The following is a 144179-nucleotide window of genomic DNA, read 5'->3' as shown; positions in this document are numbered from 1 at the left end:
GGTTACATACACTTCAGGTTACATACGCTTCAGGTTACAGACTCCACTAACCCAGAAATAGTGCTTCAGGTTAAGAACTTTGTTTCAGGATAAGAACAGAAATTGTGCTCCGGCGGCGCGGCAGCAGCAGGAGGCCCCATTAGCTAAAGTGGTGCTTCAGGTTAAGAACAGCCACTACCAACAATTTCTGGTTGTGATTTCCAACCATTAATTATGCATTAATATATAGGAAGTGTGTAGGATTTTATCACTTAATTCATTTTTCTCCCATTTGACCTTGTGCCCTATAATCATGAATTAATCCTTTCTGTACCTATGAGTCACATTCCCCATGTTATTCCAGTGGCACCATTAGTAGTCTCATATCACATCAGCCTGAGACACTGGTGCTCCTGACCCATCGGTATAGTGCATCCATGCCATACAAAGGCAATTGGAAGCTCGTTAGGCTAGTTTTCTGAACCTCACATTGACTCTCAGTACCGTAGACCACCAGATCTTGTTTGGTCTCCTGCTGTATATGGGATTGGAAGGCAATGTTTAACAGTCATCCCAACCCTATATTCTAAGGTAGTCTTAGAAACTGTACTACCAATGCACTAATTGAAAAAAGAACTTAGGGCTCACCCAGACTTAATTTTGTGCTGCGTTTCTAGACACAGGTTTGTGCTTTAAGGCGCCACATCAAAGCATTTTTTTGTTTTTTTGGCCCAGCCCTTTCCCCATGAAAACCCGCTCTTTACCACTGAATTGGAGCCAATGGCAATCTGAAAAAGCCTGGATTGCCATTTGTTCTGATTCAGCATTAAAGAGTGGGTTTTCACAGGGACAGCACTGGTGCAAAAACAAAAACAAACAAACCTGCTCATACATAGCGCTTTAAAGTGTGGGCCTATACCTAGAAAGTGTGGGGCAAAAGGTGAGTGTGGATGAGCCCCTAGTCAAGGTTGACTATAATAATGCTACCCTGAACACCTTTGGGAGGTAGGGTGAAACAGAAATCTAGATCAACAACAACAACATTACGGAGCTGTCCTTTTAGAGAACAATATAAGAAGGAGAAAGGTAGAACCAAGAAAAGCAAATGACAGTGAAAATGATGGGTGGGGGTGAATATTCACATGAAATGCTTGGGGAAAATATTTTACCCCCCTGAAACATCTATCTATCCATCATCTATCTATCTGTCTGTCTATCTTTCATCTATCTATCTCTATCATCTATCTATCTATCATCTATTTTGCATGTAAACAAAAAAACTAGAGTGTATCTAGTGCTGATCTAACCTTTATATTTAATTCCCTGTTTAGGGAAGCTTTTAATGTTTAATAGGTTATTGTATTTTAGTGTTTTGTTGGAAGACGCCCAGAGTGGCTGGGGAAACTCAGCCAGATGGGCGGGGTATAAATAAATTATTATTACTATTATTACTATTATTACTATTATTATTATTATTATTATTATTATTATTATTTTCTGAAGACTTTACATTTTTTTTAGCTTTAAGCTGAAATACTGAGTAGGATCTTGCAATGCTTGGACTGGTATAAATGCTGTTAAGTTACATGTCAGTCTCTGGTTTGGACTCAGTAAGCCTAAAACTGGAATTCCAGCAATGACCTTTAGTATCATTATTATTTCGAGATATTCATACTTCCTTGTTAAAGCTGGTTCAGACTGAAAATAATTTCAAATAATCATGTATGCTTATTTCCTGTTGTGACTTTGCGTTCTTAACTAATAGTACCTGATAACATTTAGAGATATATCTTCTCACCCGGAAAACCTAACAGCTGTCTTTTCTCTCTCCTTTGAAATATGTTTCCTGCTTCCTACTACTAAAATGCAATCCCAGTCCTGTGTATGATTTTCTTTCTTTCTTTTTGTCCCATGCCTACCATTGCCCGAGCTATTTCAGAACTAGAAACCAATTTGGCATTCTGTGAAATACATTGCGGGGGAGGGGGGAGGTCAACAAGCCTACAAAGCTGTGAGATTTTTCATGGAAAATTCTGTGTACAATATTCTCCCTCCCTTCCTCATACAACATGAGATGGTTAGTTCATGCATCCTGAATACCTAGGGAGCAGCAGGTTCAACACACATGCCTGAGCAGAAGGGTCTTTTCTAATGAACTGGTGCTTGGCTATGTCAACTTTGGCAATGCTTGTCATCTTCTGTGGAAAGGGGGTGGGCTGTTATCAAGACCTTGCTTCAGTCCCACAAACAGGTGATGACAGTACCATTTGTTTGGTGATGGTAGAAAACACAACTAGCCCAGGATGCAAGATAAAAGGGTTTTCTTCCTGCACCACGGAGGAAGAATACTAGGCCTGCTTCTGAATGGGTTATCCAGGTGTGTTTATAGGTACAAGATGGTTAGGGTTGGAGAGAATTAAATTTCTCCTGTCAATTTCCCCCAGTTCTTTCATAGCAACTTGCCCTTTCTGCCATCATCGTTTCTTTCTTTTATCATGCAGCTGGGTTACTTCATTTCATAACAACTGTCACTTGGGTATAAAACATATTAAGGTTTCATACTTATTCAGATACAAAGACAAATAATTATTAAATTTCTATGACAAAGAATATGCTCGATTTGAGGGCCTGGAATATTTTAATGTATAATATTTTCAGAACATTAGAATACTTAGAAACATCTGGAAAAAAGAGAGATGAAGCAAGAAAACTGTTTAGTCTTGTTGTGAGTAACACAGTAGCATACGATTACGTTTATAGCGCTTGCAATTTAAGAAAACTGTTGCATGAAATATTTTGTTTAGTATTCATTAAAGGCTGCTAATGCACTTTTTATGGACTAAATTTTTAATGCGTGTTATTTGTATAATTTGGATATGTGCGGGGGGAAGCAAAGACTTTGGTGTTAAAAATGTGATAGGGATTTTTACACCAATCTGAGTATTAATTTGTACAGGAATTTTTTTTTAAAAAAAACCACCAGATCCCATCTTTTAATGATTGTTATCCCAACTCTATTTTTTAAGCTCATTTTGTCACTGTTTTGTAACAGAAACACTGTAAATATTATAGATGTGGTAAACTATTATACTTGTTTTCTTATAAATGAAATGATCTGTGCCAACACTGACAAAATGAATTAATGTGTTACTAAGGCAACAGTCACATTATATGCTTTCTCTTTCACAGTATGCAGTAGAGCATATGGTTTACTCTTAATGGAACACTAGCTTCTCATTAACATACCAGTAGCAATGTCAGAACTTACAAACCATCATAACAGGGAAATGGGGGGGGGGGCTTATAAATTAGACCCTTTCAGTGCTATTGAGAAGAAAATGACTGATCTTCTAAGGCACATTATTTAGCTAACACAGCCCCCTTTTTCACTTTTCATCTCCCCCCCAAAAAAAAAACTTTTCTCTTGTTATAAACATAAATATAAACATAAATATTGAAGTGCAAGTCATTTATTACCCTACTTAAAATAATGAGTGACACCCATGTTTAAAAAGGATTCCTCAGCACCCTTAACCTCTCAGAAATGTTTCTCAACAGCTGTAATTCCCCCCCTTACCAATCAACATCTACAATATAAAGAAGCTAATCCAGGCAAATGCACCAAAGAAGAAAATGAATCCTTTAAAAATGGGGGGGGTGGGGGGAGTATTTCACTGGCAAGGCATGAGGTTATAAATAAGGCAGAATGGAAGACGCACTGGAGCTACTAACACTTTGAATGATCTTTTAGGAAGTGATACTGTTTATTTGAACCAGGATGCACACACAGAGAGAGAGAGCTCGATATTGTGGTGTCCCCATTCATTTCAAATTAGGGAGCCAATGTGTACAGACTCAGGGTATATGGATGCAGTTTGGCTCTCTCCATTGAAATGGATGGGGAAAGTTATTCACAGGGGAGCTTCATGCACACATTGGGGCACCTGCAGACTGCAAAGGCAAGACACTAGCATGGAAGCAGGTAGTATTGATTTTAGTAAAACTTACATCCATATAATCAGAATGCTGGATCTGGGGCAGCTGCACCAACATGGAAGCCGATCATATTGATTTCAATAAAGCTTATTTTCATATGACATGTCCAAGATCAAAATGCTTGAGTGCTGTACTTCCTGAACACTAAATTATATTCGTAGAACAATCCAGTTTATATCAGGGGAATCAGGGAAACAAAACTTCTGTAGACAACCTTGAGAGCTACATGTGAGGAAGGTTAAGGAATATGAATAGGTAAGTCTCAGACCCTCCAAAAACAGAAATGCAGTTTATGGGATAGATATTTGGGATAAGAGAAATAGTTGATTCAGTTTGCGTTGAAAGCAGAATTTATCAAATTTTCACTTTCCAAAATAAGATGAGAACTGAAACATAACTCTCATTCAAAATTCACATTTACCCAAATTTTGCGATGCAGTTCTCCAACCAACCAATGTTTGCAAAAATGCACATATTGGGTAAAAGTGCATGAAAATGAATATATATGGGAAAACAGCATACAAAAATGCATTATGTTGATAGATCCAACTTGCAAAAATGTGTTAGTTAGCCAAGACTGCATGCAAAAAAAACTACTTTAGAATAAATTTGCAATAAAATGCTGAATAATTTTCGTACGGATTTTTTAAAAGAAAATTTGCAGATGAATGCAGAAATGTGGGGGACCAAATTTAAGATTGGAAAAACAAGAAACAGAGAAAACTGAGTCTGACAGATCCTTCCATCCCAATTAGACCGAGGTTTGCAGAGTGTGAATTGTTTTGGCAACCCCTACAATACTAGGTAAATTTTGGACATACCACACATTTAAAGCCTTAGGTCTTCACCTTTCTAAAACATATGGCTAAAGTAGAAACTCTATAAAGAAACTGATAGCTATTTATAAACGATTTCCAAGCTCTTTAGTTAGTAATCTGATGGCGCTTTCCTGCAAAGTATATTTATGCTCATTCTTGATTATTGAAATGTGACAGAATACAAAATTTATCACAACTGTTTCCAGTGTATCCCACCAAGCATAGCTGATCAAGTCACAATATAGTGCTGCAGGCAGGAACCCAACTGAAGTCAGTTTAACTGGACTACAAGGGAGCAATTCCCTTTGCACAAAACTACTTACCGTATATATTGGCAATATAAGCACCACAGCATAAACAGACTCCCTTGGGATGGGGAGGACTCTCCTTCATTAGAGATTTTTTAGCAGAGGTAATGGACGCTTTAGTTGAAATTCCTGCATTGCAAGGGGTTGGACTAGATAACCCTTGGGCTGATTCTATTATCATTCTATGCTATTCTATGCTATTTTTCTCCAAAAGCATTTTTAAATGTTCTTCACAGTTATCTGTTTAGAATGTGTGTTTATAATCCTGGGGATAATCAGGAACATATTTGTTGTGTCTATTTGTTGCCTCTGACTATTCACAAGCTTACAAAAAGATAATAATTCTGCAGTGTACTTGCAAGTGTCTTGCCCTGGAAAGACATGTTGCGAAAAACATGCAATTTTTCAAGGTCCATTTTTTGAACCATGAAGAAGCAGATTTCTCTGGAAAATCTGATCCATTGGCCAGTTTGAATTTTCTAGCTGTGTGTCTGTTCTACAAACTATTGCACTTATTCTGCCTCTAGGAGATGAGTTGAGATGCACTGAAGATAATTTGCACTTTTGTATCCCTGAACTTGGAAGATAGCAGGATATGCTCATGCTTTTGCATATCCAGACTTAATGTGTTAAATGGTAACACACATATCACACATGCAGATATCAGTCCGGTCCATGTACTTCATTTTAGTTCATTAAGCTTTCACATCTCATATTTTTATACTTTGCATTTGCAGGATTGAAGACGTACAGGTAAATCCTGCTTTTTCAAAACACAGGGAAATAAGAGTCTATGTTTGTGTGGTGCTGTTTCCCCTAGGGATGCCAGTAGGCAAACAACAGCAAACCTAAAATTGTACTTCATCAGTAGGAAGCCACTCCCCTTCACAACTATTTGCATGTTTGTAATGGATCCACAACTAACATAATATACAAAGCGTGACCTTTATCTCAGACTGAAGTTTTAACAAGTTTAGAAGGTTCTGCCCAAGGAATGGTGTGTAACAGATTGAAAGGTTTCTAAATCTGCAGACTAGCTTCCATTTCCAGTAGAACTAATTCAAGACAAGATGGATTTTATTAAAAATGAATACACCACCCAATAGGCTCATCTTCCACTTATACTTCTTCCACTTATACTTCCAGGTTAGATTACTGCAATGTGCCAAACTTGAGTCTCCCTTTGAATATAGTTCAGAAACTGCAGCTAGCGCAGAATTCAGAACTAATTCAAGACAAGATTGATTAATTTATTTATTAAAAATGAACACATCACCCAATAGGCTCAGGACAACTTCCACTTATCCTTCTAGGTTAGATTACTGCAATGTGCCAAACTTGGGTCTGCCTTTAAAGATAGTTCAGAAACTGCAGCTAGCGCACAATTCAGAAGCCAGATTGTTGTATGGAAGTAGGTTTGATCTTATAACACCGATCCTGTCCCAACTTGTTTCTGGGCACTCAATTCAAAGTGCTAGTTTTCACCTATAAAGCTTAGGGCTCCAATACCTTAGGGATTGCTTCTCTCCATATGAACCTACTCAGACCCTGCATTCATCATCTGAGGCTCTTCTTCACTTGCCACCTTCCAAGGGAGGCATGGAAGGTGGTAACACTAGACCAGGCCTTTCTCAGTGATGTTTCCCCAAGAGTGGAATGCTCTCCCCTGGGGAGATGCATCTGGTACCATCATTATCAGCCTTTAGGAGCCAGGTAAATATGCTGTTTACTCAGATATCCCACTCTTATTTGGTTTTCATCTTCTAGCTGGGTGGGGTAGGGTGTGTCCTCTTTATGTTACTGCAGGATGAGCACTTCTGGTCAATAATGCTTTTAATCTTTTGATGCCTTTCAATTTGATATTGTATGCCTGGGATTTTAAATGTATGTCACTTTCAAACAAACAAACAAAATGTAGTAAGCACCGAATAAGTGCAATTAACCCACAACAGCTATGATATTGACTCCTACGGATTATGAAACTTCATATGAGGCAATGTTTGTGTATGGGCCGGAATATTAAGAGAAAGGGTGGATATGAGGCAAATATGAGAATAAACCTAGTGAAGGGGTAAATATTAGATAAGCGTAGGAGGGTTGTGAAGAACAGCTGTGGGACTCTATAACAGGCCTGGACTGGACTGGACAAAGAGGGTAGAAGATACAGGAGAGGTAAATGACTATTCTGAATAGGAAGTGAGTTGCCATCTTGACCAACTTTTTCCATGGACAGTGGCTAGACAAAAATGCTTAAAAAACAAAAACAAAGTCAAGCTCTGTTCACTGTTTATAGACTCGCCTATCTCTAGGCAATGCTTTTATATACATTCTTACCATTTTGTGGAGATGTTGCTAATAATACAACATTTAAAAGCTTGGTAGCTTGAGAAATGGTTAGCTTTAAGTTCAGCTTTTCTTAAATTTAACTTGGAAATTTTGAATTTAGCTTAAAGGAGGAGGCATTATAAGATAGATTTCTTCATCTTCAATCTCTTTTTCTACTTGTCACATAGCCTCCACCACATTTTCCTCAAACTCTTAAGAGATTTCTACAACCAGGAGTTTAAAGCAAGAGCATTAAGTGTATTGACTCAACCTGTCCCTGAATCCAGTTAGCATGCAGTGACAATATCCTAATGGCAGTTTGGAAGCCAGAACTCAGCAAGTCGCCAAGTGCTAAATGTGCCTAAAATGGAGCTCCCCTAAGTCAAAAGATAAGAGCTATTTACACCCAAGTGTGCATGTGTTCACATTTACAGTTATAGCCCCATAAACACAGTAACAGATAGCCATGGGAAGACATCTGTTCTTTTTGTGGAAGGAAATTGCCACCCAAAAGAGTAAAGTTCAGAGGGAAAGGCTGGCGCAGCCATTTGTCTGTTAACAACATTAGCATAGCTGCAGTACAAAGGGCTTTTTTCAGCCGGAACTTGCCGGAACTCAGTTCCAGCACCTCTCAGGTGGGCGCCATTGCCATTCTAAGAGCATGAGGGAGAAGTTCATTGTGAGTTTTGGTACCTCTTTTTCTAGAAAAATAGCACTGGTAGTACGAAAAATACACCTTATATTAGTTGAACTACATTTGTGTTCTGAGGCCTCACATATGCAGTCATTTTGAACCGCAGTATGATGTAGAACAAGGATAGTCAATGTGGTGTCCTCCATATGTTGTTGGACCACAACTCGTATCAGCCCAGCCAGCATGATCAATGTTGGGGATGAAGGGATTTGGAGTCCAACAACATGTGGTGAGCACTATGCTGGCTACTGTAGGAGTAAAGAATATGCAGCCATGGGGGTGCCAACTTGAATAAAATATTGGAAGGGGCAGGTAAGCTCCACCCCGCAAAATCGATCACATGATGTGGTGCTCACACTCCATTTGAATGGCAATGCCCTATAATGGGGGGGGGGGGGGGCTAAAGAGACCTTGGTCCTTAGGAGTTGGCTCCTATGGCAGCCATTTTGAACTGTAATTTTGTATTTGCCATGCTACTTGATAATTCCTGTGGGTGTTTGGCTTTGTGTTGGCAACCAAGAAAGAGGATGACTATCAGGGGTAGATACAGCTCCCGAGGAATGGAGGAGAGTGGTAAGGAAGTGACACTATATGCAGAACAAATCAGCACTGGTATTTTAATTTCCATTACAGTGGTACCTCGGGTTACATACGCTTCAGGTTACATACGCTTCAGTTACAGACTCCGCTAACCCAAAAATAGTACCTTGGGTTAAGAACTTTGCTTCAGGATGAGAACAGAAATCAGCAGGAGGCCCCATTAGCTAAAGTGGTGCTTCAGGTTAAGAAAAGTTTCAGGTTAAGAATGGACCTCCGGAACGAATAAGGTACTTAACCCGAGGTACCACTGTAGTGAAACTGGACACACAGCTCTTTTTTTTGTTATCAGGTCTACCAGCTCTTGCAGTATTACTAACTGGGCTTCAAATGGATAGATGTATGTGGAGAAAAATCTAACTTCCTAAATACCTACTGGGAACAAATATGCGCCTTGCAATGAGGTTAGCTTCATTTTTAGAACATTTTTTAAATTGAAAATTTGGCATCGCCATTCTTCACTGTCAGGTGAATCAGTGGTGTCAGGGAACTGCCATCAGTGCCGGAAGGAGAGAGCAAAATCCAGAGGGATTCCAGAGAGCGTCCCGGGATTGGGAGAGGCAGCCCATCTTCTGGGGAAAAGAATCAGCGTAGCACCAGTGGAGAAGGGGGGCAGATGGGGGAAGAGGCGAGGTGGTCCCATGACTCCTTGCCGGGGACCAGCGGGGAGAGTAGGGGTCCTCCGCTGCCTACACCCTTCTTGCGCAGAAGGCTTTCACGCAGAGAGAGTAGGAGGAGACTAGGCGTCAAAGAACTTCTTTGCTGGAAGAAGTTTAAGAAACGCCCACTGACGGATTCTGCCAGCAATTGAGACAGCCACAGGTGAGTGGCTGTCCGGACAGAAAAGGTTCACTCAGGCAATACAGCCAGGTGTTTGCACCGGCTTACGCACGAGCAACCCCTAGAACCATCACAAGTGGTTCGTGGTGGGACTAGGCCATGTGAGGGTTCTAACCATGCCAATACTTTTTTACATTTGTTCTAGTCCTATTGTTTTGGCCCTCCAATCCAGAAGCATGATGGGCCCTACACATGTATGCTTACTTTATATAAGATGGCCCAAACAAATCCTGCTTATACGGCATGAATTTTGCGTTCACTGGGGGCTCATCCACACTTCCGTTTTTCCTAGGTTTGAGAAGTTTTTTGTTTGTCTTGTCACTTTCCCAAGGAAAACCTGCTGTTTACTGCTAAATCAAAACAAACGTCAGTCAGGTTTTCTGCAGACTGTCATTCCTGGAAATCACAGGACATAAGAAAAAAATCATGGAACAAACGGAAGTGCAGATGAGTCCTAAGATTCACAGGAAAGCACTGTAAATCTTCAAGTGCTAATTTGAAATTTCTTTTTGTGATTCTCCTTTATCACTCAGGTGTTGGTTAAGCATTTAAAGGGCTCTCTCTCTCTCTCTCTCTCTCTCTCTCTGTGTGTGTGTGTGTGTGTGTGTGTGTGTGTAACTGGTGGCCAGTCTTTAAGTCTACCTCTGTTCCTTGACATTGGAAAATATGTTTCCGTTAGATTTCCATGATCAAGGTGTCTCCCCTGCCAGGTAAGTATCCGTTAGATTTCCAAATTATGAAATAGAAACTAGCATTAAATATATTTGATAAGTTTCAGACTCTAAAAGACAAAAGTGAATTCTAGCACAGCCTAACAGGTCATCTAGGCCAGGTTCCTGATAGGCAGCAGGGCGATCTCATCAAAGATCAATCAGCCTAATGTAGGCCACACTGTATCAAAGAGCCCACATCAAAAATCTTTGCATGGCTCGAACACCAGAAACTGCAAACCTAAAAACATCAAGTATCTTAAGAATCTGATGCAAATTATATTTAATGCTCCTAAAGCTTTGCTGGGCTGCACAGGGGTTCCGCAAGCACAGTGCAGGATTTGTAAAAGAGACTAATTATTTCGTGATATATGCACGGCAATAAATTTGCCTAATGATGTTCCTGATTCAAACGAGATAATTAAAATGTGTATCTATATGACCCCCAGCTTCTGTCAGTTTCCTAGAGCTGGTAAGCTGACAGAATTCCCTGTTTGTTTAGGCACAAGGAGTTAGTGTTCCGTAACAATAAAATAAGCATTTTGAGGGAGAAGTTTGGCTTTTAAATGTGAAGAAGCTGCAATGGTGGTGCAATTACACTCAATTTCATATAGTGCAGGGCCCTGCAGGAGTGCTGGCTGTTATTTGTGTGTGGGTTTTCTTCTCTCCCCCCCCAGCCCAATCCGTACAATGTGTTTTTTCCCCCTGGTGTGAAGCATAAACCCTTCTCTAGCATCATGTAAATCTAAGCTGCTTCTTTCAACACTGAGAAAATTAATTAGAAAGGAAAGGAAGCCAGCATGCTTATCGTTTGATCAGGTCGTTGACACAAGTGGTTCGCGCTTTTCAAAAAAAATAAAATGGAAAAAATGTCCAAGGCTTTTCATGTACACCTGCTCTGAAGGCCTCATCAATTTTATCTGAGTGGAGGTAGTAAGTTCCTCTAAGCTTGCCCACTAAAGAGGTGTCAATTGTGATGGAGGAAGGGGGGGTGGAGAAAGAAATGCTGCGAGGCCTTTATCTCTATCTGGCTGTTTGTTTTTGCCCTCACGTCTGTAATGAAACAAAGAGGATTTTAATCTTGTCAAACAAAAGCCTCTTGGTACCCAGAGGGATCTCATTTACTGTGCTCCAAGTCTTCTCGGTTCAGGTTGCAACATCTTCCTGTTTCGCTGATCCACTAGAATGCCTTTCTTACCTGGGGCTTAAAATTGCGAGGTGTGAAGCTCTTCTTTTGTTTTGACAGGTGCTCTTTGCTAAACATCCAGCTTGCATTGGTGGTGCTAATACACAGGGAGAGAAGGGGGGCGGGGGAGAAACACAACTTTGGATATGCTAATGACCACAGTTAGCAAACCTCTGACTTTAATGAGTTTTTATTAGCTCGCTTCACTTTTAGTTCTTAGGGTGAAGTGGGGAAACAATTTGTGCTGATAGGAAGAGTGTGAAACTTGGGCTCCTTGTTAGGAGATGCATGAACATCTTCTATTTTCTACACACACACACACACACACACACACACACACGTACAACCAGATTATCTTAATGGGAAATAATGGTGGTGGGGAGATTGGAGCAACTCACAGATCTGAACCCCTTGCATAGTACAGCTTGGCAATGGCAGTACTTCCTGAAGGAAATCTGTGACATGTTACCACAGGCTGAATTGGCTTAGCTTATCCACGTACCAATTTATTTTTAATGGATCATTTGGTACTGGCATCACTCTGTAATATCAGTGGAAACAGAAATGAATAGAGCAATCTGGTGAAGGGAGGGAGGCAAGCGGACTATAGTGGCAATAGATTTCTGGCCCAGTCTACTGCTCAATATACTGAAGCTTTTAGAGATTTAAGACATAATTTGGATTGGCATGTGGGCATAATAAACTTCTCTTTGAACCCTGCATTTTAAAACACCAATAAATCAAAAACTCAGTGAGTCAGAAGTGACAAACCAGTGACTCAAGAACTCCCCACACACAGAAAGGAATTTATATACACTTATGTGGAAGTAAGTAAGTAACTCACACTATTTTAAGAAAGTAGAACTTGCTTCCAAGTAAACATGGCTAGCATTGGACTGCAAGTTTCCCCCAGTTGTGCTTTCAGCCATTTATTTTCCTCTACCGTTCATCCACTTGTACAATCCATTACTCCCTTCATTTGGCTATCTTATTTCCACCTTATTTGCTTGGGCATCCTTTCAGCCCATCTCTTCTTAGGGATCTCTAGATATGCAAATAATAATAATAATAATAATAATAATAATAATAATATAATATTAATTTTATCCCTCCCTTCTGGCTGGGCTTCCCCAGCCACTCTGGGTGGCACCCAATCAAATATTAAAAACACAATACAGCATTAAACATTAAAAATTTCCCTAAACAGGGCTGCCTTCAGATGTATTTTAAAAGTAGGATAGTTGCTTGTTTCCTTGACATATGATGGGAGGGTGTTCCATAGGGCAGGCACCACCACCGAGAAGGCCCTCTGCCTGGTTCCCAGTAACCTCACTTCTCACACTGAGGGAACCGCCAGAAGGCCCTTGGCGCTGGACCTCAGTGTCCGGGCAGAACTATGGGGGTGGAGACACTCCTTCAGGTATAAAAGACCAAGAAAGCATGTATTTCAATCCAGAGACAATAAATTCCTCTGAGAGATGTCATGTAAATCATTGGCACTTAAGCTCTTTGAGGATCACAGCTTAGCCTGATTCAGAACAAATCTTTTCAGGAGTAACCCTGCATAGTCCGGTGGGACTTACTGCCAAGTAAATTGTGGAAGTCTCAGTTCTGTTTATTTCTGATATACTAAAATGTATCCTGCAATATTCCTCATCTCATTAATAGCACCACTTCTGCCCCCATTAGATGAAAGTTTACATGATGTGATATGGATCAACAGAAGCTCATTGTATGGCTCACGGCTTTGTTGGCTTCTGTTGCCATGCGTTCTCCCCCACTGTAGGGGGCAGGCATACAGCTCTGGGTCCAGTTTTGGAGTGGAGGGGGCTCAACAATATGCCTTCTGGTGTGCAAATCACAGCTCTCCTCACAGGTGTTCACACATATAATGCTACTCTTCCTTCCTGTTTGGTCTATTCCTTTTGAATAGGTTATACCCCAGAATTATACCAATCATGTTATAGTTATATACCACTGTATCATAAAAAATTTATCACAGCAGTTTCCAACAATACCTAAATATAAAACCAAACAATAGCATCATAAACAGTTAAAAACAAGTTAAAAACAGTTAAAAACAAGCAAAAGATCTTTGAATGAATGGTGGTATATAAATTTAGATGAAGGGTGGTAAATAAATAAAAAGAAATTAAAAATAAATATCAATCATCCATTGTGGGTGTTGTACTGTTAATTGCCTGCTTGGGGTTGGTGGAATAGAAGAGTTTTTAGGCATTTAAAAGTTGGCACTGAAGGCATCTGCTGAATCTCTGTTGGCAGGCTGTTCCACAGGACTGGGCTGATGACACTAAAGGCTCAATTTCCCATGGTTGTCAAACATAAGGTACTTCACCGTCTTGGGGAATGACCAAAGACACTCCTGCAGATGATCTCATTGAACAAGGTGGAATATAAGGGTTCAGTTAATCCCCGAGGCATTCAGGACCCAAGTTGTTCAGGGCTTTTTAAATCAATACAATAATGCCTATTATATTAGTACATCCTGTATTAAGAGCTCTAGTTCATTTTGTTTATTTCCCATGGTCCATGCATTAGTATAGAGACAAATGAATCTATGAGTAATTCCCTCCACCTGCTTTCTTATGGATTTTTCCCCTGTCCATTAGCAGCTTTCTGTAACACCACTACAGTTTCCTGTACATCAATGGAGATAATGGAGATTTCAAAAGGGATCTGGTCCTTGGACCATAAAAGATTCCAGATTTAATTGCTACATCTCCACTTAAAACACTATTTGAACCAGGGCTAGGAAAGATCTTTGTCTGAGAGACTGGAAAACCCCCTGTTAGTCAGAGTAGGCAATTCTGCGCTCAATGGACACTAGAGGCAATCCTAGTGCTATGGACAAAGTTATTCCCATGGCTCACTGAAGTGGTCTTAGAAACTTTCCACATGATTATACAAAGCACTCCTTTAAAATATCCTCTCTATTCTGCAACACTTACACCAATGATATTTTAAAAACTATTGTGTGATATTTCATCCACATGGGAGGCAAGGAAGTCATGTTGTTGTTTATTATCTAAATAAAAACAGAAACAATAAATGTACGCCCTTGCAGATACTTTATGTAGCAAATTCTGGACAAGGAAATGTGATTTTTTTTTTGAAAGTTAAATATGATGCAGTGCATTAAGGAATTTTTAAAGAAAACTTTTGTAGTGAAAAAGATGGTCATGGTCTAGTTAACCAATCATTACAATTAGTGCCCAGTTAATTTCAATGAGAAGGTAGCACATATTCTTGAATCTCTTACAAAGGGAGATAAATGTGCTTGACTGTGACTGGAGCGTAACTAGCTTTTAAAGAAAAGGTTAAGGAAATGGGTGTGGTTGCACAGGTACCTGGACAACCACTATATCACAAAACTCTTTCCAGTTTCCCCAGGTATAAAATATAGCATGTGAAGCAGAAGTCCAGTGTTTGAAGTTTATTTTATACAGTTTATTTCATACAATTTGTATACCACTTGATTGTGTAAAAAAACCCACCAGTAATAAAACAATAAAAACAGTTTGAAACAATTATTCAAAACAATCAACATAGTAAGCTGGCATCTAAAACCATGTAGCCTTGATAGGTGGCCACTGAATGCCATGGGCGAGGGGAATTTCCCCCCGCCCATGGGCCATATTTCTTCATTGGCAACTTTGGGGAGGCCACATTCCAGGGATGTGCTGGGCCAGAAGCAAAAATGGACAGAGGAATGGATGCAAATTTTACCTTGTTCAGTAGGTTGTATTCTTTCTTTTATAAAGTGGTTTTGCAAAAAATAAACTGAGCCATGCCTATCAGCACATAGACAAAATCGTCATACATTAAAATGCCTAATCAGTAAAGGATAGCTTATAGTTAGACTACAGGACTCAGTCCCACAGAAGGCTGTGATGGCCCCCAACTTGGAGGGCTTTAAAAGAAAATTGGACAGATTCGTGGAAATAATGCTATCAATGGTTACTGGCCATGATGACTATGCTCTGCCTCCACAGTCAGAGGCAGCAATGTTTCTGAAGCTAGCTCTTTCTTAATCCTCTTATTAGTTACTTCCAGTTTCCCTTTACTTCCTGCATCCTTGACAGAGACCGCTGGGAAGGGTCATGTGATAGAACACTTGGTTTGCATGTAGAAAGGCCCAATTCAATGCCTGGCATCTCCAGATAGGGCTTGAGGAGGCTCCTGAAACGCTGGAGAATCAATGGCATGACTCAATATAAGGCAGCTTCCTGTGAACTGTGGCCTGGCAAGAATATCTAGAGTATTCTAGAACTTATATGAGCCAAACTGAAATATCATGTCCTGTGTGAAAGCAGTTTTGGGCAGCCCACAGAGCTTCGCCATATTGGTATTTTTGGCCGATTGCTATCTTGAGGAAAGGAAGTTATTTAAAGAGAGAGCATGGCAGCCAGCATTTGCACTTGGAGATGACAAGCTGATTGTTGCAAGGATCATTTGCAAGGAGATGGGGGACATAGGCATATAAAGTCATGCATTGGGTGGAGAAAGCAGTTCCTCCCCCTCTTTCATAATGCTAGAACCAAGGATCATTGAATGCTGAGAGATTCCTGACAGAGAACAGGAAGTACTTCTCCCAGCACATAGTTAAGCAATGGATCTGCTATCACAAGATGTGCTGATGGCCACCAACTTGGACAGCTTCAGAAGTGAATTAGACAAATTCATATAAGACTGTCAATGACTACTAGTCAGTTCTTACAGTACTGGAGGCAGTAGGTCTCTGTATTTCAGTTGCTGGGCATCTTGCGCTCATGTCCTTCTTGTGGGGTTCCCATGGGTAACTAGCTGGCCATTGTGAGAACAGAATGCTGGACTAGATAGGCTTTCAGACTGATCCAGCAGGTCTCTTTTATATTTTTATTACTGCTGCTAACAATTCTATGTATATCACTGTTCAGCATACAAAATCTTTTACCATTGCTATCTGATTTAGGATACTAGAGTTGATACATCACATATTTAAAGTTGAAGACCTAGACAGTAACACAAGTGGTCCATCTTGTCCAGCTCTTAAGAACCCTTTACTTGTCTCCCTCCGCATATGCAGTGGTCCATGTATACCCAGTATGAAACATATGAAAACCTGGGCCTAAATATTTCAAATTATCCACAGGAGGCTGTTTCCTGAATTTGAATGTCTTGCAAACAGTCGACTGAGGTTTCTGAAAAATCCAGTTTCTTTAGCTTTGTATCTGGTTACACTGGCACTGGCTGAAAGATTCAGTTGCGTGGGTGAATGAACAATGGCAATCAACCAGAAGTTAGTTTGTTTTCTGACTCTGTGTGTGTGCTTGAGGAAGAGGGGATACACCTGATTCACAAAATCACTTGATTTAATTGTTTTATCTTTTAAAACTATGCATTCTGGGCTCAGGATAAGTTATCTACAGTAGTTAAATTGACATGTGCTAAATGCAGAGAAATTTTAAACTGGGTCAACAAATGAAAATACCTTGTTACAAATAAAAAAAATGTTCAAGTTTGGTATTGACTAGCATAACATAAGAAGAACCTGCTGGATTATGACAATGGCCCATATAATTCTGCATCCTATTCTAAAAGTGGCCAGGCAGATGCCTCTGGGAAGCCTGAGTGAAACAGCTCTCCTCCCACTTGTGATTTCTAGCAACTGGCATTCAGAGAAATACTGATTCTGACAGTGGGAGTAGAACATAGATATCATGGCTAGTTGCCACTGATGACCTTATCCCCCATGAATTTGCCTTATCCTTCCAAGATGTTGGTCCTCGCTACCTCTTGTGGGTGCTCGGGAAGATGGTGGCAGGACAGCTTCAGGTATACTTGAATGGAACTGGCTATCTAGACCCATTTCAGTCTAGCTTAAGACATGGTTTGGGGATTGAAACAGCCTGAGTGATGACCTCTGTCCTTGACCTTTCATCAGCTTTTGATACTATTGACCCTGGTACCCCCTTCTGGGACTGCCTTAGGGATCTGGGAGTTGGGGGCGCTGCTTAGCACTCATTCCACTTGTATTTCCAAGGTCATTTCCAGATAATAGCATTGGGTGATTTCTGCTCACTACCCTGGAAATTAGTTGCCGTAGATGGGTCGTTCCTGGGTCAGAGAGTTGGCAGAACATCCTGTTCCTGATGGTGTTACATTTTCCTGGAAGGAGCAGTTACTCTGATAACCTCCAAGCTGGACTACTGTAATGTGTGCTCTTTTGGGGGCTGCCCTTGAAAACAGTCCAGAAATTGCAACTAGTGCAAAATACAGAAGTGACAGTGCTGAGGAGAATGGCAGGTCAATCAAATATAACTCCCATTCCAAAACAAAAGCATTGGTTGCCAATTGGTTTGGGGGTTTACTTCAAGATGTTTGCACTTATGTTTAAAACCCTGAATGCCGTGGTACCCATATATATATATATATATATATATATATATATATATATATATAATCTCCCCACATTCTCACATACCAACCTGCCCATGCCTTAAGGTTAGGGATGATGCTCAGCTGGTGATCTTTGTGCAGGATGATGTGTGTATTCCTGTGGGTTATGAAAGGGCCTTCTTGGTGGAGGCTCGATATCTGCTGAATGCTTTTCCCATGGAGGGGTGCCTAGAGGCATCCCTGTATTCTTTATTCTTTCAAGAAAGAGATGGTGATGCACTTCTTCCAACAACCTTCCAGATGAGGGTGATTGCCATGGAATGAATTAATGAACTGTTCCTTTTATTATGAACTGTACTGAGATAATTGCTATTAAGTTTTAAAGGCTTTTGAGTTTTACAGCTGTGTTACACTGTTTTTTGTGTTGTATACCACCCTGTGGCCTGCTAGCAAAGGATGGCATCTGCATTTCTACATAAACAACTAATAAATAAATAACCCTACTGATTGCTTCATACTGTTTGTGTGAACTTGTGACCATTGTGTGTATCCTGTTGTGTTTGTGTTCCAGTTTTATAAACTGCTGTTGGGGATATGATTGAAAGGAGCTATAGGAAATGCCTATCACAAAACAAACATGTAAAAAGAGAAAAATTATAAACACCGGATGTTCAAAACCTTCTGAGCTTCAGTTGGCACTTTTAAAGCCAATTCGGAGAACGGAGGGAAAGAGCGGAAGTCACTTGTGGAAGCTGCTTCTTTCACTGCTTCTGAAATGAAACTGAGGACTTGCAATCCAAGGTCCTCCAGAAAGATGGCTGAGGGATTACAGGAAGCAGCATTAGTACCATTTAGCCAGGATATAGGATGGATGTACACAGGTGTCATGATGCACTGCAGGAAGTCCCTACTTACATGTTAGCTTCACTAGTTTAGATATTCCACCAGTCAGTAAAGGGAGGGTGAAGAGTATCAAGATAGAGTACAGCAGTGGCAGGTGTCAGAAGCGACTTAGGTAAAGGTAAAGGACCCCTAGACAGTTAAGTCCAGTCAAAGGTGACTATGGGGTTGCGATGTTCATCTCACTTTCAGGCCGAGGGAGCCGGTGTTTGTCCACAGACAGCTTTCCGGGTCATGTGGCCAGCATGACTAAACAGCTTCTGGTGCAACGGAAAACCATGACAGAAGCCAGAGCACATAGAAATGCTGTTTACCTTCCCGCTGGAGTGGTACCTATATATCTACTTTCACTGGCATGCTTTCAAACTGCTAGGTTGGCAGGAGCTGGGACAGAGCAAAGGGAGCTCACCCCACTGTGTGGAATTAAACCGCCAACCTTCCAATAGGCAAGCCCAAGAGGCTAAGTGGTTTAGACAACAGCGCCACCTGGTCCATCTAGCTCAGTTTGACCTGCACCATACCTGGCAATGCTGCAGGTTGACCCTGACACCTTCTGCATGCAAAGCCTGTGGTCTAACATTGAGCTGCAACCCACCATGTCCCTGACACACGCACAGAAATGGTACAACTCTATGTCAGCTTTGGTGTTGAATCAATTAATTCCTTCCCATCGGAGCCAATGGGAAGGAGGAGGAGGAAGGAGCCGCTCCTACCTCCTACCATGTCCAAAGCAAAATGGCAAGGCACTTTATGTGGCAGCTACAGATCTGCCCACACAGAGAAACTTGGTGAGCTTGTTTCATTAGGCTGCAATCCTACACTTAACGTAATTGAGAGTGAGTCCCAGTGAACCTAATAGAAATTGCATTCAAGTAGACACAGGTGGCGCTGTGGTCTAAACCTCAGAGCCTAGGGCTTGCCGATCAGAAGGTTGGTGGTTTGAATCCCCGCAATGGGGATTGTTTGGTTCCAGCTCCTGCCCACCTAGCAGTTTGAAAGCATGTCAAGTGCAAGTAGATATTAGGTACTGCTCCGGTGGGAAGGTAAATGGCATTTCTGTGCACTGCTCTGGTTTGCCAGAAGCTGTTTAGTCATGCTGGCCACATGACCTGGAAGCTGCCTGCGGACAAACGCCGGGTCCCTCGGCCTATAGAGCGAGATGAGCACCGTAACCCCAGAGTCATCCGCGACTGGACCTAATGGTCAGGGGTACCTTTACCTTTACCTTTAGACGCACATTGGGTTGTGCTGTCATAGATCTTACATGGATTGAGGTTTGTGAATGCCTGAAGTAATCTGAAGCTCACAGTCCCACTTGATAAAATACAGGAAAGATTCCTGAAGACACTTTCACTTCTGCTTTGCAGCCTGTCTTTGTAAGGTTTTGTGTTCCCTTCATATGATGGCTTTTCAAATAACACTAAGGAGGAGGTAGGGCAGCAATACAGATACATTACTTTCATGAAAGGAACTGGAACAAAGCAGATCTAAATTAGGAATCTGCAACTCATTTGACATTAAACACTTACTGCCAGCCATCCATAGCGTGTGTGTGTGTGTGTGTGTGTGTGTGTGTATGTGTATGATTTACTTATTAATTTATTAGATGTCTAGCCCAGCGTTCATTGATCAGTGATCCCAGCTATGCATAATGAACATTTTGTGGATCAATACGAAGCTATTGTTGATGGTTTGTTGCATTTCCCCCTGAAATCGACCCCTTGTTGAGGGCGGTCGTTAATACAAGCACTTTTTCAACTCATATTGACAAATTCCAGTGTATTTCACATGTTAAACTAGTCCAATGTGGCTGTATTGTGACCCAGTTCTTCCAGCTGGGTCAGTCTATTTATGGAACTTTCCCCAAGAACCATTGAGTCATCATTTGGATTCAGGTCACATGATTCAGACAATGAGTTAAACGCAACACAATCGCTGAAAAAAGGTTATATACACTGGTTTTGTATATTTAAAGAAAATGGGTTGCATGAATTGGTCTAGAGAGAAGTGTTTAATTTCCCCTTGACATATTGATTTTTGTTTGTGTAACATTTGTTGTATCATGTTAGTCACCTGCCTTTTGTTCTGTCCTTTGTGTGGCATTTCATTAAGAATACTTGGATCCCGGGAAGGCTGATGAGTTCTCCTCTCATTAGATGAGTCCTCCGCCAACAGGGGTGTTTTAGAGCCCCAATATAGCTAAATCTCATTGCCGAGAAGTCATGAGTCAGCTCCTCAAACTCAGAAAGCTTTAAAACCTAAGAAGCGTGGGAACCTTTTGTAGGGCTTGCTGAAGCTTTGGTACATCTAAAGAATACCTAGATTGCACACAAATTATGCTCATAGTTTTAGGATCCTCCATCACTGAACTAGCTCAGGACCCTGTTCCAAGAAGCAGCACCGCCATTGTGGGGGAAATCACTGTATAACTTCAATCATATGGTTTGCTGAATTTGCTGTTAATGGGGTTCTTATCCCAAAATGAAATATAGATACTTAATACTCTAGCAATACAATCCTGCTCAGGCCTTAAGATCTTCTGGGGAAGCCCTTCTTAGCATCCCACCTTTAAGAACTATACATTTTGTGGTAAAGTGGAAGAGGATATTCATCATAGTGGCATCTTGACTCTAGTAGTAGTAGTAGTAGCAGCAGCAGCAGTAGCAGTACCTGCCCTTCATCCACAGGCCCCAGGATGGGTTACAACAATTTAATATTCAGCTATGAAAACAGTTACAACAAATTACAGTCACAGGAATAGGGTGGGTCCTCAAAACACAGGTCTCAGGTGTCAAGAGGTATGTGTTGAATCCAGTCTAGAGACTTGTGATCCAGCTGGCACCTCTATTAATGGAAGCGGATGGAAGACCATTGTTGCCATTCCCCCTCCACCTGCACCCTCACAGAGCTACAGTTCTCATAGTTGCCTCTGATGAGGAATTGATTGCTAAACCACTCTGGGAATTGTACCTCTGGGGAGGAGAACAGGGTTCTCCTAACAACTCTTAGCACATTTAACACAATGCAGCTCATTCTTTGGGAGAAGCCATGACTGTTTAAAGTATTACACTAAGTGCTTTAAATGTACAAGTGTGAATGTACCACAAGTGTGTTTAATACATGTGGTGGTAGTGGTGTGACAGAGTCCGTGGTGGACCTTGGTGCCTCAAATTTCAGTGGTACCCTGTGTGATGCTAAAATCCAGTGTCCCCTCACCTCTCACTTTCTGTTGGATGTCATAATTGCGGCACCTGCTACGGTCACTCTCCGCTAGATCCGCCTTTGATAGAGTTTATCTTGAAATCTAATACTCTTATTCACTTAACAACTTTCTGGGTGTCACAGAAGGTTGACACCACTATAAGGCATAAGCTGGGATTTCTTTCAACTGAAAAAAATTGAACTCCATTCAGACCTATGCAGAAGTATCACCTCTTGCATAAAGAGGACAAAGATTCATTAATGACTAGGATCTTGTGACCCTTCAGGATGTCCGGAATTCAGTTCATTTCACACATAACTTCATATGGATTCATATATCTTTGTAAGACATTTCGACTGCGTTCATTTGGGTTTATTGCCCGGAAAGTGTTAAAAAGATTGCAAACTGAGAAACAGATAGACAACAGATTCAGTTTCCCAAGAAAGGAAGCTCTTTTCCCCTCCCCCAGAAGCTTTTTCACTTCAAAAGTTGCTACCAAAATGAGCCAAGTCTGCTTTTACCTGCTCATACAATCAGCAAGCCATAGCTTCCACAAGAGTGCAGTCAATTTTAGTGAGACACTCATAATGGAAGGCCTGCTTGCCTGAATACTAATTGACAGGATTGGGCCCATGGTGAACACCTGGGGCTGTCAATATATTCAGATAAACAGATGGCTGTGAAGAGTTTGTTTGTGGCTCTCAAAATTATTTTGTCAATGGTGCCATCTCCTGGTAGATAATCGCTAAGAATAGCTCCCCCACAAAAAAAAGGAAAAAAGAAGCTTTTGCCCCTGAAACCTTGCTAGATGTTTACTCAGTTTATGCTAAAATTACAAAAAGCATTAACATGAAGGGATAAAACTACTTTAATCTGGCTGGGTTGACATCCTTATTTTCTTCCACACAATTTCAAAAGGCCCTGTGGTTTTTTTCCCCCTTTGGTAATTACTTAAAGATCATTCAGAAGCACAGTTCAGAAGATCTTTGGATAATTAGCTGGTTTTCAGGGAAAGTATGTCTCAGCAAATGTGCTTATATTTTATTACATTTTAATAGCTTTTAACTGAAAAAATCCATGCTTTTATATTCATAATAAATATTTTAGGTAAATTGTAGAGCAAGGGGAAAAGAGAAACAGCCCCAGAACCTATCTAGCTTTGGAGCATCGTATGATCGACCAATTTAATAGCAATTTCTCCAATCATTGTTATATCATATCTTTACTTACAGTCACTCAGATGTGATTAATTGAAACTCAGTATCATAACAGAGGTTAAATTCTATAACTGTGTTAAGTTCTTCCACTCTGCCTCCTCCCTCTCTCTAGTCTTTCCTTCACATATGTCTGAAGAAACCCCACGTCAAGCCTAACCTTCTCTATTTCACTCTTTACCATTACAAGGTCATCAAAGACACCCTCATACCAACCCAAACCAGTTATTTCAGCGCAATTGGTCTTTTAAAAGGGGCCTGAGGAAAGGCTGTGACTTGATGGACAGTTGCATGCCATAGGCACCCAAAAGATTATAAGGCACCTGCCTAGACTTGCAGAATTCACTTGTCCCCTTCAGAACCTTCTGGAAAACATGACATTGAAATACTCTTTGAGCAGAGGGAGGGCTAACTATGGCCTGTTTAAACAAATTCAGCCTGTAGGGAATCATATTCCTCCAGTTGTAGAGCCAGGATTCATAGAAAAGGCATCTTAGTTCTTCTTTCCTAGAGACTGTTCCCAGGTGATGTTCCTCTCACTAAATTATGAGCGGAGCCAAATGCACCAGCAGTGCAGCTACAGTGGTTGGTGGCTCCTCCTCTCTGGCACTCAACCTCCTCCTCCTGCCCCTGCCACCAGCCCAGAGCTGCTTCTCCCACCCTCCTTCCCCTATGTGGCAGCAGGAGAAGGAGCCTGAAGCCACAGAAGCCACACCGTGCTTCTCTTGGTTCCACACTAGGCCTCCTCTGCCCCTGGTTGTTTTTAATACAGGAGGGGCAGCCCCCCAAATATTTTAGTGGGGGGCTGAAGGGACCTCGGCCCCTTAGAGTTGGCATCTATGGTATCTAAGATTCCAGGAACAAGGTCACCTTTTCTGCTGCTACCACAATTACAACATCTGCCACCAGGTCAGGTAAGCGAAAGGATTGCACAATTCCTTATCACATTACCAGAAATGCAACAGCATTCCTGCATTTGGAACTGCACTCAGAACAAATCAGTTTATTAAGCCCAAGAAGAGGTTATACAGATATTTAACACTGGTTAGTAGAAATAATTAAATTGTGGGGCCTAGAATTCTCCTCAATAATGTAAACATCTTCAGAAGCCTTCTGTGTCAGGCACCAGGAAATGTTGGCAGTGCCCTCAGCTATCCTTGCTCCTCCTCTCCATTTGCAGTATAGTTTAGTAGATGAGGAGAGAAGAGAAAATGGCAACTGGCACCAAACTATAACAAGCTGAGCTCTAGCATCCAGACAGGATGGAGGAGTTTGGATCACAAGAACCCTGGCCTGGGGATTTCTAAACTGGAGGAGTTCAGTTCATACATCTTTCATTTCCACAGCTTGCCAATATAACTCATAGGTAGATATGGGCATAATCTATAAAATGGGAAAATGAGAAACTGAGAGAAACCACTCTAAAGTTCAGTTTGATCCATTTCTGTATGATTTTGAACCTTTTTTAAAAAATGGCTGCATGAAAATTTGTATACATTTTTCTGGACTTTTCTCCTAATACAGGCAGTTTTGCAAACACTTCAATATAATGCATTTTTGTCACCATGAAGATCTTTGTGCACATGTCCTCCTGACGTATTCTTTTTTGCACAACTCTTTTGGTTGAACTGCCTCACAAACTCCTAGCACTAGCTGCATTTCAGCACCTTTATTCATTTGCAAAGTGTGAATTAGGCAGGTTCACACTATGTGAGGGGGAGAACCTGCCCCATTCCTAATCACAGAGATACTTTAAACCAGGCATAGGCAAACTCGGCCCTCCAGATGTTTTGAGACTACAATTCCCATCATCCCTGACCACTAGTCTTGTTAACTAGGGATGATGGGAGTTGTAGTCCCAAAACAGGTAGAGGGTCGAGTTTGCCTATGCCTGCTTTAAACAGATTTCATTATCCGAGGTTACCTTCTGTTTGGTAGGAGGTTCTTTTCACTGCTGAATATAGGATCCCCCAGGAAGCAGGTAATATGCTGAATAAAGTTTTGGACAAAATTCTTTTCTAATGACAGTGCCATCCATGCAGACCCATGAGTTTTTACAGTTTGCCATGTAGACTAATGGAGAGCATTCTAGGAAAGGTATGTAGAACCCTTTTCAACTCCACAAGGCCCACATTCTTCCCTAGGCCACATTCCAGCAGTGGGTGGGGCCAGAAGGAAAAGTGGGTGGGGCAATGGACAGGACTTACTTATTTGTAGTAGGCTGCATTTCAGCCACACAAAATCAGAAGGTTCTATATCCACACACAGACACATACCTCTTCATCTTCCATCCAGCAAGAAAGACTCACCCCAGTTTTTTGAGCTAGGTAAAAGCAGCATAGGAGAGTGTTGGTGTGAGTTGTGTTATGGGAGAGAAGGAGGGGGCTGGGAAGAGTCCCAAAGGCTTGGGAGCACAGCTTGAAGGGAGACATTTGGCCCCCAGGCCCGAGGTTCCCCACACCAGGCTAGGAACCAGCACAGCTGATGCAGTGCATCCTAGACTTAGTCCCATGCAGAAGCATCTACCCCCCACCCTCCCCAAAAGCTCTCTGGCTGTTGCTTCTAACTCAAGAGGCTGTGATTGCATCAAACTCCTCCAAATTAGACAATACCTAGGAATCAAGCACCTATTAATGAAAAGCCAAATGTCTATTTGCGCTTCTCTTTATGCCACAAATATGAATGCAGCATAAATAGCTATAAAGCAAAATCAGCATTTACAAGGCTTGCAAAACAAGGCTGGCAGATTACGCATTTCCATGAAGTACAGCTGAAACATGCTCTGCGGAGTCCATTTGTGCATACTGTTAAGTAGCTGTTAGCAGATTCATGTAAATATCGCAAACTGCCACAAGGTGGCAAGGTACACAAATACACCAAAGCAGAGAGAGAGAGAGAGAGAGAGAGAGAGAGAGAGAGAGAGAGAGAGAGGAGAGAGAGGGGGAGACTCTTCTGAGAACAGGTAAATTCCACATATATATGTATGAGGCAGCTTGAGTTGTCTAACAATGACTGTATTCCAAGGTCTCTTGAACAGATTCGTCTTTTTTAGTTTTTGTTGACATCCATCTTTTCTTGGGAGACAATTTAAGAGTGTGCCTTTGGGGGTAAAGTCAACCATTGGAGAGTTATGTCACCTGCTATGGTTGTAGAGACAAATACGGGAGAGACATGTATTATTGCAGGTGGGGCAATATTGAAGGTGTCTGCTTGTGCTGTGGCAGATGCACTGTGGCTTTTCTTCTCTCTGTGCTCCCTCAGTGGTCATTCCTCCTCTGGTCATTGCTGTGGTAAAGGTAAAGGTAAACGACCCCTAGATGGTTAAGTCCAGTCAAAGACAACTATGAGGTTGTGGCGCTCATCTCGCTTTCAGGCTGAGGGAGCAGGCATTTGTCCACAGGCAGCTTTCTGGGTCATGTGGCCAGCATAAGTAAACTGCTTCTGGTGCAACGGGACACTGTGACAGAAGCCAGAGCGCACGGAAATGCTATTTACCTTCCCATTGCAGCGATACCTATTTATGTACTTGCAGTGGCGTGCTTTCAAACTGCTAGGTTGGCAGGAGCTGGGACTGAGCAACGGGAGCACACCCCATTGTGTGGATTTGAACTGCCAACCTTCTGATCGGCAAGCCTAAGAAGCTCAGTGGTTTAGACCACAGTGCCACCCGTATCCCTTTTCATTGCTATGGATACATGGCCTGACTGTCTCCAGGCTCTTTAGTCGTCTGTCAGAGATTCCCATACAGTGGGATTAATGTGTTATCCTTCATGTCATGTTTGCAGACATCTTTCTAACACAGAGTTCAGTTACTCTATGAATATCATTTGTTGAATTTATGAGTTGATATTTAAAATTTTCTTGGGCTATATGGCCGCTGCTGCTATTATTGTTGCTTTTACCTACTAACAGTGTATAGAGCTACTGAGGCAAAATATTCAAACATTGTCCTTTTTTCAGCAGGTAGGTACATCACAATCATGATACTCCATAAAGTACATGGATGAATTATCAGATTAATTCAGAAATTCACCTTCCATCCTTTATAGTTTCTTTCCAAATGATCATCTCAGCTATCAGCATGTACAGCAGAAGCAATACAGTGGTACCTCTGGTTGCGAATGGGATCCATTCGGGAAGCCCATTCACAACCTGAAAAGCCCGCAACCTGAAGCGCCATATCTGCGCAGGTGCGCGGCATGATTTGGCACTTGTGCAAAGTGCAATTTAGCGCTTCTGTGCATGCGTGAGGGATGAAACCCAGAAGTAACCCTTTCTAGTACTTCCGGGTCGCACAGGACGCAACCTGAAAAGACGTAACATGAAGCAAATGTAACATGAGGTATGACTGTATATATGTGAATGTAAAGCAATCCATAGTAGAAAGGAAGGAAACAGGTGTGTCTAAAACTACAAGGCAAGAAAATATATATATTAAAAAAATCAGAATAAAATAGACACATGGGTCTATTAAGAACATCATTGTAGGTGATGCCCAAGGGCCAGACATGCTCACCATACTTTACTTTTCTCCCTTTGAGTGCCAGACCAATGTGCAATATCAGATGATCTAAAAGTCCCATGACTTTCCCAGCATAGCCCACTATGAAGCATGGTAGGCTGCTGTTTGGGAAACATAGGTGCAAAGCCCCATTGAGCATTTGGGATTAATTGTGTGGTTCTTTGGATCCAGGAATGAGGGGAAGGGAGGGAACAGCACTGAATGATTTTTGGAGCAATAAGCTACAATCTTTTGAAGATGAATTTCTCCTTACAATTAGATTTGATTGATTGATAAGTAAAAGAGGAGAAAAAATTAGACTCCATTTGCATTTAAAGGATAAACTCCCTAATATTCACTTTCCAAAACAATACAAGAACTGAAGCACAGTTGTTGGTCAAAATCCACACTTTTCTGAATTTTGCAATGGAGTTCTCCAGCCAGGTTGTGTGTACAAAAACAAATATTCTGTGGTAAGATGTGCATAAAAATCCATATTTTGGTGAAAGTAACATGCAAAAGTGAATTGAATTAGGGGAGATTGCTTTGCAAAAGTATGTGTGTTAGGCAAAACTGCACTCACATATGAATATTAGGAAAAAATTGAAATGCTGCTGAATTTTCAAGAGGAATCCCCCCCCCTTTTTTTAAAACAGCAAACTGATGTGGAAATGTGGAGGCCTGGACTTGATACTGAGAAAATGAACAATTGAGAGATGCTGAAACTGACAGATTGTCCCATTTCCACTACCACCCCAGAGAATATTTAGTTAATTTTTATGGGCTCCTTTTGTTTTCTTTTGATGGAAATATGCTGCCATGTCCAAATCCTTCGTCCATGTTCTGAATGCACTTGTCCAAGAGCAGGTTTTGTTTCTCTGCTCAAGAAACAGCCACAGATTTAACAGTCAGACTTATGGATCACAGTGCACTTTCTTCACGTGAAGAACTTTTTTCAGACTCAAGACTGTATTTCATTATGTGCTGCATGCTGGTGATGAGCTGAACCACATCTGGCTCTTGGGCCTGAGGTTCTTCACCCCTGATGCAGGCCTTTGGTATTCTGTTGTCAGATTGAACAATTAGGTTTTATCAAGTCACTAGCATATCACATGTCATGTTCAGAGTATGACATAAATATATGAAGTTTGCTACTGGGGCAATGTCATATTAGCATTTAAAGCCCTTAACAACTTGGGACCAGTTTTCCTATGAGATCATCTGACCCCACATGTGCCCAGGCAACCTCTTCGATCGTCGGAACTGTTGCCACAAAATACCCATTCCAGATTTGTAAGAACTCAGTCATTCAGTCTTGCAGCACCTACACTTTGAAACTCCCTGCCTATTTATGCAACGACGACAGCAAGAATATTATTGGCACAAAAATGGAAGCAAGAAGAATTACCGACGAAAGAAGAATGGAGAATGAAATTAATGAACTATGCAGAACTAGATAAACTAACAGGAAGGATTCGAAATCTGTGGGACCAGAAATTCACAGAAGACTGGTGTAAATTTACAGACTATTTGAAAAGTAACTGTGATGATCAGACTACGTTTGTAGGTTTGCAAGAAGTTTTGTAAGGTGAACTACTGGAACTACTGCAAAAATGAATAAAGGGGAGGATGGCTAGTTAAGATAATTAAAGGCAATATGAATTTAAGAAATGCATAAGAAGTGGTCAAGACGGTGGATCAGCAGAGGTGCTGAAGAAAGTCCAAAAAAAAAAAAAAAGATTGTATAAGTGGTGAAGTTTTGTGGTATGTACTATAATTTATATGTTAAAATTAATAAAAATTGTTATAAAAAAAGAAACTCCCTGCCTATTGAGATCAAACAGGTGCCCTCACTGTACAGTAAGTCCACAACTTACCCAGGACTGTACCTGAAGTGAAAATAACATATATTCAAAACACACTGGGTGCAATGGCGGGTGGGATTGCCAAAGTCTTTTTTCCCAGACGCTTGCTCTCTTTCCACTTCCTTTTTGATTTCTTTTCATTGCCAAGTGCATAAGGCTGATTGTGCAAAAGTTAAATGCATATAAGTTGTGGGCTTGCTGTACTTTTTTCAGTGCCTGCTAAAAACATTCTTGTTTAGACAAGCCTACCCAGATGCTTAGACAGTTGAGGTAATTTTAAACTGCTTTAGTATTTTAACCTTTGTCTGTTTTAAAGTATGGTTGTGAATTCTTCTCAGTTTTTATGTTTTATCCTTTAGTAAACTAAGGTTGTTGGGTTTTTTTGCTATTTTTACAATCAAGTGCTGTATAAGTTTAATAGAATTAAAAAAATAGGGTCTTATTACTGCAGTGCCTATCATAGCTATGATCAGCAGGAGACATAATTTTTGGTTGACCAGATAGTGTGTTTGTTCCTTGTGGGGTCCACAAGAAAGTTTGGGTTATAGCCAACTAGGTTGTACTCAGAGTAGTAGACCTATTGAAATTGATAGACCTAAATTAGCCATGTGGGTCTTCTTTGAATAGGGCTAACACCAGATACTTCTCAAATGCCACTCAAAGGCTTTTTGTCCTGCTTGGAGAAGAAACCGCTTAGAATCCCTCAGATATTGTCCAACAAATGTACAATGACTTACTGCAGCCGTTGTTAAGCCACTTCATTCAAGTAACTACCTTGATTTCAGCAAGGCATTTGACAAGGTGCCCCATGATATTCTTGTAAAGAAGCTGGTAAAATGCAGTCTTGACTATGCTACCACTCAGTGGATTTGTAACTGGCTGACTGACCGAACCCAAAGGGTGCTCATCAATGATTCCTCTTCATCCTGGAGAAGAGTGACTAGTGGGGTGCCACAGGGTTCTGTCTTGGGCCCGGTCTTATTCAACATCTTTATCAACGACTTGGATGATGGACTCAAGGGCATCCTGATCAAATTTGCAGATGACACCAAACTGGGAGGGGTGGCTAACACTTCAGAGGACAGGATCACACTTCAAAACGACCTTGACAGATTAGAGAACTGGGCCAAAACAAACAAGATGAATTTTAACAGGGAGAAATGTAAAGTATTGCACTTAGGCAAAAAAAATGAGAGGCACAAATACAAGATGGGTGACACCTGGCTTGAGAGCAGTACATGTGAAAAGGATCTAGGAGTCTTGGTTGACCACAAACTTGACATGAGCCAACAGTGTGATGCGGCAGCTAAAAAAGCCAATGCAATTCTGGGCTGCACCAATAGGAGTATAGCATCTAGATCAAGGGAAGTAATAGTGCCACTGTATTCTGCTCTGGTCAGACCTCACCTGGAGTACTGTGTCCAGTTCTGGGCACCACAGTTCAAGAAGGACACTGACAAACTGGAACGTGTCCAGAGGAGGGCAACCAAAATGGTCAAAGGCCTGGAAACGATGCCTTATGAGGAACGGCTAAGGGAGCTGGGCATGTTTAGCCTGGAGAAGAGGAGATTAAGGGGTGATATGATAGCCATGTTCAAATATATAAAAGAATGTCACATAGAGGAGGGAGAAAGGTTGTTTTCTGCTGCTCCAGAGAAGCGGACACGGAGCAATGGATCCAAACTACAAGAAAGAAGATTCCACCTAAACATTAGGAAGAAATTCATGACAGTAAGAGCTGTTCGACAGTGGAATTTGCTGCCAAGGAGTGTGGTGGAGTCTCCTTCTTTGGAGGCCTTTAAGCAGAGGCTTGACAACCATATGTCAGGAGTGCTCTGATGGTGTTTCCTGCTTGGCAGGGGGTTGGACTCGATGGCCCTTGTGGTCTCTTCCAACTCTATGATTCTATGAACTCAGCAAATCACAAAGCAGTCCATGGATGATATTCTGTTGTGTATTTAAACTTGCATAAAATTCTGAATTCTGGAATTATCGGGCAGGTTTTCCAAATGATCTCATCAGTCATTTTGTGACCCAGTTGCTGAGTGTGAAGATAACTATCTGATGCTCTTCAAAGCTTTCCACTACGAATGTTCGGTATAATCTGCACTGGTGGTACCCGTGTTGCCCTTACCTCCATTTCATTTTTTAATAAAGCAATGGTCTTTATAATAAAGCATTTCACACATCTGGTTATCTAGAAAACGGTAAGCAAGCAAGCAAGCAAGCAAGCAAACAAACAAACAAACAAACAGCATAAGGTAAATCTGCAGGTAAGGGGTCATGTTAGGATGAGACCATCCCATTGCCTCTTCATTTCAGTAAACAAGTTGCAATGTTCTTTTTCTAGTGATTTTGGCAAGCATTCGGTTATCTTAAGAATTCATGAGAGTGTCTGCCTGATTGATTTGCAAACAGTTCTGATTTCACAGCATAAGCTTTTTTTGGACAGCAGTGGGGGGAAATGCAATTTATTCTGTTGATTAATAATGACACATTCTAGTATAAAAACCAACAAATATTTGTACAAGAAGTTCTCTAATATGTTTGGCATGCTCGGTAGCTTGAGTGAGGAGGCTTGAGGACGGGGGCAGGGTAGTGGTGGTGGCAAGAATTCACTGCTTGCACACTGGAACAAAAGCTGATTGCGATCATAGTTCAATGAGCCTCAAATAAAATATCGGCTAAAAAAAGTGTAAAGCCATTATTCAGCTCTCTTTCTCAAAGATATGTGAGAAATTATATGCTTTAAATCTATCTATGGCACTTCAGCAAATTAATTACTAGAACGCCTTAACAGTAACTGGGCTGGTGGTATTTGTAATTATTAAGCAGTGTTTGCCACATTTTGAGAAGAATTTGGCCAAACTAGAAATTATTTAAAGCTAGAGTGGATATTTTGAGTTCAGAGGGTATGTAAGTTTTTATTTTTTTATTTTACTTTAAAGTATTTATAGCTTGCCTTTCTGCCTGACAACAGATCTCCAAGTAAATATATCACGATCATTCCTTTTTAAAGGCAGTAATTACTTTTGAAGGCTTGTGGGCTAGAGAGAAGATAAAAATATTGAAAAGGTCCCTAGGCCTTTGACCAGTCTTGGAAAACCTGTGGTCCACCAGATGTTGTTGAACTACAACTCCCATAATTCCTGACCTTTGATCATGTTAGCTGGGGCTGATGGGAGCTGCAGTCCAAGAACGTCTGAAGGGCCACAATTCTCTATCTTCATATTATTATTTATGAATGTATATACCACTTATGGGCCAACATGGCTTCTAAGCAAGTTGCAAAAAAACCACACAAACCAATACATAATTGAGATACATAATGTTAAAACATCATTAATTAAAATATTGGATAAAAGAAATGAAGAACAAATACAACAATGATAACTGTTAGAATGCCATGGTGCGTCTGCAGCAGCATAACTGGCTTCTTCATCTGCCCCAGCTGCAATAAAACATGTCTCTCAGTCTCTCTACAGCCACAGCAAGCAATGCACCTTTCCTCAGTTTGACTTCACTCCCCAAGGCACACTCCTTCATTGTCTCTCAAGACAGAAGGATGCCAACAATGGCCCAGAGTTAGTTAAGGCTTTGTATGTAATTAGCTTGGTGGCTAATACGCAGCCAGATCCCTCAGCACTGGCGTGATATGTGCCCAGTAAGGAACAGCACCCACCACCCAGGTTGTGGGGTTCTACACCAGCTGCAGCCTCCAGACCAGCAGCAAGGAAAGACCCACACAGAGTGCATTGCAATAGTCCAGCCACAAGAATACCAACGCATGTGATAGATTGGCCAAGTTTTCCCTGTCCAGGAAATGGTGTAGTTGACACACCAGCCAAAGCTGATGATAGCTACTCTTCACCACAGAGGTTGCCTGGGCCTTCATGGACAAAGGTGGCTTCTAGAGCACCCATAAACCACCTGCCCATTCATCCAGAAGGAGTGCAATCCTGTCTGGCAGACTCCCAATTCTGAGATCTGGGAACCACTTACCAACAGTGCCTTTCTTACTGCTGCCAAGGCTCTTAGACTGCTGCTCTTTGAAGATTTAAGGATAACTAAAGGTACGAATAGACCCTGTCAGGGCCAGCTTAAGACATTTTGCTGCCTGAGGCAAAGGACAATATAGCCCATACAGAAGCCAGTTGGACTGGTAGTTGAATCTTACTCCAAAACTGGTGAAAGGACAATGTCTTCCACTGCATTTGAGGTTAGCAGGCCACATGACACTCCCTTCCTTAGTAGCTACCGCCTAAGGCAGCTGCTTCACTCTGCCTAATCATAGGGCCCACCTTGGTCTCTGTTCTCGAAGTGTGCTAACAACAGTGAGGACCAAGTAGCAACAATTTTCTATAGGCTGTCCATCATCTGCTCCCAGATGTTCAGCCTTCTATCATGCTAAAACATGGTTACTCCTACAAAACATTGGGAACAGTGTAGTAAAAGCAAAGGACTGTACAAAGCTGTTGTGAGTAGAGTCAAACCACCGACACATCTAACTCAATATTGTCTACAACGATGAGCTGGAGCTCTTCCGGATTTCAGACAGACGATCTTATAGTCCTTCCTTGTGACATGAGCTTCTATGCTGCATTTCTGCAGCAATGAATTTGGCTGAAGAGTGAGATTGTAACATTGTTTATATCTTCGATAATGCAGTCTGCACACTTTGTAAGAGCACGTCAACTAAGAAGCAAGTCTTACTGGGCAGGATTCAGTTAATGAGGACTTCTGCAGGCTTCACCCCTCTCTTCCTCCTGCAGACCAAATTGGCTTGTGGGGGCATGGGGGAAACCCTGGAACAGGGTGCAGGGAGAGAGGAGGGCAGATAGTTCAACCAGGCAACCAGAAATCCTTCTGCTGATGGATCACTATGTTGGATTCCTCCCACTGATACAGTGAGATTTGTGTGTCCAGTGAGTATAGGATTATTACAGCATCAGGGGCTTGCGCGCACACTCTTTCAATGCCGGCTCCATGAGGGAAATGAAAGCTCATTTTGCCCGAGCCCATGAAAAAGAAGAGCTACAGAGTGCAGTCAGTCAGGACGAGACAGAAGATGTGGTGCTAGACAGGGAGGGCGGGAGGCCAACTGTCAGGAAATGGAGCTGGAGGAAAGGTGATGGGATACGGCAGGGGAAGCCTTGAGAATATAGGAAGACTTGGTGCCTGGGAAATGATCAAACAAGGAGCAAAGAGCAAGCTTAGGACATCAAACATTGGTTGGTCTTTAACCCCCTTAAAGTTTCAGGGGAAGACTAATAGTGGGAAGGGCCAGAGCTCAGAAACAGAGCATCTGTTGTTGCAGGTTCAATTTATGGCATTTTCAGCTAGAGCTGGAAATATAAAACCCCATCTGATACCCTGAAGAACTACTGCCAGTTGGTGTAGACAGTGCTGAGATAGACAGACCAACGGTCTTGTCCAGTTTAAGGCAGCTTCCTAAATTCTTAAAGCCAGAAGTATAGGAAAAGATTTACTGTAGTTTACATTTGAACTAGCCACCCAAATCTTGAGTTTCTAGCTTTATTTGTAGGTTATTTGGTTTTACCTTGTCTCCTTATGTCCCCAAGAAGAGGCAGGGTATATAAATTCAAATATATAAAAACAAACACATTACATTTTGGCACAGACCTCTCCTTTCTTCCTTTCCCCTCGCCAGAGCTCATTCCCCTTGTACTTCCATGAGAGTAATTCAAAGCAGGCCTCAGAAATGTGATCCAGTTTGAGTTGGAAAGCAAACAACTCATTCAAATTGCCTCCTTTTGAAAGATTATACTAATTTGCAGCCTCCTTTGTATTGGTTTTAATCTCTAGGTATAACTCCCAACAATAAACAGGTTTTGTAAGTTTCAGAACACAATAAAAGTTAACATACTTTGCAGATTTTATGTATCCCATTCACGTCAGAGCAAATTTAACTTAATTATAATAATTGTGCAAAATTAGCCATACAAAAGCCACAGTTGTGTTGTTTCCTTGCATGAGCCTCCAATCTTGACAAGTTTTCAAAAACAAATCCCCCTGCAGACCATTATAAGGGGAAGAATGATTCAGTTGGTGTTCAATGGTTAAAGCGTTTTTTAAATGAAAACAAATACAATAACAGTTAATGAGACAATTTGTGCTGCAGCGGAGAAAGAAGTTGGTTCTCACGTGGCTGTGTATGCTTTCTTTATCTGCCACATCATTTAGAAACTGTAAAGAATAGCCTCTTTGTTTTGAAAATATTTGCAAAGATATTGTCTATGAAGCATTCACTTGACCCGACTTTGCCCAACTCCTTTGTGCGATGTAAAATCAAGCTACCTTGCAGGTGCTTTGGAAATAACCACACAGAAGTGAAAGAGCAGTGATTTCAAGCAGTGGCTCTTCTTATAGCCTTCCCCACCTTTTTGGTCATTTTTGTGAAGCAAAACTCTTGAGTTGGAGGAATCATGTCATGGGTGTGCCAGCCCAACATGGACAATTGCCAGGGTTGGTCTGCAGACAATTTATTTTGTGGAGGATATTGGGTGGTTTCTGAACAATGTAGGATAAAGCATAAAAAAACCAACTTATTCATTTGTTTGCCACATTGATATCCTAGCTTTTGCTCCAAGGAACTCAAGATGGCACACAAAGTTCTCCTCTTCATTTAATCCCAACAACAACCCTATGAGGTATGCTAGGCCGAGAGGCAATGATTGGCCCAATGATCACCCCATGAGCTGACTGGCCAAGCGAGGTTTTGAATCTTGCTCTCCCAGGTCCTAATCCAACACTCCAACCACTGGACCACCCACTTTGTGATGTGTCTGCGGGGGGGGGGGGGGGATCCATTATCTTCCTTATCTTAGGACCTAAGCCCGAACTGAAATTCATAGAATTGTAGGGGGTCATCCAGCAGCTGCCCCCATTTTTAAGGATGCCTTTCTAGGGTGGTACAAGTGGCAGCAGGGGTGAGGAACGTGTAACTTTCATTTCATAAACTTTCTTCAGTTAATTTAGGATCCAGGCCTATGCATTTTAACCTATTTTTGAATGAGTCAAACTAAACAAGGTTGCCGCTTTCCACTAGGTGCTCATCAATCTACATTGGCATTGTACGGAGGTGGAATTCAACATCTTCCAGTCATTCCATCTGCACAAACATTGTAGCTTGCTAGATGGAATGATCTCCCATCTCTTTCCACCATGTGCCGTAATGAGGTTTCTCCCAACCCCCCAAGTCAATTTTAGGGGGCATGTAGGGTGGGGGTGGAAGCTCCACTGTGCAAGTGGAAGCCATCATTTGGGCTTTTCACTGACAGGGCCAGTTAGGTGAGTCCTGTCTGGAAGAATCACCTATATTGACCACTGTCACAATATGCATTCATAGGCACGCCATCAATTGTACACAATCCATCAAGGACTCTCTCAAAAGGCATACATATGAATCACAACATGATTGCTCCTAAGGATTACTAATGTAAAATAAATTGTTTCACTGATGTGCAAAGTACTTGAGCATTACTGGGTGACTTCATGAAAATTCAATTTTATTCCTATGTACTGTAAGGTTATGGGACGCAGGTGGCGCTGTGGGTTAAAGCCTCAGCGCCTAGGGCTTGCCGATCGAAAGGTCGGCGGTTCGAATCCCTGCGGCAGGGTGCGCTCCCGCTGCTCGGTCCCAGCGCCTGCCAACCTAGCAGTTCGAAAGCACCTCCGGGTGCAAGTAGATAAATAGGGACCGCTTACCAGCGGGAAGGTAAACGGCGTTTCCGTGTGCGGCTCTGGCTCTGGCCAGAGCAGCGATGTCACGCTGGCCACGTGACCCGGAAGTGTCTCCGGACAGCGCTGGCCCCTGGCCTCTTAAGTGAGATGGGCGCACAACCCCAGAGTCTGTCAAGACTGGCCCGTACGGGCAGGGGTACCTTTACCTTTACCTTTTTACTGTAAGGTTGCATCTCCTTTTGGTTACACCTAACACTTCTTTGTAAATATTCCATTTGTCAATGGCCATCTGCCACTGACTCTTCTTCCCTTTACATGCAGATTTTCAAACCTGAAAGCAAATTAATTTAAAAAGAGATGAATTTCTTCTCAAAAAAGTAGTTGCTAAAAATGACTGTTATTGGTCTCTGTAAGTTCACACATTAAGCTGAGACAAACCCAGGTATACAACTGAGTATACAGTCAGCTGAAGCCAATCCTGGCTCCTTGCCATGTAAGTTTGATGCAGGTATTTGCAAGCAAAAAAACCTATTTGTTGCAGTCAACACATTTTAGGTGTAAGCTTAAAACGTACCAAGTGGGAATCAACTAAGTTTTACTGAGGGTAGCCGCACTGAAATCAATGGCTCTGACTTAAGTCACAGCAATTAATTTCAGTGGATCTACTCTTGAGTAAACCTTATTTGAATACCACCTTTTAGATAAGACACCTAAAACTATTGTGGGTGAAATTGCCTTCAGCATATTGGTTTGACATTCTATAACTTAATGTACTCACTTATGTTCATAGTTTTAGGTACCGCTATGCTGAGGACTCATATTTCTTTTCCATTCCTGACCACTTACCCTTATCCAGGCCCATCTCTCTGTTTTGCCAGCATTTCCTGCATATCTCATCCATCAGCAAATTGGAGACATAGGTTTTTCATCCCAACCCTGCTCCTTCCAGCACGTCTAAGTGAAACATTAACTCCCTCTCTTCCAGAGCATCACATGTAATTTTGCACATCACATTCAATACTCTCCTCTTGTGTCCCTGACATACAGCCGGTTGTCATGACAAGCCACCCATAACTGTGTCTACCCTTTTAAAACCTTTGCTGTATAAGGCACACCTGTCATTTAGACTCCAGCAACTTCCTCCTTGCTAGTTTTCCATCTGATCCTTCTCCTAATCACCTGTATGTTCACAGCAACTCTGTTCATATTACCTTTCTCTGCTTCCATATTAAGTCTCTGCAAGGATTTTCTGGCTGCTTTTCATATTTCAGTCACCATCACTATCACCTGTTGATAGGGGTAAGGAAAGAGACAGCCCTCACCACACCTGTGCACAACATTATAGGATAAGCATGAAGTGCCAGGTAAACCCAGACCTCAATTTCTGTATGTACAATACCCTAGGATGAGGGTAGCTATGTCTTTAAATGGCTATAAATAGAGGGTGGCTGTCTTCACGTTCTGATTGTGGGCCTCCTCAAGCATCTTGTTGGAACAGAATGCTGGACCTTTGGTCTGATCCAGCAGGCCTCTTCTTATTGTACTTTTCTTCTTCATTCCACTGAAGTTTCAGAGCTATATAGTGAACATTTCAATGGATTCAACAATGGCATGTAGTGCAGCAATAAAACTGCTAGCACACTTGAAATAGGGACCACGGGTTGAGATTCCTGCATTGCCCTTTTGGTACCTGCTTAAAACATTTTTGTTTCAGCAAGCCTACTCGGAAATGTATTATAATCTCTTTTGCTTACTGTCGATTTTAATTATCTTTCAAACAATTTTAATTCCAACCTATTGTTTTTTATGCATAATGTGTTGGTTTTGGAAACCACTTAGAGGTTTCATTACAATCATGTGTTATATAAATTTTGTGAAATAAAATAAATAAATATGCTGCCTTGAGCTCCTTGGAAGAAAGGTAGAATATAAAATTAAGGAAATAAACAAATAACTATTTTTGGGGAGCGAAACACCTTTACAATTACAGTAACATAATGCTTGGAAAAGGATTACTTATTCTTATTTGACAGAACCTCAAGCTTGACAAGTCTTTGGACTGGTAAAGTAATTTAATATTTATTTATTTTTTAAAAAAGTATTTTTCAGCAGAATTTTATTCAAAACATACACAAAGGCAACATATTGTCCAGCTTCTAAATGTATATGTTACAGCAGCATGTTATAAGAACAAGCAGGGGCTGCAATTTACATTACTAAGGCATTTAGGCTTAAAGAGAGGTTGCACCATGACTGGTTGGGGGTATCCATATAAATGTCCAAAATGCTAGGGCATCTCATCTGCAAATTTACAATGCTGTGTGCTGCTTTTACATTTATTTTTTTTAAAAAATGCTTCCTTGCATCAGTATCTCAACATATTGTTCCACAGCAAAAAGCAAAAAGAAAAAACAAAACAAAACAGAAACAGAAACAGAAATCCCCAACCCCATCGAAAACGTTAAAAGTTGTTCACAGAACAGCAGTAGTAATCTACTCTTCAAGAGTTTGCAAACAAGTACAATACTAATTTCATGATGCACACAAAACCAGAGATTCACCTGGAAATGCTTCTTGGTACCCAACAAAGTTATCTCGATAACAAACTTGTCTGAGAAGGCACAGTGGAAACAGGTTTGAATGCTCCGAGTACAACAGGAATCATCCACAACAACAGGTTGAGTGTTTCTGGGAACTTTTTGTTAATATAACACAGTTGCTCACACAAAATTGGGGGGGGGGGGGGCGGCGAATGCTTCTGTTGATTTGTCTTGGCAACTCCCATACATCAATGGTGGTAACAGAGTAACAGCTTTGTTCCCATCTGACAGAAAATAATGGCAGTTCTGCAAAGCAAATGTTAAACATGACCGTATGTATTTATTAGTTCCACAGTGTTTTGACAGATTACAAGGGCTGCAATTTAAAGGATGCTGACACGCTCACTGAGGGCTTTCATCTCTGCTTCTTCTGGCTCAGGGTTTTCATTGTGGTTAGCACTTGGGCTGATAAGGTGTGTTGGATACTGCAAGCCATTTTCTCCGGCATACTGTTCCCACCGCGAATCATCACTCTCATGGGTGATATAACGCTCGCCTATTTTAGATTCGAGTTCACGCAAGTCTAGCCAGGTTTGGTAATCCTGTAGGGAGAAAAACAACATGCTTAAATTAATATCTGAAAAGCAGTCTTACAGATAATACTATGGGTGCCTGTTTCCCCATAATTCTGGTAACATTTAAGCGACGCAGCACATGTTACTTTCATAGCATCTTTTGTGAAACCGTTGGATATGAGAACACATCAATGTGTCTAGGTTGACTGGAAAGTATTTCTGAAAAGCTAGGTTCCAGAACCAGGCCCAAAGGTTCATGGGGTCTTTTCCTCGAAATTTTGCATGTATAATTTATCAAAAGTATGTTCACCACACCTTTCTGCCTTCAAGACAATGAAACGACAATAAATCAATATAGACAAAAATAACTCAACAGCGTGGAAACAAAAAGCAAGAGCAGCACCAAGCAACAACAGGAATGTTTAAAATAGTATTTATTTGGGTGACCAGGGCAAACTTAGCCAACTGTTTCCTCCACACACACTCCTTATGCTTCAAGATTAGCAGAGGAAAACTCTGATGATTGAGCATGTGGTCAACCATTGAGCTATGACACTGGCCAGCATAAAGATGCTGTATACTAATGATAGGAAACGTGGCCAGGGATGATGGGAGTTGTAGTCAGTCAGCATCTAGAGGACTATAGGCTCCAGATCCCTACTGTATGCAAAATGCCTGTGGAGGGAAAACATTCTAATGTTACAGCCTGGCTCCCAGGGCCTCGCCTAGCAAAGTGGGCACACTTTCCCACGGTCTCCAGATGGGACTGTAATATTTAGCCTTCATCGAGGTTCATCGATGCTGAAGTTTTGGAGTGGCTGTGGTAAACTTTTTGTCTGTGTTTGGTCTATCTTCACTACAAACAAGGTGAAAGGCATGAAATTTACAGCATTACCTGTAGCCATGGGTGGCTTAACGTCTTGTCCACACTATAGCGCTTTCTCATTTTCACTTGCAGCAAATTATTTATGAGATCAATAGCTGGAGAAAAAACATAATTTCAGAAGACATCACTCTCAAATACCTCTTGAAATCGCATACGGTTCAGAGGCAGTGACAGAACTAATAAATTGCGAGACAGAACTAATAAATCTGTTTATGACAGCCATGCAGGTTGATTTAGCTTGATTTTTTAAATAAATAAATGAAAACAACTTTTTTCCAAGTTACTACCTCACACAACTATAATGTTCACAACACCCAAACTTGCTAATCAAGCGTCCATCACTGAAAATAGTAAACAGATTTGTACTGAGTTAAAACATTAGTGTAGCCTAGCAATCGTACATTTTGTTCTCTGCCTTATAACAAATAATATTACCATGCATTTGGAGAGATGAAACTGAAGATATTGCGAGGAAATGCAAGGTAGCAATAAAGTGAATAGATCTCCATTCCAATTTTCGAAAGCTTTCTCTCCAAGAATAATGCATTATTACTTCAAAAGCCCTAGATAACTTATCCTAGACTGTCTTATCCATTATGAACCTGTCTGTGTATTAAGATCTCTAGGAGAGGTTCTCCTTGCCAATATAATATGACTGGCAGGGACATGGGAGAGTTCTTTTTAGCGGCTGCATTCATGCTCAGGAACTCTCTTCTCAGAGAGGCTGAGTCAAACTGCCGAGACCTTCCCTTCCGTTTTGTTCCTCTGCTGCAATATTCTCTAGCTTTTAGCTTACACCCGGCTGGGTTTAAATACATGCGCACACGCGCGCACACACACACACTTTTGCAATTGTACATACTTGACCCTTACAATATTTCTCAGAGGCCCTTCTCTAAGTGCTCGATCATATATAAAGTAAGGTGGGTAAGGGACAGGGCCATTTAAGTAACTGGACCCTGATTATGAAACAGTCGAGCAAGTTCCTTCACCTTTTCACTCAGACCTTTTAAACAATCTATGTTTAACGGTTTGGGCCTCTCAGATTAATTTTTGGTTTCACTTTTCTAATTTTCATGGTTTTTCTTGTTTCACAATGTATTTTATTGGTATTGATTGATTGATTGATTGATGATTGATTGCTTTAAGAGCTACCCAGAGAACTCCTGTTATTGAGCATCTATATAAACACAGTAAAGAAATGAGCAAATGAGTTTTAGAAAGTGATTTTATTGGGTGGTATTCAGTTTTAGTCATACTCAGAATGTCTTACTCAGACCCGACCCCTTGAAGTTAATGGACATGATTCACTAAGGTTCTTTTCTTTCAACTGGTCTACCTTGAGGAGGAATTAATTGAATAAGTAAATATTTTGATTCTTCTCAAATATGTATGTACTAGAATAATAAAAAAAAATACCTTCATGTGAGATTTCCTTCCAGGGGTTCGGTGGGTACATAAAAGCAGCATTCTGGATTTGATCATGAATGTCCTCATCTTCATTGAATGGAAACGTGCCACTAAGGCTGACATAGATAATAACCCCCACAGACCACATATCTAATGATCTATTGTACCCTTTGTTTCTCAGGACTTCAGGAGCGAGATAGGCTGGCGTACCCACAACTGAACGTCTGAATGATTTCTCTCCAATGATCCGTGCAAAACCAAAGTCGCAAAGTTTCACCTGTTTGGTATAAAGCCATTATAATAAATTTGTATTTTTTTTGTTTTATTCCGATGTTTTCACAGAAACAATGTGCAAGTCAGCACGGTGCTTTTGCTATCTATAAGTCAATTTAGCATGTGCTAAAGCTGTTTCTCCCCCACATAACTGAGCAAAGAATGTTTCAAGCAGACAACAGTCTTTCCAAAAGGCCTATCGTTATTATAAAGTAAAACCATACATAGTCCATAGTGCCTTGCAGTGTATTCAAAAAGGACAGAACCAGTCCCTACAGTTTGGGGATACAATAGAGAAGGGGGTAAGGGAAGCGTGTTAGCCAATGTATGGGCCTCAACATTCACCTTGTAACTGCATTTAAAAAAAAAATAAAAATAAAAATCCAATCTCTTTCTAAGCCGCCCTGTGCTCCTTCGGTTTCCATTTATGTTTTGGGTTCTGTGTCGCTTTGTGTAAACTGAAGCTGCATTCTTCATTCCAAAACTAAAAGCAGCTATAACTTTTCACCACTTTGAGCCAACTGGATTACATTTACAAGCACAGGAACACCCCCCAAAATGTAGACAAATAGGTTCAGGGGCTTTTTATGGGGGGAAATGAAAGGGATTGACTTTCCTCCATAATCCATAGTAGTTTCACATTTTTGAGAGGCTTTCTCTTTCTTACTTACTTTAAACAATTAGAGGATGAAGCTTTTAATTTAAAAAAATAAATAAATCCCCCCACTGCTGTACTTTAAGAAAAAACAACTTTGAGCTCTTCAGTGATCCACAGGCAATACTTTGGACAGCCTCAATACTTGCGAAGCACATAGACCAAGAGAAACTTACAGGAAAACATAAAGGAACAAGATATAGTGAAGTACAGAAACAGAGTGACAGAGCAACACAGGGCTTTGTGAGAGCCCTTATTTCACACAGTGGCAGTGTTACTGACACCATCTTTCAAACTGGTAGAGGGGGAGAGACCTCAAAATCACCCTCATTAGCTTTGTTATCTGGCTCTGACACAAACCCACTGCACACCCCTAGTAAATGGAGATTCACGTAGGTGTACTAAATGTCCACAAACCCAAGAATTATATCATGTTTCCCCAGCAAGATGAGCCCAGCTTCCTGCTGCATTTGAAATATCAATGACAGATGCAACAATGTGCAGTTGATTGTCTTCCCCCTTCCTCTGTGCTTCATGCAAACTGCCTGTTTATACAATGTTTTAAAGCACAGGATAATACCTCCGATTACTTGTATGTTTGTTGCTTGACTTTAAAAACAAAAACAGCCTTCAATATTTTTTTTCCCCAACTTGAAAAACTGCTCCAGAGGAAGCGACCACATCATTATGTCAAAGGAAGCCAGCCATTCGCAACTGTGATAGCAGGCTTTGGCTATACACAGTAAGAATATATTTTATCTTTTTTGGGCAAATGCACTTCCACAGCAGGTTCATTGTTGAAATTACGCACATCTGGGTGCACCCAAAAACTTCTTGGCACTTGCAGATATGGTGTGGGGAGATACCTCTGCTACTCTTCTTCACATTTTAAAAAACAACCAATTGGGAGAGATTAGAGACTTTGGGGGGGGGACACGGGTGGCGCTGTGGGTTAAACCACAGAGCCTAGGACTTGCCAATCAGAAGGTCGGTGGTTCAAATCCCCGTGACGGGGTGAGCTCCCATTGCTCGGTCCCTGCTCCTGCCAACCTAGCAGTTCAAAAGCACGTTAAAGTGCAAGTAGATAAATAGGTACCACTTGGGCGGGAAGGTAATGGTGTTTCCGTGCACTGCTCTGGTTCACCAGAAGTGGCTTAGTCATGCTGGCCACATGACCCGGAAGCTGTATGCTGGCTCCCTCAGCCAATAAAGCGAGATGAGCGCCACAACCCCAGAGTCAGTCATGACTGGACCTGATAGTCAGGGGTCCCTTTACCTTTACCTTTAGAGACTTGGGGAGGCTGCTGAAAATAAGTACACACCTGTTTTCTACTTTCCTCTTGACTGCAGCAGATTTGTGTACCAGTGTACCAAGTGGAAACAAGTGGTATCTTCATGTGGTCTGGTCTGTGTATATACAGCTCAGACTGCAGGGTAGATTCATTAATTTGCATATGCAGAGGTAAAAGGGACTTGTTAGGTATTAGGTGAGTGCTTGACTGAATCAAGCCATTTCAACTATTTATCAAACCGAAAAAGAACAAAGCACAAATCTCTTAGTAATAATAGTGTTGTGAGTTTGAGGGGGTGGATAGGCTGTATTGCCCGAGTCCTTTCTAATTCCTGGTTCCAACAAGGATCCAACTGCTGCAATAGCCAGACAAGTTTCTTGGAAATGGTCCCTAAGCATGGGTTGCTAAGGTAACAAAGGAAGTGGCTCTGTGCCAGACAACAATGGGTGCCCCCCCTCAACTGTCTGATAATTAGAAAGAAAAATCCAGAGTTGAGGGGTGTGAGCTAGAAGATAGCAGCCGGATGGACAGCTGAGAGGCACAGCCATGCCTGCTTTTGGGTGGAATCCAAGGCTATGGCTATTGGAGAAGCAAGATTCTTTTGGGGTGTTAATGCTGTGAGTCCCTCCATTGTAGGCTCAGCTTGTACACATGTGTAAATAAACCATATTTCCTAAAGACATGACTGTCTCTGCTGTCCCTCATTCCAAGGGAACCAAAGCCCAGGTAAACAGCTGGACCCCTGGAGTCTCTTACCACTTAGAGATTGGTGTGGCATTCAACAATCATTTAGCTTTATCGAAAGGAACTGTATGTTACCTGTACAATGTGAATTTATTTCTACTTGCCTGTGGGAAAGGATCAGCAGATGCCAGCAATACATTTTCAGGTTTGAGATCACAATGAACAATGTTTTTAAAATGAAGATGTCTCAAAGCAACCAGGATCTATAAAGAAACAAACCAGCCCTGTTGTAACATAGTTTGCTCAATATTTACTTCTGTTTCAATGTTTTTCCCAGAGACGAGATGAAAAGTAGCAAGCGCAAGCAAGCTCAAGCACAACAGCTTAATTTATGCGATTTTATGCTCTTATTCCAAACTGTGTAAACAAACAGGAATATAAAGCACAAGGGACTTAATTTTAAAGGCATCCTCAAGTAGCAATACTTCCTACTATTATTACAAAGCATTCTTTTAGCAGCACGTACAGCTGTGCACTTATTTGTTAGGGGAAGTACTCCAACTTTAGTGATCAGCAGTTGGGGTACAGACAACTCCAGAAATTTAAAGGCTGGTACTATCTATTATAATGGGAGCAAAGTTTTAATCTGGAAAATTAATCTGGGAGTGGGGGAAAATTGGGAGGCATTCACAACCCCTCAGAGTCATCCCGTGGTTGGGGGAGGAGAGAATGCTGCCTATAATGTGAGCTATAAGCTTAATTCTAAGAGGTCTTTGCCACTATCTAAATCAGAACTAGGGGCTGAATGCCATATATATATATATATATATATATATATATATATCACACCAAACCATACTAGCTTGCATATAGCTGCAAACCAAGTGAGAATATTTATGGATTATAATGAACAAACTGAGGCAATGTAGCCATCAGTCATATCTGGCACTTATTGGGCACCCAAGTTCTGAGCACTAGCACAGCTTCTTTGAACCCATAGGAATGGTCTCCCAAATGTTTTGCTTGCTAACTTGGTTAAGGACCCCTGCCTGTGTCAGAGATGGAGAGGAGATGGGTCCATCAGAGACATGCAGGCTACATGCTAGCCCCAACATGCAAGAAGGATTTGGTGTAGACTTCCAAATACCACACCTGAGAGATGCACTGTAGGTCATGATTTGTGGTTACCTTCGTACATTAAGCTCAGAACAATACAGTCAAGCACGTGACAACTAGTCTTTATCAGAGAGAAGATACAGAGAAAGGCACAGCACCCAGTCAACTTGATAAAGCCATACTAGCAATGCAAAAGGAAGTTACCCTAATTAGACTTTACCCACTCTGGACAGCTCTCATTCTTTAAACCTTCACCCACATTGTGACCTGCTATCCATTTTAAGGGTATAAAATCATAGATCTGTAGTGTTGGAACGCCCCCCAGAAGGGTCATCTAGTCCAACCTGCTGGAGTGCAGGAATCTTTTGCCCAACATGGAGCTCAAACTCACAGCCCTGAGATTAAGAGTCTCATGCTGTGCTGTCTGAGCTATGACGTGAATATCATAGAAAAAGAAAACACTTGACACCACTTAATGGGCCCTTACCTGCGTAATTAAAAACTTGGTGATTCGCTCTGGCAACCTCCCTTTTTCACTTGACAAGATCATCTCCAGCATGTCTCCATGGAGCTTCTCCATAACAACAAACACTCTTTCTGGTGTCTCGAACATGCATTCCAAATTGACAACTCCCAGGTGATGCAGATTCTAGGATCAAAGAAAAACACTATTTGAATGAGCCCGATTTGTTTAGGTCCAATGACAAGGCTCAGGAAAGATTAGGCAATGACATAGCCATTCATTTTTCAAGCCTTTTGGCACCAGTATAAAAGTATAAGCAGCCAGAATTATACCACCAATGATTTGCTATGCAAAGTTTAACAGGACAGCCCAAATGTGCTTAGAAACTATCAAAAATATGCTTTGTCATTGATAACATTTTAAACTTCTATATGGAAATGAGACCTTGTCCAAATCAATTTCTTTCAGAGTATCAGAATGGAGCCATGTTATCCTCAGGTTGCTTCCAGTTTTCTGCTCTTGGATCTTAAAAGCAATCCCATACCTTGCATATCAACCTTGCATCAACTTTGCATCATCAACAGTCCATGCCCACCAAGTGTGATCAGTACTTGTTAAGTGATTTTGGGAGGTTTCTCTATTAGGTTTTTGTTTGGAAGACATCCCAACCTGCTGATATCTCCCCCTTGTGTTATATATGGATTGGCGCTCAGAGAATGAGTTCCCTATTGGTATACAGTAAAAAGGGACGTGGGTGGCGCTGTGGGTTAAACCACAGAGCCTAGGACTTGTCGATCAGAAGTTCGGCGGTTCGAATCCCCGCGACGGGGTGAGCTCCTGTTGCTCGGTCCCTGCTCCTGCCAACCTAGCAGTTCGAAAGCACGTCAAAGTGCAAGTAGATAAATAGGTACCGCTCCGGCGGGAAGGTAAACGGCGTTTCCGTGTGCTGCTCTGGTTCGCCAGAAGCGGCTTAGTCATGCTGGCCACATGACCTGGAAGCTGTACGCCAGCTCCCTCGGCCAATAAAGTGAGATGAGCGCTGCAACCCCAGAGTCGGTCACGACTGGACCTAATGGTCTGGAGTCCCTTTGCCTTTATACAGTAAGTCCTCAACTTACGTGGGGGTTATGTTCCAGGGATAGAGCCTAAATGCAAAATAGCGTATAGTCAAAATACAATGGGTTCAGTGGTGGGTGGGACGCCAAAGTCATTTCCCCCAGAATCTCACCCGCTTTCCACCCACTTTTGAATTTCTTAAAATATTTTTGCCACGTGTGTGAACCTGAATGCACACAAGTTAAATGTGCATAAGTTGTAGGCTTACAGTATATGAAGCAAAACTTAGGAATGCAGCCCTAATTCCACTCATGGCACAAGAAATTGGGCTGACAATGCTTTATTTTTGTTACCACATGTGCAGAGACAGACAACAGGATCTCGTAACAGCCGCTGGGTAATTGTGCTAGATTATCTCAAAAGCAAATTTATTTCTGACTATGCAGATTAGCAAACTGCTGAAATTTTTTGTGCAAAGTTCCTATATTTAATGCAGATTAGACATTATTTCAGAAAGAGACATCACTTGAAAACTTTATCTGTAGTTCCAATGCTTAATGAGGTACATAGATTCTTACTGCCGAAACCTGTTCTCAAAGAGTTTTATTGCCCTGCTCTAAATTAAATACATACAGGATATAATTGGTAATTAAATAAAAGATACCTGTAAAATTGCAACCTCATTACGAAGTTGGCTTTCTTGCTTAGTTGGAAATCTCAGTTTGTCAATGATTTTAATTGCTACATCTCTTCCTGTTTTGCGATGTTTTCCTGTTTGATGAAAAATATGCCAATTAACATGATCAGCTCTGAGAAGCGTCACCTTTCCAGAACTCAAGTATTTTTTGTGTGTTTTATACAAAACCTAACTGTCAAGGTATCCTCTGAGACAAGAATGCTCTAAACCATTCAGACTTCTTTCTTTAATTTCATGAAATTGTTAAGACAGATTTCGAGGCAAAGAGGGACCCGTATATTTCCTCTTATAGGTAAAAATCAGGGAGGTCAATTTTAGAAGAAAAATGTGCAAGGGGGAAGGGTGAAAAGCCCATTATTCCTCCCCTACCCCACCCTAGTCTTCTGCATTAGTATGCATCCTCAGTCCTGCCTTTAATAAAAAGGAATATGAAAAGCTTGTGTAACATTCACATCTAGTTTAGCCCATAAATTTGGTATGTAATCCAGCACCACTAAATAAATAGGCATTGTTTATAGTACAAAGAACCCTGTGTCCACAGGACTCTCATCATGTCATAGGAGGGAAAGGTCTGGAACATGGGTAGGCAACCTAAGGCCCGGGGGCCAGATCTGACCCAATCACCGTCTCAATCCGGCCCGCGGACGGTCTGGGAATCAGCGTGTTTTTACATGAGTAGAATGTGTCCTTTTATTTAAAATGCATCTCTGGGTTATTTGTGGGGCCTGCCTGGTGTTTTTACATGAATAGAATGTGTCCTTTTATTTAAAATGCATCGCTTGGTTATTTGTGGGGCATAGGAATTCGTTCATCCCCCCCCCCCAAAAAAAAAATATAGTCTGGCCCATCACAAGATCTGAGGGATATTGGTCCGGCCCCCTGCTGAAAAAGTTTGCTGACCCCTGGTCTGGAAGAAGACAGAACACCTTTCCCAGAAATCCATCTGTGTACATAGTGTGTTTAATTTTTCAACTTTCAAATTCCCAAAATGAGGGGTGACTTGGGAACTCAAAATATATTCTGGTTAAATTAATATAATTTAGTTTTACATGGCATATAATGACATAAAATATTGACTTTTTTATTGTTGTGGAATTTTCAATAATTTTAAACTTGTCTTCTTTTTGAAAAAATGTGAAAAATGTGTGTAAAATTGCATAAAATCATTAAAAATGATTGCCAAGTACTTGTAATTATATGGTGCATTAATATTATTAATATTATATATATATATATATATATATATATATATATATATATATATATATATTACATATTTTGTATTAAATTGTATGTTACAATTACACACACATATATATATAATTCACTAATGTTGTGTTGTAGCTGTATTTGCTTCTTTCAGAGGTTGAGGAATTTTATCAGTGTGTTAAAAATTACTTTTCCATCAGTGCTGCTACTACTATCCTAACCAGTGGGAGTTGACCTATAATGGCTTCTAAACAAGAGAAGAGGACTGGGGACGTTCACGCATATGAGCAACCGAATTGAAACTGGCAGAGACTTGTTGCCAGTTCCTCACTGAAGAAATTAACAAAATTAAGTTTAACCCCCTTAGATGGCATGCCCTCATGGGGTAGCCCTGTCAACAGCCATGGCCCTGCTGTTTACATGGGCAACGCATTGGCAGGAGTGCCAGACTGGCTCTGCAGTCCTCCCGCCACCACCTTGGTCAACCTCTTGCAAAGGTGATCTTAACTGCAATGATCTGGAAAACTTTAATGAAGTTGTAGAGCTTGTACAGAATTTCAGACACACCTGAGTAATCATCCTAACCATGTTCCATGGGTCTTACTCCCAGGTAAGTGGGATTAGGATTGGAGTCTACTTTGTCCAATGATTTCAGACAATCTTCTCCCAGTATGGCTTAGTGGGATGCCAGTCTTACCTCCATAAACAATACCAAACTGTCCTGATCCCAGCACCTCATCTGGAAAGATTTGGTATACTGTACTGATATCCTGTTAGTACAAAGATGTTGCATGTTAAACATGACGAGTATGGAAATAAAGTCAATTCAGAAAATGATTGGACAGAAATGCTGCTGAATTCCATTCAAAATGCAGTTCGGTGGCAGAAGTTGTGTTCTGGTAAGGCAACGCATCAGAACCTATCTGGAGTCTGGCTTCATTTTGGAATTACGTGCAATGACTTTTGGTCCTTCCTGGAGTGTATAAATGGACCCTGAATGTTTGTGCAGATGCGCAGTACATTCAAAGTTACTAGGCATCGACAGAAGTGAAGCAGCTACCAAATACCCATCATATGTTCAGTAGCATTTAAGAACTCTGCATACCTTCTTCCCCACTCTGAAGAAACTTTGGGTTTATGAGTCTGTGAGGTGAGGAGAGGCAACTCTTCCAAAGGGCTCTAAACTCCATCACATTCCAATGATGGAGTGCAGTGTAGGCCCTAGGTTATTTGGAAGGTTCCCTGAATCAAATGAATTCCAAAAAGGAAGGTGGGAATTCAACTTAAGTCCAAGTAAATGGACTTGTGTGGTTAACATAAGAGCCCACTGGATCAGGCCAATCTAGTTGAGCATCTTGTTCTCACAGAGGCCAACCAGAAGCCTGAAAGCAGGAGTGAAACACAACAGCACTCTCTCCACTTGTGATTGTGGAACTGGAATTCAGTGAAAATATAATACAACCGTTTCACATGGTTCTAATCTCAGACCACTTACATTGGTGCAATCTTACTATGGTGCTACAAAAGAGGAATATAAATTGACCCCCAATATTTTGGCCTTTTTCAAAAAACTGGAAACCAAAAATCAAAGCTGCTGTAAAAATCATTTCTTCAATGGCTACTTTTTTTGTCCTTCTCTAAAGAAAATGCCCAATTAGACATCGTCTCAAAGTTTTCCAAACAGATCAATGACTTTGCAAGCTGAGTTCTATCACATCTGTCATAAACACTGAGAAAACTTACCACATTTTCTTGGACCTGGCAATTTGACACCGAGATACTGATGGATATATTTCCTAGAAAGAAAATGTATGGAAATTACTTCTGCTGTGAATGCACAGAATGCTATGAATCCACCACTTGAGTGTGGTAGAGGAAAGCCCCACTGCCATAACACCGTGACCCTCACAGTATTATGGCAGTGGTGGGCTCAGGGATGAGGTGTGTTGGAGGAAGGTACCTCTTCTTCTAGAATGAGCCTCCCCTTCTGGATATGATATACAGTTGTTATTATTAAATTGATGCTGTTATATAGCAGAGGTATAACATTCCCAAACCTAACCACACCATCCATTAGGAAATATTTTTGGTTCTGAAGTAATACTGCCTGATCTGTGATTCCACAGCAATATGTCAACAGCCTTTCACAGCTCCTGCAAAGGTCTGGGGACTGAGGGATGGGATTCACCCCTACACTGATCTTGTGCGAAATTAATCTGTATAACCATCATGATATCCAGACATCAGAGTACGTGTTAAACCACCTTGGAAACCACATGCTGGATAATAACAGCATAATTGAAAGGTTGATGTCCCTAGCTGCTTACCTTAGAATAATGTATACACCAAAGTGTCGGAGTAAAATTGCACAACATAATTATACTGCCAACAAAGAGGGTCTAGTCCACATGGTTTCATCCAGTGGCTTATTTTAAAGTAGAAAATTAATTAGCTTACGGTGTAGACTTGGTCCTGAACCAGTGGATGCCCCTTTGGGAATAACAGGCCTGAGGGCATGCTGGATTGCCATCTCCCACATCCTTGCAACATCGAGGCCACAACCACTTGTGAGAACATTGTTATTAGCTGGAGGGCTTGGCAGGTTTTCCACATTTTCCCCGACGTAGTATACAACATTTGCTGTGGTTATTTCAAAGCAATGGGGGTTAGCTTCCTGTGGAATTAAACTGAAGTTTTTTGCAGGTTCCAGAGATAAAATCTCAGACAATGGAATTTCCTGTGACAAATGATAATGGCGATTAATTTTGAAAACACTTTCTCATGAACAAAGAGTACTTCAAACACCTACTTGATTACAGTTTCTGAGACTCGTCACCAGCTTTTGGGATTCATGTTTTTCTGATGGTTCCCTGGGCTGACAATTACAATATGTTGACAGAGAAGGAGAAAGTGAAAGGAGGAAATCTGCTGACCCCAGGGCTGCTTGACAGGGAAGGGAAGGGAAAGGTGTTTCAGGAGGTAGAGGTGGCAAGGAATGATTTTGTGGACGAAGAGAGCTGGAGTGGACAAAACTGCAACATTTTCAGAACATGGTCCAAGGCAGGATTGGAATCTGATCCAAGACAGACAAGAATCTGCAAGTTTTAAAACCCATAATTTTTGTATTTGAGCCTGGTGTGGGTGAACTTTGTCAGTATTTTTAGTTTGCAAGTAACAGCAGTCCTGTCCCATCTCCACTTTTCTTCCTACCACTTTCACAAACCCCATAAATCCTGTGGATCCTGCTAGTACTTAGGCATTGATCAGATTCCTGGCACAAATGTTAGAATGGATTTCCTGGCTGCTGGGATAACAGCTGAATAGAGAAGCTAAGGAGTCTCTTTTGTCATTTCCCTTAATAAACACCAATGAAATAAATCAGAGGTGGTTTAGGTTTAGAGCCTGGAACAGCTGCACTCAGGGAAGTCCATTTTGACATTACAGCGGTACCTCTGGATGCAAACGGGATCTGTTCCAGGACCCCATTCACATCCTGAAGGAAATGCAACCCGCGTCTGCAGGTCGAGATTCACCGCTTCTGCACATGCGCATGACGTCATTTTGAGCGTCTGCGCATGCACGAGCGTCGAAACCTGGAAGTAACGCGTTCCGTTACTTCCGGGTCACTGTAGAGCGTAACTTGAAAACGCTCAACCTGAAGCTACTTCAACCCGAGGTATGACTGTACTATGATGCACAGTTAAATAAGAACTATTTGCTTAACAATGTAGCTAAGTATTAGAGATGCCTAAGAAATTCCTCTGAGTTGGGCCTGGATATCAACTTTGGGGATCACATAATGCTTGTTGAAAGAAAATAAAAAGCTTTAAAATCCATTCTGGAAAATAATTCCCCTCTAAAAGGCTGTAACTCCCCAATCTGCTAAGGGGAATGGAATGAGGACAAAAGTCCACTCTAACTGAGAACCCTTAGGAGAAGCTGAGTGGGCTGTGAGCCCCCATCCATGGTTTTCAGTCCTGTAGCCTCTCTTCTCTCTTTCTACAATGGTACCTCAGGTTACAGACGCTTCAGGTTACAGACTCCGCTAACCCAGAAATAGTACCTCGGGTTAAGAACTTTGCTTCAGGATGAGAACAGAAATCGCACGGTGGCAGTGGGAGGCCCCATTAGCTAAAGTGGTACCTCAGGTTAAGAACAGTTTCAGGTGAAGAACGGACCTCCAGAACGAATTAAGTACTTAACCAGAGGTACCACTGTATAGCTGTTTTTAACATTTGATTGGGAGCCGCCCAGGGTGGCTGGGGAAACTCAGCCAGATGGGCAGGGTATAAATAATAAATTATTATTATTATTATTATTATTATTATTATTATTATTATTATTATAGCAGCTTTTTTCACCAGCCAGGGAAATGAGCTTTAAATAAAGTGAGTGAGTGAGTGAGTGAGTGAGTGAGTGAGTGTGTGTGTGTGTGTGTGTCTGTGTGTGTGCATGTGATGTGCTGGTAGGATGAAAAGTGGCTGGCTGGCTGGGAGAGGTTTAGTTAGATCATTTCTATATGGCTCTATCTACACACATACACAAGCACACACAAACAAGCACACACACACATATACCCTAAGCAGTGTTCAAGAAAATAAAGCAACAGGCAACTAAAATATTACAAAAATACACTGCTACATATAAAAATGTTACATAAATAGAAAACTATAATAAATACAAACTGATATCAACATGCCTCCCCTCTTAGCCTCCTGGCTCTCCGCCAGGACTCCACCCATCCTCCTTGGGCCCAAATAAACTCACAGGTCACCCACCAAAAATCTGACAAAGAGGAGGGCTGCTGGAAACTGCTGACATCAATCTAGTCTCTCATTCTAGGCTTCTTTTTTAGGAGCAGGCTCAAGATGGATGCAGCTTCCTCAGGCTGCCCAGGGCTGTGTCTTATTCAGAAATCAGCTGCATTTTTCCAGGAACAGGAGGTTTGGTAAGTTTCCCAGGGGGTCCCAAGGATGGAAAAAGGACACCAGCCACAGATCTTTCTCTGGTGTCTCTGTGCACACTCCTCCTCCACCACCACCATAAGCTGCTGGTTCATGGTGGCACTGGTGAATTTGGATTGGTTTAGGCACAAGTCAAGCTATGTCCCGGTATGTCTGTATCTTTGGGAAACTATTCAGCTGATTTCCAATTCAATCAGATGTGCATGTGTGGGTGGGTGTATGGTGCTCATCCATCTCTTTGAAATATTAACAAACACAACATAAACTTTAATCATAGCTGCATTCTGGAATACACTATATAAAACCAGAACCCAATTTTACCTTGTAGTATTTGCTTTCAGTGTCATTTTGAAACAGTGTAATACATTTGCTGTCTAATCTCCAGTAGTGACGTTTCCTCTGTGTTGAAATAAAAACAATCAAAAATAATTTAAGAGAACTTGAAGAAACAATGAAATAAAATTAAATGAGATAATGCAACTTGAAGATTGTGAGGGATGACAAAGAGACACCAATTTCATTTTCAATACAGAGAAATACTCAATGGTATTGTTTTAAATCCAAAAGTAATAGGTATTGGGGGAAAAACCTTCCCCCCCCTTGATGTTTCCTGAAGACTGCATTTTCTTCTACATAAGTTTCATTAGAGATGTATACTTGGCTTCCCCCAGAAATATCTACATACATATCTACATACAGCATGCCCTCACATGGGTTTCAGAATGTTACTAGTAGCAACAGTTAGCATTCTACATTAATTGAACGTATACAGACTGAATCTAACAGGTATTACCCTGAGTGATCATTAAGATTACCTAGATATGTCTTTACCAGGCAGTAATGGAAGTGATGCTATGTTGTAAAAGGTAAAGGACCCCTGACAGTTAAGTCCAGTCGCTGACGACTCTGGGGTTGCTGTGCTCATCTCGCTTTACTGGCCGAGGGAGTCGATGTTTGTCCGCAGTTTTTCCAGGTCATGTGGCCAGCATGACTAAGTTGCTTCCAGCAAAACCAAAGCAGCGCACAGAAATGCCATTTACCTTCCTGCCAGAGCGGTACCTATTTATCTACTTGCACTTTGACATGCTTTCGAACTGCTAGGTTGGCAGGAGCAGGGATCGAGCAACGGGAGCTCACCCCATCGCGGGGATTCGAACCGCTGACTTCCAATTGGCAAGCCCTAGGCTCAGTGGTTTAGACCACAGTGCCATCCGTGTCCCATGCTATGTTGTAGTTGTAAAAAATGGGCAATTACGTTTCAACTAGAGTTAAGGTTAAGTTGTGGGTAAGAAAACGTAATTGGAAGTTTGTGTATAATTGGAAGCTGGATAATTTGTGTGAATATCTCTCCTTCTGTTGTACAGTAGCATACTTACAAAGCTGACTGAGAATAGAATAGTGAGAGCCTGCAAGCTCAGTATTGGCCTTCCTTTCATTTATACCCATTCTACTAAAAAGGTGATCAACCTGTGCATCACAGGTTAGATAGAATGATCAAGAGGGAAAAAAGGACTTTGTTGGAGTCTAAATGCTCCTTCCTCCTTCATGCATAATAGCTGGCCTGCACTGTGACAGCACCTTAGGGCTCCATCTGACTTTACTTGAGTTGTAAAGGCACCACTCATCTGTGTCCTTCTCATGCAGCCCCAGGGCCTTGGAAGATATGGCCAATCTTTGCTGCCATGACGTGTCTTCTTCCTGTGCCAGCATAAACTGAGGCAATAATGTCATGGCAATAAGCCAAGGAGCGTAGTCGATGGTCCGGACACTACTGAGCCAGATGGACCAATTGTGTAAATCTGTATTATAAGGCAGTTTCCCATGTAATTAGGGAATAGACCATAGTTCTGAAAAAGATGCTTTTAAGACTGTTTCCATGAGCAACATAATCCAAGGTATTTTAAGGTACAAAAATAGTTGCTTTGTCCAAGGTATAACACAAAACTGGACTGACCCTCCAGGTCCAACAGCTATGAAGGAAACTGGCCAATATCATTCCTCCAAAGTCTTATCTCAAAGTGCCTCATGTTACAGCATTGCACCACTGCATTGCATTGCGCAGGGCTATAATTCTAAATTTGCCCTATGAAAGCTATGGATTTCCTTTTTATCTAACAACAACAACAACAAAAAAGATAGTCAGATGAAAGCTGTTTTCCACATCTTGATTTGGTTTCCTTCAAAGTGCTTCACATTCTACAGCATGCCAGGGATAAATCTGATCCTTCTGTTTGTTTTGAAGTCTAATCTAGCCCTGACAAAGGTAGCAAATCTTCCTTAAAACATACTTCAAGCTGCTCACATTCAAAGTTTCCACTCTGCAGTCTGAAACAGCAAGCATACATGACTGACTTTCTCTCTTTAAAAGGCTCTTTTGCTCTTAAATAAAGTTGCTCAGGCATACCTCTGCTCAAGATTTTGTTCTGTGGCCTTGGTCTGTCTTTGGAGGGCCCCAAGGCATTTTGTACACGTGCAGTAATCCTTGACTGTCAAGGAGAATGAGAGAAGCACCACCAAAATCATATGGGAGTCACAATTTATCAGTGATGTTCAGAGACTTCTTTTGCTTAACATCTTTCTTACCAGAGTGTCTTTGCTTGTGTAGTGAACCATCCACCCCTCTTTCATCACTGTGCTGCTTCTCCTTTTTGTATGTTTAATAGATTGCACTACTCTCATTAATGGAATATTGTTGCTTGTCGAAGGGCTTAAAAGAAACCACACACCAGTCAATAGATTTTAATAAACATGCAAAACAAATCTTTCTAAAGTGAGATATGTTAATTTGTTGTTCTCTGTGGCTATGTCTCCAGGAGAACAAACAGAACAAGAGAAACAAAGAGTAAGGCTAGTACTGTTGGCCCGTAAGAAAAATTCCATAAGAAAAAAGTCCTATCAGAGCAATGCTTTTACTGGGCCAACCAAAATGACACGCAAATGAAGCAATAGGTAGCTCCTCCCACACTCCATGTATGCCATTCTGAGGGATTTTGGAGGAAGAGCAGCTGACATAAATATACTAAATAAACAATAAAAATTTATACACGGCTCTGGTTACAAACTGTAGCATTATTCTGGCACAACAAGGGCATTACACAGGGGTGCAAATGTGTGGGTTGGACTTTTAGATCTGCATTTTTCCACATCTATTCTTATACACTAATATTTGCAGGAGACACTAAATTTTTAGTGCCATGTTAAGTTTCAAAAGAGGTGAAACCTATCACCTTACTCCTAGGGTGATATATTGACAGTTATAGCTAGCAGAGGTAAGAGTGGAAACAAGTTCAACCATGTGCTGTGCAAAAACTCACCTGATCATCCTATTACTCTCATCCTGGTCAGGATCAGCATCCTGCATTTCTCCATTGTCATTCTGGTTCATGATTGCCATCTCAGCATCATGACCCACAGATTCCTCCATTTCATCCAAGAGTCCACTGTTTCTTTCACTGTCGTTGTCATCGCTTCCCTCTTCCATGACAACATCAGACTCAGCACCCGGGCTAAGCAAATCTGGAATTATTTTGACCACGTTATTGTGAAAGCCTTAAAAACAGATCCAGTGTTAACTCTGGCATGAAACTAAGCTCGTAGATATGAATACTGCTTCTAAAAGAGCTTTTCCAGCAAACAAGCAAGACTTTAATTCTAAAATAGCTTTGAGAAATCTACTGAAAATTTAAAAAAAATGTCTAGTGTATTCAGAATGGGATGGAGAAGTTTCTTTTAACTAACAGCTAAAGCTTTAGAAAAATGGAGAAAGCTAGAGAGTTCCAGAAAGACATCTACTTCTGCTTCATTGACTATGCAAAAGCCTTTGACTGTGTCAACCACAGCAAACTATGGCAAGTTCTTAAAGAAATGGGAGTGCCTGATCACCTCATCTGTCTCCTGAGAAATCTCTATGCAGGACAAGAAGCTACAGTTAGAACTGGATATGGAACAACTGATTGGTTCAAAATTGGGAAAGGAGTACAGCAAGGCTGTATATTGTCTCCCTGCTTATTTAACTTATATGCAGAATTCATCATGCGAAAGGCTGGGCTGGATGAATCCCAAGCTGGAATTAAGATTGCCGGAAGAAATATCAACAACCTCAGATATGCAGATGACACAACCTTGATGGCAGAAAGTGAGGAGGAATTAAAGAACCTTTTAATGAGGGTGAAAGAGGAGAGCGCAAAATATGGTCTGAAGCTCAACATCAAAAAAACGAAGATCATGGCCACTGGTCCCATCACCTCCTGGCAAATAGAAGGGGAAGAAATGGAGGCAGTGAGAGATTTTACTTTCTTGGGCTCCATGATCACTGCAGATGGTGACAACAGTCACGAAATTAAAAGACACCTGCTCCTTGGGAGAAAGGCGATGGCAAACCTAGACAGTTTCTTAAAAAGCAGAGACATCACCTTGCCAACAAAGGTCCGTATAGTTAAAGGACAAAGGTCCGTATAGTTAAAGGTATAGTTAATGGTTTTCCCAGTAGTGATGTATGGAAGTGAGAGCTGGACTATAAAGAAGGCTGATCGCTGAAGAATTGATGCTTTTGAATTATGGTGCTGGAGGAGACTCTTGAGAGTCCCATAGACTGCAAGAAGATCAAACCTATCCATTCTGAAGGAAATCAGCCCTGAGTACTCACTGGAAGGACAGATCCTGAAGCTGAGACTCCAGTACTTTGGCCACCTCATGAGAAGAGAAGACTCCCTGGAAAAGACCCTGATGTTGGGAAAGATTGAGGGCACAAGGAGAAGGGGACGACAGAGGACGAGATGGTTGGACGGTGTCCTCGAAGCTACAAACATGAGTCTGACCAAACTGCGGGAGGTAGTGGAAGATAGGAGTGCCTGGCGTGCTCTGGTCCATGGGGTCACGAAGAGTCAGACACGACTAAACAACTAAACAACAACTAAACAAAAGCTTTAGAAAAATTCCCACAAAGCAAAGCAAATAGCACAGAGGAAAATGTTGAAAATGCAAAACTGTATTAATTACAGCATGTAATACTGGAATATGGGCTTCAAACACTTCTCAACTTTCTTAAAAATAGCATTTTTCTAAGCATCAAGAGTGAATCTAGAACATTGCAGCTGAGTGTGCCAGTGCATTTTCTTTTATGCTTTATCCAGAAATAACATCACACTGGTGGAATGGGGCCAGTTCTCTAGTTTCATTTCTATCTGCTGATACACGTTTTGTGCCAGGAGGAAATTGTTGAGTCTTTCCCCAATGATCCTTGCTTATTTATAATTCTACCAATCTTGCTTCCCACCTATGGAATGAACTTTTAATAAACATTTGTGTAATCCTTGGATGGATGGCAATCCTCGGTGACAAACACTCTTCTGTCGTTTCCTGCGAGGCACTTCCCTAAGACAAGGATTTGGCAGGCATAACAACCTCCACCAAGGCAAGGAGAAATGGTTCTCTTTCTAACAGAGGCATATGAGAGCTTGCTTTCACAGAAAGGACTGCCTACACACAGAGCAAGAGTACACAATAGGTTCTGGGGAACTTCAACTGGGGATAGAACACTAAATGAATCTAAATGTATGCAAGCAAAATGCCCATCTAGAGATGCTGGTGAAACTTGCTTATCCGAGGCTCAGATATGAGCTTTTATAGGACGTGCAATACTTATCTCAAAGAAGAGGCAAGTTTTAGGATTCCTAAAGTTTTCTCTAGGTATAAAACTACATTTTCAAAGGGCCAGTGGGACCTTTTTTGTCATGATGGAATGTTACCAGACACTGGAGAAGAGAGGGGGGGTAGGAAGAGGCACCCCTTCTCCCCTCTTTGTAGTTGTCCAGAACACAGTCACACATTTATATATAAGAAATATTGTATTCCTCTTCCTAGATTGTCTGACATGAGATTCAGGTATATGCCACTCCTTCTCTGCCTTTATAAAAGAAGCAACTACTTATGTACATAGATAAAGTAGAAGACTCACATGTTCCAAACTTAACCTGCCTTGGTTTTCCATTCTTTATACCTCAGGAAGTCTAATAAATATGCTCACTTTGTCACATTTTAAAGCATCATATTGACAGCTCATTCTCAATTAATATTTTAGTGTACAAGTGCATAATGCAACCTATGACTTTTCTTTAAAAATAACCCCTCATCTACTTCTAAGTGTCTTCTCCCTATGCAATAGGCTTTTAGAACATGCATTGCTACAGCCTTCAATGCAACTTACCTCCATTAATGGCCACTTCCCCAAGGCAATTATTTGGCACTTTGGGTGCACAGCGTTTGTGACAGTTGAACCTGCAATCTAATTAAAGATAAGATGCATAATTTCAGCTAATGATACTGTGACATCAACAGGTGTCAAGATTTGTACATTGCAGCATATAACAAAAGATCATTGTAAGATGGTCTCTTTTGGTTCGATCGTAATTCCAAACTCTGCTTTGGTGCTAAAGTAAACAAGCATGGGGTGGACCTCAGGCTTACAAAACCTGCACTTGCAATTCCCCACTTCCCTTCCGTTGCGTCCAATTCTGCAAAGTTTGGTTTGCATTTTCCCCATGAACCAGGACTGCAAAACATGGTTTGATCCTAGGTTGCAGGGCAAATGCAAACCCTACTTTTCCGGCTGAATGATAGGACTTATTCTCACAACACCAAATGTGGTTTGACATTGTATCTTACATGAGTCAGTATACAGAATGACATTTTTCTTCCTTTCTTTTTTTAAAAAAATATTATTATTAATAATAATTTTCAAAAAACAGGAAATAAGCATGACATTATCAAAACAATTGGTTTTCCCCCCTCCCACCCCTCCCCCAGAATACAGCATACTTTCCCATAAATCTATATACATAGTTGGAGGGTGTCAGTCATCAGGATGTTTATTTGAATACTTTTTTTAAAAAAATGATGCCATATTTTAACAAAAATGCCATTTAGCCACATCTATACCTCCAGAGGGGGGAAAATCTGCACAAAAAATCTGAACTCTGTGATCTGCATCTTTTTATTCATTTAATTGAAAGTATTTCTACATGATTCAACATTTAAATACCTCTGAGCAGTATCCAAAAATGCAAAAGAAAAGCAATAAAAGAGTATCATAAAAACAGAGATACAATAAAAGCATCCAATCTTAGGGGGTCTAGGAAAGCCTTGGGGAAAAATGAGTCTTTAGAAGATGCTTTCTGTACTTTGTCCTGGTTACCTGGCTATGGTAAGGGACAAGTAGTCACTGGTTTTATTACTGAGCCTGCAGCTGCCTGCCCACTACTGAGATCTCAATAGGCATTGCACATTCAGTTTCAAGCATATTTTTGCAGATATAAAGGCCAAAAAATATGGAGGGTTTGTTTACAGCTTAAAGCTGAAATTCTGAGCTGCATTCTATGCCAAATTCCACATACTGTGCTTTTTCTGCACCCCTGCAGAATCACATTACTCACAGATTATATATAAACAGAAAAAGCAGAATGTTGTGTAAATAAGGTTCTCAGGAAGAGCATCTTTTCCTTAGGAGGTTTTGGTCCAGGAAGGTATATGGAAGCCTTGCATATTTCTGTATATTTTTGTTTTATCTTCATGGGTCAATGAACCAAAGCCTTACTTTGGCAGCTGATTTGATTGCCAAAGGTCACGCCCACTAATGATGAGAGCAGTATTATCAAAGCTGTGTGCAATCCACCATTCTGCATGAATGCTCAAAACTTCATGTTTTCTTTTAAAAAAAATTCTTGTTTTCTACCTCCTGTGGCTATAGTCAATGTCAGATGAGTCTGTGGTCAATATATGGTGAAATTTCTAAAGTCATAATTGATACAGTAGGGTTTCCAGAAGTTGTGGTCTAATGCTTCCATGTCCCACACAGTTCTTCTGAAGAGCGCAGAAGGGAACTGGCAGAAATGGACTTTCTCATCCCTCCTTCCACCCTCAGCAGCCTCCCATCCTTGCCATAGGTCAGGGTTCTTGTTGCATGTGATGGCTTGGCATGGGGGAAGGGGATCCCCCAAGATTAGGCAGAGGCAACTTCTGCGTGCACTTATCTCTGGATCCAACCCCATAAGTAGCAGCAGCAAAACAAAAACATACATATGAACTTTTAAAAATACATAACTGGAATTCTTGGAAGCATATGACAGAGCTCCTCTGAGTTCTTAAATACACTTACCTTTGCATTGCAATCCCTGTCTAAAAAGTCCCTTGAGTAGCTTCTTACAATACTGACAGACCGTTGGCCGTGTATATGAATGGATCACAAACGTATGAGGCACTTTAACCTTGGAAAGCAAAATCTTGTCAAGTTGAATAGGTCGCCCAATGTATGACTGTGAATTGGATCTCTTCTCTCTCCCAAAAGACTCCGGAGGTGATTTTTGCTAGAATGTGCATATATGGAGGCAGATGTTTTAAAAGTCATTTTAGCAGACGCTGTTTTTAACAAACATATACCTTGTACATTCAAATTTGGCTGTGCGTGTGTGCATAGTACACACGGAAATGATCTCTTCCAGCTTCTGCCTTCTGGAAGAAGGTACAGGCTTATAAAGGCCAGGACTAGCCGCCTGAGAAGCAGTTTCTACGCAAATGCAATTCTGGTTCTAAACGCAGCATAAGGGATCTCTATAGTATAGTGTATTTTAAAATGGGGTTTCAGAGTTTTTAGGGGTTTTTGAATGTTTTATGTAGTTTTGTAGTAGTTTTATGTAGTTTTCAATTTCATTGTTCTGCATGGGACAATGACAATAAAGATATCGTATATCGTATCGTATCATATAGCGTATCGTATCGTATATCGTATATCATATGTACACATGTTTTTTCCCCTATATCTTTACCTATCTAGCCATTGCATGGGGTTGTCACTGCCCTCTCCACTCCCTCACCTTCCATGGCAGCTTTTGTTGTGAAAATCAAACTTCAGGGAAGTGTGGTACCAATAAATGTCAGGGCACGGGAAAGTCTTTGGCGTTGCTGAAGGACTAGGTGCGCAGTTGCTATTTTTGCATTACATTTCTTCCCCAGAACGGATTGACTCAGTATACTTTAAAATGAGATATGCTTTTTACTCTTCCTTAACACATGCAAATTTATGCATTAATTGAGTAAGTAATAAATCAATTATAAACACAATTAGCTAAGTTTTTTTTTTTAAGCTGGGTGACAGCTGCAAAATATCACCTTTGTCACTGGATGGCGTTTTGCGGATTCTCCTTCCTTGGAGGTTTTTAAGTAGAGGTTGGATGGTCATCTGTCATGGATGCTTTAGTTGACATTCCTGCTTTGCAGGGGGTTGGACTAGATGACCCTTGGGGTTCCTTCCAACTCTACTTTTCTATGATTCTAACAATGTAGGGCAAGAACTAAGGCTTTTCTCAGAAAATACAAATTTATTGTAAAAATGCCTGCTAAAAGTAAGATCCACTGCTCTGGACTCATACTTCTTTATCCAATGTGTTGGTGGTTAGTTAAAGAGAGATGTGAATATTTTTTTTTTCCGGGTAGCCAGCCAGATTCCTGACTCAGGAAGCCTGGACACTTACCAGGAAACAATTGCTTAACTCGATTACATTATGGAAACTACAGAAGCCAGCAACCCCTCCAAGCACTAAGCAAATCAGTACAATTATTTCTCAACAAGTATATTGCTTTTAGACTGGACAGCACTGTATTTTAAGCACCTTCTGCAAATCCTAAGAAGGTTTCACATGTGCAGATATTTAATTGGACAGCTGCCCAGCTGTTTCAGTAAAGCTGATTCAACCCAAGCAATAAAAATATTATTAGGCAGGCTGTATTGTACTTACGTGATTAAATATAAGCAAGGTACGTTGCCTTCGGTACAATTTAGGAGAAAATCAAATTTTAAAAGAGGTTTCAGCTTTGTGTCCTTTTTTAACAACAAAATTAAAAAGGTAGCTAAAGAGATCTGGGTAGGCTAACAGAAGCTACAATGCATCTAAAGCAATGGCATCTGCTTCTACATGACAACAGCAAGGTCTTTGTGGATGAATTGAAATATTGATTGAAATAAGAGAGTGACAGCTGCTAAATAGCAACAATGGCTTGTCTGTTCTCTCTTTTACTTGGTTCATTTAGGACTTACAAGCCTGGAATATGCCTGGAGAGACTATTTTATGATGTCTATTAAAATATTAATATTTTTAAAATACTACCTTTAAAAACTTGAGTCAGAGCTGTTTGAAGGACTGCCTACACACATACCATAAGATCAAGACGGAGCCACTTGTCCACTACTAAGACCAGTGAAATTGGTAGGCACAAGAGGGAGTTATCAGTAGTGGCCCCACATCATAGGAATTCACTGCCACCTGACCTCTGTGAAGCTACCACCTATTTATTTTTGCTGACTTATTTGGGAGTCTGACCAAACTGCAGGAGGCAGTGAAAGATAGGAGTGCCTGGCGTGCTCTGGTCCATGGGGTCACAAAGAGTCGGACACGACTAAACAACTAAACAACAACAAAAATTTGGGAGCAATGTTCTGTGCTGCTATTGAACTTCTTGGGTTGGTTGAAAATGCTGTTTTTGTTTTTGGTTATTTATTATCAGTGGTTTCATTAAAGTTGTGAGCTTTGCAGGAGCCTTTAATTGTATACTACTTTATTATTGTTGGAAATTATATTTATTTTATTTTAAGCAGCCGTTTGTGGGTTTTACTTATAAAAAACAGCCAACACACAGATACACACACACACACGTCATACAAACATATAGCAGGAGCTCTCCAATGTCTTTTCTAACTGGAGATGTCATAGACTGAACATATGACTTATACAGGCAAAGGAGGTAATTGCTTGCCCCTGCCCCAGCTTTACATAGGGTTGCTTGCCCCTGCCCCAGCTTCAGAGCTGCTGTTTGAAAAAGAGCACCAACCACATGTACATATCTATATACTTGAGGGTTTTCATGGACCCAGGCAACTGAGCAGTGGTAACTTCAAGCCCTTTTGTGAACAGTTAAACTCCTGAGAGATGGTTGATTTCTGCCGAAAGCGGGTATTGAAGTGACTTCAAAACCCACAGAGTTCTTTTACTGGTGTGGTTTGAATTCAAGATGTGCCTGCAAAGGAATATTTTATCCTTTACAGCCAAGCTTGAGCCATTGCCAGTGAGTGTAGATGCTAATGAACTAGGATAGTCCAATGGTCAGACTTCTTGTGTTCCTATGATTTCAGTGAGTCAACTCTGAGAACGGGTTAGTTCGAGATCACCCAAGACTGAACTACAAAAGAGCATCTGAACTTCTCATTTTGGGGTTGAAAATACATTTTAAGATCAAAATACATGAAAAGTATGACCACATTTCCAAATGAAAGAAATGTGGCACAGCGCTACTTTCATTATGAAATTAATTCACTGCAAAATTTGAATTGCTAAGCATTTACCATTTAGCCATATTAGGAGTATAAAAGAAGTACATACCTCAAAGCTAGGGCTTGTAGGAATCTAGATAAGGAAGACCACAGTCAAAACAAACAGAGAAAAACAAAACATAAAGCCATGTTATTTGGAAAGCTAATATAAAGTTCAATTCTTCAAATAAAAACAAAAAAGTTTAACCAGCCTGCATTTATCTACCAACACCATTATTTGTTCAAACTTCTATTATATTTGTTTGCTTATTTTAAATATTTCTATGTTGCCTTTGGGGCTTCAAATAAAATTCAGAGGGTTAGACTATTTAGTAATGAAAACAACTTTCAAAAATTGTCAAAAACAAAATGTATAGAACCTTTGGATTACAAAAAAAGATGATTAATCCCACTGTTATTTGTATGTACTTCCAACAAATGGGACCTGCAAAACGTTGAAGTATGGAATGCCCCTTTTCCAACTAGGAGCTATAGTCTTCCCACCCCCACTACTGATTTGTGTACTTCTTCAAACCTACTGATACTTCCCTTCTTGTGTTTGGATGATGGCATATCTAGGAGATATAGATAGGCATTTTTTATATGATCAAAAGCTACAAATCTGTACAAAATTACATGGAAATAAGTCCCATTGTACTCAACAGAAATTACTTCTGAGCAGACATGCATAGGATTACACATTTATTTAACTGTAAGTAAATAATATCTAGTTTTATTGTTTTTGTCTAGATGAAGTTTGCCTCTAAACTTATCTTAGAAGACTGAGCTTGTCCTAAAATGAAATCTGTCCTGAAGCTTTAAAAAATATTTGCAAATGGACTTGTCAAATATTATCCCAGAGTCACTCCTGTCTTTGCTATCATGGTTATCAGGTGCTACCATGATACACTGATAAAGGCAGGTTGCCATTCTTGGGTGTCCTTGCCTTTGTGGAATCAACTGAAAATTTTCAAATAATAGAACTTCAATTAATAATACTTGACTGGTATTCACAACACAGATAAAATGTTTTGAATATACATTTAAAAGCACAATTTTAAAGCAAGAATCATTTCCCCCCGTTGTTTTCTTGCCACGTATCACATAAGACATGTGAGAAAGTAATGTCTCACCCACACTTAAGATTTCCTGCATCAGAACAAAAGCACTTTGTATGAAGTGCCCCAAGAGCTATGCTGGCACAATCTCACAAAATATGTCTTACAATGGGACTTTCTGAATTCTTCAAAGGTGCCAATGCAAATGTTTACACGTTCTTATTTAGGTTATGGCCTTACTGCCACTTGAATTGCCAATAAATCTGTTATAAGTCCTGTAGTGAAAGACAGCAATTTGTGTTGTGTAAATGTGTCAGCCCCTTTGACCAAGCCAAAGAGCTTGAGATTGTCTAGTGAAATTTCTTCTTCTTCAAACACTACATCCCAGTGATAAATCCCAACTATTGTTGGAAATGTCCAAGGAACATTGCAGGTAGTTCCATGTGTTGAGGACAGTGAGCTTCTGATTTGTCACAGTAGTAAGTCATTTTGGACATGGAGGAAATATTTAAAGGCAGATTGTGACCCTGCTGCTTAAGAAGACGACAAAATCCTAGTAAGTGTCCTTAAGCCCCTGGGCTTGCCCCACAGCTCTTTAGTTCTCTGTGTATTAATTATTATAATTGTTTTTTATTAATCTTACATCTCACTTTCAAAATGCAGTGTGCTTTATAAGATTTTATCTTTATCTCCGTACGGAGATAAAGCAAGTCCACTAATTTTCTCATCTACCCTAGTAGCCTATAGCCTACTTTTGATGACCAATGACTCTCTAAGGCATCAGAGAAAAGGGGGTATTTTACAATCCTGCTATCCCGAGTTGCCAGGGAATGAACCTAGAGCCTTCATAGTGTGACCAGATGCAAAGGGTGGACAGAGCTCCTACAGCTTTAATAGTTGTGTAGAAGAGAGAAAAAAATTAAAATTGCAGCCTGTGAAGATTGTCATGCAACTATTAAAGCTTAGGAAAGCCCGTTCTCTCTTGTATCTGGTCATCTGATGCCTTCTGCAGGTAAAGCCTTTGCTCTACTGAGATGTAGCGCTCTCCTTTCCACAGCAATTCCTGTCAGCAAGTTTCTCTCGCAGGTCCTGCCGTTAACTGATTGGGAAGAGTCAATAGTATAGCAAGGCCAACCCAATGAATGTGTGTGCCTGAATGGGGATTTGAACCCGGGTGCAGCTCCAGTGGTGCTGGGAAAGATTGATGGCACTAGGAGAAGGGGACGACAGAGGACGAGATGGCTGCTACCAGCATGAGTTTGACCAAACCGCGGGAGGCAGTGGAAGACAGGAGTGCCTGGTGTGCTCTGGTACATGGGGTCACGAAGAGTCGGACACGACCAAATGACTAAACAACAACAGCAGCTCCAGTGCTAAGACCACTGAACCTCCATCGCTAAGACCACTGAAATTCACTGAAAATTATTATGCACACCCAAAAGATATGAAAAGAATGCTGACAACACTTCTGTAGTGACCTTATTTATTGGACTGGGCACTGTGTATCCAGAGGCTGCGTTGCTACGTTACTTAATCATGCATGCAACTAAGTAGCAACATATCACATTAAGAGAACAGGAATTACACCAGAGGGTTTTTTTAAACCTTATTATTCTTCAGACTTTGCTAAGACAGTGGGTGCTCATAATTCTTATTGGAGCTTTTTAGTGCTGGCATATTATAAACAGACTCTGTTCTAATGGATATTACAGCTCAAATATGGAATGTGACTCCATAAGAAAAAGAAAGCTCAAACAGTTTCAGTTGGTAAAATATGTATTTGGGGGGTGGGGAGTGCACTGAGAAAAAATATGCATGGGAAAGATGCACATGTAAGAAAACATGTGGAATGTATAAGTAATTACTTTTTAAACCCCATGAGAGTTTATTTAGAGCAATGTTTGTATTTTGGATAAGGGAGGGGATCTCTTGTTATTTTTATTAATGTAATAGTTCAAACTATAATCTATCTAGGTCTAGCATGATAAGCGCAAGTAATAGATGTTTTAAAAGCTGATTAAGAGTGAATCTAGCTTTCATTTTCTGTGGCAGGCTAGCTGATTATGGCATGCAATATTTTGCACATTAACATTTATATTAAAATTTTACCAGGTGTGGGTGTCTGTCAGGCCGACATGTATGGTGCCATTATATAAATCAGTGAATAAGGAAGCACATGCATACATGAGAGCTTCATGTACACACTGGAACTTCCTTATGCACAAGGAATGTTTGATAAGGGCATCCATCTGTGTGGAATTCAGTATCTGTCCAGTCAGCTTCTATATTTGAGAAGAGGAGGGACCTCCATCTTGCTCTTCATATCATCAAGACAAAGTCTTGAGCCAGCCCTATTGCAGTAGTCTAGCACACAAAAACGGGTGTGTTTTTTTCATGGTATATTACTGTGTGCAGATTTCTGGAAATATATATATGCATATTTTCTGTAGAAAAGTAATGATCAAGTGTTCAAAAGTCATTCATTTATTATTATAGAACCTGCTATGTTTAATATTTATAAATTTTGTACCAGGAGAGTTTCATCTGTAGTAGTAGGTGAAAGTTCTGCAGACACTGTCCTGATATTACTAAGTCCTGTCAAGGAAACATTTGAAAGCCGTCTCTTCCGGACACAACTGCAGTTGTTAGGGATCTTAAATGCACATCTCTTGTGATAGTTTAGGCCACATCCTGAAAATTAAAAAAATAATAATGCTGATTTCAGATTATGTCAATCTAAAGCAACAGATGAAAACTAGTAATTTGGAAAGGATTTCTTAAATGCCTGCTTTTGAATAAGCAAGTTTATTCAACAGTGCAGAGTTTAGGTGGTATCTCAGTAAGTTGGGCACTAATCCTTGATTTCCTGAGCCAGCTCAGAGTGCTTCCTTAGGATGGCTCTGGCTTGCATTTGGATCAGGGATAAAAGGTGTCATTGTGAACAATGGCAACCAGCAGACCGTTTTCTTGCATTTCCCTACATTTCAGTAGGTCTACTGAAAGCATGGTTTAGTTGGAGATGACCTGGTTATGGTACATGAAAGAGGAAAAGAACAATTGTGTCTACCAAATCATGCAGCATGTATGGGGACAGGCGAAAGATAGGTTTAGGTGGGCACAAATGCGCATGCGCATTTGAATGTGCATGCCTAAGTCAAGCTTAATGATTTTCCTCCCACCTCAGCAGCACCCCCTGTTGTAGCCTCTTTATCCCATAAAAGCAGACGTCTCCAACAGAAGTGAATGAGATTGTAAATCTGAGCATGAACCTCAGTAGTAATTAGTACTACTTATTTATTTTCACAAGATTTATATACCAGTTGATTGTAGTAAAACCTCAAAGTGGTTTATTACTGAATTAATAATAATAAAATAAGAGAGAGCATAAAGAATTTTCCAAGGAGGGGGGTTATGATTGTATGGTCTAAACTTGATTGATTTCTTTGTTGCTGCCCAGAATTTTTGAGTATTTATATCACTTGCAATGTATCTGGAGACTTCTTTTGCAAATGCACAGATGCCAATCTTTAACTCACCCTCGCATTTGAGTCCCTGCCGTACAAGACCCCACAGCATTTCTCCGCAGTGGTCGCAAAAGGCTGGTGCTCTGTACGAATGAACAAACAGAGCATGGGGTCGAATCTGAAAGTCTTCAAATGTTGCAGAAGCTGGTGAAAGAAAAGATTTCCCAAAAGTTTAAAATGAAATGTGATGACGACAACGATGATTATGGAGGCCTAACTGTGCCTAATATTGCTACGTTAAAAAGCTACTCTTTTTCAGCAAGTGGTTTAGATCAGATAAACTGATAATAGCAGGGAGTAAAAAAACATATTGGGAAAAGATTTCAGGATTTTCTTTGGTTTCAATCATGAGTTCTTCTATATAAAACCAAACTATTGTTACCAATGGAAGCCCCAGTTACAGCCTAGATTGAACTTCATCCATTTCTAATCCCAACCCTATGACATTACTAAAAGCCTTATCCAACCACTAGGATACTTTGGCAGAAAGGATCTATTGATACTTCAGGCTCAATCACTGAAGGCTATATCATTCATAAGAAGAATTCATATTCAGGGAAAGATACTGACAAGCAGTCCTTCTGTGCCTTAAATTTCATCATGTACTGTGTTGCTCATGCAAATTGGATGCCAATTTGTATTTTTTTAACTCATAATTGCAGGGTTTGCCAACCTTTTTGGGTCCATTATCAAATTATATCATTGAGTGAGAGTCATGGGCACCACCTGTTCTGGTTACTTATCTCCCCCTCTCAATTAGACCCCCCTCTCAAGAGGCAGAAAGAGAGAAACCGCACACAGAGAGACAATTCATTTTTCTAAGAGATTTAGGTCAAAGTCATATGCAACATTCTCCTTCAGTTCCACAAACTTGACAGAAGAGAAAATGTCACCTTATGACTAAGGGGACAGTAGGGGGTGGGGACTCAAGAGGCTTTGTAGGTACCTGGGAAAGACTTGAAGGAGATCATTGCACTCACAAGCATGATGCTGGTGATCCTTTATTTACTTTCTGCAAAAACTTTCTGAGTCTGTGTATGTGTGTAAATGTATAAATTGTATAAATGTGAAAAGTTATTCATCAGGAAATACTGTCATATAGTCATAAGTGCTACACTTACAACTTACTTTATCACTGTGTCTTACTTGTCAAACAATAGAATGCCTGAGGCATTTTGGCACAAGAGCTTTAAGTTCTAAGACCTTTGTTTGACTTAAGTATAAAACAAAGGTTTGCTATTTCAAGAGGACAGTAAAAGTGAAATTCTGCAGCATATGTGGAACGTAAACTGTATCATTCCAGCTAAAGTTACATTTCCAAAAGTATGCAGTGCTATAAAGTACAGAAAAGCAGATCAACCACTCTGTTGCAGGGTTAAAAGTGCAGGGTTAAAATATAAATAAAAATAAATTCAGCCTGGCAATAAGAAACATCTATTCCACCGTCTCCAAAACAATTTTCACTGCAAACATATATATATATATATATATATATATATATATATAGAAAGAAGAATGCTGTTGGATCTTCTCAACTAGCTAAATGGAGGAGGGATTTCTAGGCGATGGCTGATAGATTAACCTGGGGCCCTCCAAAGAATTTGAACTACAGACTACAGCTCCCATAAGATCCAGCAAGTTTGGCTGTGCTGGCTGGGTCTGAGAGTAAGTGTACATCAGGTTGGCGAAGGCTGGGCTAAGCACAAGTCGTGAACTTGGTATATATGTAATAGTGCCTGGTCTCTAATGGTAAGGAACGCTTTGCAGGCTAGCACACCACCAGCAATCTGGCACATGTACACTTCCTTCCTCTCCTCCCTTACATGAACTCCCCCCCATCCCATTTAAATAGTTAAGATCATGATCAACACACATTTCTGACAACAGAAAATTCATTTTCATTCATTAATCACTTATGTATTGGTTTATTTACTTCAACTTCTCTTCTGTACCTTCTTAAATGCTGGTAGTAATAACAGCTTAAGAGAACTACAAACAGAAAACTTAGCCAAATATAGGTTATTTCCTGCTTGCTCATAATTAACAACAATTCTAAAAGATTATTCAGATTCTGGCAATGTACCCCAGAGGAAGGGATTTTCAAAACTGCACCACAGTCTTCTAGAATGCTTTTCTCTTTAGCTATTACCAGTTTAAAATGGAGCAAGGTCAATTCCCCACTCTGCTGCGCTTCAAATTTCATTTGCACATTGCTGTACACATCAGTTAGATTGGATGTGTTTCTAAGTCAGCCAGTTTGTCCACACCAGCATGAGGAAAGGGTTTGGGATGCAAGTACCCTCTTAACTATTTGTGAAGTTGTCATCTGTGTATACACAGTCATCCGCATGCACACCGCAGCTGTCTCAAGTGTACACACCTCAGTTTAACTACAAAGTGAAGATGCAGAGTGAATACAGATGAAACTGAGGGGGAAATGCAATTAAATATTTCTCAAGAAACTACAGAATACAGTGGCTAATGTCATGCGCATATTGCTTCAAAAACCAGCGGTGGGAGCTTAGTGGGTATAGAGTAAATAGTATTGTGTACATCGCCTTCTTCTTTTGTGTTCAGACAGTGAAGACACCATTCTGTTTTGATTATTAGGTCATGATGGAACAAAGGATAAAATGCTCTCTCTGTGCCACACAGGTGCCACACTACTGAGGGCTTGATGGGTCAAAATCAGCATCTTGAATCATGTTCTGAAGTCAGAAGAGGAAGCAATGCATTTTGTTATATTTTAAAAGAATAAATTATATTAACATTCTCTCTCTCTGATACACAGCTCCCATTTGTTTTGATAGACAGGGTCCCTTTCAGAGCAACTTGTGTTCAGATTCTTATGCAAACTAAACAAAAAGAAGAATGCTTTAGTTAGTGTAACTCTTTCAAGCTACTCAAGCAACTGTGTTTCTTTTTCCTTTTATACTGGGTCATATCAAATAATGTTGCTCTGCTGCGTGAAGGCTATCTGATCCAGTGGAGGCTTCTGTTAGTCAGAAGGAGGGTGTGAAGCTGACCCTTACGTATCTCCTCCTTTTCTTGAAGTCAGCTGTGCTACCTACAATGCTGTTCCAGTGAGTTCCTCAAACCACTGGAGCAGATTAAAAAGATGGACGATGTAGCTGCAAAGGAAAGGGGGTTCAGCAAAAAGTAGCACCACTCTTTCTGCTAATGGAAGTCCTAATGGATCAAGCAGCCTTTCATCAGCCTTTCATCACTGGATAAAATGCTTGGAATTCACGGAAACCGCTCTTATTCAACTAACTTAATTATTGAGTTGTCTTAAACCCTTTCCATTTGGAACTTATGGATTCTTGAATCTGTTTTTTTCAGTACTGACTTCTACAACAATCACTTCCTAGTCTGCAGTCTTCTGCTACAAGTCAGCTAGCAATGAAGTAATTGGCTCCTCTCCTATTAAAACTGTAAACTTATACAGCTAGTTTCTCTGCAGATTAATTATGAGGTCAGCACAGCTCACAACCCTTGACATAAAAACAGCGCTTGTGAACATTTATGGAATATGTGAAAATACAGCATACACACAGAAACTAAACTCAAAACATTTGTTTTAAAAAAATCAAATCAAATAGACTTGTGAGAAGATTAAAGCTTTTACAAATCTCCTGTTCCATAATTTAACTCACTGGCCAGGGGTTATTATGAACCAGGGTTCAAGAAGGCTTCAATACAGAACATATTATGAGCCCCGAAGCATATGAAAAAACAATATGAGTGCCTTTTAGGTCATACAAACACTTCTCCCAAAGCAATTAGCAAAAAGCAAAAAGCTAGTACAAAAGTAGGATGGAGGCAAGAAGAGGCTTCCTGTCCTTTAATTGTATTTGTTAGGAAGGTTAGATCTCCGACAGCTTTCTTTCTAGAAATTCAGCACCACTGATGTTCATAAACCTGAGATTGTGGAGTTTTTCTTCAGGGAAATAAATGATACCAACACAGTCTCTTTGAAGAGTAGAGGAATCTGTACTCTGCAAATATACTTACACTGTGATTTCCATCTCACAATGGCTTCAAAAGGAGAGGTGGCAATGAGAGAAACTGCAGTGGACATTTATCAGTCAAGTATTAGTTCATATAATGCATGCCACCACCTGATCTCTGAACCCAAGAATAGCCCAGAGGAATCACACAGAAGCCATTTACATAAGGGAGGCCAGGCTTACTTAATTTGCCAATGCAAAATGTTCTTTGATAACTTAAAATGAACTTTTAAAATAGAAATGTAACAAGCTATGGGTGAAAGGCATCTGTAGATGATTTTGAATTAGAGGAATAGTCCAGTGGCTGAAGTCCTATACTGTACCTACATACTTGGAAGTAAACTTCATTGAATGCAATGGAATTACCTTCTGAGTAGGCATTGTAGAAATGTACTATAAATAAAGCACATTTATTCGCCATTCATAACAACAGAAAATATCTTTCATTGACACTAGTTGAACTTAAAACTGATTGCCTATGACTGAATCCTTCACTCTGTTTTACTATGTGCCCTACTATGTCATTACATTCAAGTTACCTCAATTTATCCCAGTACAGTGGTACGTCAGGTTACAGACGCTTCAGGTTACAGATGCTTCAGGTTACAGACTCTGCTAACCCAGAAATAGTACCTCGAGTTAAAAACTTTGCTTCAGGATGAGAACAGAAATCACGTGGCGGTGGTGCAGCGGCAGTGGGAGGCCCAATTAGCTAAAGTGGTACCTCAGGTTAAGAACAGTTTCAAGTTAAGAACGGACCTCCAGAACGAATTAAGTTCTTAACCCGAGGTACCACTGTACTAGTTTCACAAAGTAACTGTGAAACATTAAATATATTATCCCTTCTTCCTATATATCTCGCCTCTCAGCCTTGGATTAAAATATTTTCAAATGCAAACTTGCCAGATAAAATACTCCCACCATGTTTATTCTTGTTTCTCTGTGGTTTGGTCAATTCCTAGTCCATTGTTCTGTTCCAAAAGGCATGAAAAAGGCAAACAGCAAGACATGCTGACTCATATGTTCCTGGGCTATACAATATCATGAATTGCCAGCATGCTGCCCCCCATCCCCAGATGCTGACCCACAGCTCCTATCATCCCTAACTATTGGCCTAGCTGATTGGGGTTGATGGGAACTGGAGCCCAACAACATCGGAAGGGCATCACGTGAATTCAAGTACTCTAGCAGCTCTTAGAAAACCCTTTAATAAGTCTTAATAAGATTGTGAGGTGAAAGCTGACAGGAGCTGGGGTGAAGCTGAAACAAAATTTTGAAAAAATAAATAAATGGGGGGAGTAGAGTTGGGGCTGTGAGTGCAGGAGCACAGGACAGTAATTTAGAGACGCCAAAACGAAGTCCAAAAAAGTAAGTGTCATGAAGAGAGACACTGTCTATAAGTTTTTATGCACTAATGGTGGCGTGTGGAACCTTGAACCTCCAGATGTTGCTGAACTACAACTCCCAACAGCTCCAATAAGCCTGCTTAACAGCTGGTAATGAGGTGGGTGAAAGGTTCCCCGATCTATGCTAATTCTAGAAGCCTCTGAGCCAAGCTGGGCAGACTGAAGTGCTTTAGTCTTAAATGACACCACTTCTATAATGGACTTTCTGAGCCATTTGCTGTTTCCATGTATATTTAATTTAATAGCACTATGGTCACTGTTCTCAATTGGTTCATCTCAAGCCAGGTCCTGGGTGCCATCCATTATTTAAGTCCAGAATTGCTGTCCTACTGGTTGATTTCATGACCAATTTTTCTAGGGCACAATCATTCAGAATATCTAGAAATTTTCCCTTTTTGTGGCCAATCTGTGTCACCCCTTATTATTACAACATTTCCTCTTTGGAATGCTTCCTTGATTTCAGTCTTCATCCCAAGATCTCGCTGAATGTTTTGACTAGGTGGATGATAGCTCTGTTCCACTTTATGCCCAATACAATCACATTTACTTCAAAAGAGGAAACTTTTCAAAAATCTGGGGGTTGGTAAAAAGGAAGTTGGCAGGCAAAGTCAAAAGGATCACCTCTCTCCAAAAAGCTTGGGAGTTGTTAGAACACAACAGATATATGTTAAGAAGTTTCAGTTGAATGAAACTCAAAGATGAAGACAAAAGTTACTCTTCTAAATTTATTTGTGTGTGCATGCACACAAAACTATATTGTAGTAAAACTTCTAAGTGGTTAACAAGAAAAAAAAATCAACTCATCTCATGATACTCCAAAAAGACACAATATTTTTTCTTTTAACTTATGATGCAAATTTTATATTTTTCCATAAAACAATCTCTTTTCAAATCATTCTAAACCAGAAAAAAATGACATCATACAATTATCTACCAGTCTGACTTTACACTGATTCATAGAAGCTTGGCACAAATATGACTCACAGAACTATATGTATGGAATTATTTTCATTCAAAATGGCTGGTTTTTGTTCTCTTAAAAAAATAACATGCTTCTTGCAAAGAAAGGCAAAACTTCTCCCCTTTGAGTCAGAATGTGAATTTTATGCTTAATTTCACATTTCCTCCATCAATCGTAGTAATTACTGCTACATTCCTAGGAATGTACAGAAGAAGCATTTTTCTTTTAAAATAATAGTTTTACTTTTAGATACTATGAAACAGCATAAGGGAGCCCCACGTTGGTAGCAGAGCTGCTGAAATGGGAGAGGGGTCTTCAAATATGAAACTACAATAATACCTACCAGCTTGATTCACAGAAGCAGTTGATAAGGAAATTTCTTGCTAACTCCAAAAGGCCATCGAATATTATTTTTCACTTCATGTTCTCATATCATAAATCAACTTTGCTCATTAGGTGACTACACCTTGAACAATTTCGTATTTCTACTTACTATCAAGGCATGTATTAGGGCAGTGTTCTTTCATATGGTCCAATGTGGCATTCAGATATAGAAAAGAACTTAAATAAAACTCAATTACATTTGCTATCAATGGGTGAAAAAAACACCTCATGAAATTCTGTGTGAAAGCTCAATAACATCTCACTAGCTTCCCTTCTAAAGAAAAAAAAACTGTATTAAATATCCCATTTTCTCTCTGATTCTACTAAAGCAATATGCAATGATTTCCATGTGCCTTCAAGAACAAAATTTGGGCAATCTTATTGTTGTATCAGTCGTGGTATAAAATTTAATATTTTAGGTAAAATCATACTATAATAGTTTTCATTTCTTTTGATGAAATTATGCTATGAATTTGGCTGGCAGGCACAGTGTCAACCTGGTTTTTTAATGTAAGTTTTAATCTATTAGTGTTTCACATAAGAAACTTGTGAAATCTCTTCCAAGCATATTACTTTTTCATTACATAAGAACCCTGTAATTTTACATGCCAGATAAGACAGATCACCTCAAAATGAATGCCTATTCAAATCTATAGAACATTATTTTAGATGCACTGTTCTTTTTCTGAACCAAAAAGACCTGAAATGTGTGAGGAAACAGATGACTTCCAATCCAGCTTCAGTAAAATTTATTTATTGTGCTTTTCGTTTCCTCCTAAAAAAAATGACTGTGGAACCTGACAAATTTAAGATGTACAACTTATACATAATAGATATTTAGAAGCAAATGCAAAAGGTAAAAATCTTTACATTAAGAAAGTGAACATTTAAAAAAAAAACTTTTCTTTCTCATTTAGATTTTGATTTTCTCTCTCTACTGCATCATAAAATATTTGAGATTTGTTTACTTATGTACTGTTATCATCACATATGGCATGTTTCGGAGTTAGCAAAAGAAAAAGGGCTGATCCCTGCCCCAAGAAACTTACAATTTAAATTTCAGCAAAGGGAATAATAGAGAGAGAAGAGAAAGAGAGAGAAGGGAAACTAGACTAACACCAATGACTAAACACGTAGCCCAGGACTCTCAGAACTCTAATTGTATGTGACTCCACCTGTAAAAAAGGTAAAGTGACCCCTGACCATTAGGTCCAGTTGTGACCGACTCTGGGGTTGTGGCACTCATCTCGCTTTATTGGCCGAGGGAGCCGGCGTACAGCTTCCGGGGTCATGTGGCCAGCATGACTAAGCCACTTCTGGCGAACCAGAGCAGCACACGGAAACGCCATTTATCTTCCCGCTGGAGCGGTACCTATTTATCTACTTGCACTTTGCTGTGCTTTTGAACTGCTAGGTTGGCAGGAGCAGGGACCGAGCAACGGGAGCTCACCCCGTCGTGGGGATTCGAACCGCCGACCTTCTAATCGGCAAGCCCTAAGCTCTGCAGTTTAACCCACAGCGCCACCCGCATCCCAACGACTCCACCTGTAGTATTTGGTAAATTTACAATGATCCATCTCTGTCATTGGAGACTGACTGACTGTATGTTACCTGGCCCAAATGGGTTGTTGCTAAGATATAAAGCCTTGGAAAACATGATACTTAGGTATCTATTGGAATGTTTCTATGCTTATGAGCAAGCCCAGACCTTGAAGTCAGCTAGCAGGGCCCTTCTCATTGTGCTACTACAAAGAGTTTGAGTTATGTAGGGGATAAGGAGGCACTTCTTAGCATTTCACTAAGTCCCTACACAACTCACAACCATTGTGGTAAGACAACAGTAGGTAACATGTGAGATCACTTGAACTCCCTGGTATGTTATTTTGATGTATGAAGAGATAGTGCCAGCTAGTCACACTTCCCCCCTTCATGGATCACTGCCTTGCCGTGGCGAAGGGGCTTGAAGAACTCAGAGAAGCTATGAACTATGCCGAGCAGGGCACCCAAGATGAACAGGTCATAGTGGAGAGTTTTGACCAAACGTGATCCACCTGGAGGAGGAACCGGCAAGCCACTCCAGAATCCCTGCCAAGAAAACTCCATGGACAAAGACAACAGGCATATAAAAGTTATGACGCTGGAAGATGAGCCCCTCAGGTCGGAAGGCGTCCAACATGCTACTGGGGAAGAGCGGAGGGCAAGTACAAGTAGATCCAGAGCTGATGAAGCGGCTGGGCCAAAGCCGAAAGGACGCTCAGTTGCGGATATGCCTGGAAGCGAAAGCGAAAGGAAAGTCCAATGCTGTAAAGAAAAATATTGCATAGGAACCTGGAATGTAAGAACCATGAACATGGGTAAGTTGGAGGTGGTCAAAAATGAGATGGCAAGAATAAATATTGACATCCTGGGCATCAGTGAACTAAAATGGACGGGAACGGGTGAATTCAGTTCGGATGACCATCATATCTACTACTGTGGGCAAGAAACCCGTAAAAGAAATGGAGTGGCCCTCATAGTCAACAAAAGAGTGGCAAAAGCTGTACTGGGATGCAATCTCAAAAATGATAGAATGATCTCGATACGAATCCAAGGCAGACCTTTTAACATCACAGTAATCCAAGTTTATGCACCAACTACTGGTGCTGAAGAAACTGAAATTGACCGATTCTATGAAGACTTACAACACCTTATAGAAGTGACACCAAAGAAGGATGTTCTTCTCATTATAGGGGATTGGAATGCTAAAGTAGGGAGTCAAGAGATAAAAGGAACAACTGGCAAGTTTGGCCTTGGAGATCAAAACGAAGCAGGGCAAAGGCTAATAGAGTTCTGTCAAGAGAACAAGCTGGTCATCACAAACACGCTTTTCCAACAACACAAGAGACGACTCTACACATGGACATCACCAGATGGGCAGCATCGAAATCAGATTGATTATATTCTCTGCAGCCAAAGATGGAGAAGCTCTATACAGTCAGCAAAAACAAGACCTGGAGCTGACTGTGGCTCAGATCATCAGCTTCTTATAGCAAAATTCAAGCTTAAACTGAAGAAAGTAGGAAAAACCACTGGGCCGGTAAGATACAATCGAAGTCAAATCCCTTATGAATACACAGTGGAAGTGAGGAACAGGTTTAAGGATTTAGATTTGGTGGACAGAGTGCCTGAAGAACTATGGATGGAGGCTCGTAACATTATACAGGAGGCAGCAACGAAAACCATCCCAATGAAAAGGAAATGCAAGAAAGCAAAGTGGCTGTCCAATGAGGCCTTACAAATAGCGGGGGAGAGAAGGCAAGCAAAATGCAAGGGAGATCGTGAAACATACAGGAAATTGAATGCAGATTTCCAAAGAATAGCAAGGAGAGACAAGAAGACCTTCTTAGCAATAGCATGGGAAGAACCAGAGATCTGTTCAAGAAAATTGGAGATATGAAAGGAACATTTCGTACAAAGATTTCCATAATAAAGGACAAAAGTGGAAAGGACCTAACAGAAGCAGAAGACATCAAGAAGAGGTGGCAAGAATACACAGAGGAATTATACCAGAAAGAAACGGATGTCTCATATACCCCAGGTAGTGGGGTTGCTGACCTTGAGCCAGACATCCTGGAGAGTGAAGTCAAATGGGCCTTAGAAAGCACTGCAAATAACAAGGCCAGTGGAAATGATGGTATTCCAGCTGAACTATTTAAAATTTTAAAAGATGATGCTGTTAAGGTGCTACACTCAATATGCCAGCAAGTTTGGAAAACTCAGCAGTGGCCAGAAGATTGAAGAAGATCAGTCTACATCCCAATCCCAAAGAAGGGCAGTGCCAAAGAATGCTCCAACTATCGCACAATTGCATTAATTTCTCACGCTAGCAAGGTTATGCTTAAAATTCTACAAGGAAGGCTCAAGCAGTATGTGGACCGAGAACTCCCAGAAGTGCAAGCTGGATTTAGAAGAGGCAGAGGAACCAGAGACCAAATTGCAAACATGCGCTGGATTATGGAGAAAGCTAGAGAGTTCCAGAAAGACATTTACTTCTGCTTCATTGACTATGCAAAAGCCTTTGACTGTGTCGACCATGGCAAACTATGGCAAGTTCTTAAAGAAATGGGAGTGTCTGATCACCTCATCTGTCTCCTGAGAAATCTCTATGTGGGACAAGAAGCTACAGTTAGAACTGGATATGGAACAACTGACTGGTTCAAAATTGGGAAAGGAGTACGACAAGGCTGCATTTTGTCTCCCTGCTTATTTAACTTATATGCAGAATTCATCATGCGAAAGGCTGGGCTGGATGAATCCCTAGCCGGAATTAAGATTGCCAGAAGAAATATCAACAACCTCAGATATGCAGATGACACAACCTTGATGGCAGAAAGTGAGGAGGAATTAAAGAACCTTTTATTGAGGGTGAAAGAGGAGAGTGCAAAATATGGTCTGAAGCTCAATATCAAAAAAACGAAGATCATGGCTACTGGTCCCATCACCTCCTGGCAAATAGAAGAGGAAGAAATGGAGGCAGTGAGAGATTTTACTTTCTTGGGCTCCATGATCACTGCAGATGGTGACAGCAGCCACGAAATTAAAAGACGCCTGCTTCTTGGGAGAAGGGCAATGACAGGCCTAGACAGCATCTTGAGAAGTAGAGACATCACCTTGCCAACAAAGGTCCGTATAGTTAAAGCTATGGTTTTCCCAGTAGTGATGTATGGAAGTGAGAGCTGGACCATAAAGAAGGCTGATCGCCGAAGAATTGATGCTTTTGAATTATGGTGCTGGAGCAGACTCTTGAGAGTCCCATGGACTGCAAGAAGATCAAACCTCTCCATTCTGAAGGAAATCAGCCCTGAGTGCTCACTGGAAGGACAGATTGTGAAGCTGAGGCTCCAGTACTTTGGCCACCTCATGAGAAGAGAAGACTCCCTGGAGAAGACCCTGATGTTGGGAAAGATGGAGGGCACAAGGAGAAGGGGGCGACAGAGGACGAGATGGTTGGATAGTGTTTTCGAGGTTACCAGCATGAGTCTGACCAAGCTGCGGGGGGCAGTGGAGGACAGGAGTGCCTGGCGTTCTCTGGTCCATGGGGTCACGAAGAGTCGGACACGACTAAACGACTAAACAACAACAACAACAACAGTCACACTTCCCACCCCTTGAAAAGGCTATACACAAAAAAGTTGAAAAAGGCTTTTCCATGTGAGGTAAAAACCTGGTTCTCCCAGGATTCCTCTCCCATCACGAAGGAGCCCTAAACATGCACATACGTAGGGCCACTTCACATGGCTGCCAAATTTACAGCCAGCATACCCATCCATAGGCCTGGAGGGGTGCCAGCAGTGTATGGGGGAGGTGTCTGAACACTCATCTCAAGTGGGAGGTTAAGGCCAACATTTGTTGACATTGCTGTCCAAGTAATACTTAATGATAGCTGTGACAGAGAGGGGAAATTTATTCTGGACTGGAAAAGAACCAGGGATGGAGTATGCATGATTAAAGAAGACGCTTTGTTGCATTTGTGCTAGTAAATAATTTTGCATAGCCAAATAAGTTGGTTGAAGCTATAGTTTGTTGAACACACTACGAACTATCCCACAGACAAACAAACCATGTTTTGTTTCTCCAGCATTTAGGGTTGTTTCTCTCTCCCACCATTGCTCTTGACTCATGCCTTCATAGTTTGGTGAAAGTCATATCTAAAACCAACCAAGGTTTATAAGCCAACAACAAACAATGGTTTTAGCTTGTGGTTAGTTGGAAGTAAACAAACCATAGTTAAGCCAATATGTAATGTATAACCAGCCATGGTTTAGTGTTATGTGTGAACCAGGTCAGTAAAAACCCTCTTATTACATCAGGATCCATTAATAATTAGAGTACAAAAAAGTAATTATTTTTGTCATTCTGACAAAATTTGGCATTCCTAAAGAATGATGAACATAAAATCTAGTCTACTGTATAATGAACATACAATAAAGTCCTTATACTTCCCTCTACTGTTGGTAAGCAGTCCGCCTTTATATTTTTACAGGACTGTGCAGGTACATTTAAATCATCACCATCATCATCATCATCATCATCATACAGCTGCTTTTGTAATTTCAGTAGAATGAAAAAATGTTGTCTGCATGTCAAAGGAGAAATACCCATGTGCCAAATAGACATCTTTATGTATTGTGGCAATATGGTAAAATAAACAGGACAGGCAGCATATTCCCAAAGGAACAAGCCATTTCTTGGAACAAAAAGGATAAATTTGCTATAACTGAACAAAAGGAAAGTTTGGATTTGATGTTTCCAAACCATGTGCTTAAAGTTTGTGATCCTTTAGCAAATGCCTGGCAGTTGGCCTTCTTGTAACTCTAAGAGAATGTTATCTTATATATTGCAACTTGGTTTGGAAGATTAACAAGTATGATTTTATTTCTGCAGGTCAACTCAATGGAATTTCCTATTTCAATAAAGTTTAGATTCAATAAGATTTAGAGGACTTACAAATGTTAACATCTGAAATCTCTATTTTCTTTCTTTATCTTCAACTCTTTACCTAAAAAAGAGGGGAAAGCCCCATCTGAACTATACATCTAGAGCAGTATCATACCACTTTAAACAGTGGCGGCTTTCCCCAAATAATCCTATACACTGTAGTTTGTTAATAGTGCTGAGGGTTTTTACGAGATCCCTATTCCGCTCACAGAGCCACAATTCCTAGAGTGGTTTAGCCATCAATCCCCCTTCTCAGGAATTGTAGCTCTGAGGGGGAAAAGGTGTTTCCTAACAAATCTCAGTACACTTAACAAACTATAGTTCCAAGGATGATTTGGGGGAAGCCAAGTCTCCTGCCAACCTAGCAGTTCGAAAGCACGACAAAGTGCAAGTAGATAAATAGGTACCGCTCCGGCGGGAAGGTAAACGGCATTTCCGTGTGCTGCTCTGGTTCGCCAGAAGTGGCTTAGTCATGCTGGCCACATGACCCAGAAGCTGTACGTCAGCTCCCTCGGCCAATAAAGCAAGACGAGCGCCGCAACCCCAGAGTCGGTCACGACTGGACCTAGTGGTCAGGGGTCCCTTTACCTTTACCTTAATGTCAGTTCAAAGTGATATAATACCACCTCAGAGGTGGATTGAGGGGCAGGGAACCTTGGGAGTGCCACATGGGACGTTGCAACTATTATTTAGAATGGAGTGTTGAAAGGCGGGGGCACCAAATCTTGCTGTCACACAGAGTGCCACTCAAATTTGAGATCTGAGGGTCCGCCACGGACTGCTTTAAATGTATAGCATGGATGGGCCCTAAATATATGCCATACTTTTCTGTCGATAAGACACCCCCATGTATAACACCCTCCCCCCATTATGGAGGATTCAATTTTAGGAAAATGATGGGAGAAGGCCCAATGTTGTTGAGCGTCTCTCCCCCCATGCAGCTGGGGGCAGGAAACACTCCCTAGATTGTTTCCCACACACAGCGGCATCAGGGAAAGTTGCGCTCCCGCCAGCCATCCGGTTGCCGCGAGCGCAACCTTGTCTGATGCCGCCGTGCAGGGGAAACAATCCAGGGGGCGTCCGCCGCACTCAGTGGCATCGGGGGAGGTTGCACTCCTGCCAACGAGCTGGCTGGAGGTATGCAGCTTCTACACACACACACACACACACACACACACACAGAGCTGCAGGCAGGAAACACCCCCCAGATCGCTCCCCACTCTCTGCAGTATTGGGGGAAGCCGCATTCCCACCAACAAGCTGGCTGGCAGAGCGCCGCTCCCCCCCCCCCATGGCACTATCCATGTATTGGACGACCCCAGCTTTTTGACGTTGTTTTTGAGTCAAAAAACCTCGTCTAATACATGGAAAAATACGGTACAGTACAATACATGGAAAAATACGGTACAGTACTTGGTTTTACATGCTTATGGTGCATAATCAATGATACATTGCATGGGTTGGCAAACTAAGGCCCGGGGGCCGGATCCGGCCCAATCGCCTTCTAAATCTAGCCCGCGGACAGTCCGAGAATCAGTCTTATTTTACATGAGTAGAATGTGTGCTTTTATTTAAAATGCATCTCTGGGTTATTTGTGGGGCATAGGAATTCGTTCATTCCCCCCCCCCACACACACACACAAAAATATAGTCCGGCCCCCCACAAGGTCTGAGGGACAGTGGACCGGCCTCCTGCTGAAAACGTTTGCTGACCCCTGATACATTGTAAAGGCAATTTACAGGATAAATAAAGAGGCATGTCTGCCTAATCTTTTTATCACTCTAACTTGACTGGTTATTGTTTTCTAAAAGAAGTGAAGATTCTTTTGATGATTATTAACATTTATCAATTGCTTTACTGATTAAAAATAACTCCAAGTGACTTACAATCACAATAGAGATACTAAAACCAATTACAATAAACACAATCAATAAAAACCTTAATGCCACATTATCTGTACAAATAAAGACATGTCATGCCAAAAAAAGCTGTGACTACTTAAAAACCCTTCAAACTAAGGGCCAAAAGCCCAGGTAAAAAGGAAGGCTTTTGCCTGCTGTTTAAAACAAGGTAACCTTGTTGGGTTCCTGGAAGTTGGAAACAGGATACTGGACTGGCTTGATTCAGAGTTATTCTTTGTTCTTAATCTGACAAACTGCTGGTGGACTATTACCAATTCCCACACTGAAGCAATTATAAAATACATAAAGCATAAAGCAAAAAAATATTATTTTTACCTGATAAGACAACTTCAACCAGGTCACCTTCTTGGATATCAGTAGCGGACTTCACCAACTGGAGAATATTTTCAGTGGTAGGGTCATGGCGAAAAAGTAGAATTTTATCATACATTCCATAAAAGCCACATTCAGGAAACTGAAAATGAATAAAATTGAGAATTTGTTTCAGTGACAAGTAGTATGCAAGCATTCTTTGGTTAGTTTGAATCAGTACAATAAAGGGAAAAACAATGTTGGCTGAGGTGCTAACTGAAATTCCTGAGAAAGAAATCACAAATCATAATACCAGCAGCCCTTTTCTGCAAGAGTAGAGACGATATTGCTTATACATTCCATTTTAGATTTGCAAAGTGCAATTCTTATATGGTGATTCTGAAAATACAGTCTTTTCAAAATTAACATTTAAACTTTCTATAGAAATACAAGAATACATATTGGTTTATTTGTTTTTTATTTATTATAGGCAGTACAGTGGTGCCCCGCAAGACGAATGCCTCGCAAGACGAAAAACTCGCTAGACAAAAGGGTTTTCCGTTTTTCAAGGTGCTTCGCAAGACGAATTTCCCTATGGGTTTGCTTCCTTTTTCGTAAAACCGTTAATACCCAGGGAATCCGCGCTCCGCAAGACGAAAAAATCGCAAGACGAAGCAACTTGCGGAACGAATTAATTTCGTCTTTCGAGGCACCACTGTATCCAATTTACTCATTTCATCAGTGAATGTGTTTTTCTTGTACAACAGAACTTTCCCCATTCTTCTCCCTAAATCTGTTTTGGGGGTTACCTCAACCTCTGGAGCAGTTTTGGGGTGGGCGTGGGATACACACAAGGAGAGTAGAAGGGTGGATTCCCATTGCACAAACGGAAATCCTTGTGCTTATTGGATATCACCCTATAGATCCATATAAGGTGTGTAAGAAGGGGAAGGTTTGTAACCAGCTTAAATGATAGTAGGTTGCTTTAGTTTAAATCCCAAGTAGCACTTTCCTTTAGTTCACTTATCAAAGGCTTGAATAAGTTTCCTCAATGAGTAGAATAGGGAAACTAACAAACGTTTACATTTTTTTGCAGAAGTGGATGAAATTTGCAGGCATCAAAACACCTCTCGGAGCCCAAAATTTCAGACTGATGGGCATTTGCCTCAACCCCTCCCAGAAACTGCCTTGGGGACAACACAATTTTTTGCTCCAATCCTGCTCTAACCCTAATGTGGATGATACTTTACTGAATATGTGAAAGGGTACACTAACATAGTGTTTTGTGCACTGTTATGCTGTATGTGTGTGATACTGTTTCACAACACAAGAAAGTACATAAGCAGACAAGAGGCTTCAGTTGTGTACAAGCATCTATGAAAAGAAAGAGGGAGGTAACTTGCTGATTTTTCCATTCCCCCTACATCCCCACTCTACCCTGCATCCTCCCGCACTGCTGTGAATACCCAACCCTCTGGAACAGGGGAGGGGGGAGGGGAGGGGAGGTGGAGGCAATGGGGTCATCATCCCTCCCTCTTCTGTACAAGAGAGTGAAGGGCATTCTGTTTCATGAGTGGAATTCCGCTCACAGCTTTTGAGCTCTTGGTGTTTGCTGTAGCAGACTAACAACTGTTCTTTCTCTTGATGTTTGCAAAGCAAAGGCATTCAAAGTAGATATAAATTGCAATTTCCTGCATTATGATATGACGTTCAGTAATATACAGTCGTACCTCAGCTCCCAAACGCCTTGGGAGTCGAACACTCTGGCTCCCGGACGATCAAAAACTGGGAGTGTTCCGGTTTTCGAACGTTCTTTTGGAAGCAGAACGTCCGGCGGGCTTCTGCGGCTTCTGATTGGTTGCAGAAAGATCCAGCAGCCAATCAGAAGCTGCACTTTGGAAGTCAAACGTTATGGAAGTCAAACGGACTTCCGGAACGGATTCTGTTTGACTTCCAAGGTACAACTGCAATGAGATTTTTCACATACAAATCAAAGATTTCAAACTGATAGACTTGCAATTTTGAACATGAGTCCAGGATTGTGACTTATATACGCATGCAAGCAAAGAACAGATATATAAATAAAATTCAATAGCTACATTTGTAGTTCATACACATCACAAAAAAGGTACAGGGTAGTCAATCACCTGCAGACAGAAAAAAAATAGCCTAAAAGTTTTAAAATAAGAGCCAGAAGAACTTTTATGTGCCTTCTAAAATCTTGTTTCAAAATAACAACAAAAAGCAAGCAAGTCTGCCCAGCTCCAGTTTGCTTCTCAGTCTTTCTCACCATAATACCTGCCAAGATTGTAAATTGCTCCAACAAGCACTTAGGAAAAGCCGTTTCCCTAAAATAAACATTGCTGCTAATATAACGTCAGCTTTTCCAAACACTTCAGGTAAACAAGTTTACTCACTATTTGGAAAATACCCAAAGAAAACACTGAAGAATCTAGCCACCAACAAGCTTTTCTTACCAAAAAAAAAAAAAAAGGAGGAGGGGAATAAGTATGAGTATCCATGTTGAAGGAGACACAGAGGTGCACTATGATTCTCAGGTGTCCTTGCTCTTCAAAACTGAAACAGGGAACTGAAAACCACTCTTAGATTTTACTACTTTCCTATCTATTACTTCAGCTAACCAGTGATGTTGCTCTCAGTATTTCTGCGCTTCTTTTTTGTTTTCTTACTTAAGTTTATGTTCCTTTTTAAACAAGATTTGTCACCTCTCTTTTACCTCAGACTTCTGCTGCTATTGTTTTCTCACAGGAACCTGCTTCATAATTCACTTCATTCCTTAAGATGTTGTAGTGCTGAGTTGTTGCTTAAAGAAAAAAAAGGAATAAGGTTTCTGTTTTCCTTGCTTTCTCCTTCTTTTGCAGGCTTTCGGGCAGGGTGTGTATGTCAATTCTTTACCCACTTCCTTTCACACACTTTAAACTCCTGCACTGGAAGTCTGATATCTTCTTTCGACTTGCAGTACTATTGTTAAGCTGATGCTGTTCCAGCTCTATCTTTCCCTCCCTCTTGTCTTACTGATATTTCCAACTGCCTTCATAGCCTCGCACATCACATCATTGTCTCAACCAGAAGAGTGCTTATTGTCTTGCCCCCTAAGCTTTTAATTTCACATTTGTTTTTCCCTTCCTTACAAATCACCATTCTTCTTTATTCGCTGCAAGTTAAGAACTTGGATTCCGTCTCACTTTTCACTTCACAAAACTACTCTTATCAATTATATCTACATATTTTAAAAACAAATCCTTTCTTATCTACTGATTGTATAAACACCCTTATTCAGAGGCTCATTCCATCCCACAATGATTACCATGATATATTTTACTTAGCAATTTTCCTGCTTTTCAGTTTAAGGATATAATCCTGTACACACTTAACTGGAAGTAAGCTCCTTTTAAACTTTATTAGACTAAAGTAGCAATCCCAACCATACCTACTCTTAAGTCCCATTAAATTCAATACATCTTACTCCCAGATTACTCACAAGTCTTAACAAACTACAGTGCCCATAATCCTCTGAGAGAAAGAATGTGTCTTAAGGTATACAGTGGTACCTCAGGTTAAGAACTTAATTCGTTTCAGAGGTCTGTTCTTAACCTGAAACGGTTCTTAACCTGAGGCGTGCTTTTGCTAATGGGACCTCCTGCTGCCACTGTGCCGCTGGTCACAATTTCCGTTCTTATCCTGGGGCAATGTTCTTAACCTGGAGCAACCACTTCCTGATTAGCGGAGTTTGTAACCCAAGGTGTCTGTAACCTGAAGCGCCTGTAACCTGAGGTACCACTGTAGTGTGTACATAGCCTCAGCTTTCCCTGGCTTCTTCCATTATCAATATTAAGATTAAACTACACATTTTAAGTTCCTTCTTGTTCCTGTCCCTTATCTATTTTTATTTCTTCCTCTTGCTATTCGTCAAATGCTAGTCGTCTTACCAAACTTCTGCTACCTTCTGCTATTTCTCATCCTGATGCTTTCACTCCCCTGTTGCTATTTAGAAGGGCTTCTCTTTGTCCTCCTTTACAAAATGATTAAGGACTCCTCTCTTTGCTCTTGCTGCTGCTGATCTATTTTGATTCTCTTGTTTGGGGCTTTTCTGCCACTCATTTCGTTTGCCATTAGTTTCTCCCTCTCTCTCTCCATATTCTCATGTTTTTTAATCTCCATTGCGAGACAGGAGGAAGGGGTCTCTGCATATTTAAGGGAAGAAGACAATGTCAAACTGAAGGTGTTGGCAAGAAAGCTTCTGAAAACTATGCAAGCTAATAACTCTGCTGATCTTGCAAGATTGAACTCCAATCACAACCCCCCTGCCTCTTTCTCAATAGTGTTAGTAGTTCCAAATATTAACTTTGACTTCAGACCACACATACTTCCCATTGCATACTAGAGTATCCTTCCAGAATTTTAAGATTAAAAACTATGTTTTGACAGTAATTCTATGGCTTCTATGAAATTCTGGAGAACACTGTGCAACCCACATAAATATCAGAAGCCTTAATTTCTGACCTGCTTCCCCTTCTACAAGGGCTTCCGCTGATGCGGTTCATTAGGTTAACACTGCCCTGTGCCTTTACAAACACACACATACAGTCTTCTTCTGCACCCATGTTTTGATGGATTGTTACCTGCCCATGTAAACAAATTAGAGATGACATTGTTCCCTTAAGATACAGGTGGGTAACCTTCAATGCTCAATGCTTTCTGAAGCTGCCCCATTCTTCCAACCCATAAATTTATTTCATTTCATTAGTTTCCTCCTTGTTATTTGCCGGCTTTTAAAACTATTCTCTCCTCCCCCAACCTCTTTCTATGTAGTTACAGAACAACTGGAAGGGGCAATGTTTTATTTAATAAAAATAAACTGATTTTTTAAACACATATTTTCCTCGTTGAACTGCTCAGGTAAAAGCAGCTTTCCCCCAGCTGTCTGAGAACAAATTAGGAGGCTTCTGGCCAAGAACAAAACAGCAGGCTTCTGTGCTCTGTGTGTGCATGTATAGCATACAAAAGTCAGAAAGGAACTCAGTGGGGCTTACTTCTGAGTAGATAGCGAATTGTAATTTAAGTAGCCATGGTGAAAAATGCAGCAGGGTGGTCTTCATTCCCTCTTAATTAATCCAGAACACTTTTGTCTCCACTCACCACCAACCTACAGCCCTCAACAGATTATCCTCAAATGTATGAGACCTTCAACAGAAACAAAATTGCCCACTCATGGTTTTAAAAAATAAATAAATGCAGCCCAAGAGGATCAGATGAAAAATACTAGCTACTACAGAATCCTGTTTCCAGCAGTGGTCAGCTACATATTTCCCAGGAATCCCTCCTGAAGTGATATTTAGTGGCATGGCTGATGGGTAGACTTATCACCCATGCATTTGTCCAATTCCTCTTTAGGCCATCTAAACCCATAGACATTATCACATACTGTGGCACTGAATTTTTAAAAAATGCATTATGTTAAATACTTGCTTTTCTTTGTCTCAAATCTACTGCCAGTGAAGTTCATTTAGAAGAGCAGACCCAGAATAGCTGGCTGCAAAATAAAATTGGCACTCCCAATTCTATTAACAATGCAGAATTTGTTGTCTTAAGGTTCTGAACACCTTTGAGTGTGATGAAGGTTCCTTTGTGCACATCAGGCCCATCAGGAACTGTTTAGAAATAAGCACATCTATTTTTGCCACTATGGTCTGAAGGTGCAAGGCAAGGACATGTTTTCGTTCTCAGACTGTTTCTGTGCATTCTTTTACACACAAAGGTCTTCTCTTCTCATTCATGAAGATTCCTATAGCATTTCGTAGGCCTCATTTCTATAAAAGCTTCAGAGCGGTAAAATGCAAGCCAGACAAGTCACTGTGACAGCTGAGTTTCAATCATTGTTTGGTTGCCATGGCAGCCCAACCAGGCTTTTTAGCAGATTAAACACTTTATTTATTGGACAGAACAAACAAATGCATATTGGCTTAAAACTTACAAGATACGAACCCCCCCCCCCCAAGTGTGGCAAGTATATCAAATAAGATTTAAGACCTCAAGGTTTTGTTGAGTTTTTCCATTAAAAAAAACTTTAGTAAGGGAAAGACAGGGAAATAAAACCAAGGTATCTCAGTGTGCATTAAACATGTTCAGAGTCTATGGAAAGCTGACTGTTTTAGAAGATATCTCTACAGGAAAGAGATACAGTGGTACCTCGAGTTACAGACGCTTCAGGTTACAGACACCACTAACCCATGTGCCCTACTATGTCATTACATTCAAGTTACCTCAATTTATCCCAGTACAGTGGTACATCAGGTTACAGACGCTTCAGGTTACAGACTCTGCTAACCCAGAAATAGTACCTCGGGTTAAAAACTGTGCTTCAGGATGAGAACAGAAATCACATGGTGGCAGCACGGAGGCAACGGGAGGCCCTATAAGCTAAAGTGGTACCTCAGGTTAAGAACAGTTTCAAGTTAAGAACGGACCTCCAGAACGAATTAAGTTCTTAACCCGAGGTACCACTGTAAAGCTATAAAGATGGGCTAGAGCTACAATGAGGGAAGGAGGAGAGAGAGGGAGAGGGAGAGAGGAGGCTTTTAAAAAAGTTCCCATTGGCATCCTACCTACACTTGGGAGTGGGAGTTCTTCCTGATCAAGTGAGCAGGAGGGACTCGGAAATGATTCACACAACCAACTTTTTACAGTGTGTGGAGTAAACAGGACTGGCCCCCACCCCCAATTATTTTGGCTTCTTTTACTAGTCTTGGGAATGCTCCAACATGGATGAGCTTCTCTTCTGAAATGCATCCTTCAACTAGAGAAAACTTTATTTCTTGCCTAATGAAATTTTCTAGTACTTCAGTTCTGCAGACTGTTCATACATTAGGACTTGGTATTTAAAAAACACACACACACAAAATCAGACTATATTCCAAAGCCCTTCAGACAGCAGCCCTGTGGTAAATATTTGAAATGATTACAAGCCTACACATTCGCATTCAGTTGAAACAATCATCCCCAGTTAAAGATTTAAAAGAATAGTACAGTGTCAGTATAAGGCACTTTTCTTCAGTTCAATATTGCCTTTAGAAAAGCACATTCATGCCACATTTTTCGCTGCCCTCCAATATTTCCTTGGCACTTCCAAATGCTTACATCTCTTCCTCATTTCCTACAAGGAACTACTGGAATAAAATTGTTGACATATTACATTCAGCTCTATGGTGGGCGAGAAAATAGCCGCCCCCAGTCAGTCATCACTGACAAAAGTTTTTTGACAGTCAAATTCCATTAGTCCTTTGTGACCAAAACTGCTTTGAAAATTTTGAAATAATCAGTATTAAAGTTTCCTTGAACTGAACTGACTTTATTTTAATGCTCTCTACCATCCCGGAGCCTCACTTCACCCTCACATTCTTTTGCACAAGTCTTTTCAATGCACTCCTATGCTTGTTTTACTCAGAAGTAAATTCTACCATGGTCAGTCATGTTTAATCTCCTGCAAATGGCTCTAAGACTGCAGCTGAAGAGTAAGAATTCTTCACTGATGGAAGTACCCACCCTCTGGGTTCCTCCATGACTCACAGATCTGGAGGCACCTTTTCGTTGGATGGAGGAAGTCCAGCTAGCAACTGACACAGAGATAGAACTGGGAACCTCGTCTGAGAGCAAGGTACTTCTGTTTAACCTCTGGAATTTGGTGTTCTGGAGTAATCCATTCACACCCAAGTCAGAGCATTCAAGAACCATTCATCCCCATAGAGTCTGATTGGAAGGAGATATGGCTGGGTGGACCCGATAATCATGCAGAGATGCAGCAGACAGCCTCTGTGCAAGTGGGTGCTTTGGGCTCATGTGAGCCTTTAATTAACTTGTCTTACAGTGTGCTACATGGTATAGCCTTGGTAGTAGCTCTTGATGGCATTCCTTTTGCCTGTGCATGCATCCCTATTTTTGTCCACAAAATGTTGGAAGTCTGCTGTTCCCACAAGGCAAAGCCAGTGCACTAGCATCTAGGAAGGAGAAAGCCACTACAGTGGTGCCTCGCAAGACGAAATTAATCCGCTCCGTGAGGCTCTTCGTATAGCGGTTTTTTCGTCTTGCAAAGCAAGCCCATTGACAGCTAGCGGATTAGCGCTATTTGCGGTTTAGCGGCTTTTAGCGGATCAGCTGATAAGCGGCTTATCAGCGGATCAGCTGATAAGCGGTTTAGCGGCTTAGGAAAGGGGGGGAAAGGGGGGGAAACCCACAGGAACTCGCAAGACATTTCGTCTTGCGAAGCAAGCCCATAGGGAAATTCGTTTTGCGAAGTGCCTCCAAAACGGAAAACCCTTTCGTCTAGCGGGTTTTCCGTCTTGCGAGGCGTTCATCTTGCGGGGCACCACTGTATATGCTAACAGACGAAGTGTGGAAGTGCTTTAGCACCATAGCAGGAGAGGACATCTACACCTCACTCTCTGTACATGGAGATAGCAAGGCTGCAGCTTTAAGTATCTGCATAAAAGGGATTAATAATACTTCTTAACATATTTTGGACTGTTTAGATCGTAATCTATATTGTATGTTTGTTTCTGCATTCAACTTCTTACATTGATGTATTTAAGACACCTAAAGCAGGTGAACTGAACTTGTTCTATTGTATTACAACTAGTTACTCACCTGGGATAAAAACTACCGTAATTTTCGCTCCAAAACACGCACTTTTTTGCTCCTAGAAAGTAAGGGAAAATGCCTGTGCGTGTTACGGAGCGAATGCACTCAACCGAACCATGGCTGCCGTCAGTCAAGCAAAGCGGGAGCTGCTTGCAGGGCTTTGCAGGGCTCTAGCTTTGATTGCTTTACAGGCAAGAGGAGGGGGAGGAGCCGAGGAAGAGGGAGGGAAGGAGAGCCATGGCAGCAAAGCGGGCAGCAGCCGCTTACACGAGAGGAGGGAGAGGGGGAGAGTTTTTAAAAAGGCTGCTGGGGACAGGAGGGCACAGGATGGGGGGGGGGGAATTACGATTCTCCCAGCGTCTCAGCTGATCCGCTGAGCAGGACTTGGGTTGCAGGGGATTCGCCATTAGCTGCGTAAAGCAGCAAAGAGGAAGAGAAGGAGCAAAGCGGAAGAGGAAAGGAGCTGCTTACACTGCTGTAAGTGGCTGCTGTCCGGTTGGCTCCTTTAAAGCAACAGTGCTCTTTCCCTCCCCCCTCCCCGCTCAGCTCACCGAAAAGCTCCTTTTCCACACACCCCACGCAAGCTCCTTCTCCCCTTAAACCCCTCTCCTGCATCATTAGCAGCATCCTTCTCTACACACCCCATGCATGTTCCTTCTCCCCTTAAACCCCTCTTCTGCATCATTAGCAGCATCCTTCTCTACACACCCCATGCATGTTCCTTCTCCCCTTAAACCCCTCTTCTGCATCATTAGCAGCATCCTTCTCCACACACCCCACGCGTATTCCTTCTCCCCTTAAACCCCTCTCCTGCATCATTAGCAGCATCCTTCTCCACACACCCCACACGTGTTCCTTGTCCCTTGAATGCTTTTCCTTCCCTCCCCACTTAAAATGTGGTTACAAAGCACGGATCCACATGGATCCTCAGGATTTTTGCACTGGGTCACCCCCAAGTTCACCATCAGATCACATAGCATATTCATGGCTACAGCCTGCACCAAAAAACACACACGCATCCACTGTTTCATGGGGCTGCAATGGTGCAAAAACATGGTTACAAAGCATAGATCCACGTGGATCCTCAGGATTTTTGCATTGGGCTACCCTAAACTCACCGTCAGATCACGTCTGTGGCCACAGCATGAACCACAAAAATCATACATCCACTGTTTCGTTTAGAATATTTTTTTCTTGTTTTCCTCCTCTAAAAACTATGTGCGTGTTATGGTCAGGTGCGTGTTATAGAGTGAAAAACACGGTACTTTCCTTTCTTGTGTGTAGCTAGTGTAGCTAGCAAGGTCTTTTTGCCAAAATATATATCTTTTAGAACAGAAAATACCACTGTATAGCCCTATCATAATAGATACCTTTCTTATCCTCAAGAACAAAGAAATATGTAACCCTCTTACGTTACCTTGAATTCTTTTTTAAACCAATATATTTTCAGAAGCATGTGTTGTTTGTTAATGATTATGCCTGTTCAGTGAACTTCACAAACACTTCAGTGCTCTGTCTAGGGTTAATTTATTCACAATCCACATCAACATTCCACAGTGACCCATGGTGTTCTCTCTACAAACACACCGGTAGAATATTTTGGAATGAATGTATCAGGTAATTCATCTCTTTAAAGAATGTTTTACCTGCTACAAAAACTATGGAAACTGAGTTGGTTAGGTAGAAGAAACAGAAACTGGGTCCACAACTAAAATTAACCTCCCACCTTTTCTCTTTATTAAAATGCCTCATTAAACAAGGCAGTCATTAAACATAACCCAGAAATTGTTAACAATTTAATATGGGTGGACAAGAAAGCCAAGAGTGGGTTTTTGCCTCTTCAGAAGCAAAAACCCAAGGAGGAATATGAGACAAAGTTGTTTTGCCTATCATATTTAAATCTCTCTTAATGTTATGAAGCTGTACAACCTCTTTAGCTTGTGCAATGGTTCTGTCTAAATAACTTTTATGTTAACTATCTTACACTTTTATGTTGGAACAGAAACATGTCCTAACATGAAACCTTTGTCTGCAATCTGCTTTGTGATTCATTCAGTCAGTCAGTCATTCATTCATTCATTCATTCACACACACAGTGTACGGAGCTATATACAGAACTTGGTCCCACAGGAGGCAGTGAGGGCTACCAACCTAGATGGATTTAAAAGAAGATTAGACAAATTCATGCAAAAGGACGCTATCAATGGCTACTAGGCATGATGGCTATGCTCTGCCTCTATAGGTGGAAGCAGCGGTGCTTCTGAATCTGAGTTGCTGGAAACCACAAGACAGGAAAATGCTCCTGTACTTGAATCCTGCATGCGGATTTCCCATAGGCATCTGACCAGCCACTGTGAGAACAGAATGCTGGACCAAATGGGCCATGGGCGTGATCCAGCAGGCTCTTTGTTGTTGTTGTTTAGTCGTTTAGTCGTGTCCGACTCTTCGTGACCCCATGGACCAGAGAACGCCAGGCACTCCTGTCCTCCACTGCCCCCCGCAGCTTGGTCAGACTCATGCTGGTAACCTCAAAAACACTATCCAACCATCTCGTCCTCTGTCGCCCCCTTCTCCTTGTGCCCTCCATCTTTCCCAACATCAGGGTCTTCTCCAGGGAGTCTTCTCTTCTCATGAGGTGGCCAAAGTACTGGAGCCTCAGCTTCACAATCTGTCCTTCCAGTGAGCACTCAGGGCTGATTTCCTTCAGAATGGAGAGGTTTGATCTTCTTGCAGTCCATGGGACTCTCAAGAGTCTCCTCCAGCACCATAATTCAAAAGCATCAATTCTTCGGCGATCAGCCTTCTTTATGGTCCAGCTCTCGCTTCCATACATCACTACTGGGAAAACCATAGCTTTAACTATACGGACCTTTGTTGGCAAGGTGATGTCTCTACTTCTCAAGATGCTGTCTAGGCCTGTCATTGCCCTTCTCCCAAGAAGCAGGCGTCTTTTAATTTCGTGGCTGCTGTCACCATCTGCAGTGATCATGGAGCCCAAGAAAGTAAAATCTCTCACTGCCTCCATTTCTTCCCCTTCTATTTGCCAGGAGGTGATGGGACCAGTAGCCATGATCTTCGTTTTTTTGATGTTGAGCTTCAGACCATATTTTGCACTCTCCTCTTTCACCCTCAATAAAAGGTTCTTTAATTCCTCCTCACTTTCTGCCATCAAGGTTGTGTCATCTGCATATCTGAGGTTGTTGATATTTCTTCCGGCAATCTTAATTCCGGCTAGGGATTCATCCAGCCCAGCCTTTCGCATGATGAATTCTGCATATAAGTTAAATAAGCAGGGAGACAAAATGCAGCCTTGTCGTACTCCTTTCCCAATTTTGAACCAATCAGTTGTTCCATATCCAGTTCTAACTGTAGCTTCTTGTCCCACATAGAGATTTCTCAGGAGACAGATGAGGTGATCAGGCACTCCCATTTCTTTAAGAACTTGCCATAGTTTGCCATGGTCGACACAGTCAAAGGCTTTTGCATAGTCAATGAAGCAGAAGTAAATGTCTTTCTGGAACTCTCTAGCTTTCTCCATAATCCAGCGCATGTTTGCAATTTGGTCTCTGGTTCCTCTGCCTCTTCTAAATCCAGCTTGCACTTCTGGGAGTTCTCGGTCCACATACTGCTTGAGCCTTCCTTGTAGAATTTTAAGCATAACCTTGCTAGCGTGAGAAATTAGTGCAATTGTGCGATAGTTGGAGCATTCTTTGGCACTGCCCTTCTTTGGGATTGGGATGTAGACTGATGTTCTCCAATCTTCTGGCCACTGCTGAGTTTTCCAAACTTGCTGGCATATTGAGTGTAGCACCTTAACAGCATCATCTTTTAAAATTTTAAATAGTTCAGCTGGAATACCATCACTTCCACTGGCCTTGTTATTTGCAGTGCTTTCTAAGGCCCATTTGACTTCACTCTCCAGGATGTCTGGCTCAAGGTCAGCAACCACACTACCTGGGGTATTTGAGACATCCGTTTCTTTCTGGTATAATTCCTCTGTGTATTCTTGCCACCTCTTCTTGATGTCTTCTGCTTCTGTTAGGTCCTTTCCACTTTTGTCCTTTATTATGGAAATCTTTGTACGAAATGTTCCTTTCATATCTCCAATTTTCTTGAACAGATCTCTGGTTCTTCCCATTCTATTGCTTTCCTCTATTTCTTTGCATTGCTTGTTTAAGAAGGTCTTCTTGTCTCTCCTTGCTATTCTTTGGAAATCTGCATTCACTTTCCTGTATGTTTCACGATCTCCCTTGCATTTTGCTTGCCTTCTCTCCCCCGCTATTTGTAAGGCCTCATTGGACAGCCACTTTGCTTTCTTGCATTTCCTTTTCATTGGGATGGTTTTCGTTGCTGCCTCCTGTATAATGTTACGAGCCTCCATCCATAGTTCTTCAGGCACTCTGTCCACCAAATCTAAATCCTTAAACCTGTTCCTCACTTCCACTGTGTATTCATAAGGGATTTGCCTTAGATTGTATCTTACCGGCCCAGTGGTTTTTCCTACTTTCTTCAGTTTAAGCTTGAATTTTGCTATAAGAAGCTGATGATCTGAGCCACAGTCAGCTCCAGGTCTTGTTTTTGCTGACTGTATAGAGCTTCTCCATCTTTGGCTGCAGAGAATATAATCAATCTGATTTCGATGCTGCCCATCTGGTGATGTCCATGTGTAGAGTCGTCTCTTGTGTTGTTGGAAAAGCGTGTTTGTGATGACCAGCTTGTTCTCTTGACAGAACTCTATTAGCCTTTGCCCTGCTTCGTTTTGATCTCCAAGGCCAAACTTGCCAGTTGTTCCTTTTATCTCTTGACTCCCTACTTTAGCATTCCAATCCCCTATAATGAGAAGAACATCCTTCTTTGGTGTCACTTCTGTAAGGTGTTGTAAGTCTTCATAGAATTGGTCAATTTCAGTTTCTTCAGCACCAGTAGTTGGTGCATAAACTTGGATTACTGTGATGTTAAAAGGTCTGCCTTGGATTCGTATCGAGATCATTCTATCATTTTTGAGATTGCATCCCAGTACAGCTTTTGCCACTCTTTTGTTGACTATGAGGGCCACTCCATTTCTTTTACGGGTTTCTTGCCCACAGTAGTAGATATGATGGTCATCCAAACTGAATTCACCCGTTCCCGTCCATTTTAGTTCACTGATGCCCAGGATGTCAATATTTATTCTTGCCATCTCATTTTTGACCACCTCCAACTTACCCATGTTCATGGTTCTTACATTCCAGGTTCCTATGCAATATTTTTCTTTACAGCATTGGACTTTCCTTTCGCTTCCAGGCATATCCGCAACTGAGCGTCCTTTCGGCTTTGGCCCAGCCGCTTCATCAGCTCTGGATCTACTTGTACTTGCCCTCCGCTCTTCCCCAGTAGCATGTTGGACGCCTTCTGACCGAATGTAAGAGCAGGCTCTTACATTCTTAAAAAAAAACAACTGAATTTATTATTTTACTTTGAATGTGGATAAAGAAATAAATGATACAGAATGGCCTCAATGAAGAAATTTTCTCCACAGGAGCAAAATAAATGATCCCGGAAGTTCATGGAGAATTTCTGATACCCAGCAATTCACAAATGTTAGAATCAAGGCCAGGGTCCAAAAAAACTGCAACTAGTTCCATGAGCTAGAGGCATTATTTATAATCCAGTTTAAAAATTCTATGCATTTTGCCAGAATTGGTCCCAATGAGGTTTACTCAAAAAGGCTTTGAAGTTTTTCCCTTTTTTTAAACAGCAACCCCAGCACACTGCATGGGACATCATTTATTAAACCACATCGTAATACGGGATGAAAATCTGCTGTCCAAAGGAGGAAAGAGTCAACAATCCCATTGGACATGCTAAATCCTTGGGTGCACCTGATAAACAGATTTCGCCTTATGAACAAGTATAACAAGATATCGCTGGAAGGAAATTTTAAAAAATTCAGTATTTACAAATTAGACACTTTGGCATGGATCCTAACTTTTTGCTCCATGATCTAAAAGAGCTTCTGCTCAGAGAAGAGAGTTGTATTAGTGAAAGTAAAGAGTGGGTTTAACTCCACTTCTGTGAACAGAGGAAAAAGTTAGGATCCAAGCTTTTACGAACACTTTAGAATAAGCCTCTGCAAACTGACTGACTTCAGGGAGATCTATGTACTATATACACACAACTATATACCATATTTTTCCGTGTATAATACGCTCCCTATTTTGGGGGACTCCAAATTAAGTAAACACCCCTCAGCACTACCTGTGTATAAGACAAGCCCCAATTTTAAACCTAATTTTTTGGTTTAAAAAAACCTAGTCTTATACACGGAAAAATACGCTACTTTTAAGTTTTTTTTTAAATCCGTCAATAATTTATACTTTCATAACACAGAGCACAGCAAACTAACTTCTTCACAATTGTGACGAGAGTGGTATATAATAAGGACATTTTGAAAAGTATTTTACATTTATTTCGACAATTTATATACTGCTTAATTACTATTGTTTATAGCAGTGTGTGAGCGACTCAATGCAACAAAGATAAAAATCTGTAAAAATTGGTATCCATGACTGGATAGGAAATGAGATACAGTAGTGATGTTGTTTCAAGACTTGAGGGTCAAGCGATTTCAAATGAATACAGTGATACCTGCCCAAACCTATACATGTTTATTAAGAATGAAAGATAGAATTTGATGTAGTACTAAGTGGGATATGTGCACAAGGAACAAAGTCTGCATGCACAATGGAACTTGCCCATCTCCTCCCCCTGTGCTCCCCTAAACCTTTTCTGGAGTTTTCTCCAGCCCTGCAGAACAGATTTTAGTAGACTTGTTAGTTGAACCCCACCCTGAATAAATATTAATAGAAAGCACTGTAAATATGACAACTCATATGGTACCCAAACCCCTTCCACTTTTCTATGGTATTATATCAAGGTTCCACAAGCAGAGCTATGCATTCAGTAAGATGAAAAGTCTTGATTTGTCTTAACTCTGACTGTATTTTGCCATGACTGTCCTGCTATGGCAGCACATATAGCAACATTTTACTTTGCAATGTGGCCTGTCATATGGCAGGAAGTTCAGGGTTGGTAAAATTATCTATGGGACTTGAAATTTGCAGGGTTTTCTAACTATTGATAAAACCTGTGTAACTTTTAAAGAATTTAATTACTTAAATATTCTTCAAAAAGGCAATAAAATTTCACTCTTAGAGTGTTAAAAATAAAATGTTCTGCCAAGAATGAGAAAAGTTCCTTCTGAATAATATCAAACATGCAGAAATATGTAAACCTAACAAAAGAGGGGGGTTTTCACCTTGTGAGAGCACTATAATTTTAGCCAACTAGTAGGTGTTACTTCTGAACAGAATAGCAGTTGATAAACTAATGCAATTCCATACTATAAATATAACAGCTTTAAAAAATTGCCTTTAAGAAATATCGAACTGTCTTTAAAGTTTCCCCGTCAAAAATAATGCACATGAATACATGCAAGGAAGAGAAAGAAGAATCACATTTTAAAAGCCACTGAATTTTCAAAGTCAGGGCTCCCATAATAAGTCAATGTCCAAATTTCTTTCCTTTGTGTTTTTATGCCTAAAAGTTCTAAGAAAATAGTTAAAATCTTTGTTTCAAAATGCCTCTTGCCTTACATTCATATATGCACACGAACATACCCCAATCATTCTATAGGAAGCATCTTCTTTGTTGAAAGCATGGTGCCAAGTCATTGTTTATCAAATGGTGCAGGAACTTAGAAAATAAGAGGCTTGAACTAGCAATTTCAGAGGCAAGACTAAAATATCTTGCTTTATTTAGAGTGTCCCATGCCACTTATTACGCTTGGCAAGGCAAATGCCCTCTTTTCATTCTATCCCTGGCTATTCACAGAAAACTGAACTGCAAGAATGCCACAAAGAACTGGGATGAAGTGGACCTCTTAGAGCCTCTCCATAGCTCAGATATGAACTACCCTGGCAAAGAAGGATGATAGAAGAAGACTTTTACTATGGGGGGAATTGCATTCAGACTTAATGCAGGCAAATGGAAACAGGAAGAGCCACTGGAGAGAAGGAAAGATGGAGTCAGGAATCTTGTATGGAATTAAGACCAGTCCCAACTACAGAAGAGGAAATGGACCCAACATTACACAGCTGTCAGTCGAAACGTGATTGTAGTTCAGTGAATAAATAGTACTTTACAAATAAGTATAAACACATTAATCACCCAGGTTATTCAATATACTCTTTGATGGAAATTGGAAGTTTGTAGCCTTCAAATTTCAACAAGTCAAAAAGATTCTGATGACTCTGGAGCCCCACCATCATGACCTCAACCCTGAGCAGCAGCCAGGGTTAGAGCGTTGAGTAGGAAGCAGACAGATCAATATAACCATGGTGCAACTTATGGTAATGCTGATCCCAGCCCTAGCCCCAGCACTAAGCATGAACAAGAATTAAGCATGAACTGGAGTCCTTGAGGCAGGAATTCCAGAAACTGAGCCAATTTATTTTGAAGAATCTGCCCACTGGGAGCCTCATGCTCCCTACTGTCTGCTTGCCTGCATAAGCAATGAGCTGACAGAGGCAATGGAGTGCTAGTCTTTAGGCCAGAAGACTATCCTTTTAGGGCTACATTCTTGAAGAAAACAACAGAGCTTGGACGGGAGAGTCTGGTGCAAAGGGAATGAAAGACCTCAACTGAGCTTGAGCTTTTTTCCCTTTCCTGTTTGGAGCTATCCAAGGTCCTGCAGCTTCATGCCAACCCTAGCTGTCTCCCTAACCCACTTGTCTCACATACACTGCACCCTACCTGGGTTCCTAATTAAAATCTGAACAGCACAATATGAAACTGTAGAGGGGGGAAATAGGCGATAATCGCTAGTCTATACAAAAGTAGAATAAGTAGGCTTCTGTAGCGCTGGAAAGTTTTCTCAACCAGGTCAGTATCAATAATGATGCAATCAGTCATCTTTTAAAGTTGGCTTCCATTACATTCTCTCGTGGTTGAAGACAGCAAATTCATAATTTAATCAATTGACAATCTCATAACTGTAAGCATTCCATTTGATTGACCACCTTGTTCACCCTGGGTTTTGTAAATGCTTTAACTTTAGTATGGGATGACCATCGAGCTCTCTTTTCACAATGGTGATAGATGGGTATAAATCATTTTGATGCGGGTCTGCCATATTTCTCACCCTCTCTTGGCATGGGGGCTGGATGTCAACCATGAAAGGGATTTCAACACCACTGGCAATCACCTCATTCCTTGAGGTTAATATTGGATTTTTTTCCAGGTTGAAATCCAGCAGATGAACTTTTGACTTTTCCAAGGCTGGGTGAGTTCTAGAAATTGGCCTAATTCCTGTATTATAGGCACTTGTTTATTGGAGAAGCCTTGCTCAAAGGAGATCAAGTCGTGGTGTTCTATGTTGATTACGGCATTGGGCTCCTCTTCTCGGTCATGAGCTAAAAGTAATTTGAACTTAGCTGCAATACTTTTATGGGACGGCTCTGGTTTGTCTATTTCATCTGTTTCAAGAGTTGATTTTTGGTTATTTTAGTTATTTACAATGAGCAATAAAGATGATACTAAGTACAATAAATAACCAACACAAGGCTATTGGTATGACAGATCATTTTGGGTAGCAAAACCTACTCCATGTACAGTGGTACCTCTGGTTAAGAACTTAATTCGTTCTGGAGGTCCGTTCTTAACCTGAAACAGTTCTTAACCTGAGATACCACTTTAGCTAATGGGGCCTCCCGCTGCCGCCGTGCCGCTGGAGCACAATTTCTGTTCTCATCCTGAAGTAAAGTTCTTAACCTGAGGTACTATTTCTGGGTTAGCGGAGTCCGTAACCTGAAGCATCTCTAACCTGAAGCATCTGTAACCCAAGGTACCACTGTATTTGTGGTCCTTGTTCAGGTAGACCTTTCCAGAAGAATGTATATCCTCCTTTTTCTTCCTTCAGTTGCCCCTCTCCTGCTCTTTGAGTTTCTTTAAGTACTGCAATATCAATATTAAACGTCACAGCTCTCTTGCAATGATGGCAGTCCTGTGTTCAGGACACTCATCTGTGTTATCCAACGAAGTCTGTATAGTCCATGTTCCAAAGTTAAATTGTCTTTTACAACCACTAGGTGGTGACCCCACTAGGCACAGTAATCCAGTCGGGGGGAAAGAGGCAGATTATGTTTAGGGCACCTTTTCTAGCCCCGTCCCCCTTTTTGGGGTGAGCAGAGTAGATCCCAAATAGGAATGCTCAGTCATGGATACAGCTGCCAAGCTACTCAACTGACTCATTCCTTAAGTCAGAACGACTGAATCTGTATCCAACGCCCATGTGCTGGTTCATGACTAGGGGCTTTCAGGTTTCATGGTCCTGCCCCTGTTACCATTGACCAATCACCATGGGACTTTTTTGGGGGGTAGGTTGGGTTTGGAATGGTTTTTTGGAAGATGCAAGTGTGAATTTGTTTTATGTGTGGAGATCAATGCACACTGACCAGGACCACTTATAAACGCCATCTCCAACTCCTTGAAAGATTCCATCAATGGTGCCTCCGAAAAAAATTATACATCACTTGGGAAGACAGGTGAACTAATGCCAGTGTACTGGAGAAAGCAAAGATCACCAGTGTCGAAGCAATGATTCTTCAACATCAACTTCGTTGGACTGATGATGTTGTTCAGATGACTGATTATCGTCTTCCAAAGCAACTACAGTGGTACCTTGGGTTAAGTACTTAATTTGTTCCAGAGGTCAGTTCTTAACCTGAAACTGTTCTTAACCTGAAGCACCACTTTAGCTAATGGGGCCGCCTGCTGCCGCCATGCCGCCGGAGCATGATTTCTGTTCTCATCCTGAAGCAAAGTTCTTAACCCGAGGTACTATTTCTGGGTTAGCGGAGTCTGTAACCTGAAGCGTATGTAACCTGAAGCATATGTAACCTGAGGTACAACTGTACTCTATTCCCAACTTAAGAATGAAAAGTGAAATACCAGTGGGCAACAAAAGAGGTTTAAAGACGCTCTCAAGTCAAATCTTTAAAAATATAGTATAAGCACTGATAACTGAGAAGCACTGGCCTGTGAGCACTCCAATTGGAGAACAGCCTTTACCAAAGGTGGTCATGGACTTTGAAAAAGCACAAACTCAGGGCAAGAAAGAGGAATGAGCTAAGGGGAAGGCACGTTTGGCAAACCCTCACCATGATCAACTCCGACCCAGAAACCTATGTCCCCACTGTGGAAGGCCGTGTGGATCCAGAACTGGCCTCCACAGTCACTTACGGACTCATGGAAGATAATCTTACTCGGCTACGAGTAATACTCATCAAAGACAAAACAAAGTCATTGTAATAGGAAACTGACCTTTCAGGATTAGTGCTTTGATATTAAAATGCTGTTAGATTTGCTTTCTATACCTGAGCCCAAAGGTACTTTAAATAACATAAGACACAAATGCAAATAGATCAATAACTTGAATCCAAGGGAATACAGAGTCTGTAATGTACAGCTACCTTTCAGAATGTTTGTACAGTAATACGCAAAGACCTGTTTCACTTATCACAGAAAAGTAGACTTGTATTTTCTACAAAGCATACATCCAACTGATAACTGCAGTCTAGCTTGGCTCCTTGACAAACATACCTTAGATTTGTCATTCATTATGTTATGTGTTTAGATATATGTATAAACTTCTAGCTGTGTGCCTAAAATGTAATATGTGAGGTGGCCTCATGTACAGGTAGTCCTGCATTTTGTTTGTGTGATTTGTGTTTCTTAATTGTTTCTGAAAGCCATGTTTTCTTAACACTCACAGTAAACTGAACAATTCAGTATAACAGATAAATAAGACAACTCACAGTAAGTTGAGTAATTTAGTTTAACAGTTGAAGGTCTAATTGGCAAAGTGTCCACTGATCTTAGTGCTAATGGGCTTTGCACAGCTCTGAATAAAAGTTCTGTGTTAAGCAAAAGTTTTCACATCAACAGTCATCAACACTGGTTAGCCACTTGCTGCGTTTCCCGCTTATTTGAACAATTTTCAGTGTACTACAATACAGTCAAGACACACATGAAAAACTGGCTACTACTGCTTTTGCATGTGCAAGGTGAAAAAGAGTTGTGTCATGCCCAAATGCGAAAGCCAAGCCATATCATTCTGTAAATACAAAATATATAATTATTTCTATTCTGAACTTAAACACCTTTTTGGGGGGGAGTAAAGGGGATTCTGGCTGTAAAATGTAATAAACCACACTGTCAGTTTCAATATACAAAACTATGTTCAGCTTACAATTTAGTAAATTTCCATGATAAATTTAGAATGGTAGACAGTAAATGGAGTCAACTGGGAGCCATTTTCATTATGGAAGTAAATAACAAGGGTGACTGAAAAGATGGGATGTCCATACTGAAACTTTAAAGTTGTTGGGAGCTCAAAGCCTTCATAGTTATGCTGCAACAATTTTTGCTAATCGTGTCAAACCTACAAGGCTATATTATGAAGGAACTGGGACCTATTTGAAATTACACAGTCTCTAAAACCTTTTACAAATATGTATATGCAAAGCATTACGAATGCAAGGTAGTGTATAGATTTAGATAGTGTAAAACTATCTAAATGGTATAGTTTGTACATTGAAGAAAGAAGAAAAAGTGTAAATTATTTCCACCCCTGAAATTGATTCACATTCTTGGCACAAGAGAGAGAACCCATGAACTTCAGCCTTAGGACTCAATACTTACCTGTAATCTAAAAGTTCATTTCTCATTATTCTCATACTTTGAACATTTATTCTCATGCAAAATATCACAATGAGGAACAAAGAAATAATATCAAATCTTGCCAAAATTTAGATGTGCTTTTTTCTTTCTTTTGAAATTATTTCTCAAAAGGTAACATTTTTACTCTGATACATTTAAACAACTCTACATTCTAACTTTAGAGCTTGGAGAGAGGAGGTAGCTCAATTTTGGGGAAGAAAATCTAGTTTAGTTTAAAAATCTCATGCAAATAATAAAAATAATTGAGAACACAGAAGACTTTATCTTTAACTAGCAATTATGTTAATAACAATTTGAGCAAGAATCACATTGATGGTGCTGTCACACTTCTAAAATAGCTAATTTTTTATACATAAAAAACCAGGAAATAAGCCAATAAGCAGATTTTAAACTTTAAAAAGATGACAACTCAATAAGCCAAGAATTTCATTTTATATTTGCATAATATTAAGTTAAAACTATAGTTGTAAGGATTTTGAATTAAGAAAGTTAGACTCTTTTACATATGCATGCATGCACACACGAATTAGAGAAAGAATAATTCTGAATGCAAATGCAAATCCTAAGAATAGATTCAACGAAAGTTTGGGCGACATCCAACTATGTCATTCTCAAAGTAGATGGACTGAAATCTATGGACCAAATCAGACAAGGAATACATTTTATCTTGGGAATACTGACCTTACAAACTGAGCACATGGGCCCCAAGACTGACCTTGTATCTGTGCACATTTTAAAAATTCTAATCTGTTTCCATAATCTTTGCTTCAATCTATAATTTGGGTTCTGAGCTGCTCTGTATAAAAACTATCTCTCTGTTCCTCATTGAGAATCTAAAAGGGGCTATAAATTTTCCCCTTTGGGCCATGGATTAAAATTCAGGTCCAAGGGGCCCTGCAAGATGAAGCCTGCCAAACTGCAGAAAAATATATCCAGGGACTTTTTGTGAGGCTAGTTAGAGTGATTCACTTTCCTCCAAAATCTCATATGTGAAAGAAGGAGAAGGGTTTTGTTCTTTCTAACATTAAACTAATTAGGAAGCAGCCAAATAGTGTGCATTCTTCCTTTTACTTATTTTTAACCATGTAGTTTCACACCAAAGTATTCAGGTAGCAAGATTTCATATAGTCAAGTATCTTTCTTAAACAAGTGGGGTATCTGTCTCTTTCCCCACCTTTTGGAATAGCAAACTCCAACATTTTGTATGGCATTTCTAGAACAATAACTGTTAATAAATCTTAAACAATATAAAATAAATTTAAGGTAAGCTATCAGAATTGAATATGCATCAATCTTTCTTGAGAGACAATGGAAGAGTGCCCCATCTGGGGGAAAGTAAACTGTTGGAGAGTTACAGCACCATTAATATATGATGATTCATTGTTACAATTTATTCACAGTGTTCATTTCTCGGTGGGTTCTCCATGGGTTGAAGAAAGAGGAACACTGGAACCAGTACATTTCATTTCCTGTTGAAATCCAAGCTTATTGGTTCCAAGGCTCCACTTGCTGGCTTCTGCCTAGCATATTTCTACAACATAATCCTTCCAAGTAAATGTCATTCTTATAAAAAGCAAGGTCTATGTCACCTTTAATTTCAACTATCAGGATGACAGCCATAAAAAATGCCTCAGGTCAGGTTTAAACTGTTTACTGTATCTGTCAAAACCATTCCTTGGTTTCATATTAAAGGATCTGTGTAACCAAGTGTTCTGGCTGCAGGCGAATGTGGGTTTTTTTGTAAGTGGACAAAGCATTTAAGATACGGAAATTGTTTCTGTATATGGAAGCAGCCTTTGGTGGAAGAGTTACAGATGAAGAATTAAGAACCAGCTATGACTACTGTAGCGTACATACTAGTTTCTTTTAAGGACTGGACAACTGCTAAATCAAAAAAAGGAATGTCTAGAAAGAAAATAATACTCTTCATTAAGAAAAGCAATTAATATTTATGTTTGGTTGGTCTATTTCTGTAAAACTTTACTTCCACTTTCTGATTTGCTAGGAGAAATACCGAGCCCATACCGGAACCTAATGTGTGATTAGATCTAGAATGCATCAACAAATTAAAAATGAACAAATCACTGATTCCAGATGGTAACCATACAATAGTTCATAAAGAACTCAAATGCCAAACTGCCAATCTTCTAAGAAAAATATGTAATTGATCCCTAAGACTGGTCTCTGCATATAAGGGTTGGCAAGTGATCAATGAAACACTGTGTTAGTTTGTTTTAAAAAAAGAAAAAGAAAAAGAAAGAAAGAAAGAAATATAGGAACTGCAGGAAATTACAGGCCATATAGGAAATATAGGCCATATAAAGAAATATAGGAACTGCAGGAAATTACAGGCCATGAAAAAGTGTGCATGCACACGAAAGCTCATACCAAGAACTAACTTAGTTGGTCTTTAAGGTGCTACTGGAAGGAATTTTTTTATTTTGTTTTGACTATGGCAGACCAACACGGCTACCTATCTGTAACTGGAACTATGGAAGGCCATATAGCTTAACATCTGTTCCAGGTAAACTGGAAGAATTAATGAAGAAAAATGTCAAGCATATAGAGAAGAGGTTTTGAGGCCTGTGGGTGCATTTGGAATTTTGAAAAAGTGTCATGGGTGCTACTGCACATATCAGACCCTCCAAGTGTCCCTATTTTCCAAGGACGTCCCTGATTTAGAGAAGCCATCCAGGTTTCTGACTTGATCCCAGAATCTCCTGCTTTTCCTTAGGATGTCCCTATTTTTATTGGAGAAATGTTGGAGGGTATGGAGTAATTCGACCCCCAAGCCGTCTGAAGGCAATCCTGTTTAATGTTTTATTATGTTTTTATATATGTTGGAAGCTGTGTGGGGTATAAATAGTAGAAGTATCATTATGGAATGGGACGTCCCTATTTTCATCAGAGAAATGTTAGAGTAGGTCCCACTGAATTTAACGGACTTCTGAATAGACCTCCATAGGACTGATCTTTCTATCTAATCTACACTTCTTTCTATGTCTCTCTGCATTCAGATGTGGGAGTTTATTACCTAAGTTTTACTGATGACAATTGCTGGCCCTTCTGTTCCAGTTTCTAAAGTTCATTTCACACTGCAGGACCTTGCTGCATTATGGAACTATGGCTTTTTGACTGCCGTGCCATGCTAAATTTTAAATGGTGGGAAAGAACTGTAGGCCAGTATATCACCCCAAATTTCATCAGTGTGAAACTCCCACAATTATCCAAGTTAATGAAGTTGCAAATTGATGTTTTCTGGAAACAAGACAGAAAAGAGTGCTAAACTACATTCCACTAGTTTTCCAGAAGTGGATTTTAAGTCATGTGGAAGATCAAAATAAAATGTAAAAAATGAACAAGGGAACACCATAAAGATAGAATAAAGTAGCATCTGATTGCAGCCTGTCCCTCTCACACACACACACTCATATGCAGATATTTTAACAACAGTCTCTCACACACTCTCAATACAGGATTGCCTTCAGACAGTACAAGGTCAGCAAGTGATGCACACTGGGGTACACATATTTGTGGGATCTGAAATGGCAACGACAATAGATCGCGATAGATAGCATGATGGAAATGTCAACCCCGTGTGCATCAGCTGTGAAAAAGGTGAATTCCACATTAGGAATCATGAGAAAATGGTTTGAATATAAATCTGCAAATATTCTCACACCATTATGCAAATCTATGGTTTGACCACATTTCAAATACTGGGGGCCTGCAAGTGAAGGGCAGGTAATTAACAAATAAACAAATACTGTTCTAGTTGCTGAACTACAAAGAGGATATTGTAGCAATGGAAAGTGTTCAGAAAAGAGTAGCCAAAATGATAATGGATCTGGAACAATTCTCCTATGAAGAAAGATTACAACAACATTTGAGGCTTTCAGCTTAGAAAAATGGCATGTACCGTAAGCAGGGACATTACAGAGGTGTATAAAGTTATACATGGTGTGGGGAAAGTGGCTAAAGAATAGTTTTCCTGCATCTCTCATCCATGCAATGAAGCTGAATGTTGGAAGATTCAGGGCGGACAAATAGAAGTATTTGTTCACACAGTGCAAACGAAGGAATTTGCTCCCATAAGAGGTACTGATGGCCACCAACTTGGAGGGATTTAAATAGAGGATTGGACAAATTCATGGAAGATAAGGCTATCCATGGCTAATAGCCATGATGCCTATGTTCTGCTTCTGAATATCAGTTGGTGGGAATCTAAGAGGGGTAGCTGAAGAGAACTTCAGGCATGGGGAACCTGACACTTATTGATTCAAGGAACTCCTATGGTTATTATCTTCAGATGCAAAAGGAAACAAGAAAATTCAGGATATTTCCACCTTATCCCACTGCTGTTTTCACTAAGTCACAGATCACTGTGTTGGTTTATGGAACTCTTCCCACAAAATAACAACCCTGCTGTTGCTTCCCTAGATAAAAAAGGGTGAATCAACAGCCTTGCTCCTACGAAGAGCTGTTGACTCTTCCACATTCATTCCACATTCTGACTCACCACTTCAATGTGCAAATAAAACAGAGGCTGAATACAACTTATACAATACACAGAAGAAAGCAAAATGCAGTTTTTTTGTATTTGGTTAACTTGAAAATCCACACAATCCAAGAGGGTTGTTAGAAATGAGCAATTCTGTTTTCTTGAACTGTTTTAGATTTTCTGTCACCACTTGCATAAACTACTTATGTTTGCATTATAGTAAAACCAAATAGCAACCACAAATTGATTGATCGTGGGCCTTTTTGTTAAAAGAATATTAATGAAATAATATTTCAAACAGACAAGTTGCTCCTCTGCTTATATAATTTTGAAATACATTTTAAAGCTACAATCCTCTACACATGTATGAAGTCCCAGTTTTCAATAGGGCTTATTGAGAGGACAGGATTGTGGCCTTAATTAGCTAATTCAAGCTATCCAGAATTGCAAGCGCTAGTGGGTTTCTCATCCTGCACACATCATTCACTATACAAATCTTAAAATAGCAATTCTTCTGTGTTATGGGGCTGGCCGATGAATGCTGTAGTTAAAGCACATTGTCTGAGCATCTGGAAGACTAAAAATCTCCAAGACCTCATCCTTCCAAACATATCATTAGACAATAAGGGTAATCTTAAATTTGTTTAAAGTCATAGTAGTGAGCTGCATATAATCAGTCTGGGATACTTGTTTGTGTTAGCTAGCAAAACTTTTCAAGCTGTAAAATGTGAATTGCCATTGCTTTAAATCCAAATGCCTTTCTCTTTATTTAAAAATAAATGTTAACTGTTATCAGTAATATGTTAACATGTATTAAGTTATGATCTCTGCTGTTTTAAGTTCACTGGCTATTCTGATCAAGAAGCCACAATGCCTATCAGCTGCCTTATCACAGTCATTATTGTGAAAAGGTCCCTCCACTGCTTATAGTGAGCAGAGGGAGTTAGCCCCACCCCCCAGGCAGAGGGCCTTCTCGGTGGTGGCGCCCACCCTGTGGAACACCCTCCTATCAGATGTCAAGGAAATAAACAACTATCTGACTTTTAGAAGACATCTGAAGGCAACCCTGTTTGGAAAATTTTTAATGTTTGGTGTTTTATATTGTTTTTAATCTGTTGGGAGCAGCCCAGAGTGACTGGGGAAACACAGCCGGATGGACGGGGTATAAATAAATTTGTTGTTGTTGTTGTTGTTGTTGTTGTTGTTGTTGTTGTTGTTATATTAAAAAGGTTCATGGGATTTCACTTGGATGCTCCTTGGGATGCTACTTTTTTTGCTTGTTCGGTACTGTTCTGATCTGGATTTTGTGGTTAATTTTGTGACAACTTTACATTTGGGGAGGACTGGGACGGAATTTGACTTTAATGTTAGCACCCAGATGCACCTTTAGAGAAGGCTGCCTGACTAACCACCTCACATCACTGGTTGGCTTGAGGGGCTTGCTTGGTCTGATGATCTTGGGATGCGCAAACCCACCCTACTGCCAACTCAGCTAGCAAAGATGAAGTAAAGGACTGTTCTGCCAATACATCATTATAACGGGGCCTAAGTGATTTACAATGTAAGCTGAATGAAAATAATGGCATATGTCTCTCAGGAAAACATTTAATCAATTGCTTGTTATTTACAAGCAAGATGTACAGACACCAATTTCCCATAAAAGAGTCTTAATCATCTAGCACTTTTGGGTTTCTTTCTTGCATGAATATGTTTTGTTAATTTGCCCATAGATACAATGCCCATAATTGTTTATACTATTATTCCATTGTGGGGGCATCTATTCTCCCTACAACCCTTGCCAACTTTGTAGCACAATTACTTCACCCATATCTGCTTCATACCACTTCTTAGCCCTTCTAAATTGCCACTGAAGTAATGTTACAGATTTCATAGATCACCCTTTTAGTTGCATGAGAGCTCTGAAATACTGCTTTCTCGACTTCAGTTAAGGAGATGGGAATGTGGCCTATTGCTGTTTTCTTAAGAAGAGAAATGCTGCACAAAGAAAATCTGAAAATATTTGGGCCTGGTTTTCCTAAGTTTTGTATGAAGCCCTTCAAAAGAGAAAAGAATGGTTCATTTACCAGATTGTGTATTCTGCATATCTCATAACTTCCAAAACAGCACAGCCTACAGTATAAAACAGGGATTAGAGACAACCAGAATGGTGGCTGTTGACTTACCAAATTTTTCCCCAGACTAATAATACAGTTTTGGGGAAATGGATTACCAATCTCATAAAGTTTTTGCAAACTTGCAAGAATAATTGGCACTGATTTCCATGAAGAACATTTATGTGGACTGATATCCAAAAGGCAACCATTATGAGCCATAAATTTTGAGAGGTTAAGAGTTGCATTAGCTGAAATGCTCTGTAATAATTTCTTCAGTTAGATGCATCTAATCCCCCGTAATGCTTCTATATAGAATTGCCTGAGATAACCACAGGTTTACATCCATTGTGAATAAAGGAATTCAAAACGATCTGCTATTTCTTCAGCATCTGAGGTATAGATATTAAAAGGGTTAGAAAAAAAATAAAAAAAAGACTGGATGATGTCTTCATTTTTACGGCTGTAAACCTTCCTGACAGCAAAGTTTAATTTATGTCAGGATTTTATATCCTTACCTAGTAGTTTAGTAAGATCTCTAAAATTATTGACTTGTAACAGAATAATTTGAAGGGTGTTATTTATTTACAATGAGGGAACAGCACCCTTATGACACTATTTCCTGATATAAAGGTACATACAATCACAAACAAGGATACCCTCTAATTTTAACATTCAACCAGTTTCAAATGGAAGGAATGGTCAAAAGAGAGAGAAAATAAGAGTTTTGTTTCTACTTTGTCTTTAAAGAAGTCAAAATTTGTGAAAATTAGGATAGCAACACTTAACAATATGTACAGGGAAACCTGTTGCCTTTGCAAGAAATCCTTAAATACTGGATTGATGTACATGAACTGGCAAAGGATACTACTGTTGCTGGTATTAAAACAAATGCTGTAAACTGTTGGCATGACAAGGGTAGGAGACTTCTGAAAAGTCAGCTGGTTTATTGTTTTAATGTTGTTACCCTTGTTCTGCCATTGCAACAGAGCATCAGCAAAGACCATTCTGTTTGTTAAGAGAGAAAGAGAAAAAGGTTAATGACATCAGGCGTAGGGTGAGTAAAGGCAGGGCTTGAAGAAACAATTCAGAGCTGGGCTCCCGATTGCGCTTTTGCAATAGAACAAGACATGCTCCCAACCACCACCAGCTGAGTGTGCTTTGCTCAAGGAGGCAGAAATGGTTTGTCAGACTTTTCTATCCCAGCAGCAGTGGTGGTAGGGCAGGTGTGTGTGTGAAGGGAACAGATTTTATTCTGTTACTTATGCCAGCAGCAGCAGGGCAGGAGAGGAATGGGTGGTTCATATCTCTCCCCCAACCCCCTGATACTCCTCCAGAGTAAGCAACAGAATAAACCTGCATTTTAAAATGTGGGCTATCACTTAGCCCAGTGGCAGGGTGGTGGTGGGGAGAAAGATTCGTTCTCCCCTTTGCCCCACCTCCACCCTGCTGCTGCTCCGAGGAAAGCAAGCCTTCAAGTGAAGGCTTGCCTATACCAGCAGCAGGGAGAAAAGAGGGATCGGGAGGAGCTGAGAAGCCCTGCTAGGCCAATTTTGATAAAGATCTGGGCTGCAGAGCCTGAACGGTCCCCCACATCAGGGTTATGTCCTGATTTAAAATTCCCGATACTCGTTATTGTGAGCCCAAAGTAAATAAATATACAATGCAGTTACAGTGGTACCTCGGGTTAAGTACTTAATTCGTTCCGGAGGTCCGTTCTTAACCTGAAACTGTTCTTAACCTGAAGCACCACTTTACCTAATGGGGCCTCCTGCTGCTGCCGCGCCGCCGGAGCCCGATTTCTGTTCTTATCCTGAAGCAAAGTTCTTAAACTGAAGCACTATTTCTGGGTTAGCGGAGTCTGTAACCTGAAGCATATGTAACCTGAAGCGTATGTAACCCGAGGTACCACTGTACATGACTGAACAAATCAGAAATATTTCTTTTTACACATGTCTCTGGGAACCCATGTTTACAAGTACTTCCCATGTGACTTTGAACACGCTTGCAAAGGGGGAATTTTTTTACATGGGTCAACTGTGCACTGCAGGGAGGACGGGAAGCACTGTAGGGGAATAGGTGGGTTCATTGAGGTCTAAGAGAAGTGGGGTTGGCAAAGGGTTGGGGGAGTATTTGGGGTTGGTGAGTGAACCAAGAAGGGGCACAGCCCCTAGTAATACACTTGCTTGCAACAGCTAATCTTCCAAATGCCAAATCAGACCTGAAAATTCTGTAGCCTAGTATGTCTATGCACATACATAAACATGGCAAAAACCAAGGTGACAACTGAAGACAACAGAAACTCCAGGAACACAGTCTAATGGCTTGACTGTGAGAACTGGTAACAATATTGCTCAGAATCCATGATCGTATCAGCAAGCTCCAAAATTTGTAAACTGGAACCTGACCCAACAGGTACTCTGAAGTATTGCACAAAAATACAAACACCACACCAGCTGCATAGCGCAAATCTATCAAATAATCCTCTATGGCAAAAGCCTTTGTCACAGGAAGAGAGGAGGGAATCAATAGGTGAAAAACAAATGAAGAACAAACAGTAGATCAGAGGAACTGATTAAAGTTAAATAATATGCAGCAAGAATACTCGGGAATGGAGTAATGTGATATTACTACTCCTTTGTGCCAACTGGTCTGCTTTCTTCATACACACAATACATAAAATCTTTTTACTAGTCCTGTAGACAAACAATTTAAAGGTCACTTTAAAATATTAAAGAGCAAATCGCTTTCAACAGTGACAAATGTGTAAGATACAAAATAAAAGGCTGATTCACCCTTCAGTGACCAAACCCGAAGTAAACTCATTCATTTCTGAAACTTCATCAACTCCACAAAAAACCTTTGCAATGCTCCTTATGAAGTTCCTTTCCAGCTCTTTTTTCTCCTTACCTCAACTTCAGGGGCATAAGGATGTGCATGAAAAGCACCTAGAAGCCCACAAACCAGAGACACATTTGGGGAAGTGATTATCAGATCTGCCACAATGGTTTTAGGGGCAAAACAGGCCAAAGTAGGTGCAGCCTACCCTCTGGGTCTAGAAGCCAAGAGCTGCACACTGACCTCTACACACATGCATTTAGCTCAGACCACAATGATATTTTATTTTATTTTATTTTATTTTATTTTATTTTATTTTATTTTATTTTATTTTATTTTATTTTATTTTATTTTATTTTATTTTATTTTATTTTATTTTATTTTATTTTTGCAAGGGAGTGTCTAGTGCCAATTTTACCATCCAAAACACAGTATTTTCAAAAAAGACAATTTCCTGCCATGCTAGGCTTGCCATCATTTTTCTCATTTTCTATCAGCACTCAAACTGACCGACCAACTGCAGGAAGACAAAATAACCACTATAAAGTACCCCCATTCAATTCTGCAGTTGTATGGCAACAGTATGGACATATTAAGAATAATCCAACTACTAGTAGCTCACCTTCTTAATTTTTCCACCCAGTTCTTAATTGTAAATATCCATCTAATTGCAATGTATCCTAGCTACATCACATGTGTTACTCTACCCACTGAAATATTTCCCTTTCCAGTTTAATGACACCTTTTCTTGCAGCACCACTCATTAATTATGATACTGACATATTGTTGAACCAGCCTCCTCCCCACTGCCTTCCTATTACTCCTCAAAATACATGGTGGTTGTTTTTTTTTAACAGAAGCAGAAGAAAAAATGGGTGCAATCAAAACTGATAATAACCCTAGTTCAAATTCCCTCCACATTTTCATTCAATCCATGAAACAAATAAAAACCAAGATTAGGTTGCAGAGTATGATGAGCAACAGCACACCCCTTCAGCTGCAGTTCTTTTTCACACACATCCATGCATACTAATATCTTCAGATGTGATGCTGGGAGTTGGAGGCAATTACTGCTGCGAGGCATTTGTAAGATGTCAGTCATATCAGAGCAAACACCATGACAGTCAAATCCAAAATGTACATTTCAGCAAATCAAATATTTAGTCACATGAACTGCAGATGTCAAAAAAGAAAAAAAGAAGGGGGAGGGGGAGGAAGATGCACAGCAAGCCTCAATGTGGATTGTTTTCTGAACACTTTTATAGGACAAGCTAATCAGGTCAGCTTGAAATAAACACAGTAGAATGCTACCAGCATCACAAAATAAGTTCTCCTTTTAGTGAAACATGAGAACTAGAAAATTATGTATACGTAGCCATAGGTTTAACCCAAACCATCTCCACCTGACAAAGCACTCTATTAGCCTTACTGTATCTGTGATATACTGTGGGTGCTATAGTTCAATGTGGTCTATAAGTGCCTGTACATTATTTGATTTATCTGCTAAATTGGGGAAAAGATGTTCAGCCCATCTGTTTTACTCACTAGGAGGAGCTCTGTTTTGTCTGGATCAGCTTCAGTGTTCTCTGTCACCCAGGAAAGAGGTGGTCATATCACACTCTAATTCCCTAGACAACCTCCTAAGGGATCACCCCAGTTCTGCTTGCCCTGTGCCTAGAAAGCATGGGTCCAAGCAGTTTTCTGGAACTTCTACTTAGGAGCACCTCTGTACTAGGAATGACCCAAAATGCACCTACTGCCTCTACACCAACTATAGCACCTATAATGCAATGGATGAGAGTTTTTTTCTACAAAGTGTCTTGTAAACTGTTCATCTACTGGTCCTCCTAACCACCTTGTGGAGCAAGACACCTCAGCATTCTGACCACTCAGAACAACTCCACGGGATAATTCTAGTCTACACAGATACAGAAGATGGAGGGAAGCAATGCTTTGTTGCTACTATCACTGCCATGTATACAGTAGGCCCTAACTCAGTACTCTAGGCCATGCTCAGTTAGACTCTTCTGCCAACAGCACTGTAGTCACACCACTGTCATATCATTGCTTGCAGGTCCTCAGAAAACCGGACAACCACTTTGGCTCCATCAAGTGGCAGAAGACACCTGGGGTGATCATGTCAACTGCCCTAAATATGTAGAGCCTCGTTGTGCTGTTTCACTCTGTTCATGCTCACATACTCATCTTCTCTACCACTGAAGCATTCCAAGACTGCACATTGATCCCGATAGCAGGAATTGAGGCTCAGCCATAGCCAGATGCTCATGTAACATGGGTGAGTGAAGCATCAGAAATAAAGTCCTTGGAAAGGAAGTTTGATAAATGTTTCTTTTCATCCAGACAAGCCAGGACCTGGGCTTTGTGGAAGATGAATTCCCCTACCCTCCCAAATTCTGATTTCAGTAAGGAGATACAAGAAGGCAATTAAGTCAGCTTGTTATTTCCCATGCCACACAATCGCTATGCAAGCTCTTGGTGGGATGGGGGTGGGGAGTGTGGGCATGTAAAAAAGAAGCCAAAATTAAAGCAGACAACTGCTGGCACTTGATGTCAGAAGCATTTGGACTCTGCTAGTTCTCATATACAATATGACACCTGACATAGTAGTAGTAGTAGTAGTAATTTTATTATTTATGCCCTTCCCATCTGGCTGGGTTTCCCCAGACACTCTGGGTGGCTTACAGCATATATAAAAACATAGTAAAAATCAAACATTAATTGCATCTGATTGCATCAAACACACACAGCTTAAGCTAATTATTTATTAGGGTTACTACTCTATTAGTACTCTAGCATTTTATATATATATAGAGTGTGTGTGTGTGTGTGTGTGTGTGTGTGTATAATCATATTCACTAGTAGATCTGTTTAATAAAACAATAATGTTACAACTCCACTTAAGTTGAATAATTAATTTGAGAGTGTCTGTATGCCCCCAAAAATCTATAGGTATTTAGTTACATAATCAAACTGTTGACACATTTTCACAAAACTTTACATATCATCAAGCTCTTAGCCCTGCAGACGAATCAAAATAGTCTCTTGGCCATGGCTATGTGTTCCTACTCGCCACAAGTGTGCCACTGCTATCTAGAGAGTGTGATGAACCCCAGCCTTCTTCCTAAACCTGGGAGCTGCAGAATGATGATGCAACATCCCCAATTGTTCAAAAAACCATGCTGCCATCCTCAGCTCCACAGGTGGAAAGAGAGTATCCCAGGGCTGCATAGCCAAACAGACAAGCCTGCTGCTGCCATTCCCTTACACCCACCCTCAAGTTTGGAACTAGACAAGAGCAGGGGTTTTTCTCCAATCTTGCACAGAAGCACACGGCCAGGGATGGGCAGGATCCCAATAATTTTTTGCCTGGCTACCAAGGTCAGTCAAGTCTTGGGGACTATGCTGATGGAAATTATAGAGTCCAACAATATCTGGAGTGTTACAGGTTTCCCATGGTTGGCCTACAGGCTTAAGAGTTGACTAGTTTTGAAGTCTCTGGGATAGACAAACAAATAAATGACACTTTATTTTATTCAAATATCAAAAAGGCTTTTTATTTAAACTCGAGAGAAAGTAGTTTGCCAAGTTTACACCGCCTTCATAGGCCACTTAGCTTACAAAAAAACAAGAAAGGGATGCAAAGGTATCATTTGGTCTAAATTTAAACTTTCACAGGCTCTACGACTGTTTCAACAACACTTAAAAAAAGTAATTTTCAAGGAGAACTGTATGGGATCAGCCCACAAAACTTGCAAACCAGTGGCAAGCTGTATCCTTGAACTAACGCAACCCTCCTTGATCTTTTCAAAGTCAGCTGTAATTATAATCTAATATAATGAATCCTATTCACAGACCACAGCAGGTAACAGAAGGGCTTTTGCACTGCCACGTTAATTGCAATTGTTAATGATTAAAAGTTAATAGGTACAAAGGCAAAAACACAGAAGTTTCATTTCTAGTCTACCTGCCGCAGTGGTGTGTAATATGTACCCACAGTGCCATTTTTCCAACCACACACAATTTTACTGGCAAGCTGCCACTGTTTCAGCCCCTCACACCTATTTCCCCTGCAGTCGACCACAGAGAGAGTTCTCTGGATGGTGGTTGAGGACGCAGCATGTGTCTCTTCTTCTCTGAAGGGGAAGGGCTGTAGCTCAGTGGTACAGCATCTGCAGAAGTTAAATCCCTGGCACCTCCAGAGAGAAAAGTGAGAGAATCCTGGAGAGTCATTGCCTGTTAGTGTAGACAACATTGAGCTAGGTGGACCAATGGTCTAATTCTGTGTAAGGCAGCTTCCTATGTTTCTATGAAGTCCCAGGACATTTAGACTGGTAGTTAGAGCAGACTGTTCTGGGAGGGATGGAGGAAGCAAGCCTCAGGATGGTTTTCCCTTTGCCATTCTTTCTGAGAGGCATAGGGTGCAGCCTTCCATTGACCTATGCTTCCCTGGCCAATGACAGAGAGCAGAGTGCTTTCCATAAAGTCAAAATGAACATACTAAATCAGAACCCACTCAATTTATGGCATCAGCACATTTTTCCAGTTCCAAATTTTCCGGAAGACCTACATTACTAACCTTAATACTAGTCAGTTTTTATCATTTTCCACTACAAGAAATGAGAACAGCAGAGTCCCAACCATGTCTATTCAGAAATATGTTCTATTGAATCCAGTGGGTTTTACTCCCAGGTAAGTGGCTAAAGGTAGTGGACGCAGGTGGCGCTGTGGGTTAAAGCCTCAGCGCCTAGGGCTTGCCGATCGAAAGGTCGGCGGTTCGAATCCCTGCGGCGGGGTGCGCTCCCGCTGCTCGGTCCCAGCGCCTGCCAACCTAGCAGTTCGAAAGCACCTCCGGGTGCAAGTAGATAAATAGGGACCGCTTACCAGCGGGAAGGTAAACGGCGTTTCCGTGTGCGGCTCTGGCTCGCCAGAGCAGCGATGTCACGCTGGCCACGTGACCCGGAAGTGTCTCCGGACAGCGCTGGCCCCCGGCCTCTTGAGTGAGATGGGCGCACCAACCCCAGAGTCTGTCAAGACTGGCCCATACGGGCAGGGGTACCTTTACCTTTACCTTTTAAGTGGCTAAAGGATTGCAACCTAAATCATCAGGAAAATCATTGATACCTTCATAGGGAGGATAATCTCCAGGACAGTCCATCTAAGGATAATTGCACAAATGCAATAAGAAGGCACTCATGTTGTGAAATTATGAAACAAGTCTTCTCCCAGTAACCAAGAGGCATTTCACATCTATGTCCAACATGCTCCCCACTGGGATTCCAACCCAGATCAACACCTCCAGTGGAAGATGCACTGTCAAACGGGAAATTAAAAATAGTATTCACAACATGTGATTCTAATCATACAATAACTTCTCCTAGAGATGTTGGGGAGGAGGGGTTTGCAGTGATTTTGGCATAATTTTCCTTCCAGCCACTGCATACTTTATGTCATCCTCTTTATTGCTGAAGCAATTATGCTTCAACTGCTGCTGTTACATTTGGATGAGGTTTGACAGATGAAATGCTGTTAAAATTAGAGATTCTTCGTGCTCCCTTCATAACAATGCACCGAAGAATCTGTTAGCTAAAACTCTGATGCCTGCCTGCCCGCCTCCCCCCTCGCTCTTGCTTCCTCTCTCTCTCTCTCTCTCTCTCTCTCACACACACACACACACATAGTGATTACTAACTTCTGTAGGTGAGGAAACTGCTTAAAAACCAAACATCTTGAATCCTGTAGAAACTAAAGACTAACTGGAGAGTTGCCCCACCCACCTGTCAAAGTTGACCTGCAGGGGTAAGGATCAACAACATCTGGCCTGTCAGGCCAAAATGGTTCCCTGCCTCTGACACAGGAACATTAGAAATTGCCTTATATCAAGTAAGACCACCAGTCCATCAGACCCTGACTGATGCTGACTCTTCAGGGTAGCAAGGTTGAGTTTTCACCAGTCCCACCTGGAGACGGCAGGGGGAATCTGGAACCTTAGGCATGCAAAAGCACGTGCTTTACCACTGAGCTAAAGCTCTTCCCTTCTGGAATGCGTAACCCAAAAAAAATCTGGACACATACAGCAAGTAAATGGAATTGAACCAATAATCATTTATTAGATCACCACACTACATTTATGGATGAGGACTGTGCCAAAGGAGATAATGTACTCCAGTTACAATATGGTAGCTGCACTCATATGTAATGAAACTGCATGTTGTTGTTTAGTCATGTCCGACTCTTCATGACCCCATGGACCAGAGCATGCCAGGCACTTCTGTCTTCCACTGCCTCCCGCAGTTTGGTCAAACTCAAGCTGGTAGCTTCAAGAACACTGTCCAACCATCTCGTCCTCTGTCATCCCCTTCTCCTTGTGCCCTCCATCTTTCCCAACATCAGGGACTTTTCCAGGGAGTCATCTCTTCCCTTGAGGTGGCCAAAGTATTGGAACCTCAGCTTCAGGATCTGTCCTTCCAGTGAGCACTCAGGGCTGATTTCCTTCAGAATGGAGAGGTTTGATCTTCTTGCAGTCCATGGGACTCTCATGAGTCTCTTCCAACACCATAATTCAAAAGCTTCAATTCTTTGGGGATCAGCCTTCTTTATGGTCCAGCTCTCACTTCCATACATCACTACTGGGAAAACCATAGCTTTAACTGTACAGACCTTTGTTAGCAAGGTGATGTCTCTGCTTTTTAAGATGCTGTCTAGGTTTGCCATTGCTTTTTTCGCAAGAAACAGGCGTCTTTTAATTACGTGACTGCTGTCACCATCTGCAGTGATCATGGAGCCCAAGAAAGTAAAATCACTCACTGCCTCCATTTCTTCCCCTTCTGTTAATTAGTAATGTGGAAATGAGTACCGTATTTTTCGCCCCATAGGACGCACTTTTTCCTCTCGAAAAATGAAGGGGAAATGTGTGTGCGTCCTATGGGGCAAATGCAGGCTTTCGCTGAAGCCTGGAGAGCAAGAGGCATCGGTGCGCACCGACCCCTCTTGCTCTCCAGGCTTCAGGAAGCTATCCGCAAGCCTTGCAAGCCCTTGGGAGTTCCCGTGGGCTCACAAGGCTTGCGGGCAGCAGCCTGCAGCGCCGGCGAGTGTCCGCAAGCCTTGCGCGCCAGGCAGGAGGTCCCGCCGAGCGCGCGAGGCTTGGTGCGGCAGCCTGCCGCCCGAAACACGCGGAGCCCTCCGGAGGGCTCCCCGTGCTTCGGGCGAGTGTCTGCAAGCCTTGCACATCCGGCAGGAGGTCCCGCCGAGCGCGCAAGGCTTGGGGCGGCAGCCTGCCGCCCGAAACACGCGGAGCCCTCCGGAAGGCTCCCCGTGCTTCGGGCGAGTGTCTGCAAGCCTTGCACATCCGGCAGGAGGTCCCGCCGAGCGCGCAAGGCTTGGGGCGGCAGCCTGTCGCCCAAAGCACAGGGAGCCCTCCGGAAGGCTCCCCGTGCTTCGGGCGAGTGTCCGCAAGCCTTGGGCGCGAGGCTTGGGGCGGCAGCCTCCCGCCCGAAGCACGCAGAGCCCTCCGGAGGGTGCCCCGTGCTTCGGGCAGGTGTGTCCAAGGCTTGGGGCGGCAGCCGCGGCTGGGGGGTAAATAATTTTTTTTTATTCATTTCCCCCCCCCCAAAAAAAATGAGGTGCGTCCTATGGGCTGGTGCGCCCTATAGGACCAAAAATACGGTAGTTTCTCCCCAAAGTGTGTGTAGCTACATAAACAGTCAAAATACCACTCATTCTGTGTGGACAGATGTGTCTGCCTAGCCCTCCAAAATAACAGCAGTTTCATGCATGCATTTTTATCATGCAGCATTGGTTGCAAAAAAGGGGAAGAGGCTGTTTTCCATAGTCATCCTTATGTGGACCTTCTGCATCTCTGATGGACCAGGGAGAGAGAGAGAATGAACTCAATACAAAGCAGTACAAATACTTAGCTTTCCGAATGCCCTAGACTGGATCCTGGCTACTTCTAGCTAAAATGATCAAAGTGCAGGGCTGGGGAAATCTTCTAAAAAGTTGAGGAACTAATGTCACAGTACTGCACTAGATAGTGCTTGTGGGTGCCATACCACCTGTGAAGGCCTCCAGTGTCACCCCCAGAATGAGACCCCAGAAGCTAAGCTTTCATTTAAAAAAAAAAAAACCCAAGTCTCTAGCCTACCTAGAATCAGTATTAGAAATAGATATGAAATCTATGAGCTAAATGGTACCTTAAACCTAGGTTATGGGTGCAACAACGGAATGCCTAGGCCGTGCTTTTTTATAAGAATACAAAGCTGAAAATGAATGAACCACAGCTAAAATATTACGTTCATTTTTCACGTGGTCTAGTCCTTCCCCTACCCACCCACTAATATTCTTAAGAGGGTCTCTTCTCCAGTCTTCAGAGAGTAGCTGGAAATCGGGAGGCAGAAAAAGGTCCTCCTTTCCTTCCACTCTGAAGTTTGAATCTGAAATCTTAGGCACAGTACTGCACCCAGAGCTCAGAAACTGCTCTCGCTAATGAAATTATGAATGAAACAAGATCTTGGGACAAGTTCACTGGGTGACCTTGGGCCAGTCAACATCTCTTAGCCTAACCTTCCTCACAGGGTTGTTGTAAGGATGAAATGGGGAGGAGGAGGACCATGTACACCACCTTAAGTTCCTAGGAAGATAAAGGTGGTATATAAATGCAATAAATAAAATGAAATAAACTAGTTAATTACCAACATTTCGACCGGAACTAGTTTTGCCCAGTAAATTGCCAGTGTAAGGGTGGCAGATGGAGCTAACACATAAGCTTGTCTGAAAACAAATATATTTTTTTCTCTCTCATTGTATTATGACAATGGAATTAAAAGAGGCAGGGAAATGATTGTCCAAAACCATGTGAAGTTGGAACTATGATTGAAAAAATGTGAAAATCTATTTTCCCTAATTTGGCAAACAAGCATAGTCTTGTTGCATGCAATGTTTCTCATTAATCTTTAACTTGAAGAAGTGGTTTTGTTATTTACAATGGGAGACTAAAATGCAACATTTCAAGCAATTGTCTGCTAAGTATAACATTTGTATCCTGCTGTATAAATCGCTCTCTTTCTGGAAGAGATATTTTTCAAGTGCTGATAAAGTCACTGGATGACTTTTTAATCCTTTTCAACTACAAGGCCACTTGGATGATTTTCTACACTTGAGGTGATGAATGAGCAGAACCATATGAAGATACTCAAAGGCTTTTAAAAACTTCTTTCAGAGAATCCTCTATAAAAAACAGAAGAATCGTTCTTAATCATTTCTATAGCATTTTTAAGCATATGAAGCACTTTCCGACTCTTACTCAGAGTCCTGTAGGGCGGTTTAACTTGAGAAACTTGTCCAAGCCTACCCATAACCTCACTTGGTTATCAGTTTACAACAAATTATGCACCTGTTATTCTTTCAATGTATAATCTGCATACCACTCTGAAAGAAAAACACAACTTTAGGAAAATCACATTTTCCAAATATTTCCAGTTGTTGGAAAATGAAAATGCTTTGTTCCAGATCCGAGGATGGTGACATGCCTGGAGTTGGGCAAATACCACTGGGGACTTAGTCTGATGCAGTTTTACACATCCCAGTTTAAACTGAATGCAGTCCTTTATGCAGCAATGCAAGAAGCAGAAACGAAGGTCATGTGTTACTCTAGTTTGCTCAGATCTGTCATCCCTGCGGTGGGGACTGCCTTAAATCAAGCACTGTTTACACAAGGGATTTTGAAAGGTGGGTGGGGCAACCTGTGTGTTAATCATGTGATATCATAGTGACATTATGTGATTGACGGGAGGATAGTTGTAGCATAAAAATTCTCTAACATCCTGAATTTCAGAATAGGGCCTATAATCATATAATACCATATAAGCTGAGAACATGATTGCATAAATACAATGCATAACAAATGTATTGTTATGGGTTAGTGGGTGCCATATTTCCCCTCTAGATTCTTGGGTACTGGGGTTTAATCAAAGCTGGTATACTGAACTGGTTTTTCTGCCAGACAGAGGTGCAGAGAGAGAGAGATGATAGTTCTGCCATTAAGCCATCCACAAGAAGGAAAAAACCTACATGTAACAGAGGGAAAGGTTTCCAGGGCAATGTGGGTGTGGTGTCACAGAGGGAAATTGTCACAGAAGGTGGGAATTGCTTGGCAAGGGGTTTTCTGGGAAGGGGAAAGGAAGTGCCAGAACTCCAGGCACAGGTCATGTGGGGCAGAACCATTTTGGCAGGCTGGGACAGAGCCACAGGAATGGTGGACTCCAATGCTGTGCTGCTGTGGGAAGTAAGACCCTCTCGAGATATAATGCTGTGAACTCACTTCTTCCACCTAGACCCAGGTGTATATAGGTGTAAAATAAACCATATATCTTAAAACACTACAATCTCTGATGTGCCCGAATTCCCAATGGAAACATAACCCTGAGTAAGCGCCTGGAACGACCAGGAATCTTGCTACCTACCTCCTGGCAGAGATTGCGGGGTGGCGCACAACCTTTGTAACAATATATTTTCATGATAAACAATTCAAAGAATATGTATTAGCAATTATCTTTGACCAGAGTCTTTATAAACATATACAGATATGTAAAAAGCATTTCATACTGTGAAAGGTTCTTTGTTTAAAAAAAAAAAATCAAACAGAAGTTCTTGTTTATTTTAGCATATCAGGTCAATGCACACAGTACTACAATTCTAACTCATCAAAGTTTGTGGTTCTCATGCTTCTTCAGTTGCAAACTTTAACTGTGGATGCTCAAGCAGAGTCTCAGAAAACTTGCATTCCACTCTTTGTCATTCCACGCACATGTAACATAGAGCAGTAACATACCAAAAACTTTAGATATACCTCTTCCTAAAAAATATTCAAAACAAAGTCAACTTTATGCAAACTATTGTATCATTCTAAAGCTTCAATCAATTCTCAAGTCACAAGGATACATTTAAATTAGGAAAGAAGGCCTTGAGGTTAAGATTTTTGCCTTAAACTATTCTCTCTCTCTCTCTCTCTCTCTCTCTCTCACACACACACACACACACACACACACACAAAACCAAGGCATTTATGCCACAAGCAAAAAGCATGGGCATCACAATCCGGGTACACAGAGCAAATTGTTCCATATGGCTCAAACAAGTGTGCCAAATGTACCCTGCTGTCAGCATTTGAATTCCCAAGTGCCAGGAGACCAAAATAGAAGCAGCAGTCTGTCCACCAACACTTGAACACTGGGCACACACGCCAGAAACTTCCCAGGCCAGCAATGGTTTGTCCATGTGAATAACCAAAAGGTAGATATCTAATCATGAACTCATAGGTCTCCTGTGGCTTTCAAAAGTCACTTTTTAACATCTAAGTAGGGCTTTATGGTACACAAACATCCTTAGTGTTGTTTTTTCATATTTGTAGTTGCTCTTCAGTAGCATCTCTAGCATTATGGGCTGAAGGTTGGAGGCCCCCTGATCAAAGGTTGAATAAAGAAGGGAGGTATACAATTAAAGGCAATTGCATCATGTTTGTTTGTTTTGGTACTTCAGACTCAGGAAGCAGGAGGGAACCATGCAGAACAAGTCAGGTAATGACTCCATCTGGGATGCAGTCAGATAATTCTCTCCTTCCCCCAACATGGCCATATCCGTATGTCAGAGATGATGGGCTGCTGGCCTGTCAGCCCAAGCTTAGCAGCTGTGTCTTTCTGCAAAGGTGCAACTGTTGTCTTTGGGGCTCAGACAAACTGCCCAACAGTTGCACAGTCAGAAGGTTGGAATCCATCTGTCTCAGGAAACAAAATGGAAGAGTGCATCTTTGGGGGTCAAGTCAAATTGTTGAGTTACAGAGCCTGCTGTGGCTGTAAGGACCAATATCGCTGCTTTTCCACACACATGCAACATCAGGCTCAAAGTGGCTTACAACAAAGAAACAGGGATGCATTTCAAAGAAACGCTACAAAAATTTCACAACAACGTAGCAAAACAATAACATTGCAACAATTTTATAACATAGCAAAACAATAACAAAATCATAGCATAGGAAAGCAATAGGATTGTGTGCTGTCCTTTTCAAAAACTTATGGGTTCAAGAACTTATGCTAATACATCTTAATTTTTAAATGAGACATGCTGAGGCTTACTCAGTCTAAAGTCCATATTTCTTTCATATGGAAGTTATTGTTCCATCATTGCATACAGTGAGATAGTAGCTGCTTTTCATTGGAAGGAATTTTGTACATGATTAAAAACACTTATTCCTGAACAAGTCAGGGGGAAAGATGCAAGCTTAAACACTAAAAGCCAACCAACTTCAAAAGACACAAGCTTACTGATCTTCCTCCAGCAGTTTACGTGGGGGTATATTTTATCCTCAGTATAACCCTGTTAGGTAGGTTGTGCTGAAACTTGCACAAAGTTACCCAGTGAGCTTCAGAATACAATAGGATATAAAGCTGGATTTCTTACATCCAAAGCCACTGAAATCAGTGGAACTTACTTATAGGTAACTGATATTGTAATTAAGCTGTAAAACCATACTCTGGGATTAATAATGATACATTGAAAATAGGTGGGAAATTTAGCATAACTAATTGAAGTTTAGCAATTCATTCCTAGATGCTTTCATCTTCTGTTCAGAATTTTTTTAAATAACAATTGTCAGAAGATCCTTGCAGTGCAAATCTAATCAGATTAACTTCATAATTACTTGTAGTACAGATTTAAAATATATGTGTGAGCAAGTATGACACTTCCCTGTGGAAACAGCACACAACCATGTTTTATTCACAAAACGTTTACAGATTTACAAGTGATACAAGTTTATGTGACATCAATTTTCAGAATATAGAATACCTGGAATCACATTGTATCAACTATGCAGAATATGCACTGACTTCCTATAACATATCAAAATACAATTCCAACTACAAAGTTTAACCTACATTGAACTAAGAAACTCAGAACCCTTCTAGAGAGGCAGTTTTATCATGTGATCTACTATAGATTGCGTGCTTACTTTTTTCATACAAAAGTTAGCACATCATTAAAGATGCACTATCCCACTTCTAGATCATTCCCACCTTTCCCCATTAGAATTTATTTCTTGAACTCTTATGCCGATTTACTTAGATGTCTTGTCAAGAGTGTCTGCACTGTATTTCACAAAAGCTACACTGAAGTACTGTATTTTATTATTATTTCACAAAAGCTACACTGAAGTACTGTATTTTATTATTATTACATGTGTATACTGCCCTTCATCCAAAGATCACAAAGCTGTTCACAACATAAAAATACAAAATGAGAACACAGAATATATAATAAAACAAATACAAACCAATAACCACCCCACAAACACATTTAAAAGGCCATTGAATGTTTATCAGCCAAAGGCCTGGTTACAGAGAAGTGTTTACGCATGGCGCCAAAATATATGTAAGGAAGGCACCAGGCAAGCCTCCCTGGGGAAAGCATTCCACAAACAGGGAGCCACTGCAAAAAAGACCCATTCCCATGTTGCCACCCTCCAGATCACTTGTGGAGGTGGCACACAAAGAAGGGCCTCAGCTGATGATTGTTGAATCTGGGTTGGTTCATATGGGGAGAAGTGGTTCTTGAGGGTCTGCAGTTCATGTGGGGAGAGGTGGCCTTTGAGGTACTGCAGGAGTAAAGGACACTGTATTCAAGTGCATAGGATTGCATCCTATTCTTATTCTTATTATTACACAGGATTGTATCCTTAGATTTAACACAACATACAATTCTCTCCATTTTTATTTTTTTAAATATACCTAAGTATCCAAGGACAAAAACAAACATATTTTCTTCCTATGCAAGAACTTTGAATTGAGCAATTTAGAGTGGAAAAGCAGGGGATGGGTAGGATGATTAACCCATTTCCAACTCACGACATGGTTTTAAAATTATGGGTAAACTCCTGTAACAATACACAATGCACAAATTAATCTGCCAACATTTGGGGGACTAGAAAATAGAAACCATATGCAAACCAGAAGCTTCTATTAAAATGCAACCGAGTATTTTCATTTAATGAAGAAAACAGAGAATGCATCACCTTGTCCAGATGGAAAAGGGAGACAGAGATGGATGTCACCCACATAATGACAAAAACCCACACCAAACCTCAAAATGACCTCATTCACTGGTTTCATGTAGATATTAAGCAACATGGTACAGATCAAGGACTCTAAGAGGAGGAACAACAATATCTCAGATTAACCTTCTATAAACTCTCAGCAAAGTAGGTACTGAATTTCAAAGTACAGTACCCCTACCCTATTCCAGAAGGACACCATAGTTTAAGGATCAAAACCATGAAAGATTCAGGGAAATCATCAGGATTATATCAGCCCAGAGTCCCTGTGCTCAGCAGCGCTCAGAGACAACATATTATTTAATTCTAAATGTATACCTTTTGCACAAGGCTCCATTTTATTAATCTCATGGTTCTAGCAAAACACAAAACAGATCCCACAAGCCTTAAGCATGTCCTCCTCTGCTTCATAGAACCAGTCAGTCACAAGATTTTGGATTTTTCCAAAATCACAAATTAAATACAAAATATAGTGGCTGCATACTTTGGTTCCAAAGTAGGTAACGATTTCTATCCAGTGTTACAGCATCTTTGTCTTCAGCGGTTCTATAACTAGATAGTTCAGGCTGCTGACTAAGTGCTATTCAATTACCCTCATTATGCACAGAGGTCACCCTGCCAATTCCCCAGGCTGAAATTCAGCACCAGCCCACTTGAAAGACTCCTGCCTACCTTCACATCCCTTTTGTCCAGGGCAGCCTGGGACCTGACACACTTATCATCACAGCCATTTGCACCAAGCTCAATTTGTCCCCCAAGAACAATCTTTTCATAAGCATCAAAAAGCATGCTAAGCACACCGCAGGTGTCAGAACAAGAGAATGTGCTGTTTACCTTGCCTTCTCACAACTCCTATCACTTTACCACCTAGAAGGCGAAAACTTAGCCCTTTCTTTTCATAATGCCAGTAACTCTGCATTCCAGAGATGAGGACCAAAGAGGGGAGCAGGACCTAGAGAAGCAGACTAAACACTGAAAACCAGTGTAGGACCAACTAAGGAAGAGTCATAGCTAAGTGGTTCACCATCTGCTTTGCACGTAGGTTCAATCCCCAGCATCTCCAGATAGGACAGGGAATGACTCCCTGTCCGTTATCCTGGAAAATTAATGCCAGTCAGTTTGGCTGAGCTACGTGGACAGTATAAGGCAGCTTCCTATTTTGGTCTGTGGCTGAGGGATGGTACAAGTGCTCTTTCTTCAGTAGTTTGTGCTCTGCAGCCTCCCCAGGTGCTCACACGTCCTGAAAACTTCATAACAGCCTTGGCTGGGCTTTTCTGTAAGAGTAGGAAGCCATGGAGGCCATCTACCATGTCCCTGTCATTTCACTGTAATTTTTTAAAGTGAACTTTTAAAGAAATTAGTGAGTATCGGGGGGGGGCGGGAGGAGGGATTGTCAAAGTCAAAGTAAAGACTTCTCTTAACTATGAAATCAGAGAGTGCACCAATCACAGAAGTTTGGTATTAAGCCTCTTTAGCTTCCCAGTCTTCAATTACAGGGAAGGCAACATGAGGCAACTCTTCCCTTTTTTTAGATCAGTACGTACAGGCAGCTGGGAAGGTTGAAGAGCTCGGGATAAATGTTTCATGGAAAGGAACACACACAAGCCACTTTGGCTACCTCGCCATGGTAAGGGGAGCTGAACCCTATACACACACATCCCCCCAAAAAATCTAAAGCACCTTGTGAATATGGCAGAAGAACAGGAACCTCTTTCATGGAGGAAGCTTTCAATAAATTGGGATGACAGGTTTTGGCACAGTGATACCAAAAATCCCGCACCTTACTTATATCCTGGATCCTCCTTGAGCCTTTTCAGGCAAAATCTTTCCAGTAGGAAAGAAAACGGGCAGCAAATACACATAAGTTCCATATTTGTGCTGCTGCCATTTTCCCCTCCACAATCTAAAAAGTTTCAGTCTCCACCCTTCAGTTAACAGAATCATCTGCATGTGGATAGGAGGTGTCCCCTCCCAGCAAAATGTTAAAATCAAAACTCCAGAAAGCATGTGAAACTTGCATGACTGCTCCTTGGAACTGTGATTGCCTGGAACAAGAATATCTGTTTTCATTATACATCTATCTAACCAAACAGGATATTATGTTTTTAGGGCATCGTAACGATTTCCAATAGCTATTCCACAACTTTCCATGACTAGAAGTGCTTTGGCACCTTAGAGATTTTCAGGCTGTCATTATTTTTTTTCCACATAATAGATATGCAGTCGGCACTGATTTGTTATGCAGCATTGGCATATCTTTCCTTGCAGTACTGTTTCTGTTGCTCGATTTCACATTTCCCCAGTGTTCAAACCCACAACAGCTTGCTGCTAGAAAAACGCAATTTAAACAGAAGGTCAAAAAACAACAGTACACAGACATCTCTTTCCTCACCCCACCATCCTGCAATTTCAAATAAACCTTTTACTCGATTTTCTTTCTTTCCCCCTTTTCTCATTGCAGAGTATTTGGAAACACTAACTCAGCTCTGCTTCAAAAGTTGCAAACTATATATAGCTAGCTAACCACACAGACACCCCATCTACTTACAGGCAGTGTAGAATATTGGACAGAGCGTTGGGCTTTGATGTGGGAAGTCCCTGTTCAAACACTCACTCGGCCATGAAGGTCACTTGATGGCCTTGAGCAAATCACCACCGCTCAGTTTTACCGAATTGCTACAAAGGGACTGAACTCTTTTTATCCTGCTCTGACTCCTAATAAAACAAACAAATAAATCTATGAAACAGGAGGAGAGTGTAACAATTTATGTCATGGCTAACATAGGTAAGAGTAAAATAAGGTGGGACGTTGTCTGAGCATTGTATCTGACTAACATATCCCCCCCACACCCACACACCCACAGTGAGCTATACGAAATTGTATGATGCACTGGTCAAATCAGAGTATATAAGAACCTACGGTCCTTTGCATATTCAACTTTCTGGTTTATTCAAGAAATATTAAAAAGGTGCATGTCGTAGACATAAGAATTTACTAAACTCTACAGTTTATTTTGTCTATAGACCAGATTTTCTTGTTCCTTTTGACATCATGACACACTATCATTAGAGGGATATTAAAAAGAACAGCTGCACACATGAGAAATTAGAAATCCAGGACTTTTATTACTATTTGGCAGCATCATGACCTACCTCCCCCCCCCCACCAAAAGAAGGTACAAAGACAGAAGTTTAGCAGGAAGGAAGCTAAACTATATAGGAAACAAATGACAGTTAGCACCAAGATGGCAAAAACTCAACAAACGGTGACATGTGAGTGTGCTGGTTTTGGTGCTCCCCTGGACTCCCTGATTTCTAGTGAGCCAAACTTTCATAGCCCAACAGACTCCATCAGTTGCTGCCTTCTCGGTTCCTTTCACACACCTGAATATATGGTGTTGAAACTGGCTCATGCCTTAAGACTGTCTCTGAAGGTTTCCTGCGTGACTGCATGTCCTGAAGCATACGCCATCATTTTTGAAGGGGAGGAGTCAAGCCTACCAACAAAATAGCCTGATGGCAGAACCATTCTGTTTTGCAATTTACAGTAAGGGAGGGTTGGCCCTAGATGAGAGACCAGCTGGAAACGACATGTAAGGCACACACAGGTCTACTTGGTGGAAATGGTATAAATAATAATGAACACTCCACAAGTGTGCTGGTTGTGAGCTCTGACTAGTCTTTTCCTCAGTCAAGTGTATGCCTCACACATCTACAGATACACATCTCCCATTCAAACTTTGCAGCAGGGCTGGGGAACCTGTGGTCAGCCAGATATTTGCTGCACTACAACCCCCATCATCACTTACCATTGGCCATGCTTGCTGGGGCTGATGGGAGTTGGAGTTCAGCAGCCATGGAAGGACTGCAAGTTCCCTGCCCTGCTTTACAGTATTCACTAGAAGACAGCATATTGACTCATGCATGGCGAAGGGATATCAAAGTTTTGACACTGGAGGGGATGGGGTTAAAACAGGGCAGAGCACAATTAAGAAGTGTTGGGAGGTGGTAATAAGAAAAGGACATTGAAAGTGTGTAACAGCACTTTAAGGTCTGCAGTTCACTTGAGGAATGAGCAAGACTGCTGAAAAGTGTGTGAAGTATAAAAATTCCACAACGCCCATATTATCTATTTGCCTACAGAGAAGTAAAGCCCATGTGAGGTCAAGGGGACTTTCATTTAGGTACGGTAAGCTGTAAACAGGATTGCAACTTAAAGGCTGAACTGAACAGTGCTCACTTCTGAGCAGGCGGGCATAAAATTGAGTTATAAGGCTGCAATTCTATGTACAGTACATTTATTCTTTGGCGCGGGGGGGGGGTGGATGGGACTTGTTACGAGTAAACCTGTTCAGGATTAGGTGCCTAGCACCCTTCCTTGCGGCCATCCTACCCTCCTCACCTTTCAGCCTGGGGCTATTCCTTGCAGCCTGCCTCTCTCCATAACCAAAAGGCCGGGTAAGCTCCCGTCCGCAAGGTCAGAGCTGGCATCCCACGTGCCCCAGCGCCGGCTTGCGGGCGTCGAATTGCTGGCCTGAGCTCAGCCTACCAAGCGTGCCGACTTTGTTTTGTTTTCTGGCTTGCAAAGTGGAAACTTTCCTTCCCCAGCGGGTCCTGCGGGGCCGGGTTGTTATTACTTAGACAGCTGCAGGGGAGCCCCTGCCTCAAAACGGCCCCTCCCCGTCTTCTTTCCAAACTCCCCCCTTTTTCAAAACCCTGGGGAGGAGATCGAGTGGGGAGCTGTACCTCTGTTAACTGGGGGGGGGGGGTCGGGAGGCTTAAAGAAATTGGCGGGGGGGGGGGGGAGAGAGAGGTTAAAAGAAACCGGCCGCCGCGTGTAGCAATCGCAACCTTGCAGAGAGCAACGAGCACAAGTTGCAACGAAAAGTATAAGGAGGGCGGGGGGGGGGGAGGATGAGTTGATGGGTGAGTTGCAATGCAGTAACCCGCCCTGGGACCTTCGGGTCAATTAATAGCAGACAAAGCGGTGGAACTATAGATACACGTGCATTTGAGACCACCATCGCCTTTCCAAAATAAATGCTAGGTCCCTGGGGTGTAGACTTCTCTGAAAGGAAGGCTTTCTTGTCGCTTTACTCCGCCTCCCCCCAAAAAACCAAAACCCGTGTGGACAGCTGCCGGGGTACGATTGGCAGGCATTCTGCACACGCTCAGAGGCACTCGATCCCAACAATCCAAAGGCTTGGGGGGGCGGGGAAGGCGAGAGACGGAAGGAGAAAGGAAAGAAGCACACCCGCCCAACAGGAGGCGCCTCACCTTTTGGTCGACGATGGAGCAAGCCATTTCCCGGACATGGGCCAGACTGAACTCCCCCAAGGAGTCTTGCAGCAAGAGCACCGGCTCCCGGCTGAGGCCGATCTGGAGGTGGAAGGAGATGCCGCCGCCGCCGCCGCCGCTGCCCGGCTGCGAGGGGCTGGGCGGCCGGATGACCGGCGGGGCGCTCATCGACAACTTCCCGCAGCACGGAGGGAGGAAGAAGCAAAGAGGGGGAGAAAAAGAGGGAGAAAGTCAGGCGGAGTTTGCGAGAGCAGGCCGGCAAAAGTTGGTTTCTGCAAAGTCCTCTCGGCTTCCCGGCTGAAAATGGCGGGGGTGGGGAGGGGTGGCGGCGTGAGGCGAGGGAAAGATGCCGAGGAGGAGGAGGAGGAGAGCGGCCAGGCGTGGTGGGGATGGCGCCGCCTCAGCGGCAGCAGCAGCTTCTCCCCCACCCTTCGACTCCCAAACGCGGAGTCCCTGAGGCGGCAGCGGCCACTGGGCGGTCAAGCGCGCTCTGAGGGGGAGAAGAGGATGAGCGGGAAAGCAGGCGCCAGAACCGCCGCCGCCGCCACCCGGCGGCTTCAGGAGCAGCAGCAGCTCCGGCGGCGCCCGGGTGTCGGGGCAGGAGACGGGGCAGCGGCCCAGCTTCAGGGGGGCGGCCCGGCCTGCTAGGTGGCCCGAGGCTTAGTCGGCCCGCCGTTCCCTGAGGAGCCCGCACCGCCGTTTCTCTCTCGCGCGCGCGCCTTCCGCACCCCACCGCCGGCTGCTCTTGCCTGCGCTTCCCTTCCAAGCAAACTGGCGTAGCACAGGATCGGGCGCGTAACTTTAAGAGTCGCCCTTGCCTAGGCAGGCATCCAGCTCTGGTTAGCAGCCTTGCCCGGGGCCTAGCCGGATGTCACGGCCGGTTGCCAACTTCTGAGGGGGTTTGGGGGGAGGTTGTCCCCTAGCGGGGCTCTTGGGGCTTTTAAGGGCTCTGTGGAAAGTCAAATTGAGCAGATGAAGCTGATCCTGGTAGGAAGGAGAAAACTTCACCTGTGGTGCTTTGGTCTCTCTGGGTATCTGGTTGCTGTTAGAAGTTCAAGAGCCCTAGTGTGGAAGAAGCTGACCACCCTATTTTCTTCCCTTTACTCTTCACCCAACTTCCTACAAAGCTTTCTCATTCCATTTAATAAATAAAAAATAAATAAAGTTTCTCCCTAACACCCAAGCCTTCTTCTACTTCCTCCATACTGTGAGATTCCACTTGCAATGTTCCCATGCAATAGTTCCTAGAAAACATTTGGAGATAACATTTGGATTCTGGGTCCTTTTCCTCAGAGTTCAGTGGGACATGTTTTCATGCAGCAGGACTGCTACTGTGCCCACAGTTATGCTCCCTTCCTTTGCATGTTGATTGGAACTTGCTTCCACTTGCACTAGCAGTCAATCCATTCAATGTTTATTCGGATGCAAGTCCCAATGGGGCTTAATCCAGAGAAAGTGTATTTAATATTGCAAGCTTAGTCATCCCGCTGACCTGGGTGAACCCATTTCTTTACTACCTCTCTCACACACACCTGGACTCAGTTCCTTATAGCTTTCTCCCTTTGACCCTTCATGATGTTCAGAGTGTGCCATCCCAAAGTCTAAAACCCTTCTTCAGCACCCCTGTGCCTTTCATTCCCAAGGCACTCAGGTCCATTGTTTATATACTTCTGCCTCAGCTCCTTTCCACCACCCAGCCATAAATAAGTATTTTCATTTTTTTTAAAAAAAACCCTCAACTTTGCCTTCCTTCCACAATTCTTTGGACCCCTCTCAAGACTGAAGATTTTGCATCCAGGCTCCCCTTGTCCCTTTAAGTCAGCACTCTGTACCTTCAAAGCTGCCTTCATCCCAGCTGTAACTGGTCCTTCCACCGCTGCTGCTGCTGCTGCTGCTGTTCCTGTTGTATTAGTGAGAGATAACAGCAAGGCTAGCTGGGAGAGCCTGAAGAAACTCTGTGAATCCCTCCTGCTTTTGTGACTGCTTCTGGGCTGGGTTATGATTTGCATGTAAGTAGGAGCTTAAACCTGTCAGCCAACTCTTCCTAGCTGTCTCCATCCAGCAGAGTAGCAGTGAGTGGTGCCATCCCCCTTCTCCAAGACCCAGTCACATGCTGATAAAGAGAGGGAGGAAGCTGTCACCACACAGAGCTATGGATCTATTTAGCTGACTGCTGTGTCTCTCATTTGAGCTGCTGCTGCTGCTCCTCAGTGATTTATTTGTGAGTGAAGAATAATCAGGGGGGAAATCCCACCCACCACCTGTCATTTTTCTATTTACCAAACATGAAAAAACATCCTATCTAGTGAATGTCGTTTACTAAGCAGAAGCTCTTTTACATCTCTTGGAAGAAAGAAGAGTTTGCCTTCCCGTTATTAGAGAAAATGCAGAACACATCTCTGTACTCCCATCTTCAAAGAATAAGACTTGAAGGAGTATGGAAACCTTCCAATTCATTACCCCAAAGTAAAGCACTGCCACTTTAACAGTCATTCCCTCTAGGAAAAAAATCCTGGGAACTGTAGTTTGTTAAAGCTGCTGAAAGTTGTTAGGCGATCCCTCCCTGTTCCCTTAAGAAACTATAGTTCCCATTATTCTTTGTGGGAAGCCATGACAGTTAAAGTGATATACAAGTGCTTTAAATGTATGGTGCGGATCCCTCCATGGTCTTGTAGCACTTTAGAAACAAAACAAAAAAATTATAGCATAAGCTTTGGTGGGCTAAAGTCCACTTCCATTAGACGTGTTACGTGTCACCCTATGAGCACCCTATATATCTGCCAACAAGAATTCATACATCAGATGAAGTGGTCTCCAGTCTATGAAAACATATGATAAATTTGTTGGTCTTTAAGATGCCCACAAGATTCTACGCACAAAAAGGTTTTAGAATGATGCTGTATCTTATGTTCCAGTCCAGTGCTACATTGTACAAGTCAAAGCACAGCAATTGTTTTGAGAAATGGGTCACAATGAATCTATTTACTCCAAGAGTGCCTGCAGCTGATCCACCACTAACCTCTCAAGTAGGTAAAGGTAAAGGGGAACCCTGACCATTAGGTCCAGTCATGACCAACTCTGGTGTTGCGGTGCTCATCTCGCTTTATTGGCCGAGGAAGCTGGCTTCCGGGTCACGGGGCCAGCATGACTAAGCCGCTTCTGGCGAACCAGAGCAGCACACGGAAACGCCGTTTACCGTCCCACTGGAGCAGTACCTATTTATCTACTTGCACTTGGATGTGCTTTCGAACTGCTAGGTTGGCAGGAGCAGGGACTGAACAATGGGAGCTCACCCCGTCGCGGCAATTCGAACTGCCAACCTTCTGATCGGCAAGTCCTAGGCTCCGTGGTTTAACCCACAGCTCCACCCACGTAAAAAGTGGGTATTTGTGACCAGCTGGTAGTTGTCAAATACCTCTGGGGCCAGGGGCACTTTTTCAGGAGTGGTTGCACTACTGCCTCCTTCAAGGCACCAGGCACCATCATGGGCTAACACTCCTTCAACCCACCTGGCCAGCCACCCTCAGATAGCTTGAATTAACCATGATGGGTAGGGGTCAAGAGAGCATATGGTGGGCTGAACCAGTTCAAGAACCTTGTCCATATCCTCAGAGTTCAATTGAAACTGATCCCACAAGATCAGGCAAGATGTTGTGTTGGACACCTCACTAGGCCCTGTAATAATATGCAATTCTGTCCAATATGCACATTTTTGCAAAGCAATTTCCCCAAATGATCATTTTCAAAAACATATGCAGTTTATGCACACTTCACCCCAATATATGCATTTTTGTATGGATTATTTGGCTGTACAACTACATTGCAAAATCTGATTACTGAGAATTTTCAAAGGATGGTTGGATTTCAATTTGTTAGAACAAAGCAACTGTGATCTTCTTGGGAGGCAGCAAATTCATTCTAAACTATGTACAAGAAAAGTCTGCATGCCTGTGGTCACACATATACATACGTTAAAATGAGTTTCCTGTACAAACCTCATTGAAATGAACAAGAACTGGGAAGGTCCTGTTCATTTAAGTATTCCTTATGCAGGAAAACTTCCTGGTGAACTGATTTGTTGGCTTCTGACATTAATGGTACCAAATTGCAATGGCTGCCTCTGGAGCATAGCACTCCAGAGCTTGCTCAAGCAAGCTGGTTATAAAGTTAATTGATGATGAGGCAGTGATTAATTTGTGCCTGTGTTTTGACTCCATCATCTTTGTTTGGGCAGCTGTTAATTAGACCCAAGCACAATAACTAACATATATTGGACCATCTACTCTGAGAAAGAGCCAACGAGGTTTTGAGATTCACAGGTTTTTGTTCGTTTGGAGAATAAGGTTTTTTTAATTGAATTTTTAACAATAAATAAAATATAAATTGTAGCTTTCAATATACTTCAAATTGTTCTCAGTTATATGCAGATAGGTATGGAGACAAATTAATTCAACAGAGTGCCCCAAGCATCTTGGGCTAACATGCTATTCTCTTGACTCAGGCTACAAAATTGTATGAGTGTAAAAATGCCACAAGAAATTGTTTTTTAAATGTTTGCTGTAATAGGCAAGTAACCTAGTGAACTGTGCTAATTTCATTACCATTTTATCTCAGTTTATTATGGTTTTCTTGAAAAACAAAGCATTAAAAAAACGGGTTTTTATTCAGGGGTGGGCTAACTCTGAGACATGTGAAAAGCAGGATATGCATTTTAACAATAATTAAAATAAAACTTCATCCTCCTTGGTTTACTGTTTTTTCCTCCCAAATCTCTGTGGGGTACCCACGTATTTCAATGTTACAAAGCAAGAGTGCACAACATCTAGGGCAACCTCTAAAGTAGTATCATGATTATCTGGTTCTTAATATAATTTTGTACAGCCTGTAATTCACAATCCATGCCCTTCCACACATGGCAGTTATTTGCACTGGGAAGAAAACTCCACTGGTGATGGCAAGAACCTGGGTCCCAATGCAGTTACTAGCTGTGGGATTGAGCGGTTCAGAATGGTTCTGCAGTGGGAGCAAAGAGTTAAAACCCTTCTTTTCCTGCATCATGCCACAGTCCTGATCAGAGTCCTTGTTAGGGGTCCTTCAGCAGCTATTTACTATTTATAAATCACATCTAGTTTGGTTTTTGAGACATGTTAGTTCTTGATAGTTTTGCTGCGGCTGTGGAACAACAGAGCCTCTCCAGATGACTTGTTTACTGAATATTCATCCTGATTTGCATGCACAAAACTCAGAGGAAGGTTGGACTCTGTCCCCTTGGTGCTGAGCATTCATTCAGATTTGTTTGCATGGAGGTTGTATTACAATGAGCATTCATCCGGATTTGCTTCGGTTGGTTATATGTCTTCCTGTAAATCCTTTTAATGCAACACTTTTAATTTCTCTGATGCACCAGGGTGACAGCATGTTTTAATCAGCTTTAATTGCACAGAACTAAATTTCAGGTGATCATTTGAATCCCTCCACAAAATACTGACACAGTCTGGAGAAAACCCTAATAAAATGTTGGGGTAATAGGAGGGGGTAGTACCTCTGATGGGGGACATGTCGTGCTCCTTCTGGGGTAGTTTGTTCACCTTTCGTCCCCACCTGTGGCTCCTAGAAGCTATCAGCATGCAACAGCAGCCACACCCAGGAAATGGCTTCGACTGGCTAGCTAAACCAGGTGAGGGTTGCCAATGGGTCTCAAACCCTCTGTGAGTTAGGGGCTTCCCTTGCATGTGAAAGCAGGCCCTGGTGGATTGAGTGGAGAAGATCAACGGTGAGTGCAACAGTCAAGAAGGCGGTTTCTGCACATGCTGTAGAAGAAAGTGAAGGGCAGATGGGGCTTGTCAACCTGGGAAGGTAGCCCATCCAGGAAAAACTGATCTAGACCTCTACTGCTTTGCAATATATCTTTGGGAGAAGAAAAGGCTGAGGAGTAAACCCTACACAAATCTGGAATGGAGTTCCTAAGACAGTTGGATGGTGCCTTCTGGCAACTCCAAACATATTGCTGTGCTTTCCTTTGGATCACATCAGTGAGGCCAAGAAGGGTGTCTTGTCATCTGGGCATCCCAGGACCTCCATACACACTCCACAGACTTTTGCCTTGGGGAGGTCACTTTGGTGTCACTAGCACAGTGATTTGACTTTGCCCCAGAGGCACACTCCATTGTCTCTCGAGACAGACAGATGCCAACAACAACGCGATCAAAGCAAAATATTTTTTCCCCCGTGTGAAGAACTCCATAGCTATTATTACAGGTGCCTTTGACCATCCACCATCTGTCCATTTGGGCTTCCCACCAAGGCACTTTGCAACCTCAAAGAATTACTATAAATGATCAAAGGGAAATAATTACTACAGTACCACGAATTCAAAGGAAGCAATGCTTAATGTCTGTGTTTTAGCTCTCAACACCATAGGATTTAACCCTAATAGCAGTTTGAACTAGAAAATGATACTCAAGAAAGCACTAACATTTTCTGCAGAGGGTTCTGGGAGCAACCATAGACAGCAGTTTCTCATGTTGGTGTTGTAGTGGAAAGCCCAAACACATGAAATGACCTGGAGACCCCCCCCCCACCCCATTCCACTCACGTTGGGCAAGAACCATACACATGTATAATGTTTTGTCATCTTATTCAAAGGCACCAGAGCACCTGAACTACTTTATCCAGAGCACTGCTAGACTTTCACCAGCTGGCCAGAAGTGAGGGCAGAGGAGCGTTCTTGCATTCCTCCTTCCTTTTTCCGTTCTTTAAAAGGAACTCTTTTTCTCCCATTGGGAAGAGATGTACACATATGTAGGTGAATCAGTTACTTAAAAAGAGTGCAGGATGAGGGGTGCTCATCACACTACAATTATGGTTTCACTTTGAAAATTCTAGAACCCTCTCCCAACTTTGAAAATTCTAGAATTCCCATCTCATTTTTAAAAATTAATATAGCCTTGCCTAATGATGGATTATTTTTATCACTTCCCACTGATATAAGAAGTCTGCTTGACATCGCCAATACAACCAAGAGATGGTTAATGCTTGGAACTGAGAGGCGTCTGCTGGGTGTATCTGTTCCAGATGTTCTGTGATGCCATTATGGCTACTCTGCTTGAGAGTATATCATTAAACTTAAACAAAAATAGATACTACTTAAGTCTATTTAAGAAAGACCTCCTGCCTCTATACAGACAGACCTGTAAGATTATCTGGTGAAATTTTGCTTCTGGTTCCACACCCTACAGAATATCATAGGGTGGAGACCAGAGAGACAGACATTTTTTGCTATTGCCCCTCTACAATGGAATAACCTTCTCTCTGCCATATGCAAAGCATCAATGATCAGTTGCTTCAGGCATCTTATAATGACATACCTGTTTGCCCAGACTTTCCCAGACCCATAAGATTGGAGCCTGTTTTTTATTTCCTTGAATCT

General features: G+C 41.3%; 1 protein-coding gene across 1 annotated transcript; it reads right to left on the bottom strand.

The window, feature by feature from the left end:
- Positions 1-39291: 39291 nt before the first annotated feature.
- Positions 39292-138754, bottom strand: PRKD1 (protein kinase D1). Its single transcript, XM_079954495.1, has 20 exons — positions 138583-138754; positions 136730-136924; positions 86473-86611; positions 71009-71140; positions 70003-70163; positions 66485-66508; positions 63211-63418; positions 61264-61341; positions 58373-58574; positions 57642-57765; positions 55380-55457; positions 52552-52831; positions 51838-51890; positions 50792-50864; positions 48853-48959; positions 47157-47318; positions 45718-45816; positions 42659-42926; positions 41249-41334; positions 39292-40380 (listed from the first exon to the last, which is right to left on the bottom strand). Exons 1-20 carry the CDS (start codon positions 138598-138600, stop codon positions 40162-40164), a joined length of 2706 nt encoding a protein of 901 aa, XP_079810621.1. The 5' UTR covers positions 138601-138754; the 3' UTR covers positions 39292-40161.
- Between the last annotated feature and the right edge of the window lie 5425 nt (positions 138755-144179).

The sequence above is a fragment of the Podarcis cretensis genome (genome assembly GCF_951804945.1).
Source record: "Podarcis cretensis genome assembly, chromosome: 1".
NCBI lineage: Eukaryota > Metazoa > Chordata > Lepidosauria > Squamata > Lacertidae > Podarcis > Podarcis cretensis.
This window is presented reverse-complemented; position numbering and strand designations above follow the sequence as displayed.

Bases quoted from the DNA above. Each gene is read 5' to 3' on its own strand.
- PRKD1 (XM_079954495.1), bottom strand. The intron at 66,509-70,002 runs GTACAAAATTTA...TTCCTTATCTAG, and splicing joins CTACAGATGAAACTCTCCTG to ATTCCTACAAGCCCTAGCTT. The intron at 45,817-47,156 runs GTAAGGGCCCAT...GTTTCTTTATAG, and splicing joins CCAAGTTTTTAATTACGCAG to ATCCTGGTTGCTTTGAGACA.